A 116,360-nucleotide genomic window follows, 5' to 3' on the forward strand; every position below is an offset into this window, starting at 1 on the left:
TCTACCAGAATTGTACAAGCAATGTTCCTCCTGCTGCATTTGATCTGAAACATTGCACTTCACCTTTTAGAAGAAAAGCCACCTGTTGCCAGACAGGATTGCTCCTGGATTAATATACCTGACAACTCAAATTTAACTGCTGCTAAGAGTTCAAAAGGTTCACCTTCTTGAACTGTCGAGTGCCTCCTTGGGTTGAACTATGTACCTGGACAGCAACTACCCTCTGTCACAATCACAGTGATGACAGAAAGCCTCCTTGGGCATCTGTCTTCACAAGAGGCCTTTGGACCCACCCATGTTCAAACAGCCACACCAATCCTGTTCTCAAGTGATTCACCCCTGGCTTCTCAAAACCCACCAGACATCCAGCAGGTTAAACTAGGGTGAATGATTTGTTGTTGTTTTGTAATATCATCCTCCACCCTATCCAGATGAGATTCAATAAAAGCATGCAAATATCAGTGAAAAGAACACTTGGAAAGGGCAATCCCCAAGCTAAAAAAACCCAGACCCTAGACTAAAGTGTCTATGATCTTCTACTTTTCTGGGGATGTTAGGGATAGGAAAATTTGTTCTTGCTGGATCCAAGGAAGAAATGTACTCCAAGCACTCTTGAGAAAAAGAAATTATTTTTCACTCAGATATCCTTGTCTTTGGAGGCAGTCTTACCCTCTCCTTTCTTCTGCTTACCTTCACTAGTTCAAGTATCAAGCAGGCACTAAGGAAAAAATATGAGTGGATTAGCAAGCAGATGCTTTGAAATAAAAAGGTTCATACAGCCTATTCTTCTGTTTCTCACTACAATTCTGTGAATAAAACCAAATCAACCTGTACATTCACTTGCTCTCAAAGACAGTCAGAAGAAAGACTGGTTTTGTTCAAAGCAAGGGGATGTATTCAAAACCTTGGTCAACTGGCAAACAATGTAATGTCCACCTTCTACTCCACCTTCCATAGTGTCCACACAAAACTAGCTTGACAGTTCAGGTGGATTTCAGTTTGACTGAAAGCAGTGTCATAACTCCCACTTCATTCAGTGGAGGCAGGATTAGTTTACTTGTTTCTCTTCCCTCTCTCAGGAAGGAACTGCCTATTCCAAGCAATTTTCTGCTTGGAAGGATAAAATCCAAGCATCTCCTCAAAGCAAGAGATGCTGAAAACACTGTATTTTGCTGAGCTGACCCTCCACCCTCCATTTTTTCCCTGCCCAAATGGGAGAATATCATCCCTTAAGTTACATTCCAGTATGGTACAATGAAGGATATATATCTCTGGATTTTTTATTTTGTTTTGCGGGGTTATTTTTTTTGTGAGTGTGGGGTTTTTTTCTTGATTTTTTTTTGTTGTTTTTCCCCTTTTTTTTTGGTCTTGTTTGTTTTTTTCTTTTTGTTATAGAGACAAATTACGATAAGAACAGTGCCAGGAATTTACTGTTGATATATTTTACATTGTTAGGAGAACACAGAGTTTCCTGGAAAGACGTCCCAAGTTTTTTATCAGCAAGGTCCCACCTTTGCTCAGTTACCTCTCTTGATGAGTTTTGTTTACTATCAGTGATTCTTGGTAACTGATATTCACATGAGTGACATTTCTCTTCAAAACAGTCTCATATGAAAAACCCATCTGTTAGCTTAGGTATTTATAAAAGTGTACATGTGTGGCTCTGTAATATGGTCCAGTCATTTGTAATGGATTAAAGTGTCGACTTTACAAAATAAAATTGTGCCTTGGCTCTTAGTAGCCCACTGCTTTTGAAATGAAGGAGGCATCATTTGAATGGTACCCTACAAATACTTCTCAGTGCAAAAATGCAGAAAGTGTTTTGTTTTAAATTACCAGAAAGGTTCCATAAAAACATACCTTTTCTTTTTCGGCATTAGAAATGCTTTTTGCCATGAACAAGAAAAGCATTCCAAGCATATGCCATAAATACAATTTTTGCAATCTACCAACCTGACTGTAGCCCTTTAAGAGCCTTAGGGATGTGTCCTACTTTAAGAACTTATCCATAAAAAACTTGGTACCCTTCACATGTTACAAATTTCATACTGTACTTCAAAGAAGAACCTTATATACATTGTGACTAAAGTACTGTTTATTTCATAATCTAAACAAACACTGGAATACAGTCTATGTTTTTCTACTTTCCGGCAGACTTTACAAAGAGCTTTTTTTTTTTTTTCATAATTAAAACAATCTGCATACACACAGAACATGCATTCTCTAACACCAGTAATGAAGGTAAGAAGAGTCAGTTTCCCTCATCTTCCTGTTGCCTGTGTTAGAAAAAAAAACCAACTTTTCTTTTTACTGTAGTTATGACAGTGTGGCTAAGGATACAAAGACTAGAGCACAGTTTTACTCCCTGCACAGAAAATGTTCATCACAAGCATGCTGATGGTGATACATATTACATGTCTATTAAATGATAGGCATAGTTTTATCCCCTTTACTCCCTTTTTAAAAATACTAAGTGGCTACATGTAAATGCAGTGAAGCAGGTATAAGCTTAATTAATCAGAGTTGATTCAGACTGGCACCAAGATGCAGCAAAGTCCAACAAAGTCTCAGCAAGGCTTTCTGTGGGTTATTGATGGCCTCTTCTGCAAAGCAACTACTTTCTACTTTTTCAAAGCAGAAATCAAAGGCTTTGCAGCATGGCCAGTCCTGTGGACAGGGCAGTCTGCGCTGGTACGTCAGGCCGCCGGAAAAGATGCACTTGTAGTCCATTAGTGTTTGAGAAAACGTGAGTGGGTTACCTTCCCCGGGGCCACGCGCCTGCCCCGCCCGAGCATCGCCCGCTGCTCTTTGTCGGTGAGGCGGCTGGCGGTGGCTTCACACCACGGAGTGGTCATTGCTGTGGACGCCAGCCAGGATGGTGTGGTTGAGGGAGGAGGCTGACCGGTCCGAGCCTTCGGTGGGGCCGTTGGTGCTCTCGCTGCGCTGGCAGCACAGGATCTGCTTGAACGTCGCACTCATTTCCTTGTCCCGGTAGGAGTAGATGATGGGGTTCATGGCAGAGTTGAACTCTGCCAGGAGAAGGAAGAATTTTTCGTAGGCCAGGACATTGCACTGGGGACAGCAAACATCGAGGAGCAGCAAGACTAGTCCTGGGGTCCAGCAGATTATGAAAGCACCTAGAAAGAGAAAGAATGGAAAAAATAAGAACTCTACAAATATGCACCATTACTTGTCAAAATACCACAAGAACCATCCAGACAGAAGCAGCAATGGTTAATTTTCTCTTTCAGGAGCATTGTTCCCACACTCTCTTTTCACTGACCCGATGAGAGGGATGCCATTCAAAGATCTGTAAATGGTTATGGGCAGCACATCAAAAGAGCAAGGCACACCCCCAAGCCCCAGCCCCAGCCCCCCACCATCTGAAACTCTGCTTGGCAAATACATTTACATTTAAAGTTGATAATGAGGAACATTTTTTCCCTTCAGCTAGAGACCTCTGACTAATCAATCTCTTGATCAGAAGAAACAATACTGCAATTTACTTCTCAAACTAATAATAACAAAGAAAACCTTTCTGTGAGTGCTGTGACTGAAGCATCAGTAATAGAAAAAGAGCGGTGCAGGCAGCAATTCTCAAGAAAAAGAAAGCCTGGGTCTTGTTAACCCATTTCAGCCCCATTATGTAATGGAAAGTCCTAAACACACATCCTTCTTGCACTGAAATGTCGTCTTTCAACGGATCCACTTCTTTTCTTAGGGCTCTATTCAATCAAAATTCAGAGGCTCATCAGGCTTCAATAGTGTCAAAGCCACGGAGTCTAACACCGACTAAAATGCTTCCCCCCTCCTTTCTCTGTTTTCCAAAGCTCTGAAGAGAACAAAGTCCAGAACAAAATTCAGAGCTCAATGCAGAAATTAAATCAAATGCTTTGTACTTTATTGGGAGTACTGAATCAAAGGAAGATTGTAACTCTTTGCAGGAGTTACAGGAGGTTAGAGAGGCTTTAAATATAAGCTCTGCTGGGGAAACCCTTACACACCAATCATGTCAGAACAAAGACAGGGCTCCTGAGATTTTCCAGGCTGCTTTACTGAGGTGGAAGCCACTGTCTTATCATCACTGAGCAGGATTAGCATGGGCAGCAGCAATAAGGACTTCCCAGCATTACGCTGAGAGCGCTGTTTTCAAACTGGTTCTCCTGTCACTGTGGTATTTATTTGTTTACATACTGCTCCTGTTTTTAACACATTGATGGTCTCTTGCAGTACTGGCACTGAAGTCAGTTTCCACACCAGGCAGACTTTGCCATGCCTGCCAAGAAGATACCAGCAATTTCCAGCTCGGGCAGTGACAACTGTAAGCTGTGCAGTTTGGACAGCAAACCCACCTAGATCAAATACAAGGAGATTTTCCAAAGGAGTCTGCAAGCCTGCAATATACGCCAGGTGACAGACAAAGGTTAGCAACCAGGAAACCACACACAGAGGCTTTTTACGCACCAAAAAGCATCTCTAAACTGAATTTGCTTGCAGCTAATGGCGCCACTCAATGCCTATCGCTTTGCTGACCAAGAAAGCTCGCCAATGGAAAGAAGCTGGAGGGTGAATTGCCAGCTGCCAGGCTAAAGCGTCAAGATCTTTCACCAAATGACACTGTTAGGGTCTTGGCAGCAATTTGACAGCATGGGGATGAAACTCTACCACGCTGTGGTGGCATTGAACATATGAACCCACTTCATAGCGTTTGTCTTTTTGTAGCTCTTTTGGATTCCAGCAGTCCTAGAACAGAGTACTTGAAACCCATGCAAAGGACTACAGGCTTTTGTCCCTTCCTTGTACCTGTTGCCATAAGAGTAGAAAACTGTATCTCTTTATTTGCATTATTATCCATGCTAATAGAACCTGCCCCCTACACAGAAAACTCTGCTGAGCTGCTTTTTTGCAGAAACAAAGTCATCAAATTCAACCACTCACTGATGAAATTGTGCATGTTGTGTTCAGCCTCCTAGCTAGTAAGACAGCAATGGACTTTGTTCTAGCTTAAGCATCTACTTTCTTCACTGTAGGCTGCCTTGGGAGAACAACATCAGAGATGGGAACACTGCAAGTCATGGGATCTACAGTGAAGGACAAAAGACAATGACAGCATCCTCACCAGGCCTGTAGCAGAAAAGTCCATTGTGGAAACAATGGAGCTAGCAGGAAAGCTCTCATAGCATTGTTCAAAGTTGCAATTGAAGGCGTCTAATTTCCCAATTTTTTTTTAATCTGTTGCTAGGGAACAACAGAACATTCTGTTGGCATAATTTTTGATATGTTAGAAACAGCAACAAAAAGCTCTGTAGTGGGGCAAATTGGAATTTGCTCCTGAGAAAGCTCCATAGTCATCCAGAAAAATCCACATGCAGCTCACTGCACTGAACAGTTGTCTCAGACGGAGTTCCTGAGCTCTTTGGGCTCCTCAGTATCTCAGACGGGTTCTGATAACCTGTGTGCTGAGGCTTGATTGGCTGCACTCAAGAAAAAGTGGACTGTGGTTGAGCAACCAAATAATTGCTCTGTGTAGCTCAAGCTATACTGAAAAATTATAAAAACAAAAGTTGCGTTCCCACCCAGCTCTGGAAGGAAGTCACCATTGTGCAAGTTGTCACCCTTCTGCTCCTAGCAAAACATCCCCCCACGCTATTGGCTCTGGCAGCTTATTGAGTGCTTGTAAATGGTGACAAAAAATGCCTCAGGTTTGCTCACTTTTTATTTAACTGTTGGTAAACTGGAAAATACTGAGAAGCATCACTCATGGCAAGGATGTGTTTGAGTTAGGTACAGAGGAAAATGTAAATGTCAGGCTCTTAATACTTCAGATTTAGGAAACTTCATTGGCTAAACATGGAATTCTTTTTTTGCAAGGAAAACAAGGCTGAATTTTTTTCCTCTTAGAATATTTGCTGAACTAAGCTGGAAGTGAGATTAAATTCTTCCCCTCCCAGAAGTCTGTTGTGAATTGACTTCACCAATAATGAAGATCTAAAAATACCACATTTAATAAACCAGAGACATCCAAAAGCTTCCTGCTGCCGTATACTGGAAAGCCTTAAGCATACACCAAAATATTGATGTATTTCTGCTCAGAATCAGAACTGAAAGTAGTCTAAAGTACAGTGTTATTAATTTCCAGGTGCATCTTAACATTTTACAAACTTGGTCAAACCTAAGTTACAATGACATACAAAGCAGATCTGTTGCATTTAGTGACTTGAACCTTTGTGGATATGCCATACCATAGTCATACCATGGCATAGGAGATCCCAAAAAAAGTGTACTGTACTTGAAAAAAAGTGCAGACTTTACGTCTTTGGGTGGCTAAAAGAGCACTGTTCCCTGGACAGAGAGCACCTTGGGATATTACCCCTAGCCCTGGCAGCTCTTCAAAGGCGATGGCACTGCAAGAGGCTAAATGAGCTCTTCAGCTGCAGCAGAAGGAACATTTCCATGGAGCAGGGCCAAGGTCTGTCCTGAGGCTCAGGCCACAGAGGGCTGGGTGAAGAAGAAATGCCAATCAGGCTGAAAGCCCATCAGAGGTGAATGGCTAGCCATTAGACAGGAAAACTTGAGGAAACCAGAGAAAGAGTACATCTTAAAAGATTGAAGGGTCCCTACAGACTGAGAAGCATGTCTTACAGCAGGAATGAGTTACAAAAAAGCATTTATGACCTAATCTAATTTTCTGCTGAGGTGTGATATCTCTCATCCCAGTAAGAAAACAAACTCTGACTCCTTGTGCATTGTCTGTCTTGCAGAGCTGTGGTAGAAGTCCACTGGAGGCTTTCCAAAGTCTGATATGACTACATCTCATCTGTCTTGAACCCTTGTCCGTGCATCAGTACAGATTATGTTTCCATGGTAGCTGGATGTTGGAAACCCTTGGGTAAGTGAGCCAAGGCCTCACAGCAAGCTTTGATTGCAAGAGAAACTAATGTAGGCAGTAGGCATATGAAACCAGCCATGATAAATCACACAAAAATCAGTGAGTGCAAGAACAAAAGAGAAAACAACTCCAAAACCCAGCACCAGAAAAGAAATAAGCTACACAAGAATAAACACTGATGAGCTAGTCACTCATTACTAGGATACCAGACTGGATGGCTGCTCATGAAACTTCTTGTGTTAGCAGGCAAAGTGTTTCCTAAGCAGCACTCTTTTTTCTTTCTTTTTTTTTTTTTTTTTTTTTTTTTTTTTTTTTTTTGTCTTTTGCTTTGGAGAGCCTATGTCTGTGTTTATTCTGTGAACATTTGTTTTCCTCTAACTCAAAAGAGCAAAATAAAGGAAGCACTTCTGCTTCTGCCAAGTCATACACTGCTGTCCTTCAGAGGCTCCAGAGGGATGTAGCTCTAGTCAATGCACACCTATTCTGAAACACTCTTCTCTGCCTTAGCCACACTGTGCCCCTTTAATGTGCTCTCTTCTATTCATCTTGTGTGTTAACCCTGATATCTGGCATGGGCTCACACTCACCCTGCAAATTCCTCAGTCTGCACAGAGAGGGAAAATATTGAAAGGGCCTCTTTTAGGGAGTGAGAGAAGGAAAAAAAAAATCTCTATGTATTTGCAGTTTTTTAAAGATTACAGGAATAGGCTAAGGAACTAGCATATCAAAGACAGAAAAGATCCATTCCAGCTGAACTGCAGGAACATTTATAATCTGCTGCTGTTGCCCTCCTACTCTTGTCCATCTGCTGTCATCTCCAAATCCCCTCCTGCCCTCAGAGTGGTATTTGTGACAGGCAGCTGCAGCCCCTCTTCCTCTGGGACAACGGTGACTGAGAGAGAGAAAGGGACATTGAACATCACTGCTATCACTGTTATCACAGCTACCAACAGGGAGAAGAGTCCTGCACTTGGTGCAGGCTGAGAGCAATGCTCTGGGAGAATGATTTAATTAACAAAACCATAGCCAAAATGGGCTGCAGAAGTGCCTGGCATTTTCCACATTCTGACGTAATCCCACCCTCATCAGGGAAAGCCACTTGCTATGCTTGCTGAGGTGCAAGCTCATCAGCTGCAACACAACTGCATTTCTTCATGTCCTAGCCGTCTGTAAACTGCATCAATAGTTCTCCTTATCACACTGAGCATTATCTTGTGCATAGCATGAACAGAGATAAGTACTGCAAGCAAGAGTGCCTATTTACAGCTATGTATTGTTTTCCCCTGACACAAACATGACAGCATGAAATCTAAAATGAATGAATGATTATAGATGCCAAAGATCATGAAGTGCATTTACCATGCTGTAAACATACAGAGTGTAGGAGCGATTCCTCTAATTCTAGTCTGACCTAATTTTTCCCAATTTTGACACAACACTATTACAATATATGCTAATACTTCTTCATGGATGAAAACATTGTTGTTGGTTTTTTGCATTTTCTGCTGGAAATAATTAACATAGGGGTAATGTTTGCTTTGACCCATGGAATTGTCATGTGAAGAATTAAAATGTGACTACCACATTTGGATCAGATGAATAGATTTAAATAATTGTGTGCTAAACTTGACAAATTCTGGAGAACTTTATATATGAAAGGCTTGCCTCTCCATTCACAGACTCCAAAAGATTTGAGGAAGATGACAGTGAAGGAAAGTCCTTGAAAAATACTCCAGGTGGGGGAGAGCTGCCTACAGTGTACAGGTAAGAAGGGCCATGTTGAAAAAGGTGCTATCAAAACAGCTTCATTTATTCAAGGTGTCTTTATTTAAGGAAGCTGTATGAATTCTGCAAGAGTGAGAGATTCATAGCACACTCCTGCAGTTTTTGATTGATTGTAAAATGCTTCTCTGACATGTCTCTGGGAGATTTTAATACTATGGATGCCTTTGTGTTTCAAGACAAACATTCATCTGGTGAGGCTGTGTGTGAAAGAAAGAGGAAATATCTCCAGTAAGAAAGAGGGAATAGCAGTGTAAAACAGGAAATGAGAAACAATGCAAATGTAAAAAAACTCTACATTAATATTCATGAAACACTATCTTACATATAATTCTCTAAGACGATTTGAAGCAAGAGGATGTGAGCACATAAGAGAGAATACACAACTAGAGAGCTTATGAAAGGAGCTGGGTGATACAAGCCACCAGCTTGTCTTTCATAACACTATATATGCCCCATCCCTAAGGATCCATGTTCTAGTCTCCCGGGAGCTGAGCAGCTCTAAATGTGCAAGTTATAGATAAAACCCTATTCTCAGCTTTATTAAATATTTTAACTCTGCATGAATTCCATAACTGTCAAGTTTGTGAGATTTTTCAGTCTACTGTACCTATGGTTTGTAAATGGATTTTAGAATAAACTGGTTATGCTAGTATTGCATCAGATCCCTGATTTCCTACCTTTTCCACAGCTACATGCACATGCACAATTCAACCTCTTGCTGAATCTTGTTTTGGGAATTTCAGCTAGCAAGTTTAGTCAGACTTTGTACAAAATAATGGCTGGATTTCGTAGAAATAGAGAAATCATGTCTTGCTCAAAAATGTGTTTTCTCTTCTCAGCAGAAATTCAGAATGTGTCTGCTTCAAACATCTCTCTTCACCTTTGAAGGTGCACAGAATTTTTTGGTGTTTAAGGCAAGGCTATCTTTGTCAACAAACCATCCCTTCTCTGAGGAACCCATCTGCTTCCATCTTTACACATTTGTCTTGTTTAAAACATGTTAATGACTTAACAGCTTAAATGACTTAATGAAAGCAGCCTTGGGGCTCTGCTTATGCTCTGTCTAGGCTGGGAGGAGCAGCAAGCCTTGATCCCAAAGAAGTCCTGTGTATGTTAGCATCACCTCTTTCTGGGCTTTAATATTTAGTATTTCATGTGTGTCCATTCATCCATCCAATCCTCATCACCTTCTTTTATTTCAGAAAAAATAAAGTAAAAACTCTTTATAGGGGCACACACCACCTTGACTACCAATGATACTTCTGCTGGCACCTAGACTCCTTTGCTACAGGCTGGCCTCTGCTCTACCTGCTCTCTTCCAGTACTCACATCACCACACTGGCTCCGTTGAAAAACACACAAAGTACTTGGTGAAATCTTTAAGTCAAAGCCTTTATTTTAAACCAGACACACTTTGGCACCTATACCTGCTACACAAAGGGTCAACTGAAGAAACAATGGTGTTACACAGGGAGCTGACAACAACCATTAGCCAATAATTTCGTTGTCATCACTAGCTGCATGACCACCATCTCTGAGCAGCATGGAGACACGCAGACATAAAATCCCATGGTCAGTAGGGCTGCATCCACAGTGATCATACCTTCCCTTATCTCAGGGTGAGCCAACACCTTTCATCTTCTCTTCCTGCTTCACTTTGCAAATCCAGACCAGAGGTGATGAAGAGCAGGTTTCCCCTCAGCCAGACGCCCAAGTGGCAGGTGTGGGAATCTTTGTGAGCTCGTTCTCTGCAGCACCTTGTGCTTACTGTCCCGAGTGCTTACTGGCACGCGGTGGAGGCAGGGTATGCTGACACTCAGACTCCTGGCTTTCCTTCTGGAGATCCTATCTGCTGCATGTCTTCCCACCTGGACACCACCAGGTGGTCCTTCCACAGAGCCTGGAACCAAATGTGGGTGTTTCAAATACCACAGGGTCTCCAAGCACTTTTGTATCCCTGTAGCATCTAAAGCTTTGACAGTATGAAATAGCAAAAAGAAAAGACTGGAGAGGACCAATAACAAAATAAAACTAACTGAAGAGAAAATGAAATTGGGCAGTAGCAAGCCACCAGAAGTGATCTGCTTATTTCATGGGTACTTGTCAAACTCTAGCCCAGGTTAACACTCAATGTAATTCCCCACCTGATACTTGCAGTCTTGCAAATGGGTGTACTGGTTTTTGGCCAGCTTATCCAGCTGCCCTCAAGTATTCCACAGCTGACATCTGTGAAGGAGAACTCCAGTGCTAATGCAAATGGAGGAGACCAGGAGGGTTTCTCAATTGACATCAGCAAACCAAAGGTGTTTGAATAATCCTCTTTTACAACATACTTGTAACAGTTTTAAAGAGCAACTTGCAAAGAGGAATGTGCAACACACATTCCAAAAATAAAAGCAAAAGCTTAATCCCATTGCAATTTATCTGTACCCATTGGAATCCCTCAAAACAAGAAAAATGGAATTTGCTCCTGATCTAGTAACTGCAGGAGAGAAATGCTGCACTGCCCCTCTTCAAAGGGAGAAACTCAGGCTTTTATCTAAAGAAAGCATTTTAGACAAAAACAGGAAGTCATTAAATGCCAATGGTCAGCATTTTGACTGATTTCTAAATTCATAAAGATATGTGAAGCTCATCTGAATAAAAGCTTGGCTGTTGCCAAAGAAATCTGATTATTTATCTCTGTGTAAAGACAAACAGTAGTCCTTGTGGAGTTTCTCTGTTGCCAAAAAAACCAACACACAGAGGAAATTTCAGTGTCTTTTTCAATTTTCTGGTGTTCTAGACTAGTCTTTATGCTCTAACTTGAAAACAAATACTCCTACAGTCCCAAATCAGTGCTGGTAGCTTGCCTGGAAAATGAACATGTAAGCCCAGTTGATAAGAGGCTCCTGGTACTGGTCTCCCTGGGTCGCAGGACAAATAAAAGCAGGCAAGAGATGTCTTGGGGAAAACTAGAAGCAAGAATTAGAATCCAGAAAAGCTTGGGTTGGAAGGGACCTTAAACATCTAGTTCTAACCCCCACCATGAGAAGGGATGCTACCCATTTCATCAGGTTGCTCAGAGCCCTGTCCATGAACACTTTCAGTGATGGGACAGCCACAGCTTCTCTGGGCAAACTTTCCAGTGCCTCATCACCCTCATAGTAAATAATTTCCTCCTAATTTCTAACCTTAATCTTCTCCTTTTCCACTTAAAGCCATTCCCACTTGTTCTATCACCCCATGCCCTTGTAAAAAGTCCCACTTCAGTGCTCTTGAAGGCCCCTTTCGGTACTGAGAGCTGCTATAAGTTCTTCCCAGAGCCATTTCTTCTTCAGGCTGAACAAGCCCAATGCTCTCAGCCTCTGCTCCAGCCCTCTGATCATCTTGGACCTTCTCTGAACCTGCTCTAATGGGTCCAAAAAACAACCTCTACATCATACCTGGCAACCTGTTTACATCCCCTAGTCCAAACTCAGGATTCTCTTTAGGGGCCCTGACTGCTCATAGGAATGAGTTGGGACTTCAGGTGGGGGACAGACCTCTCCCTGAACAGCAAGACGACCCTGTCTGAAGGGTCTGGGTGAGGCTTTCACATCCCACATGTGAGGCAGCTGGGGGTCACCAGGTCTGCTGAAACATGAAAATGCTTCTGCAGAAGTGAAGGCTCACTGCAAGAGGTCATGTGAGGCAAGGGCAGGACAGCTGGCACCCTACAGGGACTGCAGACTGGACTCTGCCTGCTTCTGCTTGGGTGTTTCACCGCTTTTTTAGCAGCTGCAGTTTCCAATCACAGAAAAATAATTCACGGCCATGGTTGAAAAAGCCCTGTTGTGCCCACTTTTTCTACAGAAATCCATAGAGCTTCTGTGGTACTCTGCTACACAGTCAGAATGCTATGCTCAAACAATACAGCTTTTTAGGAGATACCAAACAACTTTGCTATGTGAGATTGTTTAATTGTATTTTCCTTTGTTGTTAAGGACATTAAGTGATACTGGTATTATGTTTGGATAAGCTCCAGTTGCAACACAAGATTCCAAATGAAGCCTGTCTGGATGCAATTTAATATATAAAGGACTGCCTTGATTCTTACATAAGATTAAACTAATAATATTAGAAAAAAAAATATTAGCCTCTGTCGGTTCCCTTAATAGGAATAAGACTTGTTTTATTTAACACACTACTACCAGACTCTGAGTAGGAGAAAGTGTTAGCAAGTGTTACCAGCTCTACCCCAACTGCGAAAAAAACCTGTGTGTGCTTTTAATTTGTATAGCCATACTAACATTTATCTGATTATAGCTATCTGGTTAAGCTGTGATAAACATCCTTTGAGGGAACTGCATTAGGATCAGTCACACAAAGTGATTTTAAAAAACAGAATCCATGCTGACAGCTGTGTCTCGCTGAGAAAACGAAGAGCACAAGCTCCAAGTGAAGTGGGCAACAGGGTAAGCCCTTAAGGATAAGGCAATGCCCCTCTAGGATAAATCTGCTCAGAAAAATCTGCTTGCCTTTGGACAAATTAGAAAAGCCTTTCTAGTCCTCACCTGAATATAACAAAGCAAACTACTGCCTTAAAGCAAAAGCAGCCTTGGACAGACTGCACATGAATGGCACCATTACCTGAGTTGCCTGCACACCTCACTACCCAAACAGTGTTAAGGTAACTCAGACATTATTCAGGCTATCAGACCACCAGGGAGGCACCTACAAATGGCACTGCTAAAAGAGACAGGAGCAGACAGATGTGGTATTGCACATCACAGGAGAAGCACTGAGTAAAGAACCACCCGCCTTTTGATTGTGGTAAGTATATACTTACTGATTATCAAAAGGGTAAATTCTAGGTTTTGGCACTTAATTATACACATAGCTATTAAAAATTATCTAGATGAGGCTGGTATCTGGGGCAGAAAATATGGGTTTTGTTCTGCATTTGCACACTGTGGAGATGAGACATTGTTTAAAGGGATGCAGCTACCTTTTGGCTGTCACAGATTTCTCTGGATTCCCCATTAGGATGCTTGCTGTCTTGCTGCCTATAATTTCAGTGTGGTAACAACAGTATTTTCCATACTACAAAGGAGAAATTCAGTGAACAGGGCTGGAAATGTTTCACTGCTGCTGATGGATTCCAGGGGCAGCTATTTGTAATTTTTTTAAAAATAATTTATCATATCAGAATCTAGATTGATTTAAAATTTTCAGACAAACACAGAAATGAGCTCTAATAAAACCTAGCCTCTCTTTCAAGTCATATCATCAAGAATCACAGTGCCATGCATTATCTGGGGGGAAAAAGGTGTATCTTCAGCTATCTCTTTCTCTCAGCTGTACACACTGTGTAAAACCCTGGGTATGTAACTACTCCCTCATGACTACAAATGAGGGCATCCCAAGTCTCATCCACTTAGAGGATTAGTCACTAAAACTGCTCCTAAGTTAGACAAGTGATGTGTCTTCTCCCTATGACTTCTCCCTGCGACTAAGCTTTCCCAAAATCACTGCATTTATTGGAGAAGGGAGCTTGATTCGGCTTACAGAACAGATCCTTGTGTTTCCATTCCCTTACAGGAACAGTCTTCTACCTTTGGCAGTCTGCTCTCCTCTTCTAAATCTAACCTCTGCTAACAAAAGTATGGCACATAAAGCACCCAAAAGTAGCGCTTGGACTATGTTAGCACCACATCCTTGGTTGCTTGGCTTATAAGATTGCCATATAAATAGCCTCTGAAACCACAAAAAAGCACACTATCATGGTTTTTTGAAGGTTACTCAGTCTGCGTATTTCCAAGGATGTGACTCCTTTGACCTCTGGCAGAGAGTTTGCTCCAGTGTCCCTGTAAAAGACTGTAGGTTTTGGCTATATATAACAAGGGACAACAATGATGAAGCCTAAAAAAAAGGTGCTAAGTCTCTTAACTTTCAGTTCCCTTACTCCCACCCTCTCATGAAAGAGAAATTGAATAGCAACAGAAAACTGAAATAACTGCCTGTGCCGAAAATGGGCTGACTCCCAGCCACCTTCATCTCTTTCAGGGGTGTTCATGAGAAGTGCCAGACAAAGGTCGTTTAGAGCCAGTCCCTATCTACCAGCAAGGAAAGCAGAGGTGTTAACACTGGTGCTTTCTCTGCAGCATGCCTTGCTTGCTGCCTGGCTTTGTCCTGGGTTTTCTGCTGCTGGGCACGTGCAGGAGCTCCCACTGAACTCTTGGCCTCTCTAATGAGCCTGTCAAAGACAACAATCATTCTCTTCTGTCACCTGTCTTCAGCGCAAGGGCAATGCCAACTTGTTTCTCACAATGACACAGAGAAGAGATGCTGCTGCCAGGGCAGAGCTCATGGCTGTGCTCGCACAGGGGTTGCTCCCCATGGATCTGCCAGTGAACGTGCTGCTTCTACAGGGCAAGCACTTCAAAACATTTCCCTTTTAGCACTCTCTGTTTGCAATGAACTTCAGTCCTCAAGTGATGAGGGATTTATATGCCATCCAAAGTAAAATCTTTGCCAGCTAATAATTAAGCAATCTAGGATTTTTCAAAACAGAAAAGACAGTTTAAACAACTCTTTAAGATGCAGACCAAGCTGATCTAGTAAAAAAGCAGATCACCATTATGTACAGCAGGGTAGAACTCTACTTTTAAATAACCACTAATAACAGTTCCATCAGATGTGGCAGATAATGACATACAATGCAGATCACACCATGGCTGCCAGAGACAGAAAATACTTGTGAAAGCATTTGCTTCACACTTGGAATGCCTGAGACTTCGTGCAGACAGTGATGAAGCATCCAGAAAGCAAGCCTAATATGTTCTGTCTCATCTGATGGCCCTTATAGCTGTCTAATCCCCTCTGGCTGATCCTGCGCCATCTCCAGGCATGTCTGTGGAGCATGCTGCCCTGACCCCTCCGTGTGAACAGGCTCTAGGTGCAGGGCTGGGATGTCGGCTCCAAGGGAGAGGACAGCATACAAGCAGGGAGTCAGCCATCAAAGACACTCTAACTCCGCTGACTCCCACAAGCAATTGCAAAAACAAACAACTGCAATCGCTACAGCTGCATTGAAAACTAGCCTCTGAAAGGAAAACAAAAGATTCCTCCACACTCTGTGGAAACCCACAAGTTTTGGCAAAGTTATCAGTCCTCAAAAGAAGGTCTTAGTATGCATAAGCTATCTACTGTATTGTGTCCTGCTTTAAACAAGAGAGTTGATGCAGGATTGTGAAATAGAAAACTAAACTAGCACACATCAGTTTTTGTTGTCTGATGGAAGAGGAAGCAAAGGACCAAGACTGCTACCAAACCACAAAGACCATTTCCACTTGCATTACATTCAGCAGCTGCACGTTTGCAGCCCACCTAAGGGGCTGAGGAGGCAGTAAACTGACAGAGCAGCAGAAAGGGTGAAACAGGATCAAAAGGATTTTGAGAGGATCAAAAAAAAGACACCTCCTCAAATCCCCACTCCCAGCTTTTGTATTGCTCCATGTTAAAAAAAAAATGCACCACACCAAGCAGAAAGGCTGTGCCCAGCAGCACTGCCCACTATTACCAGGACATGCCCAGGAGGTAGAATGTGGGGACATATGTTTTATGCAATGCTAATCAATCAAAACACTTCCACTAAGTACTCCTTATCCAACACCCCCCCCCAAAAACAGTAACTGTGGGATCACTCTTAGTTTTAATTCATGTTGATGTTTTAGCTCATCATTCCCCACAGTAGTACAAGTCAGATTATTTTGGGACAGACATGCTGATATATGAATCCGAAAGACTTATCCAGGATTGTGGTTTTTTATTTTGTTTTAGCAGATACTTGTAGGCTTGCGCCTAAAGTAAACAGGAAACTGCATGAGATAAAATGAGACCTTCCAGGCAAAAAGGCTGAGGAATTTTTGGGTTTTAAAAAAATAGATAAACAAGCAATTAGTACATTGTAAGAAAATAGCTTGCAAAATCGTTCTACTCAGCAAATTAATTGCTTCTAAGAAGTACCTCTGCTGTTCTAAATGAAATACAAAGCTTTTTTCTGTTTTCAGAAAAGATTAAAACTCTCCTAACTACTCAGCAATGCACTGAAGGGCACCACTCAGGGATGACTTTATTTTCTTTTAAAACATTTTAACAATGGAATATTCAAGCAACACTGAGGTAAACTCCAACACAGAAGCAGTGTGTAGGGAAGATGCATAAATAAAAAGCCCTGAGGCAAACTCAGATCAGCTTTTGCTGGACTTCATTTGAAGTTCCTGATGATACTTGCTGGCTTCTCCTAATTTTTCTACAGAGCTCAGAGCTGCGGCCACACCAAAGTCAGGCTAGATAAATGAGGGACAAATGCAAGGCAGAGGGGCCATTTCAGTGCTGTAGGAAAAGCCCACGCTTCCAACTCCTTCTTTGAAACTTTATAGCCTGGAGATTGATCACAGCTGTGCCTTAAATAAAAAGAAGCTAAACCAACCACCACTGCAAACTTTCTGTCTGCTGGGCTGTAACTGTTCTGCAAGCTACAGAGGGAGCAAAGGAGCAGAGATTTCTGCTCCTGTCCCTGGTGTTTTCTAGGAGAGACAAGCAGCAAGGGATGACTCCACTTATTGCCCATCAAAATAATGAGCATTCAGTTTCCTTAGGCATCCAGTGACACCACAAGCATTTTACCATCATTGGTGCTCTTGCTGTTGTGTGCTATCCAAACCCTGATATTGTAATTGTGCTCAATTATCTATGAGCATAAGAATATGTAGTTATTAAAAGACTGACCTACTGCAGATTTTTTGATTTCACAATATTTCCAGTACATATTTTTCTGAAAACAAGCACTCACTAATTATATTTTGTGTTGTCTGTCCTCTTGTCTTTAATTGCATTTATTAGAGAAGGCTCATTCAAGTTTCACCACCTTGAATTCCTTTAAGAATGCAGCATCAGTGGCTGAGCTACAGGTGCCGGGCAAGTAACATGGTCTGTGCAGGACAGTTTTCACTCCCTGATACTTTAACCCACTTTTTATGGAGCTCACATGCGAAGCTGGCTGTGTTGGGATGCCACGTGAGTCTCTTGGGTTGGTGAGTTCTGTGCTCCACTGCACAAGATATCATCCTGGTTACAATCCAGCCACCCTTCCCCCTTATTGACATGGCTTTCACGTGAACTTTGCTCTCCTCCCACCTGACCCATGGCTGGAGAAGCTTGCACCAGTACCTGAACCTTGGGGTTTTGTAAAACCCGAGGTGTGTGCACCTGGGGAAGGGAATGAGTGAATATGGGGAGAAGCAGTATTGCTGGACCCCTCTTACCCTCCCCAAACAGGAGAGTTTTGTTCCAGTAAGTTATGAACAGTGTTAGTGTCTCAGATGGTACTGGATCTCGTATTTTCTCTGTGGGCCAGGGGAGCTCCCTACAGATTAAAACTGCAACTGTTAAAATCCACCTTTTTGATGTTGACTGGCTTTGATGTGTTCCATGTTTGTGCAATTATGGCAGCATGTTACTGCAGACACAGCTATATGCTTCATTCATATAAGAAACAGACCAAAAAAAACCAACAAAAAAGGCACCTGTAACTGATCCACAGCCTGGATGTTCTTCACCTCTTATTCTGCATGACAAACTAATTCCCATACCCATAAGAGTTACTTTGTGCAGGAGTTCAGGATTGATGGGAGAGGGCTGAATGCAGAGATCTCCCAAGGTTCAGTTGTAGCTGTAAAACACTGCTGCTAGCTGTGAAGTCTGAGCTTGCATGTTGCTGCAATGCAAGCTTTTCTCAGTGGGAAATTCACATGTTCACAGTAGATGGTGCAGTGCACAGGCAAGAGCAAACTCACCAATAAGTAAAGAAATGACCTGGTTTGCTGATTGCAGTAGACATTGTCAGGAGGCTTTGATCTCACTGAAAATCAGTGAGGTGACCATATACAGGGGTCACCATATGAGCACTGTCCATGAGCACAGGGAAAGGGAGTGGCAGAGGTAGCAATGCCTGCAAGAGCATTGCATATCACTGCAACAGATAATCGTAAAAGTTGATGGATGAAACAAAAACTCAATCTTTTACAGAGAAATGTTGTGTTGAGATGTGTCAGCCAAGTGGAAAGAGACAAACCCAAGAGTTATTTTACAGCAGAAGAGAGCCATTTGTTACTTGCCAACTCTCCATCTTTATCCATCTTATCCCTAGCTGTCCTTTCTCAATGTATCCAGGCATGGTCAATGGGCTGTACATATCTCCTCACCCAAAGGAACACCTATTGGGTCAGACTCAGCTATACTAAGTGTTATACTAAGGGGAAATTCAGAAAGCTAGCTTATGTTGTCATCACACTTCTAGCACATATACTCATCTCTAAACTTAGTGCATTTTTTGTCAGCTGTATTATTTGTATTTCAAGTATTCAAGCATGCTTTCACAGAGAGTGTATTGATTATGAGCAATCCAAGAAGAACTGCATCTCTGCTGCTCATGAAATGACACTATTTTGTACCTGGTAATGAGTGCTATTGAATGCCATCAGACCTTTTTGTTCTGGCTGTGGGGGTTCACTGGGCATGACTAGGCTTACAGTGCATTGCATGGTATTGTTCAACCTGTGAGTCTGTAATAGGACTTATTGCTTATTGGGCATTGCTGGATTTAGAGTGCTGCATTGACTCTGCATTTCTGTTACTTAATGTGGAATTGTCTATGACCCAGAACCCAAACCCAGCCGCCACCACCCCTTTGACATCTCAGGACCAGCTGGAATATAAGGGTGTTTATTTTCCTTTAAATTTCTTTACTCTGCATGTGTCAGAAAGGTTTGCCTTACTCTTAATGTGACAGCACCACAGAGGTGCCTTTATCAGCTCTTGAATGCTCTGAACTCTAAGCAAGTCCTGGAGCCAGAAGATACTGCCATGAAGAGGGCAGCTGTGGTCACAGCAATAAGGGGTTTCCTGGAAAACCCTCATACCAAGGACACAAACTGCAATATGCTTATGCACCCTTTAATCAAAAAAAGGGTGAAAATATTCTAACACAAGTCCTCCATCTAAATTAAAGAACAATTCATACATAAATTGAGCTACTGAATCTGAAATACTGAAATATTTCCAAATATTTCTCTTACTGATAGCTCTCATGTTGGTTCATCAAGTTTCCAAACATACTGCTAGCCTAATAACCATTTTCACAGGTCTTAAAAAAGCTGGCAATGTGCTTGGTGTTTCCAAAAACTTTGTGTTTAATTTTTCTGAGGTGTGAGAAATAGAGGTGTTTAGACAACAAAAAAATACACTACCCATCTTACAAGTAGGTTGACTTCTCTCGTTTTTTTGAAAGTGGTCAGTCTGTGCCACAGAAGTGGAGGATATTGTTTCAAGATGTGGCAACTAACATCTCTTACTATCACAGATGTCAGCACACACAGAAGCTCTACTATAATATACTGCTGCAAAATGCTGCCTTCAAAATTGCATACATGCAGATATTTAGGCAATTCTATCAGGGTACTAAAGCCTGTGCACTGTACTAACACTACTTCCTATTGAAAAAATCCAATTTAAGTCTTTACAACAGTATCAGCAGCTTTCTGCTTGGGCTGGCATTTTTACTTGTGCTTTCTGCTTTCTTACATACATCTGAGGAAACGCTCAGTGAAACTGCTGCATGTGTAAGACATTTATCTCTTCTGTTTGAAAGTAATTGCAGCAAAAAGAGGCAGTGAGTGTAAATTTCAAATGAAAAGGATGTCAAGCTTCTCTAATAAAGGCAAGTATGATATTTTCTTGTTATTTTGGGGAAAATCTGCACTCAACAGTGCAATATGCCATGAAGACATCCATAAGAGATGCTTTGCAAGATTCCCTGTACTGTAGGAGTCAAGAGTAATTCTTGGTAGCCTGTGGATGCAGGACACCACTCTGCAAACTTTGGGGAGAAAGGTGAATTGTTTTAAAGTGAAGTGTATAACGTACAAAGCTTATGTGGTCAAGGTTTTAATGTATTTCATCACTGTTTTCAAGGTCAAGGCCAGGTTTGAAATCTGGTTCATGTCCCTGCTAAGATTTTAACAGTACTTGTGGAGAAATCTGAATGTTTATACAGACAAATGCTTCAGCCAGCTCTCTCAGCTCATTTTAAATGCAGGAGATTTTGGAATTTGAGGCACTGTTGTAGGCACTGCATCCTAGAAAATTTATGCATCTCTGGGTGTACATCCCTCCCAATGGTAAATACTCAGACAGGTGCAATTTCCTTATGAATCAAACCTTAATCGACCATTATTTCTGTGCAATCCACTTTTTGAATTACTGATGATCCCTGGACTTGGGAACTGGAAGTATAAGAAAACTACAAAAAAAACCCCAAAAAAACCCACCAAACCAAAAACAAAAAAGGTATCTTTTTGATGAGTTTCCCAGGGCTCTGATGAGAGGTTATAGTCCTGGAAAGTCATATATCCTCTTTAACCAGAGGATGTGTCTCAGCCCTGGTTGGTTTCTCTGAGCTCCTGCGGATGCAGAGGAAGCTAGCCAAGGAAAAACCCCAACCTCTAGACCCCCAAAATCTCAGCAGCAATAGTAAATTGACCTGTGCCTGGCCAGTGGTCAAAGACAGCAGGCTCTTTTGCATCCTGGTGCCCCCCTTTCTTGGATCAGCACAGTCAGGGAAGCTGGGAAGCAAATGGCTCCCTACCTAGCAGGCAAAGTACTCAATACTCCTCCTGCTGAGGTACTTCTCTCCTACAGTCAGAGAGATAAATCAATCAGAGGCCTAAATGGTGAACTGGCAGGGTAAAAATGGAACAGATGGGCCTGCCATTTCACAACCTGGTTCCAATAATTCAGAACAAAAACATTTGTTCTTTCTTCTAAGAGTAAATCTCTGTATACAGGATATTTTTGCCTATGGTAGTGGTTTGCAGGAAGGTGGCTACAATTTCTTTTCTGGAAATAGGCCTGGAATTGATTTTCTATGTCATGCCACAAGCCAGGACAGTCTGGCAGTCCAATCCAGCTCAGAGACATGTGAGATAGGGCACCAGTACTCCAGGACAGGGTGGTCTCTACTGTGAAGGCCCCGGAACATCCTCTGATAGCTCAGGCTCCCACAAATTACTCTGGCAGTGAAGAGGTGCTGCTCCTGCCTGCCAGCCAAACAGGGGAGAGGCAAAGCAAAGAAATAAAGAGAGTGGAGAGATGGGAACAGAGGGAAATGAGAGGCAGGTGGGTGAAGAAAAAAAAATTAAATAAAAGGAAAATCTCATGGGAAACAGCATCAATCAGTACTGTGTTCTCTGGAATGTGCTCAAAAGCCAGTATTTCTGGAGTGCATATGGCTTTATCCACACCTCTCACCCTCCTTGTTGGGGCCAGGCCAGTGTACCTGAATGCCTTCTGCTTTATAACAGGACTACACATAGTGAGTATAGCACTAAGGTATTTGATGGGTGAATTGGCTGAAAGTTCTTCTAAAGAATGCTACATTACTTATTTCAAGCTAAGTACTTTGTTTGCTTACTTAAATTGATCCCTCCTCCCCATAGAGTGAACCAAGCCAAGCTTTTCTGCTGGAAAGACAGAAACCCACACAGCACATTTTGTGCAGAACTCTGGCTAAATAGGCAAGGATCAGATGCAGATCACCCTCAATGAAGGCCCATTTTCAGTCCCCATGGTTTACAGGGGCATTACAGTCTATTAACCAATATGTATTCATTTTACCTTTTCTTTGTGTGTGTGTGACAGCAACAGGAAAGAAGTTAAGCTACAACATACTCTGATATTACTCTCTCCTTGCTGAAGGAGGGTACATACAAAATGCAACTGGAAGGTGAGGTGTGCTCACAAGGCTGAGTATCAGACAGCAAGCAGGCTGCCAGCAATGATCCCTGGGCACCCAGCACACTTATGCCCCCCGAACATGGCATCTATCCATTTTCAATTTTAGTCTACAGAAAAAGTAGCAACCATTCTACAAAATCACAATAGTTTTACACAATATTTTTTTTACTCTCTGTATACTGAGCTTTTGCTTAGAAAATTAATCTATAAATTACTCCTTGTACTTTTCTAGAAAAGTAAAACATGAGCACCTTAAAGCAACTTAAAACGAGGGAAGATGGGAATTATCAATGCCATATGTCAGAACAAGTTCTTTCTAAGGTTATATCAATACCAGAAGATGTGAAACAGTTCCCTTAAAACTGCTTTTAGAAGAACAAGAAAGGTACTGAATCCAGGAGAGCTTGGCAGCTTTTCCTCCTTTTAACAGCTAAATCCCCTCCCGTTTCTTCAGCAGATGACTTCTTTAATGAAGGAAGATATTTCAAAAATCTTAACTGTTCTCACATATCTATGGTTATATTAACAAACTTGTAATCAGATACCAAGTACTTTATTAACACAGAAAGACCCAGGCAGATAGCTCTTACTCAAACACAAAAAAATGCAACAGAATTACTCTCTCACTCCTCTCAAACATGTCTCAACCTTTTTTCTTTATAGTAACCTCATAGGCTTTTAACACCAACATCAAGGAATTAATTACTTCAACCTCTGCAACACACAAGAGGCTACCCCCCTAACAGCAGCATGGCAGATATGTCTGGGGCAGTTTTACAGACCAAGCTCTCACTTTCCCAGTTGAAAAACTTTACATCACCCTACCCACAAACTTCAAAGCACTCATCCCTGTTCCAATTCCTCCTGTTTGCTAGTGGGTTTGGAAATCAAGGATTTTCACTTAGAGCAATTCCCTTTGCTGCTGGTACGTCACTAAGTAGCACAGTGGGATGGAGAGCACCCGAGCATGCAAATTAAACACCTCAGATTTACAAATGATGTTATAGCTTCCAAAGTCTCATGTTCTTCCGTACGAGCTCTGTGCCCTTGCTGTTCTCTAGACATTGATGGGAGAGGATGTGTGTCCAGCAGTGGACCTGTCATGCTACACAAGCAGCCCACATGGACATAATATCAGCATTCCTCCACATAGATACAGGAAAATGAACTACAGAGACATTTTCTTATGCTGAGAAAAGTGCAAGTATGACACAAAGTTTTCCCAAATAAGAACTACAGAAAGGATGGGGATCTTCTGCTGCGATTGCTGCTTCCAGCTTTAAAAAAGGGTATCACATGTGTAAGTGTTTGAGAGAAACTTAAGGTGGACCAGCTGGGGAAAAAAAAAAAAGGGGAAGGAAAAAACCTCTTAAAAATATATTTGAATGAAAAAAAGTAAAAGTAGTCCTTCAATGAGCTCAGTGACAGCATCCCCATGAGTATGAAACATGAAAATAGGAAGCTACTCTGCTGCCACCAGAAGAACTCAGAATCATGTCTTCCTTCCACATTCACGTTCTAAATACCTTTATTTCAAAAAATGCAGAAACTAAGCCTTTTTGATGAAGACTATTTTTATGCTGAGGCTAGAAGGACGGCACCATGGCTGCTGTCTGAAAGCTATCAATCACTGCTGACCATTTCCCACTGCACTGACTGTTTGCTGTGCCTCAAATGTCTCAGCAAGTTTTGCCACCAGCAGTAACTCTGTGATTTGATGTTAAGAGCCATAGTTTCATTGAAACTAAAAAGGTAAAAATAATTTGATATTAAAAATTGGCTTTCTTCTGTTTTCATGGATTATCCCAAAAAAAATAAGCCCAGAATACTTAATCATACTGCTCATGTGCAATGAAGCAATGTAGAAGGAGGACCACTGCTTCTCTTGCACAAAACAGTCTGTTGTTGTCAATGCTTTCTTTCCACTGGTGGAAACAAACAAGAGTTCAGTGCCTCATTGAATGCAGTTTTACAATGAGACCAGTTAACAGCTTGCATTTTTGTTCACTTAATTTCTGAAGCTGAGGTCCAGCTGTAAATTTGACTTAGCACTTGGGTGGTGTTTGCTGAAACACAGAAAAGAAAAATGGTATCACAAAGGTGAAAACAGAAGCCAGTGGGTGGACATGGACCTTACCCCATACCTCCAGACTGCAAATGCTTTCCTTTAGGAATTGCCAAAGTTGTATCAGTTTTAGCTGAGGCGGCAAGTAATATAATCTGGAAAGTCAGCGAAAAAAATAAGCAAAACATTTAGAAGCAAATTCTCCATGCAACTATGTGCTTTCTAGAGGACAAAAATGTTATGTTGTGAGTAGCCATTTTTAAAAAGCACTATTGTGCCTCTTCTAAAGAAAGGATGGGTTCCCATCTTCTCTTCAAAAAATTCAAAATCTAAAATTCTCAGATTTTGAGAGATCAGCAGGACTTGGTCATATGCTGGCATTTCACTGTAAGCCTTCTTGCACATGCTGATTTTCAAAATTTCTTCTTGGTAACAATTTCTCCCCTGGGTATTCAGCAAAGTTTACCAAGGCCTCTATTTTAGGGAAAATGTCCCACAAAACATGCCCATCTGCATTGTTTTGGAGAAGCCCAGGTTGATAATTACTTACTTGTGGATGTAGCACTACTAAGTGGAGTCTGATCTCAGAGCAAGATAGGTTGCCAGTTAATTTTGATTTGGTGTGGATTTTCAGTAACTGAATATCACTCCTTAGTCAGCATTTTATTTTACCTGGATCCAAGTGAAAATCTTGGATTCTACTTTTCAAGATCAAGATGTGTTTTCCAAATCCTGTTATTAAATTAAAGGAAAATAAAAATAAATTCCCAGGGCCTGTTGAGAAATATACCTACTTTTGCCATTGCAATTAATTTTTAGAAGCTTCTTGGAAAAGGTCAAAACCTATGCAAGCAAGAAGAATTAGCTTTTTCTTTATAATTTTTTAAAAATCAAAACGTGACATGTAAGAACTACTTAAGGTTTACCCCTTTCTGGTCATTCCTGGGTCTGGAAAAATGAAGAGAACTTTCATCTGCCCTTTAAATTTATTTTTTCCCTGAAAAGGTAATAAATTATACTGAAGTCAGGGGAAAGACTTTTATTAAACAAGGCCTCATTTTCATCATACTTAAAGGAATGTATTTACTAGAGACATTTTTCCCTCTCAAGAATAAAATAAAATAAAACCACATTCCTGTCTTGGGAAATGATGGAAGGTCCTCAAAGTGCATTTTCAAAGGATTCTGAATGAAAACAAATAATTCTGATTCTTAACTGAAGGGGAAAAGAAGAAGAAAACTTCTAAATGGATTCCCCAGTGAGAAGCATTGAATGCTGTAGGGATACCTGGAATACTTTAGAGAAAAGACAGTTACCTGGGATGTATCAGCATTAACTGTGGATACAATAACATTAACTGAGTGAGTGAAAAAATTAAGCAAAATATTTAGAATGAGACGTTCTGCAAATCCAGCCATAGTCTGGGTTCAGAGAGAGTTGCCTACATACAAGGCATCAGTAATTTCTGCTTCATCAAGTGGAGCCTGCATGGGCTTGTTTTGGAAATGAAAGCTACTTATGGAGTTTATCACACAAACAAACTGACCACACTCTAATTTCCAGATCCTGTGCTTCCTTATTATTTTTCCTTTCAGCATTCTCACCAGCCAACCAGGAACAGGAAGAGATTTGGTTTGGGACTACTAGAAAAAATTCAAGAAGTTCCACCAGAATTCATTTGCCGGACTATAGATGACAATAAAAGTGATTAGTGACTGAGACTTTGAGACAGAGCACACATAGTACTGCTTCTACCAGCAGCATGAAATATATCAAGCAATCAAGAAAAATCCTACAAAGGGTGCTAAATTTAAAACACACTACAACCACTGCATGATTACATACATACTGTACATAGATCCTTGGCAAGTTTTCATGCCTCCAGTATTTTAACTGGAAAAAGAAAACCTGACTGATTTTCATAAATTCTTTGTGAAAATTTGTCTTCCTGTTAGAAAACAGTGCTAGACCTGTCTAATATAGTAATCAAGCTGTATTTATCAAGAAAATAGAATACAGATATTTACATTTACACACATAAAAATATTATTACACTTGTTATGAATCACTGACTAAAAGTTAAAGTTCTTGTTATTAAATCAGAATGATTTCACAATTAAACCTTTTAACAAATATATGCAATAACACAAAAACTTTTATTCCCCTTCATCTACTGCTAAGCTGTAAGTACACAGTTACTTAAATCAATACCAAAATGTCATTAAGATGCACAGGGGAAATAGAAAAATACAACAACAAACCCAAAAGATAATACATAATTCACAATAAGTGGAAATGGCAAGGCCTGGAAACCACTGACTGCCTAAACTGCATGCTTTTTCCCACAAGGAGGCTTTTTAGCAGAAATCAGAACTACTCAAGGCTGAGAGAGGGAGAAGAAGGAGAAGAGGGAGAAGAGGGAGAAGAGGGGGAAATCCAAGTCATCCAAAATCCAGTAGGATAGATAAGGTGTGCTATAAATAATAATTTTAATCAATATTTCACTTTTTCGTGCAAATATTTGATGTGTCCAGCAGTGGACCTGTCATGGTCAAATATTTGATGATACAGCTTGGATACTGATGCACACTGAATCTCTGAAAGCATTTGTTACAAACATTTGCTCTCCATATTATGAAACAGATTTTATCCTTTAAACTTATGAGCTCTCCATTTAGGCTACAGTCATCAGCAACAATTTCCCAGTTTACTTGACTGTAGGGTTAAATTCACAGTTTATGCACATTTAAAATGCACTGATCTAAAAACACTGGGACTGCACATAACTGCAATCCGTGCGCTAGAACAGAAAGTCATTGATGCTCAGACATGTATTGCCTGCACCAACTACAAAGTTTATTGCCCTGTCAGGATTAAATTAATACACAAGTGATATTTCTATGACCTGGGGGTCAGGCAGGGTTGGTGACTCTGAACTGGCCCCCTGTGCAGACCACAGGGTAACACAGTATTTACGGCTTCACACTGCACCACTTCCAGACAAGAAGCTGTGAAAAATGCTGCTCTTATCTGAACTCCAGCATGATGTTGCTGCCCAGCACAACTCTCTATGGAAAATGTAATAATTACAAGGAAAAACACCTGATTGGATGCTGCTCTTCTCCCCATGAGGCCAGTGCTACCTGGTGGAAGGACATCTCCAAGCTAAGACAACATTCTCAATTTCAGTCATGTTAGGAAAAATACTCCTGAAAAGCTCATCCCTCCCAACAGCAGCAGGACTCCTCAAGGAGGAGGTAAATAGGTGAAGTTTTCTTCTTACAGTAACTGGGCTCAGAGTTAAACCCTAGCTTCTCCAAAAGATCATCTTATAAGCTGCACTGTGCTAAGAGGGCTGACGCTTCCTTTGGCCCACGGGAATAATGTTCCATGAGTAGGGAAGCTCTGTCAAAGTTTGAGCGATACCATAACCAAGCTTTGTCTAGACATGATCATCTCCATCTCAGTCCAGGATCATAGCCTTGGTAGCTGACAAAATGTATTTCTTACTGTTTAAGCCTTAAGACCAACAAAGATAAACCATTCCAGTTAATTATTTGACGCTGCATGAGGGATAGAGAAATAAAGACATGCCTCTGTCAAGACACCACGTGCTGTCAGTCAGGTTGCAGCATTATTTCATAGTCTTTCTATATTCTACTGATAATCAAGTGCTTTTACTGCATGAGAAGAAAAACGGAGTGAAGATGCAGACTGCATGTCTAAACAACCATTCAGAAAAATTAAAGTTACCAATAATGTACTTTATTTGCTTCAACGGTGTAGCTACAGCATATGTGAACACTCACGTGCATTAACAGTTTTTTGCTGTTTTCCAACCCCATTTGGAAGCTAGATGTGAAAGAAAAGCTACAAAAGTTCAAAAATAAGTCTCATGCAATTCATAACTGCTGCAGAGAGGGCAGGAAAAAAGCCGCTGCTGAGCAATTCTACCTTCCAGATGTTTATACTGAACTTCCAGATGTTTTTCTTACATTTATTTCTTCATTATAATAAGTAAAGGATTGTCTTCAAACACTGTAAGAGTCCTTTAAATCAAAATTTATACAAACTCAGAGTTTATACAAAAAGAACCTTTTTATCTGTGCCCACATTAGTGTCCCAATATTACAGAGTAAACCACATTCCTTGCAAACAAAATGGATTATTCTACAGGCAGGAAAGTCCTAAGTGTCTTTTTACTTCCAGGAACATAAAGGGTAAACAATTCTGAATTCATTGTTTGGTCTCCCTACATCCTGAGGGCTAGCTGTGGTTCTTGGCTCAACAGGCATGCCTAATTTTGGCCAAACAACTTTGAGAACTCACCCAACATAGAAGGCTAATCATCAGGATTAGTCAAATACAAATAAGAAGGGTTGTTGATATCGTGCTTATTTGAAATTCAGTTATAAACCCTCAGTATCACAATCTCACAGTCTAAATTCTAAATAGAGAGTAATGCCCAAAGATGCATGTGGAGGTATATGGCAGAGTTATCCACACTGTAAAAACAAGAGGTGAAAACTAGGATAAATATTTAATCAGCATTTAGGCAGGAGAAATACAGGCTAACTTTTCAACAGAAACATTCTAAGGCAGTACTTCTCTAGAAATGCAGGTATACACCTGAAAATACCTGAAAGACCCTAGCCTTTCATGACTGATTCCAGGCCAAGGAAATCCAGGCCAGAGCTAGTTTATCCAGGCCTCTGAAATTCTTAATTTGTTGCTTTCACTACTTCTTAAAACAATAGTTAGATATTGTCATCCATTTTTGGGCCAAACCTATGACTGGCCCAGACAAATGCTTTCAGAGTCTAACTATGATCCCCAGCAGAAAAACAGTTTAGCTTTGTTTTTAAATGTAACATGAGAAAAAGTGGAGAACAGAAGAGGGGATGCAGTTTCAGCTGATGCATCTGCTCAGTTTCTGCCTGTTCCTTGATTGCTCATTTAAAGGGAACACATGGTGGTGTTCACTGAGCAAAGTGTCACTGAGCTGCAAGCCAAACCAGACATGTTTTTATGACTATGTGCTGTACACAGATCAGTTCTTCCTTAGTTCCAATGCAAAGGAAAGGCATGGTTTAGAGAGAGAGCTTTATGTTCCTTGTTACTTTTGAAAGATTTCAAAAGCAGCCTTGTTAAAAGAAAAAAGAGCTCAGCTATGAAATCACTTCCTTCTGTTTAAACTATTTTACTCAAGGAAAAAAACAAGAGGGCATGAAAAAAAAATAAAAATCTGTTCTCTGCTTTTGACTTGTTCCTAGGATTCAGCATCCCACCCGCTCTGTGGGATGACGCAGTGTGCCAGATCCCAACCGCTCCAGTCAGTGCGTCAAGCAGCCATAGCCCTCCCCACACAATCACCCTCTTGTCAGAGACAGCTGGCACCCTCCCTGCACATGCTGACAGCATCACCGCCTGGAGGACTGCACCCCTTTGGGGCAGCTCTTCTCCTCTTGGAGCAAGGCAGCAAGGCATGGGGAGGGCAGGCCGTGTTAGGCAGCTAACAAACAAGAAGCTCTTGTGTTATTCCCTCCCCCTCCTGCCCCCAAACACAGCGAGAATACAGACAGGGGAAAAGATGCTCTTCTGCCTGCAGCAAGAGCAACATGGCTTTGCCTGGGAGTACAGCCAGCAGGACAACTCCAGGACACCCGTTTATGGAAGTTTAAAAGTCAAATGAACAGTTCACTGCTGCCCAATTCACAATGGGGTTACTTACGGCTGAGCAGCATTTTAACAAAGATTCTAAAATGAGGAATGGTTTGCCCCCCTCTGCCAATGCTCACAGGTTTACCCAGAGCCCCAGTTCTGTTTTCCTTTCAATCCCAGTCACCCTCCCTCTCCTCTAAAATGAATTGTCTTCTCCTGTGTAAAGCAGGCTGACACAAACCAACTCCCTTCCCCACTCAACTGTGGGGAAGGAGAGAAGGGAGAGTCATCTTCAGAATAAACTACTCTCCTTCACAGCTTCACTTCCTGCAAAAAGTCGGTTTCTGCCTCAAACCAATGTATTGAGCAATGTATTATTACCCTGATCTGCACCATTAAGAAAGGCAGGGGTTCTTCTCCTCCATGTTTTTGAGGTTCACTGATGCAGAAAAAGCCAGATAACATGAGATAAATGATCAGCAAATTGCTCCATGCAGATTGACACACTCACCTTTTCTGCCCTTCCCTAAGCTCCAGTAGATAAACTTGAAGCACTACCTTTTCAAGAAGGCACACAGGAAGTATGACCCTTGAAATTAAATCTTCTGCTTAAGAAAACTTTAAGCCAGACTTACAATTAGACTGCAAACAGTGATAGTGCACCACCACACCTGCCTGATCAACATGCTGACCACACTCTTTGCTTGAGAGATACCTGCTGATATCCAAGATATCAGTTGCCCAGAAGTGCTTTGAAATGATGCTTAGCTTTTCTTCTTTAGAACCACAAAACAATGCTCCCCTGAAGTGCAAATTCAGCAATATGGGATGAAACTCCCCAGATGATGGCAACTAATGAAAATTTCTCATGGTGTACATAGCAGTCTGGTAACATCTTGATGTACAAATATTTAACTCCCTCAAAGTCTCTGCACTTACCCCAAAGCCTAATTCTTGACTTCAGTCTATTCTTTATTTATTTATATCTTGAATTAAAAGAATTTACACAACAAACCCACAGCTGTTTCCCAACCATCTTGATCTTGCAACTGTGCATCCCAGGTGGTAAGGAGGTGAAAGCACTGCTGCTTCTTTACGCTACAGGCCTATGAGTGACCTCTGCGAGCTTTCCTCTAGAAACCAAATTGCTTAGAAAAAAACCCAAACTGAACCAAAACCCAAACCCTTTGCAAAATAATACCAAGACGGGAGCTGCAAAAATGATAAAGAGTGTCACAACCTATGAGCGCTTTTGTTTCCTTTGAACAGATTTAATAAAATAATAAGTTATTGTTTTCTGTAAATGGTATTTTATGCAGATTAGAAGAGATACTTAAGTACAATGTGTGCAAAACACCGAATGAAGTGCAGCAGTAACAAGAAATAAAATCCTTTCTGAATTTTGAAGAAAGCTTCAACATGTGCCACTTGCAGTCCTGAAAAATCTCACCTTTATGGGGAATCAGAGGTATTACTGAACTACATCTGCAGCTAAACTGAATTCATCCTCAGTTTAGCTAATGCCCCTCAACCCCTGGAGTTGTTTCACTCTTTCTAGAATGATACCTGAAAAGAAAATGCTTACTGGGGAGAAAAAAGGGTCACTTTACATTCTTTGTACACCACGACTGTTGTGGCCACAGTGAGTGGCCTGTATATCTTCCCTACGACCTCTTCTCACAGGAGACTGATCCTTCTTGCTGCATACACATACCTCTAGAACCATACATGCTTGGGATTAGCTGACATTTGCTATTTATTCAGTGACTGTTTATTGCTACAACTCCACATTGAATTAGTAGAAGTGCCTACTATTTTTCATCCACTTTTTTTAGTAGCTGTTTTTGGGGTTTTTTGCCCTTTTTTTTTTTTTTTGTTTTTTTAAAGTCTGAGCCAGTCTTTCACCTCATTGGAAATACTGTATGAACAATAATGTCTTCAGGAAGGAAAACAGAGAACCATTTCCTAAAAGAGGACTGCAAAACCCAAATTTTCTTGGAATTCTTAACCTCATCTTGCCTTCTGCCATGATAATCATGGAGATGGGAAAGGACAGATTTTTGAAGCACCAGGAGGTCAGGAGAGGTTTCACCAATCACTAGAGTATCCATTGGAAATCTCATACAAGTTCTTTCCCTGAAGAGAAGAGTAGGACATGGAGGAATGTATCTTATCAATGGTTTAACAGGTTAGTTAACTGCACAATTCATATTCTGGTCAAAAAGCAAATCACTAGGTCAGAGTACAACATGTAAATTCTTAAACTAAAAAGTGAGTTGACACAGTAACTCACACCAAATCTCTGCTACCATTCTGGTATGTTTGTGATTAAAGCTCAAGTCACAGCATAAACCTATGGGAACCATAATGTCAAGGAGAGAAATGGGGCTAAGTTTTGGGCTTTGTGGACTGCATAACAATTGCATTTATGAACTGTTAGGGCAACTATCTGATGCAACAGGGTAGTGGGATACCTGGAGACCCGTGTACTGTACTGGAAGACCTAATAGGTGAGAACACATATTGGGACAAGGAGACAACCTGTACCATGCTTGCTGCCTTCAGCTCACTATCATCTGCAGGAACAAAGAACAGAAAAACAGCAAAGAAGATCAACGGAACCTTTAGGCTGTGCTTCTGCATAAGGAAACTGGGAACCCCAGACAAAACCCAAGTAAAACTATTCACAAAATTATAATAACCTCCTGAATCCAAAATGTGCTGTGGAATTTCCTTCATGCCAAGCACTGAAGCCTACGCACCTCCTGAGCAGTGTGCTGAAGCACACCAGTATCTCACATGCTACTTTCCTGTATTAGCAAATGCACCAAACACTATAGGACTGGGTACATGCAGTCCTGCTTAACACACGATCTTTTTGTGAATAGCCTGACTGTAGCTCCTGACTGTTCTCCATATAATGGAATTTCACATGAATACACACAACACCTTTCAGGTGACAAAAAGGAGACAACAGGTACTTCAGTGGAACACTGAGCCTTCTCTGTACTATTTTAAGTTTGAATCCATTTGACATCTTCAAAGGCAAAAGGACAAACATTATATAACAGGTTTCTACAAAAGATTTTAAACATGTGTTGCTGCAAAAAAACGCCACATTACATCTGGATTTTCACTGGTTTCATGTTACAGGGCTAAGAGACCAAGTCACATCAACTTCCATAAATAAGCTTGACAGTCCCAGTGGTCTACTCAGAGCACCCAGTGGTGAACTCTGGGTGCTCTTATTGTCTGCATCTCCTCCAGTGTCTTCCACATTCTGCTGACCCCCAGGAGCTGACCACGCATTACTGAAATCACCTGATAAGAAACAGAGCAGGAAGGGTGGGCAAAGTAAGCACTTACCAAGCACAATGACCACAGTCTTCAGGAGGCTCATCATGGTGTCCCGATTCCTGCGGGGTCCAGAACTGTGCCTGGACATTCTCATAGTCCTTTGGCGAACGTACCCAAAGATGTGAGCATACAGGACCACCATGACCACAAAAGTGACCAGGTTGAAAATAGCCCAGAAGACCAGGTAGGAGTCACTATACAGCGGTGCCATGTTGGAGCAGTGGGTGATATCACAAATACAGTTCCATCCGACACTTGGTATGGCACCCATGACGATGGCCATAGTCCAGATAACAACAATGACAACGACCACTCGGCGGTTGCTCATCCGAGTGTGCAGCTGCATTCGAAAAACCGTAATGTGCCGCTCAATAGCAATGGCCAACAAATTGGCTACAGAGGCTGTCAGACTGGTATCAATGAGACCCTGACGGAGAAGCCAGGTGCTTACAGTCAGTCTTCTAGTGTTGGGTCCTGTGTTGAACATTAAGTAAAAGTAGGCCAGCCCTGCAAAAAAGTCTGCAGCAGCTAAGTTTGCCATTAAGTAATAAATAGGAAAGTGGAATCGGCGATTCACATAAATAGCCACCATAACCAAGAGGTTGGCCAGCATTATGAAGATGCAGACGGTAATCCCCAGTCCCATTACAAGCTTGCTGACAGTGTTCCATTCAGTGGCTAGATATTTTCCACTTCGGTTATAAAAGAAGGCAATGGTTTCATTGTAGTAGCACTGTGGTTCACTCATGGCTGTAGACTGAAAGAAGAGAGAAAAAAAAAGATTGAGAAAAAAAACCCAGAATGACATCAGAACTGAAAACATATGATTGCCTTCATGGCTAAGACATACACAAAGAGTGGGAAGGGGGACAGGAAAGGAACACACTTCAGAACAAATTTATTGTTTCAGACCAAATGGCATTCCACAACTCACAAACAATTGCTCTGGGGAATCTAGTAACGGCAACCAGATTAGAAACCACCAGAAATGGCTCCATCTGCTCTGGGAGCCAGCATGATTTCTGATGTTGTTGTAAATTGCATAGAAAACAAGCTTTTGGCCAAACAGATCTGCTGAGAGATTCAGTTAAAGGCATGCAATTCATAATTAAGAAAAATTAACTCTGCTAGACACGTTATTTATGTTATCAGTGCACAGAACTGTTTGACTGTAGCGGAAGAATAGTTCATCAAAGAGGAGGAAAAGTGTGTTACATTTCCAAGTAGGTTTTAACTCATTCCATTTTCTGTCATGGGTATTCCTTCTTGTCCTGTCTTAAAATGTGGGAAGACCACCCTAAATAAAGATTGTCAGTATGTTCTGAGACCGTGAAGCACAAGGGATAACGTATGTCCATAAAAAGTTCATGCCTTTATGAACAATAAAGAAAGCATGACATAGCATTTCCATGAGCACCAGCCACATTTCTAGAAATGGTTTGAAATACACAATGCTTTTAAATATAACTCATCAGAACTGACTTATTCCAGTTTGAAATAGGAGTGAGCCAAGAAATAAGCCAAATATTGCTTTTCTTAACTAGTGTTAAAAGCATCCAACCTTATTTCCTGCATTAACTATTGTTGTGGCTATGCCAGAGAACACATGATTAATTTTTTTTTTGCAGAGTACTCCGCTGAGAACAGCTAGGGGGGCAACAAACCAGCCCATATTCTACTAAACTGTGGAAGTTTTGGATACAACTGTTGGCTTATAAGAAAATGCCTAATGAGTTTCCTTTTTAAGTTCCATGCAATTACTTAAGGTGCAATTCCCAAAAGGCAAACCTTAAGAAAATAAACCCCTCTGAATAACATCCTGGTTCTTTGTTTAGCATGGGTAAACAACAAAGATGTAAAAATCATAATTTAAAAAAAAAATCAAACCAATAAACACATGTCAAAAAGTCTCTTTCTATATAAGATCTGCCTTTGCCTCTCTGTTTTTATTGCTCTGGAACTCTATCGACTAAACGTGAATTTTTACAAAAAGAGGACCAGTTTTAGCAATGCAGGTAAGAAGCCCAATCAAGAAATAGATCAAAAACACTAAAAGGTGGTAATTTCTTCCCATTAAAACATACAAAGTTAACCATAGATTTTGGACAGCTCCAGTTACTCTGCAGGAAGCGCTACAGCTAACCTAACCTTCTTGTGGAAAACAAAAACATACAGAATTGGGAAACAGAATTCATAACTTGACTCAAGTGAAAATAGTACCTGATAAAGATCTCCTTAGAATTACTCAAAACTGTTTCTGTTTCTTTTCATTTCTACATTTGTCAATGCAATTAAGCCAATTCCAATAAAGCAGTATACAAAACTTTCCACCTATATCCCAAATGGACTACATGGCATTTAAATTTATGTTAAAGAAAAACATCTTTTAAGAAAGATTTTACCTCCAGCCTAAACATTGACCAGAAACATTTGCAGTCCCAGGATAATAAAAAAGCTAGAATAAATAGTATTTCTCAGCCCAGTGAGTATAATACTTTTATTGCTCCTCTAGGATACATCAACCCTTGGGTTTGAAGCCTTTTAGCCTTAATTATTTAAGAAATTTTGAAAGTTCTCATGTAGGATCAGTTGCATATAAAAAAATTATTATCAAGGATGTTTAACAAAAGGAGACCTAGCTTCAAGACATCTGGCTTTAATTCTTTGGTTAAAGACCTTGTGGTAATAACAGGTCAAGTATAAGAACCCTTGAGGGAGAGAGGAAGTCATATGCATGAATTAGTGGCCCTTATAAAAGCTTGCCAACATCTGCATTAATTATGTAATGCACAGGATTTTTAGTCTCTGTAGGAATATCTGGATGCAGGACCTAGTGCATACTTGTGATCTTGAATAAATTCTCTTTGCCTGTGTATTTCTCACTGTTTTTTTCTTTCAGATGTCTGCTGCCCACATGTAACGAATGATTCCTGCTCCACTGTTGCTTCTATGGAAAGAGGCCTGCTACACCTGAAAAAACATATATTTTTAATTGAGAAATTTAAAATGTGGCTGGTATTATGCTTTTACTTTCTTTTTCCTTCTTTTTTCCTTTGTAGTTTTGTTTTGCATGTAGGCTTAAAATGTGAATTATTCCATGACTGTGCAATGCTCTCCCCAAACTTTTAATTTGAAATCTGAAACAAAACATGACAAAAAATATGACTTAATCATGAAATGCCAAGGCAAGGTGGAATGTACATACACACATACGGGTATGTAAAATGCTACAGAGCCAGACTTGTTCAATTTAAAACTATGACAGCACTTGAGCAATCTCAGAGAAGTTAGCATGAGGTTCACTTGCTACTTCTCTTGTTCTGAAGGCAGAAAACCAAAATGTTATGTTCATGTAAGGAATTTTGGAGAAGTTTTGTTTCTAAGGCATTCTAATCTAAAACCTGGGACCTCCTGTAAAAGTAATCTTTTCATGCCCTGCGTGCCCCACGCCCCCTCCCAAGGGAAAGAAGAGAAGAAGATGAGACAGTTTGCTGGCAAAAATTCCAACAGGGGACTTCCAGATGATCAGCTTTCTCAGATGCCACTTAAAGGAAGGTTTTGACCTCCCAGGTCACAAACATAAAAATCCCAAGGCATCACTTTTAGCTGTGATGCTGACTGGAAAGGCTCAAGTAGGAGAGAAATGCACTCTATCTCTCAGTACTCAAAGTGTTAACATACCACAAAGGCATATGCAAGCAAGCAGACCCCATCCCCTCTCCTGCCCCTGCAGGAAAAGGGGCAGGGACGTTTACATTTTAATTTCCTGAAGTTTCACTCAGTGTGTTTCACTGCCTGTGTAAGCCAGATGTGTGGTGCCCAGAGATTTACCTCATCCATTCAGTGTATCTCAACAGAAGTTTAAAACAAACTGAGCTGCAAATTGCCCATGTTAACTAAACCTCTAGGACAAATCTGTGTGGAAGAACTAAACATTGAGCTGTAAACCAACAAGACAGATAAAGAAAAATGGAGTAAAAGCAGATTAAAAGCAAAGTCTCCTCTTGCCACATGAAGGTGACCCAATACACATTTGTCCCAAATCAATGAAGAAGAAAATCACAAGTACATGGAATTCAATCTCTTAATCCCATGAGACATAGTTATAACTATGGCCCAGCGCACACAAACCAGGAAATTTGGCTCCAGGACTTAATAAATAAAACTCACTCTTCAGCAATTAGTCATTCAATTCACCTTGACGCTGGCCTTTTCAGACACTATTTGCCTGGTTGTCTCCTTTCCTCTGGTTATATGGGATCACACCACACTGTTGCCAGTGGGAGCACTGGGAAGAAGAGCCCATGTAATCTTTCCCATGTTTTGTGCCTGATTCATCTTGCTTCTGCGCCACCTCTGCAACACACCCTGAAGAACAGGATGAGGATTTAGATCCACAGCAGCTTGACCACTGGATGTCCTTGGGAGAGCAACGCATTACTACCTCCCCCTCCTGGGGCAGAGACAGCAGTAAACACACTGTCTGCCTGGAGCAGAAGGTGATAGGGGATCTCTGAATCCTGCCAGCTCCGTGGTGAGTGACAGCTCACCCGGTGAGGGCTGCTCACCTGGTAAGGACCGTGTATAGAGAGATGCTTGGGGTGGAAAACAAACATCAAAAAGTCTTCAAATACCATTGACTGCCTAAATGAAGCATTAATTAGCACGAGGTGCCTGAGGGGAAGATGATCAGTTTACAAACCCCTCTGCAATCTCATAGTTTGGAGAGTTCCTTGATCCACGAAATAAAAAAAGGCAGGTCACTCTCTCCCCACCCCAGTACCCATGGGTGCACCTATTTCTTGTCGAGAGAAGCACAGCAGAACATTCTTTGAATATTAAGGTCTGATTTTACAGCACTTTTCAAACTTGTAAGCCACAATGAAAGAATCCATGTCCAGGAAATCTCTTAAAGATATCTTAACCCTAGACTCTCCACACTCTGCTCCTCTCTTTTTTGTGTTTTGCTGAATTAACCTCCACATGCCACTGTTTTCTTACCCAGAACACAGAGGAGAAGAAAATAAATTCATTTTTCTAATATTGTTGTGGTAAACTAAGACTACAAAACCATAAAAACTCTCTTATGTCTTTACATTTAGAGCAGCATGAATGGAAATCAGTACCACTGCTTTCAGCTTGCGTATATATGTTAAAGTTTACCAACATGCTGGAAGGGGTCAAGCTGAAAAACTTCAGGGAACTGCCAACTTCAAAATCCCCAAAGAAGGGTATAAATTAAGAATATCTTTAAAATAAGGATAAGCAAGTAAGTATAGGCATAATTGAATCAATATGTAAATACTTCATCAACCCACAACTGCTAAGCATGGGGTTTATGAAAGTAAAGTTGTAACAGATGAGGAAAAAAAATCCAATTTGCAAACACAGTTGTCCATTACCTAATGAAAAACATAGATTACTTTTCAAACTGCAGAACATGAAAGAAAAGCTTTAAAATAAAGCAGAAAAGATGTGTTTCCTTCAAAGATAAAAGTAGAAGTAAAAAAAAAAAGTCATGAAGTCACAAGGGTCCTGATTCATTATAGCCTTATGAACAGATATGTTTTTCATCTGCACAATGGAAGTAGAAAACCCTATCACCAACACAGAATGGCTCCTCCTCTTCAGAATTGCATCTCCCAAAGTAACCATTCCACAGACTTAAAGATCTCTGTATAATAAGACGGGGTGGTTCTGTCACAGCAGGTTACTTCATTTCACTGGATTCATTCTGGTCTTCACAAAGGTGACAAGACAGAAGGAAATTAGTCTCTCTGCAAGGGGATCACTTTAATGATATTAAAACATCCTAAAGCATAAAGTTACTTAAGGATCATATGGCAACAGCTGGTGCATCCAATAATTTGTAGGATGCTTTTGTAGCAGACTACATTACTACAGAGTCTCAGAACTGACAAATGTCCTAACTACTACAAATTGAACTGAGAATTTCTCTGTATCCTACAGTTCATACCTGAAAATGCAGCTCAACATCTTAGGCACTCAGTGTATTAAAGAGACCCAGCCACCAGCAACAGTGAGAAAACAGGCAGCGTTACTCTTAGAAGGTATAATTCACAACTGACACAGATCCCATTGATTAACTATGATTATGATCTCTACAGATTGGCTATAAAACCAGCGAGTTTGTTGACCTTCCAAAATTCTGCAAGTCAAAGGAGATTTAAGAAATTCAGAGCTAGAATTAATTAACAGAAGAATTGGAAAAGACAGAGTGACCTCATCTATCCACAACTTAGCCAACAATTCACACGCTGTTGTATTGCTGCTCCTTTTCCACTGATCCAACATTTTCAGATGAGCTGTGTCCCCCACAAGTACTATATAAATGTTCATAGGGAAGTTTTCCAGTAGAGGAAGAAATGAAGACTGTTTGAATCAGGGCACAGTTCTACATCATCACACCCTCACTTATATTCCTAGAATGGTTTATATATGTTGATTACTAAGGATTTATTTTTTCTCTGCTACCCCATATCTGTCTTCCCAGCTCAAAGGGAGATCCCCACTGTAATGTGGAGATGGTGCAAAAAAAAAGTAATTGGCTGTGGTGCAGGTAGAGCACATTGAGCCCAAATTGGATATTTAAGCCTAAGTGTTCCAAAGTACAGAAAGGGCTTCTGCAAAGCTGTTAAAACTTCTTTTTTTTGGGGTACCTTTCATGACAAGCTGAACTTCACAAAAACTAGCCAAACATGGGCACAGGCTCAACACTTTGTGGCTTTGTGGGAGAAACGGGAACACAATTATATTCCATCATCTCATTTAGTGACTGAAATATTCCACCTCTTATGCCTTCAGAAAATGTCTTTGCCATGATGCTGATTGGGCTGCTTCACTTTCTTGCCCAGCTCACTCCCAGCTGCCCCGTGCAAATGGCTGTGTGCCCCTGAATGCTGCTGTGAGGATGAGGTCTGCAGGACAGACCTTTATCGAAGACCCCCACCTTGGGAGGGGTTTTCTGGACAGAGGTGCAGCACACAGAGTCCTGTCTGTGCACTTCCACTTCCAGAGTGGAAGCAGTCAGAGGGGAAAAAGAATCTGCACAATAACATCCCAAATGAGTTTTCATGCATAAATTATTCCATGATTTACAACGTGCATCCTTTAAGCCCAGTTAGTAAACCAAGCTGGGAGTTAATTACTGGCTAGAGCAGCTCAAAGATAGCAATTTTGTGCAGAAGAAACGCTGTGGGATACACTAGGGCTGCTTCCACCTCCAGGGCACACCTCCCATAGATCCTCACCAAGCAAAAACTGAGCACTTGGGAGAGTTTAACCTACAAGCAAAATGTAAAGCAAATTTCATTTTGAGACTGAAAATAGAGATTTACAGACAGAAATAAGAAGACTATTCTGTATTTACAATACAGTAAAGTACAACAAGCACCTCTATTTAATGAAATACATGTTAGACAATTTGGGTTTCTTTTGCTTTGATATATTGAGAGATTTGTGAAATATATAAACAGAATATAGAAAAATCTTTGTCTCAGAGCTTTAGAAACAATTGGGTCTCTGTAACTAACCTGTTCACACTTTACTGAGTTGCCTTTAAGGCAGCATCGGTCTACTTTAACCAAAACGGAGATGAATTTTGAACCTCCAGTAACCTCATCTAGTAAAATATTCTTTTAAGAAAGTGTACTGGTATTTTAGCTTCCCCTGTGATGTCTGTAACTGGATGGATATACTTCTAATCACAAATTGTTTTTTCCAGCCTCACCATTTCCTTTTGTTCTGTTTGCTCTATTTACCACCACAAGAGGTCTGTTTTGGTAACAAGGCTAATTTGTTTATTCAGCTCAAGGGGGACAAAAAAAATCCACACACTTGTTGATTGCAGAAACTTGGGCACCAAATCCAAAATGCAAATTTTGTTGTGCTTCATTGAGGAAAGGGGTGACAACAGCTGTGCCAGCTCAAAGCAGCCTATTCTCAAGAATATTATGAGAAGGATAACCATTCTGTGGCAATGACAGCTTAAATCTCTTCCATTCCAATTCAAACAAAATGAGGAGAAAATAGAGATGTATTCAATGGCACAGAGTAGGAGAAGTGGTTTTTGGCTCTGACCATGAAAGGCCATCCTAATGGAAACTGCTCTGGATTTCTCTTTGGAACAGCTGCAAGGCAGTTATTTAAACGTACTTATTTGCTTCGAGTGTTTGGCTGGTAGGATCCACTGCTGGCAAAAGCAAAGAGAGAATGATGAATTTTTGTTGTTTTCTTGTTTTAAGCATTTCTGAGGCACTGTTGGAAGCCCCTGGTTCATTAAGTAACTTGAGCTCCAATCATTACTTCTTCAAAGCTTTTACTGCAGAATTCATCTCATGCCATTCACAAAGAGAGAAAATACTAATTACTTCAGAGAATACTTTCATCAGTATGCGTCACTACTTGTGATGTTTCTTTTTTTTGCAAACAGCAAAGCCCTCTGGGATGCTAAATGCTTCTTACAGAATTATTTAACTTGGTTTAAAGCATCATCAGACTAGTCAGGTTTCTGTGAAGTCATTTTACTTATCCATATTTGAGATATAAAGCCATAACATGTATACAAAGTATCTCCAAATTAAAAATCACAAATTTCTCTTACATTTTATTTCTCTCTCTTTAAGACCAGAATAGCTTATATAATCACAATAAGTCACTAGATTGTGATTTATTGTGATTAATTTGAGATAATTTATGCCTTACAATGAAATCCTGTGGCAAAAAGCTCAAAGCATATTTGGGAATTTTTTGTTTCATTGACTTCTTTGACATCTGTGAATGCTATCCCCTAGATATTTTCTGTTTCAGATCACAGCTATGGACAGGTAAACTACCTTAAAACTTTACTTATCCTTCATCTTTACACATGACCAGGATGCCTCTGCTCTTACTCACCACTTCTTCTATCTGGTAACAAGATAGTGGGGGTGGAAAAGAAGAGGGAAGATGTGAATAAATTAGTGTGGTGGGAGGGTATGAAGAAACACAACTGTGGAAATGCATTGCTTCAACAGAGTGTTGTAGAGCAGCACCAGAAGCAGGCCCTACGTTGACACACTAGCTGTAAGAATATTTAAGGCAGTATTACCAATTTCACATCTGGTACCCAGAAGTGACTTTCAAAACTTTTTCAAAATGTGAGCCTTTTGTTACCTGACTCAGAGGACAAGTCTTGGGAAAATGCCATTTGCCACTAAATTAACAGGAACTTCTCTTATTGCGGTGCCATAATGAGCACCTGTGAGATTTTAAGATGGAAGCAAAAACCTATCAGAAGGAGCTCTGGTTAAAAAAAAGTTCCTGCTGAGGTCTCTGAGATTCTCTTCCAGGGGAAATAAGCTTGTTTTCCTGGTGAAGTTCAAGGACTGATGATAAGCAGAGGAGTATTTATTACTGCAATGTGTAAAGATGTATGCATATACATGTATAGGCATGCAAAATAAGTAGTATTTACTTCCGAGTCTAAATTGACTAAATGTGAAGGAAGCCAACTATGCTGGCAATGCCAAAGCAAAGTTTAAAGATAAGGATTAAAAAAATAAAGAAAATTAAAAGTAAAGTCACAAAACTCTTCTTTTGCAACTAAGATGCCGTCTAGCTCATGCAAAAGGCATGCAAGGTTATTTCCAAGTTTAAAAAAATCCTTCCTTAAAACATGAGTCCCTAAATTACTTCTGCAGCACTCCATGGCACCTCCTCAATTTCAAAAACCAAAATAATGTCCTCTGGGGGTGGGGGGAAAAAAATTTTATTCGACTTTGTTTTCTAAACTGTATCCAAAAATTCATTACAAACATGAAAGGCAAAAGCTGCCCATGCAGTGCAAGTATGAAAAGTACTTTACTTCAATATTTAATCTAGTAATTGTCTCTTTACATACATATTTCACTATGTCCTTGTCTGTTAAAAAGGTCTTCCTTACTCTCAGAAACATATAGATGGCTCCCAGCAGATTGTCTGGAGATGTTTGAAGACGTTTATACATGATTGAAGACTTTTATAAACTGTCATATCCTCAATGATTTACTGAAATCTGTGGGAATTCATGTAATCATTTAAGTCTTTGTGTACAGATACAAATTTTGAGCCTACTTTTGCAACATGAAGATGAGAGAATGGTATTTTTTCTATCACAATCTCCTACACTGAGAGACCAGTCTTTCCTCTGCTTCTTGTCATTTATTTTTGGCTCCCAAGTCAAATCTCATTGAAGCAGTTTCTAAAACTTGAGCATGGAGAGAGACCTCTATATTACTAATCAATGACCACAATCACCTATTTATTTCTAGTCTTTGGCCTAGTGATCTAAGTCCAGGCAGAATTTATTCAGTGAAAACTCTCTGTAGGCCCAGGATACCTGCATTTATAGAATACAATAGAAAGGTGACCATGCTGATCATCAAGTCCCTTACAAGAGATAGCTTTTCTTCTACTCATTCTCACACTACAGCTGCTCTTATTGTCCTTTTGAGAAGGCATTTGTCCTGCAAAACAATCCTGAGATGCATGCAAATATGAAACATGCTGCAGTTGAGCAAACTAGATGAGTGAAATCTCCTTGGAATAGAGGGTGGTGGATGAGTTTCCAAAATGGTGACGGCTGGCAAATTGACTACATTGGATGACTGTCACAAACAACAGCTACATACTCACCATTATAGAAGCAACAACTGTCTGGCTGTAAGCATGCCCTGTAAACCATTTCCACACCTTGGAATGCCATCTCAGGCCTTGAGAGACACATTTTGTAGCAACATGGTGGACCAGGGGGAATTGAATCAGACAATGGGACTCATTTTCAAAATAACCTCAGAAAGTCTTGGGCAGAGAAACACAGCATTGAATGGATATATCACATCCCTTATTGCCCATGACCCTCTGGAAGATTCAGAGCTATAATGGACGGCTGAAGACCATATTAAGACCATTAGGTAAACAGGGCATGGAAGCACTGGGATGAAAATTTAGCAGAAGCCATTTGGCTGGTAAACACTAGGGGATCTGCTGACTGCCTTCGCCCTAGCCAAACAAAATCCCTTCACACTGTGGGAGGACATACGGTCCCTGCAACACACAGGGAGTGGCTTGGGAAGTCAGTGTGGGTTTCTCCACCCACTAAGACGAATCAATTTGTGGGATTGTCTTTGCCCAAGGATCTAGATGTACTTGGTGGGTAATGACTTGGTGGGTAATGTGGAAGGATGGGGAGACATGGTGTGTGCCTCAAGGAGATTTAATCCTGGTGGAAAAAACATTCTGTGGTGTAAATTTTACGTTGCAGGAAGTAAAGAAGCAGGAGTGACATTAACTGATGAAGAATGAATTTTGTGAGGAGCAAGGAGAATGCAATGACAACCTAGGCCAGGCTGGTGTTGGTGCTCAGTGATCAAGTATATCATTGGTTCCTGTCCTGACCACTCATCCGATGGACTGGAGATCTGGAGGGATGAAGGAAGCCTATGAAACAGGAAAATAATAATAGCTATCTGTCAAAGAGCAGGGGACAGTAGTTAATTAAAACATATGTTTGGTAGAGACATGGTTTAAGGATGTAGTTTAAGGTGTGTGTGTGGGTAAGAAGGGGTTCCAGTAATAAGAAATAAATACAAAGAAACAGTCAGAAGATACATTATTTATGTGGGATCTGAGTGTGACATAAGTGGTATGGAATAAGGGGTGGAGATTACAATGGGTCTGGCTGAGCAGGAGCTCATTTCCCCTTAACAGCTCCCACAGGGCTGCTGACTTTGCACTGATAATTGGAAAGGCGCTGATAACACACCGGTGTTCTGGCTGTTGCTGAGCAGCACTGGCACAGCACCAGCGCTGCCTCTCCAACATTCCTCCCTCCATCCAGGGGGCGGGGGGGTGGGAAAGATCCTGGGAGGGGACACAGCCAGGCCAGCTGACCCAAACTGACCAAAGCCATATCCTGTGGCATATGATGTCAGCTCAGATATAAAAGCTACAAATAGTACTATAACACAGCAGTGTCATGTCTCAAAGTATAACAACACTCTTAGTAAGTGAAGAGTGTCTTTAATATAGTAATTCTAGAAAACTCCCCCAATTACTCAAAATGAGAGAGAGAGGAGAAAAAGTTAGGATTCAATGAGGAAATGAAAAAGAGGTTGAATCAGTTCACCTGCTAGAATTTTACTGTGGTGTACTCACCTCAATCACCTCAGGTTGGGACATCATGGATGATGGCACCAAATCGGTGGGGATATCCATGGTAGCTCAAAATGCCCTTGCTGCTCTCCTTGTGCTGTTCTTCTGCACCAGCAAGCTTTTGGTAGGAATACAGAAGCCCTTCCTCAGACTCTAGTCATACTGATATTTACTCCTAATGGGAAAGAAAAAAAACCTGTTGAGAATAAGAAGGGAACTGGGTAACCAGTCAACACCCAAGATCCTGGGCTGCTGCAAAACTAGTCTGGGTTTGTACAGCCCCACTTGCTGACATGACCACTCACAACAGATTTGCAGGAGAAGTCTCAAAAGGTATACTGGAATTTGATCCAGAACAGTAAAAAAATTCACTTGACAACACAAACTAGACTCACACAAACTGAAATCAGCAAGAAGGCTAATGCACAGACTGCTTTTCTTTTGCAAGGAAATGTGGTTACCTACAGAACATTGGAATTATGTTGAGTTTTTCCCCCCCACAACAAAAGGAAAAATAAAATCTCCACAAAAGAGTACTCATAGAAAGTGAGTACTGGAATTGCTGGAATTCAGGATACATTTATTCCCTCAGTTCAGTGATCACATGAAATTTCTTTGTTAGAAAAACAGCTTACACATTGTGACTTAAAAATATGACAGCCTTTTTTTCCAGGTAGTCACAGATTTGCAGTACATGAACATACCAAACTGTAAAATTTGCTCAGCTGATTCAACAGAAGGAAGTTATCTCCATAGCTATCATGTTTATTAAGGTCAGTCTAGCTTCCATATGTATGTTATTTTCTTTTTCTACTCCTGTGTGCAAAGAAAACAAACTAACAAAGAGGTGGAGGGGGAAACGCCTGTAAATGTCCACGATAAAAATTCCATTTAAAAATTCTAGACTAAGACAACTGCTGGCTTTTTCTCTTAGTGAGACCAGACATATACAACACAACCCACAAATTACTCACCACAGAAAGGATTTTGGAGAGACACATATTGCTGTCTTCATCTGTCACTTCCTATTCTGCAAGTCATGGCAGAAATCTACTCATGCAAAGTGTAATCAACATCCAATAAACATATCAAAAATTACTCCAAACTTCTGTGGTATTTTTCAAACTGAGGACATGCTATAGTTACACAGACAATGCCAGTAACTTTCCTGGCCATAAGTTCATTTATTCAAAGGCAACACCAAGCCAAGAAAGAGCAGATAAGTGCTGTAGGAAAGTTATGCTCCACATGCTTTTCTGATTCAGTTATGTCTTTGTTTTTGGTCTTGTTAATTTAAACTCAGCCTTTGCACGCCACCGTGGAAATTATTCCTCCTTCTTAAAAAGCATCATCTTGAAATGCCTGCTTCACATTTCAACACATCCCCACATGCCTTACGTCACATGTAGCTGTCTCATCTTCCAAGCTCTACGATCACTTTTTCCATCTTTATATAGCTTTCCAGTGACCCCTATTCTTTCCTACTCAGTTCTGGCTAGTAACCTTTCATTCTTTCCACTCCGTGCTCCAAATTTCTTCTCATTTTCTACCCTCCCCTATACTCATGGGGAGGGTAGAAAATGGAGCTGCAGCACCTTTCCACGATAGTCTTCACAAAGTAAAAGAACAAACACAACCTTCAGGCTCCCTGTTTTCTTTAAAAAATTAGAGTTGAACTAATTTTCTGAAATTCACTAATTTTCTGTGGACAGATGAGGGAAACCGATAGCATCAGCTTGGAATTCTGACTTAGAAGCTTCTGCAACTTGACAGTGATCTTCAGTAAAGCTCTATCAACAGCCTGAAATCCTCAACCAACATATCTCATCAGTGTCTTGTGAGCTGTTGTAACTGTAACTTAAATATGATCTCAGAAGACATTTTTTCTGTTCTTCTCATGGCATGCTTAAAAGCAGCAGTTTCAGTGCACCTACTTTACAACAGTCATTGTTAGTTTATTTTAAAATAATTTCTCTTAATTCTGAAATACTGCCACTTTTGGATAATGAAGGCAGGGAAAAAAATTACAGTTAAAGCTGACTTTAGAGAATACTGCCTGAACCAAAACCAAAGGTATGCTTAAAATCCTGTCTGTCAAACAAAAAGGAGAGAAAACAAACATTTTTACTAGCAAACATCTTTAAGAAAAAAAAAGTGAAAAACCAAGAAAAAAAATCTGAAGTCTGTTCAGCTCATAGTGTAAAGTACTAATTGATCCCAGATGGATAGGTCCTGTAAACTCATCAAACAAAATAAAACATTTGAACACCAAGTAAAAAAGGTGAGAAAGTAAGAAAAAGATCTCACACAAATGTCACACTTCCGGACGTCGCATCTGAATTTTTGCCATCTGAAAGTATTCATTTGGCTTCACTTGCCTCTGGCAGCCTTCACTGAACAATCCTGCTTGCAATTAATTCATTCAGCTCACAAATAAATGCATTACTCCACCATGGCAGCCTTACCAGTCACAAAGAAAAACTAATGCCATCCAGGGAAAAGCAACAGCAACAACTTGTCCTGCCTAGCATTTCATTTCACTCCTTGTTAAAGTGATAGGTAGCAGTTAAAGTGATAGGTAGCACTACAGGCGTTTTTCTGCTGTCTCAAGTTGAGATAAGACCAATTTACTGGAAACAGCAATGAGATAAGAATAAAAACAGTAACATCAACAATATTAATAACATAAGTATACATACAGAAGGTGATGTACATGCAGGAGTGCTCAAAGATGAACCCGGTGCCATGCTTCCCCTATGATGATGAGCCATGCACAGACCCTCTATGCCTATATCTTTCCTCCTGACTGCAAGCCCCTCCTGTTTCATGGAAGCAAAATTCCCTTACTACCAGCCCCCTGTGGTGACCTTTGGGGCATAGACCTAGGCATGTCCACAGGGCTCCAGGCTCTGACCCCTCCCAGCTACTGTGAGAAAATTATCTCTGTCCTGGTAAAAAAACCAAGCACTATCCACCCCTTATTCTACGCCATCTACATCACACCCCAATTCTACACCTTCCAACTTTACACACATACGTATCCAGATACACTCAAACACAGGTATCATTTCCATAGTCAGTGCCTGTCCCTCCAAGATGTCTGTTGTGTTCATTTAGTCCATGACTGTGGGCTCTATGAGGAGCTCATGACTGTATCTGGAGCATCCATACTCATTGTCCTTGGTAGTTATGGCATACATATAGTGGCAGCGCCATTCAGCAACCAACTTTACAGACTCTTCTCACCCAAAAAAGCAAATCCTTTTGAGGTACACACCACGTTTCCCCATCCCTCTGCATTATTTGAGTGCACTCAATCCTTGAACAAAAACAATCCCATGGATGGGTTTGCCTTTTCTTGAGGAAGCACTAGTCCAAATTGTCTTCCCTTACACATTTCTCATATCCACCAGAGCAACTTCATCCCCTTCCACAGTACGTGGAGGTTTGGATTGGGCAGGGCCAGTTCAAATAGTAGAGCCTCTAATACAAGAGTCTCTAGTGTTAACTAACCAGGTGGCCTTTGCTAAATGTAGATGCCAATGTTTGAAGGTCCCACTACCCGTTGCTTTCAATGTGGTTTTTGGCAGTCCATTGCACTGCTCAATTTTCACAGAGACTGGTGCATGATAGGGAGGGACTATGATAAACCTACTCAATCCCATGCTCTCTGTGCCAGGTGCCTATTTTTGAAATTACTCCTGTTGTCAGACTCAGTTCTCTGGGGTGTACCATAACTCCAAAGGACTTACTTTTCCAGGCCCAAGATGGTGTTCTGGGCAGTGGTGTGAGGCACAGGGTAGTAGGCCTCCAGCCATCCAGTGGTGGCTTCCACCATGGTCAGCACATAGTGCTTGCCTTGGCGTGTCTGGGTAGTGTGATGTAGTCAATCTGCCAGGCCTCCCCATACTTGTACTTGGACCACCGCCCTGCATACCACAGGGGCTTCACCCTCTTGGCCTGCTTGATCTCAGCACATGTCTCACAGTCGTGGATAATTTGGGAGATATTGCCATGGTTAGATCCACCCCTAGATCACAAGCTCAACTGTGTGCTGCATCTCTTCTCTGATGATCAGAAGTATTATGGGCCCACTGAGCCCGAAGTAATTCTTATTGCCAGTCCAGATCTACCTGAGACGCTTCAGCCTTGGCAGTTCATCCACTTGTCTGTTGTGTTGCAAGTTCTTCAGAAGCCTGACTCTTGGGTACATGAGTCTACAGCACACACTTTCACAGCAACTCCTCTACCCAGGCAGAGATGTCTTACCACAATTCAGAAGCCCAGATGTGTTTCCCTCTGTGCTGCCAGCTGTCTTTTTTCCATCCTTCCAGCTGTCCCCACAGAGCATTTGCCACCATCCATGAGTCAATGCGGAGATAGAGCACTGGCCACTTCTCTCATTCAGTGATATCCAAAGCCAGCTGGACACCTTCAAGCTCTGCAACTTGACTTGATCCAGCTTTTCCATCAACAGCTTCGCAGCTTGCTATATAGGACTCCACAGACCAGATTTCATTTTTGACATATCCATAAGATATGGCACAAATTATCAATGAAGAGAGAACATAACTTCCCATTTTCAGGTAGCTGATAATATGGTAAGATCTCCTCAGTACGTCACCACTACCTTCTCTCCTCCTCTGTTTCTGATGATAATCTGAAATTTTTGCTTTTGTACCAGTCCATGATTACTTCTGGTGATTTGGATTTCCTATTTGATCTTGCTGTATGATCAAGCGCAACCAACTTATTCCACATGGCATCAGTGGCATGAAGTCTGGAAGGGACTTTCCCTTTAAATATCCAGCCCAGTACTGGGCAGCAGGGTGCCAGGAGGACCTATACTTTGGTGCCAATCACTTCTGAAGCACATGATCTCCTTCATGAGCTTCAAAAGCAGATATGCTTTTTCAGCCAGGGTGTAAGATACCTTGGAGCCTTTGTATGACTGACTTCAGAACTCCATGGGTTGTCCTTGAGTCTCTCCAGGTACTTCTTGTGAGAGATTCCAGGAAGGTCCATTCTCCCTGCCTGCAGTGTAGAGCACACTTTTCACATCCTGTCTCATCTTGACTGGTCCAAGGGCTACTGCATGAACAATCTGTTGTTTAGTTCGTCCAATAAATTGTCCGAAATTTTTTCCATGTCACCTGATAGAGAGGGCTTACAATCTGACTCTACTCTGGAATATGGATCATCAAAAAAATCAAATTACTAAGAAAGTTTGTGCTTCCTTCTTGCTGGCTAGTGGGGACATAGCTGCTATTTAATCAGCATATCTGATTTTGTCCACTGGAAACTGACAAAGTCCATCTTGTCATTTTACTCCTAAAAACTGAATTTCCTGGGCAGATCCCTTAAGCTTACTTCACCAAAAGCCAAAGTATAAGGACAAGCCAAACTAATTTCATTTGTTTTGAGGAATATATTTAATGCAGGTAGCTCAGTGTGTGCAGGTTGCAAGCTGAGCTACCCTGCATTTAGTGTATTCCTCAGTGGAAGTTGTTGTGATCTTTACAATTTCCTCCTAATTGTGCCCTCTCTCTGTTCCACAGGGTTTTGTGTATGCAGGATAACCCTCTGCACTCTGTTCAGTATTTAAAAGAGCTGCAAGAAGGTAATAGCTGTGATTCAGTATTGGGCAAAAGCAGAAAAGAAAAGAGGAGATTTCCAGACAGATTGTGCAGCCCATCGTTGTACATTTGCCCTAGTTCTTCTGAACAACAGTGAGCAATTTTTTTCCATTTAATGAGACTCCCTACCATCTCCCCATCAAATTTCTGATGTCTAAGCAAAGAGATTACCATTTCTCTTGCCTCAGCAGATGCACTAACAGTTTGGAAGCTAGCACAAATTTAACGGTCCCAGTCAAACTTTGCTGATAGGTTGTGTTTCAATACACACATTTTACAGCGCAAATTCTGCACATTGGTTGGTATCAGCCTGGCTCTATAACCTGACACCCCTCTCCAGAAGGCAGGATAAAGAAAGCCATCACATCCACTATCTATTACCATGGCAATAAGTACTGAAATAGATCTAGTACATGGCATTGATTAAACATGTTTGATAGTGGTGATGGCACTCATCAGCATGCCTTCTGACCAACTACTGTCTTAGGTTACAATGTAAGATGCAACAAAAAGTATATATTCTATCACCATTTTCATACGCTGTTAAAACCAGGTGGGACAGTGCTCTTTATCTCTTCCATGGCTCATCCCTGATAGCTCTCTCTGAGGGATATCTTCTGCTAATGGGCCATCAAGGTCTCACTGCACGACTCATAAAATTACACCATCCCATTGTGAGATGCTCCGCCCAGGGGGAGGAACTAAGCATTCCTACCTGGACATAATCTGAGGCATGAAAAACCAGAGAATCTACCACTGGATTCCCAGAGTTCAAGAGCTCCACAACCACCACTGGAGAAGGACCAGACTTTACTACAGGATCACCACTTCAACAGAACCACATCCTCCATTTAACTGGACCGCTATCACCACCCTGACCAACAGGGTGTGAGGTTGTATTCTGACTCTGTCAGTTTAGGCCAGTGTTTTCTGCCTTTATTTCAATTTTCCTATTAATTTGTAGTTCTGACTTGGAATCTCTCAGTGGTTCACTATCAAACTGGTACAACTACCAACAAAATGCACAAGTTACACCTTTTCTTACAGCACGTTCAACACCTCCATGTCCTAGTGAAGACCAGTTCTACACATATGTCCACCCCCAAAGCCTTCCTGTCTGCTGTTTCTAATCACTGGCCAGACTGCTTGGATAAACTACAGAGCTATATCTTCTCACCCATTTGGAAGCTCTTCATAAGAATGAATAAATTCACTGTGAAAACGGACTTGTGAAGTATTGCTGAGGGGTTGTGGAAGACTGGAAGGGGAGTGCCAAAAATAAGGGACAAGCTCACCATGTTTCCTGTGCTGGCTGCACCATAAACCCCCCTAGAAACAGTCCCTGCCAGTAAAGTCAGACATTTCTTGAGTCTAACTTCACTATCTAGAAAAAAATAGAATGGAATTTGCTAACATATGAAAAGGTTTAGACACAACAATAGGAAATCTCTACCTTGCAAACACTGAAATAAAAACAAAACCAAAACCCATAGCAAAACACACCTGACTGCCATTTCCCATTATCAAAAGTGGGATACTTTTGGTATTAGTTACAAAAAGTTACAAAATTAACAAAAGTTACAATAAGCCCTAAGAAATTGGCCAGATTTTTAAGTTTAAGACTAAAGATCAATGACAGACTGAAGGTACAAGAAAACTGAGCTTATTTGTTCACTTCTGCAGAAGAAACTGAGATACTCACAGGAAACCAGGTGATTTTTTCATGCTGCTGTTGGATTAGCACGCTACATAGGGGCAAAACCTCTCATATATGGACCAAAGACAGGCAATAACTACACAGAATGAAATATGCTTATATAAACCATACCTCATCCCCAAAACACAGTGCATATATTTACCCAAACTACAACTGGAGTTTATATCTAGAAACATTTTTCCATCAAATCCCTTTCTCTGTGGAGGAATCCCCTAGGGACCTACTAATTTGTTCGCAGTTGTCAATAGTTAATTCACGTTGACATTTAATGTAAATTCCTTGCAGATATTGTTTAAGAGATCAGAATTTCTCTCACAGTCTGAGAACATGAATCCAACAGCATAAATTTCTACCCAGGCTGCCTCTGCTTACAGAACTTCTGCTGTTGATGAAGCATTGCACTGTTTGAGCATAAACATACCCAGAGCAATTATTAAAAATTATCATTTTGTAACCTGTCACAATAAATACACAACACAGAAACTGGCTAAACAAAATATCATTGAGGCTTAAAAAGGAGGGGAGGACATGGAAAGAGACGTGCAACAAGAATAATGTAGTGTTTTGAATGTTTCACTGTCATCAAAAAAACCCCAAAAAAAAAGGTGTGTGGGTTTTTTATGTTTTGTTTTTTCTTTTTTTTTTTTTGTTTGTTTGTTTGGTTTTTTGTGTATGAGTGTGTGTTTTTGTGGGATTTTTTTCTTTATTTTCAGCAATCTGAGCACTCAGGACTCTGACAACCAGAAAAACAGGACAAAAAACTCTCCCAATTACAGATCAAACCTAATCACTGAACATGTCAAAACAGGTAATGCCTACACCACTGCTGCCCCTTCAGAATAACAGTGCCCTAAACAATTGTCCTGGAAGTGATTCAGTGATACAACAGAGTCAGGGATTTTATTAGGGTTCCATGTTATGGTTCCACTTAAGTAATACATTTTATTATGGTCCCATATAGGTAATATGTCTACTTTCGTGTTGGTATGACGCCTGCTTTGATTGCAACTTGTCCGCCAAAACATACATTAAGCTTAATATTAAGTGCAACCACCTCTTTAGCCATGAACAGCATTAAAAGAAGGACAGCAGTGGGTTTAGCTCTCTATGAGCTTGCAGATTGCTTTACTGAAACAGTAGCAGCTGGCCAGAGCACTCAGCTTTTATTTAAGCAAATCAAAACAAAACAACAGACAACACCTTGGAAAATTTAACTTCAAGACGCCCAGGTACCTGAAAAGCATCCGACAAAAAACCCCAAACCAAAACAAACATGAGAGCTCACTTAAAGTCAAACTAAAATGCAGAAGTCCAAAGTGTATTAATAATCAGAAAAAAAGAAACTCGTGTTTCCTATCTTCCTTTCTACCTTCCACCAAATCACACCTGTACACCTCAAAGACTTTTAGACTTTTTAAAAGCTGTTGCAGGGATGTTTGTAACATCCTGGGGCTAAAAGAGATTTCCAGTTTCCATTACCTCAGTCTTTACTTTCAAAATACAGTTCTTAGCCTTTCTTAGATAAGGAAAAAGATTAAGAATTCAGTAGTGATTTGAGGCTAGAAATTTATTTCTATACAAATTTTAAAAACTGCCCTTAGATTCAGTAGGACTCTTCTACAACACAAGGTTCCACAGAGGATCTCAAATCTAATCCATTTGCATTCACAGTGCACTCTGTGCTCCAAGCAAGAAAAAAATAATTACGTCATTCAAACCTTTTTGAATAGAAACTCTGTGGCTAATCTGGGGAAGATCATTGTTCTGGCCTCAATAACACAAGTACTACAAGACTGCTGCTAAGGCTTCCCATGACAGAACAGAGTCTGCAAGTTCAGCAAAGGTGCCCCAGGCGGAGCCTCCTTAACCAAGCTAAATAGTTTCACGAACTCTGCAGAGGGAGTGTGGTGTGAACTGTCCTCTTTCCCCACTGTAAGATTAGGGAGATGATCTGTCACCTTAATAATTTATCACACACTGAATTAATTTACAACAATAAAATAGTACCATCATGCAGTTGTACTCCCTCAGAGAAATCATCTGCTGTCACAAAGAACATGGTTCAGCAAAGATACCTTTGCACCAGGGCAAGGTTAGAGAGCCTGCCCACAACCCCAAATAAAAGCAGAAGAGCAATCTGAATGTATAAAAGGACAGAAAACTCTCTTCACAGATTTTCAATGAAAATGGCCAAACAAACCAGTAGACAGTACAACAACCTCAAGCCTTTACCTTGCAGGGTAATCTTTTCCATATGCCACTCTAATTTGCTTCATACCCCTTCTGAAAATAACAAAATCAGACTGACCACAGTCACGACAGGGGTTCCACCAAAGGGCAGACAGCTCAAGAGTCTGTAATTAAACTATAAGTCTACCTTTCTCCTTTATGTGCTATGAGGTCCCGCCCCAGAAAGGACCTCCAGATGATCTTAAGTGAGTAGATTATTCCCAAAATTACAAGCTGTTATTCTTTCAGAAATTGTTTTTGTCTTGGAATCGTGTATTTTGTTGTTTTGGGCTTTTTGGAGGGAAAAGAAAATGCCACATTTTATTAAGTGACAGAAAGCACACTTTGAAAGGACAAACCCATAGGCATTGTAATATGTGCAGTCATGAACACATTCACCCTAAATCATGTCAGTTATGATACAAACTGGAGTCACATAGGCAGCAGGCTAATCCACCAAGTTTCTCTGCATACTGATGAAGAGAAATTTACCAAAATAAAAGAGACACACTCCTAATTTTCTATAAACATCTTAACTTTTTTTTGCTAGTACTGTCATGACTGTGCTCTCAAAAACTGAATCATACTCCTTTTCCTTGCTAAACACAGAATACCTTTTCCTCTGCTACAGATTGAGGCACTTAATCTCATTTGCAGTCAGACAAGATTTTCACTTATTTTATGTAGTTGTCCTTTTCCAGAATCCTTTCCGTACTTCCCTGACCTAGGTCAGTTTGCACCATCCTGTGCAATTCTCTCACTGGCTAAACCTCCTTTCCTGATTATTTCCATATTGTATCTATTCCACACCCGTCTCTTGGGGAGCATTTTGTTGCTGTTTTTTAAACCCAGAATGATACCTCATCTTGAAGCCTCGTACTTTTCTGAAAAGCGGAACTTTGTCTGAAAACTCAAAAAAAGTTCTGCATGGCTTCCTCAGTTTTCCCATTTTTCTGCAGTTTGCCCTTTAAAGCCAACACATCAGTCTGCCTCCCCATTACTATCCAGCACCTTTAGAATTATTTCAGTCATTATCTATCTTCTCCTAATGACTTCCATAAGTGTTTGCTTGTTAGGAATTCCTTAGAGATGATTGTTACTTTGCTACTCATTAAGGCTGGAGAACCTCTTCCCATCCTCTGGGGGAAAAGAGTGAGCATCTGCCTTAATGCAAGGGATGTTGGCTGGTAGATGCATGTCTCTTGGGAAGCATTAGGAGCTTCTTCAACACAATGAACAGGTCAGTGTAAAAATAATCCCACCAAACACACAGACACACAAAAATTGCTTTAAAATATCTCGGTTAGCCAAGCACCATCTTCAAGAAACAATGGCAGCAGCAGCTCCACAATGGTTTTTGTTTTTTTTAAATTGGTAAATACTGGAACAGAAAGATATCCCTGAAAGTGAATTTTTAATTTTTGCATGTCAAGTAAAAGTGACTTAAAGAACTAGGAAGATTCCATAGTAATAATTAATGCAATCATATGATTTCAACATTATCTCACTACTTTAAACTTCCAGAATTACGAGAAAATAAAGAAGAAAAATACAGCTAGACACCAACTCCAGGAGAATAATGCCAGTGTGCTTAGGCTTACGAAAACAAGTCACTATAATATGGATGATCTCTCATCGCACAACCACAGTGAAGCTGCTGTCATGTGACTGTATTTTAAAATATACACTTTCATCATACTGACATCTATAGTACCAAATACTCCTAAAAGAAGTAATTTCAAAACAGTTTCTGAAACTCTTTTGAAATTGTTTATTTCCACTGACAGACATGAAATTTGAACTAGTTAAAGAAGAGGCAGAAAAGTTCAAAGTAACCATAGATAGTATCATCATTTAAGACACATTATTAACTGTTGCCAGCACTGTGTGCACATGTGTATATAAAAGAAATATGCTTTTGTCCTCTTCTGTTATTAAAAAGAAAAAAAAAAAAAAAAAAAAAAAAGAGAGAGAAAAAGACCAAGAAGCTGCACATTAAAATTATACTAAACACTGGAATTGCAAGGGTAGTGGATAGAATTTAGCTCCAAATACATTCTTGTTATTATTTTGCTTATTAATTAATATAATGAAATAAGATCACAGTGGGCAAAGGCTTTTGTATCAACTTTATTAATGACATAGCTGCAGAGACAGAGTGCACCCCCAACAAATTTGCAGATAGATGCCATCCAGAGGGACCCAGAAAAGTCTGAGAAGTGGGACCATGGGAATCTCATGAGGTTTAACAAGACCATGTTCAAGGTGCTGCACCTGGGTCAGGACACTCCCAATATCAACAAAAGCTGGGGGATGAACGGATCAAGAGCAGCCTGGTGAGAAGGACTGGGGGGTGCTGGTGGATGAAAGGCAGGACATCACCCAGCCATGAGCACTCACACCCCAGAAAGCCAAACGAGTCCTGGGCTGCATCCAGAGCAGCACGGGCAGCAGGGGAGGGAGAGGATTCTGCTCCACCTGGAACCCTGCATTCAGCTCTGGGGTGCCAGCACAGGAAGGACATGGACCTGATAGATTGTGTCCTGAGGAGGCCACCAAGATGTTGAGACGGATGGAGCACCTCTCCTATAGGAAAAGGCTGAGGGAATTGGGATTGCTCAGCTGGAAAAAGAGAAGGGTTCCTTCCAAGCCATTATATGATTATGATTCTAGCTACATCAGAAATCAGGATGTTTTACTCCAAACTAACACTCCTCAGCAGAAAAAGCACAAAAACTTAATCTTCTAAACAACTTACAAAAAGAATTTTAATATTTGTTTCCAAGAAGAAATAACAAATCCAACACTTCCATGGATCAGAAACAGAGACTCCATTTGTAAACTCCACCTTTTGTGTTAAACTCAGAAAAGTAGTAGTAGGCTGGCACTCTTCTGAAACAAGTTTGTATTTAAACATTCAGGCAAATATCCTTTTGCTAGATAAAAAAACCCATCTGGATGATAACAAAATGTCACAATTCTCTAAGCAGCTTTGAGGGGGGCCAGCCTTAAAATGAATACTTCCTTTTTACCCCACATCCACAAAACAGATGTTCAATCTTCAGGCAGGATAAACCACCACAAAATACAATAATCTGGAAATGCTGAAGCCAAGGAAGTTCACAATTAAGCATGCCAAACCCCAAATCCCAAATTACAAAGGCACCACCTCAATATAGATCTACATGTGCCACAACCAATGATACACTAACAGGAGTTTAATTTAGTTTATCTGAAATAGAAATTTGCCAACTATTCCCTCCACTCATAACAACACATTAAGGACTGTAAGGCAATAGCTGAACATGGTTCAGGCCCCCACCAATGCAGACACAGGAACTATTTATCAACCCCTCAAACCAGAAATAACAGTCCTGATTCTTCAGAAACATTTATGCAACATCTGCATTGGTTCAACTGACTGTTCTCCAGACACTTTCTGCTGGGCTGTATTTTGCAAAGTTAACCTGAATGAAGTTTGAAAGAACTTAGAATTAACAATAAGAAAGAGTTATCTTAATGACAGGATTTAATTCCCTATTCTCATGTCACTGCTCTTTCCCAAGACCACAAACAAACTTATCTGATGGACAGCAGTGACCCAGAAATAAGATCTTACCTTTGATCTTGTTAAAATGGAGGGGGAGCAAACCCAGTAGCTCAAGACAACAAAATCCTGATGTTGACAAATGAAAGGGAATTACTTCTTGTCTATCATGCCAGTATCTGGTGTCTCAGAACAATTCACCCAGAATTTGTGAATCCCTGCCGTAAAATTTGGGCTGGTTACTAATTTCTTGGCAGAGGTCGACAGGGCTTCCTAGTACTCAACAGTCTGCATCATAGTCCCTGCTGTCTACAGTATGCCAACTCAACTGGTTGGACTTTTTGTGGAATAGTTTTTATGGATGATCAAGAAGTAACACACTTTGCAAACTACCCTGGGAGCAGCAGCAAGCTCTGTCAGGGATGCTTCATAGAGAACTGCAGCAGAGTACTGGGTTTTGGGCTTGGGTAGATTATGCTGATCATTATATGAATTTAAGATCTGTAAACACAAAGCACAACTGAAATATGCCCTGAAAGGAAAAATATGAAGAAAACACCAAGACTTCATCACCTTTCCCTCTGACCCTTCCCCTTTCAATTATCCAGTGAAGTTTAAAGCAACTTAGGCCACTGGCTATCTGAACAAGCAGGTAAATACAGAAGATTAGCTCACAGCTTGACTAATTCACTTTAAAAATTGACTTGGATTAACTCTGAGCTGTGTTTAGCAGGCAGGCTCTTAGTGCATGCAAGAGGTCACATGAATTAAGTAGGCTGTTGTAAATTCAGACCATACTTCAGTGATTATTCAGCTTCTCTGACTAGGTCCTCAATATAAACAATGCCCAACAGAAACAGCAAATATTCATTCAGAATATTTGGGAGATGCCACAAATTCAAGTGAAAACAGAAATGCAGGAGGCAGAATGGAGTTGATTTAAAACAGAACAAACCCAAAAATTCCTATCCTCTAACATATATGATGACAGAAAGGTTAGTATCCAAGCACTATCTAGTCTGTCTCATCATTTTTTAGATAAACTCCTTTTGCAGCTCTTTTAAAGAGCAAGAAAGGCAAAAAACACCAATTCTACTGGACAAAAGCACAACTGAATATCAATGGATTATTCTTAAAGAAAAAAGAAAATAAGAACTAACTAGTAGTTTGCCTCCAGGTCTTCCATTGGAACTGGGTGCACATTAGCATGGGTACAAACTTTAAAGACATACACACTTCAAAGCCTCCTTCAGACAGTTTCGTAACAAAAGCATAAGCCATAAAGCATTACTTGGGAACCACTAAGACTTTTTTTGTGACCACACAAATAAACTAAGAAGTTCAAGGGATCCAGGCCACAAAAGGAGAACGTACTGAAATCCACCCACAAACCAGACTTTTTAGGCATCCCACAATTGCACACACCAGCTGTGTCCATGACACCAAAGCCTGAGGCCCATGCACAGCTACTCTCATCCCTGACACAGCCCACTTAGGCATGCTGGGTCTGATTTTCAGCCTCCCACTACTGAGTGGCCTCTCTTAGGTCAGCCAACCTTATACGCTCCTCTCAGGAGATCCCACCTGGACTGCTGCATCCAGCTCTGGATCTCTGAACAAAAGAAAGAGTGAACAAAGGCAGAGAGGGCCACAGAAATTATTGGAAGACTGAAGCAGCTCTCTTATGAAGACATGCTGAGAGAGTGGGGTTGCTTAGCCTGGAGAAGTCAAGGTTCTGGGAAAGTGCCTTATAGCACCTTCCAGTACCTAAAGAGGGCTTATAAAAAAAGCTGGAAAGAGTCAAGTGTATGTAGTGATAGGACAGAGGGTAATTGACCCAGAAAGAGGGTATATATCAATTAATATTAGGAATAAATTGTTTAGTGTGAGAGCAATGAGACACAGGAACAGGTTGCCCAGAGAAGCTGTGGATACCTCAATCCCTGGAGCTGTTCAATGTTATGCTGCACAGCACTTTGAGCAACCTGGTCTAGTGGAAAGTGCTCCTATCTGTGGCAGGGACTTGGGACCTAGCTGATCCTTAATATCCCTTCCAACCCAAATCCTTCTATAATTCTATATAAAAATGCACTATGGCATGCTGGCAGAATGGACAGTGTTTTGGAGTAACCCAATGCCTACTACTTGGTCAGCTGCTGCCTTCAGTCTTGCAGCAGCCTTGTTCCAAGGCCACTCCACTTAACCCAGTGGGCAACACTGCCAGGCAGGAAGGAAGAGTAAAGCACCATAACTTACCAAATTCTCAAAATTTCCCACTACAGCAATACTGGCACCCCCCTCTTCTGGAGACACAGCTCATACAAGCACAAGATGACACTTACAGGGTCTTGGGAAGAAAGTTAAGCAAACCACAAGAGGAACAGTCAGAAGCATATACAGAGCACAGAAAGACTTTTGGTGCAATTGCAGGAGGCAGATGCATGGTAAGTGCACATTTGGGTTTTCTACCAACTAAGAAATGTCACCTCATCTTGGGAGCTCCAAGAAGTCAGTATTTTCTCCCCCTCCTTTCTCACATGAAGCACGAAGGAGCAGGGTGTGGCTCCTTTGCCAAAGCTGTCACTGCACTTTTGTGCCAGTCTTATGTGGGAAGAAGTAACTGTTTTCACACAAAAATTATACCAAAGATCTCCGCATAGATCCCCTCCTAATATTCATAGCATATAGAACTGAAAAAGCTGTAAACAAGTCTCTCAAACAGAACTTTGTCATTAAAATCTGTGCAACTGATGGCAAGAAACTCTGTGGAAGAGACATTGGGAATAGGAATATACAGGATCATGGCATAAGCCTTTGCTCAGGCATATTATTTTTAAGGCATTTATGTTTTCTGAAATCATGTAATTCCCTCCTGTCATCAGATTGTCATCAGCTTGCACATCTCCCCCTGAATTTTTTTCCTCTAGGCTGAATCTCCTAGGATTCTTTTGCATGTGCAACTTAAGCAATCCAAGGCAGGAAACAGAAGCACACTGTACTTCTTGGAGAAGCAGGCATTAACCTATGCTGTTCCTATCAACTGTTTGCAAAACCGAATAATTCTAAAGACCCATTTTTAGTCCATTCATTAATACCAGGATTGTTCTGATTTTAGTAATGCCCTGAAGTCTCAGTTAGTTTCCAGTCCCACTAGCATGGGCTTTTGAAATAGGACACTGTAACTACTGTAAACAAGAAGCTAAAATACTAGGGGAGCAAACACTAATGCAAAAAAGTCTTCTTTTGTTTGCAAGCCTTCTGTACAGGGAAATACATTGCTCTGAGGTAAAGTTTTCAGTAGTTCCATCAAAATATTTAGGAGGAGCAAAGTCCTGATATGCTTCCTAGATGCATTAGGACAGCTCTCAAAGCCCTGTGCAGAAACCATGCCCAGGGCAGCTCAAAGATACCTGGCTCATTTCCACAGAACTGCTCTCCATGTATGACACATTTTTGGGAGGGACAGAAAGGAAGAGGAAAGACAGAAAGACCAGTAAACTCGACAGACATTTATAACTTCCAAGTACAAGTCACACTCAAGATGATACTCCTTGAATGCTGGGGACCTATCCACACATTCATTTCTCTGAAGTTGTTTGTCCCACAGAAGTATCTCAGGAAAACAATTTGTGAATTCCATTTCCTTGGCAACAGGAATGAAGGGGCAATGACCTATTGATACACTGGACTTGTGTCTGCAGGAATGTAACAACAAACAGGGAGACAAGTGGGTAGAAATGGCTGAAAATCCCAATGAATTCTTCACTTCCCAATGAATTCTTCAGGCTTTGCTCCTCAACCAAATCTAATGCTTACATGGATGGTTAACATGGGCTCAAACATAACTCCTAGTACATCCCAGTGTCACTGTGGCATACAGGACATCATACTCTTAACTAGCTGGGTCGTTCATCCCAACAGGACAGAAATTCCTGGAGACATTCTCAGATGGACACAGGGAACATTCAGTTATTCTCCTGTACTAATAATTTGCCAATACAACATACAAAACTTTAGCAGGGCTATGAACACATTTGCAAAGACACCTTCCAAGTGCAATAGTCACTGACACACAACACAGTAGTAATATAGACCTTGCTGCACTTCACTCTCCTTTGGGATTGACAAGCTTATCAGTCAGAACTTATGCTTCTGTATCTAACATTGCCCTACCAATTTCACAAATGCTTTTTACTTCAATAATTAGTTTTATGTATTCAAAGTCATCATGCAACTACAGAAATGTGCCACGAAGTTTACTCCTATAAGCACAACCTTAGGCAAGGTAGCCAAATTTCCCCTTTACATCCTACATTATAGCTTCCCTACCACATGAAACAATTTCCACTGCAACTCATAAGAAGACTGCACATATCTTGTAAAACTACTGATCCAGTCTCTACATACAATCACTGAAAACACACCTGTCACAAAAGGCATTGAAACAACTAAATTATGCACAAAAGTGCACAATTGTGCACTTATATGAGCAGGAGTATCAGTGAAAGAGCTCAGGAGCGACCGGCTAGAACATCAGGCGGACATACACACTGCCATCCTTTGCTACTTCATATTTGGTTACAAGTAACTGAGAAAATGGTTAGTAACACAACCATGAAACCTTGAAAGTTCCAGGACCCAAGTAGTGACACCACTGTTGCAGTAAGAGATTGTAAAAAAAACACAGTAACCACAAGAAAACAGATCCCACCAAGAGAGTCAGCGAGCACCTAACATAGGCACACAGACCAAAAAAATACTGACCACAATAGCGACCACCACAGGCCCTCCCAGGACAAGGCAACATCTAGGGACAAGGTGACCTTTTCCTGACACTTCCATTGGCTTGAGGTACTAACCTGCAGTCCTCCCCTAAGGTCTCCTGCCACCAGCCATCCAGCTGACAATTGGACAACTCTGACAATTTGCTTCTCCTTGATCCAAAGCAGCAGGAAGGTAGGGGTGCTCACCACTCACTGGCCTTCTGTGCTGTGAGCTGAAGGGACAGCGACTGTGGCACTGGCAGCACCCCCAGAGCCTTCCACCCCTCCTTCAGCCCTTCCACCTCACTTGACACCAGCAAAGCTGATTCAGACTTGAGCAGCAAACAAACTTGAGGTTTTTTTCCTGCAAAAACACCCGGGCTGCAGACTCCCACATCCTGGCTGGGGAAGGCATGCTGTCCTTCACACATTGCAGCTATGCAATGCCACCCCAGTTCCCTTGCTCTGTCACCAGCAGCAGCTCAAACCTTCAGGACATTGTTTGGCAAATCTGACAACCACAACAGGTCAAAAGCAAACTGTCCTATCAAGGACTAAACATTTAGTGAAATCCAGCAGCTACAGTCCCTTTATCAAAAACCCTTCACAGTAGACAAAACAACACTTGCCACGCTTGAAAGCTATGTAGCTATGAAAACTTCAGAGTTTATCAGTCTATCAGTCTTTCTCCTTTCCTACACCAACCTGAAGTACTACCACCTCAAAAACAGGTGTGACCTGTACAGCATCTCTCTTCTCTGCCTGTATTCCAGTAAGTCTTTGCTAGAGCTCACATTCAGCTCACTGCTATTAAACAATCGCCCATTTACTCAAAGAAGATATAAATTTCTCTATGCTGTAAACATTCAATACTCATCCAATGTTTATTGCTGTAGCTAACTTCTTCTTAATAAAAAACGGATACTACTTTAGCTATATTTTTCCACCCAGGGTGAAAACAACGATCCTCAAATGGCAAAAGTTCTTCTAAGGAAAGCTTCTGCTCCCATAAAAAATGTACCAGCACCATTTCATATCAGCCACACACACCCTGAAAAGATGGGGAAGAGGGAGGGAAAGGGGCTTGCAATGAAAAACAGTATGCATTTCCTTTGCCAGGTTTTTACCCCTCTTACAATCTCCAGCATTCTGTACAGAAAGATCTTGCCTTTGATGTCAATCCAATGCTTTCAGGCTTGCTCCTGCAAGCACTGCAATATGCAATACATTTTCTAGCTGGCAAAGAAATGGATGTACTGTATTAAGTGCCTGTGAAATCCATCCTACTCCAAAGGTCACTGTGGCATGCAAATTCCTACAGAAAAGACAGTATGGTCTGTAATATGGCAACATGAGGCCTACACTGAACTGAGAATTATCATACATGACTATCAAAATCATAGACATTTTTTTCCAGCAGTTTCAAAAATCCACTTCATAAGGTGTCTGCCTCTTAGTCACAGTCAGAAGCAAAACCAGAAAGATAATATTGGTCTCTCATATTTATCATCTTTGCATTTTTAAAAAGAAAATGAGAGGACCTCTGAATTTTATCTAGAGTATATGAGATGGAAGCCAAAAAAAAAGAAAAAAAAAAAAAGAAGGCAGTTCCAATGCCTTTCAAGTTAAAGAAATCTAAATTAAAGGTAATCTAGTTAGCACAAAAGTCTACATACAGTTTTCTGCAATACACTGTCTGTAGTCCCAAAATATGTTTCCTTCTAAAAGAGATCCAGCTTCCCCACTTTTGAAGCTGAAGGCATTTCTTGTGCCACTGATCCACACTGCCTACCATCATTTCAGCAGCAGACCACATTGGAATCTATGAGCGGGAAACAGTAAGGCACAATGCTTTGCTCCTGTTTCCCCAGCAGCCAGGCCATTATCCATCACAAAGTCTACCAGCACAAATCTTCAAGACACCTGGAAAGCAAAACACTCTGCACACACCCCCAGCCAGAACCCTGTCCAGGCTACTTATCCTGGGAGTGGCTTGAGGAGGAGGGATGTGGTTCCCCCTCTCCGGCTGTGCTGCTGGCAGGGGCAGGCATGTCTTACCCAGACTCCTTGAACCACAGCAGCCCCGCAAGTCTGGCTGTTTTTGCTTGCCAGAAACAAAGGGAGAAAATTCTCTTTCTTTTTAAGAAGAAATACATCCTTACTTCTGGGGTAAAGGCACCAATGGTCTCCCATTTATGTGCAGTAACCTAACTGCCTACGGTATCTGGGTCAAGAAGGACCCAGATCCAGGAGGAAATCATGAAAAAAACATGATCCACAAACTATTCCAGTATGGACACTTTGCACGAAGCCAAGTTAGGCTATAGTTCTTCTGTAGAGAAATACAATGCCTTAACAACCACAAAGTTGTTTGTCAAGAGCTTATAAGAGAAATGCCATGGTCATGGAGTTGCCATGTGTGTCTCCATCTCGCATGTACTACCCAACCCAGCACAAAGGCTCTTTTCTTTTCTGGCACTCAATGATGCACAAATAGAAACAGCATTTCAACAGAGACACCAGTCATTAAAAAATGAAAACTGATCCTAGAGTGCAACCTTCACTCAAACAATTACCAAGATTTTGCAAGCCAGGTGTGCTGTTAGTCAGCTTGGGAGTGTGGAAAGTGTGTCAGGCAGTCAAGAAACACCAATGGAGGAGAGAAGGAGTACACAAAGATAGGCACTTCTCAGAATTCTCCCCTACTTTCAACAAAAACCAAACCAAGGTACCAGACATTCAGATGTTCACTGTCATATATACCAGTACATCAATGGAAGTGCAAGAATGCACAGGCAATGCTTCCACATGTTCTAAAGAAACTAAGCTTGAAATGTAAATGAAGAAAACCAAAAGTCAGGTTTCCTGACATGTAAGTAGAACAGCAGCTCTCATTTCCTTGATAGAACTTTCTTCTGCCCAGGGAATAATTTTGTATTTTTGTCAAAGCAACCCATCAGCCTTGCCCCTGATCCAAAGTCATTCAGTGCCAAAACAGATTTTGCCATTGACATTTATGGGCCATGGATGAAGCCTTAAGCTTCTGCTTTGGCTATGAAGAAAAACAGATGGGGGGAAAACAAGAAGTGCGTAAGTTCACCCCTAATGCATCACTGCTGAGGAGTGCCACATCTCTACAGTATCACCTCGTGACTCCTGAAAAAGTCAAAAACACATCAGATGCTAGATAACCCTGCCAGCTGAAGCCATTACTGCCTCAAGTCCCTTAAGATCAAGCACTTCTGGAGAGCAGCATTCTCCTTTCAAATTATCAAAACTCCTAAGGCAACAAATGAGGACCATACCTAAACTGAAATAAATCTTAAAGAAAAGGAGATGGAAAGATGGAAAAAGAAAATACATTTTATTTCCTCAAAAGTTGGTTTTCCTTTTACCCTACTAAACTGATAGAAAAAATAACACAGCCCATTGTGAAAGATGAAGCAGTGAAATGCACGACATATAAAGAGCTAATCCAGTAACTGAAGGTGTTGGAGGGATCACATATTGATTGCTCTATTCTTCTTTCAGTGAAACAGTTGTATGCATTTTTCCCTGGCATTATGTGTAGCAGGAACTCTGTAAATACCCCATTTAGATGGATTTAAGCTGAATTTAAGTGTCCCTTAAATTACATGCACTTTTGTTTCTGAAAGGGAGGAAATTGCACTTACGTAGCAAATTCTAATTTTGTGAGGGAAACAACAGTGAAAAGGACAACTGCCACACAGTACTGGTTACCACTCTCAAATTCTTCCTCATATTCTTGGGCATTAGCAAGACCCTAAGTGACGGCCTGTGAGGAGTTCCCCACTCAGCCCTGATGGCAAAAGAGCTGCATTCAATTATCTCTGCATCCATATGATAAAAAAAGCCAGATACACAGCAACAGTGCTCAGTAAGTGCTGGCAGGTCACCACCTAGAGGTGCTCAAAGCCAGCTCTTCTGACATCTGGAGAAGGCAGCTCACCTCTGACAGTGCCCAAACTGCTGGTTATTCAAAGGGAAGACAGTGGTGGTCTCCTAAAGGAATAAAGTGCTCAGAAGAATTACTTGCCTTTTGATTTAAACCTCTGAATAAGAGACAAAGCAAGCTCAATATGGATAGGCCACTGGGAAACAGCTAACTATCCATGAACATGTTATTAAGGGCTCATCACAGTGATATCAAAGTGAATCACATGTAAGTACAAAGCAGAGCAAAACACTTTCTTCAACAACCTCTCCTGGATTTCCCTAATAGTTTAACTGTGTGACACTATAAAACCAAGTTGAAGACAAATTTTTATTTTTTCCCATTTTTAAGCAGGGAAGGAATTATATTTTAGTTACAATCTTCCAGAGCTACTGATGAAAACCACATGACCATAAAGTATTTTTGCTCAGAGTGATAAGATTGTCTGTTACATGTGGAGTTCACATATTAAAGCTGGGTACGCAGTGCAGCATTACTTTAATTTTGCATTTTCCATGTGTTTCGTCTCAAAAGCTGTTTAACCTTTTGACCCTCAATATTTGTTTTGAAGAGCAAAGGAAGAGAAAGCAGACACCAGCCAATGTTTTCCTCTCTTCAACCAGCACCACTACTGCTAAGTTCTCAGAACAAGCTTTATAGCAGCCAAGGGTCTAACTACTGCAATCTGTAACAGGGAGTGATAAAGACAGCAGCACACTGATCATGCAGCAGTGCTTCTCAGTATTCCTAAGTAACATTCCCTTGGTTATTTGATGTACAAAAAGGAAAACAACCACCATTCATGAACAACTGCACAGCGTGAGACAGCATCAATCTATTCTGGAGCAAAACAGCATTTAATTTTGTGTGGTTAATATTTAATAAAAACAACAGTAAAACACAGGCCTATCAAGTTGCTTGGTAAGTCCGAGCCCATATCAGTTAAGGGAAAACATGCGGCACGCCTATAGCCAGTAATAGCAAGCTGCAGGGCAGAGCCTCACTTAGCCTGTGCACACAGAGTATTGCTTCAGTCCGCTGCTGAAATTGCCAGAAATATTATTTTATACTGCAGTGTATCCCATCCTCACACAAGAGTAACAGGCTGCATGGCACACAGCCCTGGCCGCCAAATTGAAACATGACTCCCAGACCTGAAAGTGATTCATTTTAGACCAAATGGTACAACACAGCAAACCTGAACTAGCATGCAAAAACTTTCTTTGAAAAGATAAGAGTTGCAGCAGTTCTTAGCAGTAAAAAGATTGCAGCTACCCCAATGCCCCGATGCTTTGAGAACACAAGTTGCTGACAGGGTCTCCCCCAAGTTATTTTGCCTTGAAACTTCAAAAAAACCCCAACCGAACAAAAAAACAACCAACCAACCAAACAACAATTAAGAAAACGACATACAGAAAACCAACCCAAACCTGGAGCAAATGAGGATGAAAAAAAAAAAAAAAGAAGAAAGGGGGAGATTTAGGCAGCTTCTAACATTCACAGACAACTGAAATCTGTGAAGGTGTGAGCTTGTTTCACAGAGATATCCCCAAGAAAATTAAATTTAGACATTCCAACATATTTTTTTGATAATGAAAACTTTGCACATATTTCCATAGGAAGCAGTTTTCTGGAATCGTTCCCACTGTGGAGCTATTTTAAAAGAACATAGGAAAAGAAGTGAGAGGAAGAAACTTGGTCCCTCTGGTTCCACCTCTTGTCTTCTCACTTCAGTTTGCTAACGGCTTTTGTCCTCTAGCTTCCCTCCTGCTCCCCCCCGCTCCCGGTCTTTCTCTAATAAATCACACCCTTGTGCTTGTCATTCATCTTCTCCCTATCCTTTAACCTTTGTAAACATCATGGGTACACCGACACTGCTCCCATCGGACTTGAGCACGCTCTTCGTCCGAAGGACTGAGAAAGTCAGGAGAAAGAGGTGGCAACCATTTTTTATCTGGGACATTTTCCACTGCCTTAATTTGGTATAAATAACTCCAAAGTGAATTCGGGGTGGAAGGGGTGATGAAAGGCGGGGGGGGGGGGGGAAGGAAAAAAGAAAAATATGAGGTCAAACCCTAAGTAAGTCCTGTTAGCGTTCCTTAATCAAACAAGTGCCCATCACTTATTCTAGGCCAGCCCCGGAGACGTTAGTCCAGCAGGAATAGCAGCCTGACCCGAGCCCATCCCGAAGGAGCCCTTCGCCGGAGAGGACCCGACGGTCGCGCCGCCCGGCACAGCACTGCGCGCCGCGGGACTCAGACCAGGTTCGGAAACACGAGAGAAGCAGCCAAAGAGAGGAGACGACGAGCGCCGTGGGCACGGAGCCCTCGGGGAATGGGGAGCAGGCACCTTTTGGCGGGCGAGAATGGTGGGACCCCCCCGCCCCGCTCCGCCCCCGGCCCGGCGCGCTGCGCTTACCTGCGGGGGCTGCGCGGGCGCGGCTGGACGGAGCGCGGCGCCGCCGCCGGCGCGCACAGAGGGAGGAGGAGGAGGAGGAGGAGGAGGAGGAGGAGGAGGAGGAGGAGGAGGAGGAGGAGGAGGAGGGGAGAGAGAAGGAGGGAGGGAGGGAGGAATGAGGGGTGGGACGGGGAGGGACGGGACGGAGCGGAGCGGAGACGGACGGGGAGGGACGGGACGGAGCGGAGCGGGACTGGGAGGGGACGGGACGGGACTGCACGGCACGGCACGGGACGGGACGGGACGGGACGGGCTCCCTCCGCCCCCGCTCCGCCTGCGCGGCTCCGCCGGGCGGGCCCAGGTGTACCGCCCCGCCCGCCCGCCCGCGGCCGCGCTCCCCGCCGCGGAGGCTGCCGCGGTGGAATGCAGGTGTTTCTGGAACAGCCACAGTTCTCCTCCTGTGAAACTTTCGAATCTTCTGCCGATGTCGGCAAGAGGCTTTTGGGAGCCCCAGTCACAGGTACAGTTTACAGGTTCGCCGAGCCCTCATCCTTGGAAAGGCACAGGGTTGCACAACAGATAGTTTTCCACATTAGAATAAATATTTTATTATACAAAACCAGGTTCAAATTGTTTCTTCTTCCCCACCCCCTGCCTTCCATAAGTTTTTAGTGTGAAATAGTCAGATTTCATTGGATTGCAGGAGCATCTAGAAGCCACTTTTGCATGTACTTGCATCAAGTGAAAAGACGTATGTTGCACAACACTTGGAGTTCAGTAGCTGAAATGGCCAAGCATTTCTATCTACAATCTGTAGTAAGATTTCTGAGGAGGTTACCTACAGCTATACAAGCCATCAGTGCCTCCAGCAGCACAAAAGCCTATTATGAAGCACGAAGACCACTTAAAGCACTCGTATTTCTCAAGGACCCAAAAAGCAGTAGAGACAATTTTCAAGTATGATGTTTGCTTGTATGGCAACAACACTGTCTGCTACTGGCAATATCTGCTGCACCACAGGTATGGTTATTAACAAAGGTTTGGCATCAGTGGGAGCAGGTCTCTTGCTGTCATGGCTGGTGAGATGCTTTCTCTTTAGGAAGTTGTCAACACACAAACCTTATTTTTGTATTCAGCACTCTAATTTCGCTCTGAGCCTAGACCAACATGCTGAAAAGTTTTGTTAAGTACTCAGCAGGCTGTTAACTTTGGAAAGTGCTGGTTTTCATCTCCTACCTGTTCCAAGCAAGCTACCAAGTGTTTGCAAGAGGTGACCAAAAAGCATGTTCTGTTACAAGCTCTACTAGGTGGTTTAGCATCCACACACCACTTATGGTGACAGGTTTTAGTAGTTTGCTCACCTATGCACAGGCCACATCCGGGCTGGACAACTGCAGTCTTGAAACAATATGCTCAAACTGCATGTGTCCTCTCCTGATGGTAGGAAAGGGATGATATACATGAGTCACTGATTAGAGAGCAAGTCTTCAAAATGCAGAATTGACTATTCCAGTCTTGTGGCAGTATATCTGCTGCAGCTTCAGTATAAACCAGATTTCACTCATCTTTTTGGACAAACTGCCTGTACATGCCTACAAAATCTGTCCTGTCCTCACCCAGTTCCCAGATACCACTATAAGAACCAAGATGAACTTGAATGCAATCAAATCTTCAAGCAAAGGGTGGTCTGACAAGATTTATATCTCTGTGGGTAGAGACCTACAACCTCAGGCATGCAGGAGTCTTCTTCAGTAGGACAGTGCTTGCTGCTAAGAGCTACTACATCTGCAAATTGGAAATCACCACTGTTTAGCATCCCTATGGTTACTCAAAAAGTGCTGGTTAGGATGTCCTCTGCAGCAACTCCAGCTACTGACCCCTGAAGGAAAATAGCAGAAAATAGCATCCTGAGCTCATGGGAAAATAAGCATAAGATGGAATTATATGAAGGTACAATGATCGCAAACATTTTAAAGAAAACTGTTTTTGAGTCCAGTTTCAGCTAACTGATGTAGTTAAAGCAGCAATGTTTTTTCAGTTCTTATGTTTTCTGTTAGTGACTTCAGGCATGCTTGCTCAGCCCTGAAACATTGATTTGTCATTTATTCAAGGATAATGTCATTAATTCTCAGTCAGCCACTCTTGCTCTAAATAGAAAATATAGGGAATATTCAGTAAATCTTACAAACAGGCAAATATTGAAGGTCCAGGGAAGATCACATGGTCTGATGTTTAATGAATGTAACTGCTATGAGACTTGGCTGTGGTGCTCTGTGGTCTGAGACGTGTTTATGTAATTACACACAGATGTACTGAATTGCATTAGATAGGGAAGTAGTTTTCACATCCTTCAGTGTGGAAAAACTTTTGTTTCCAGAACAAACAATGTAAGTTCCATGTGCTCAATTTAGTGAATTGATTCAAATCGTAAGTATGCTTAACATGTGCAGACACTGATATACTTATATTTCATTCTCAGCATTCATAAAGTTTCAACTGAGTGGCAGCAAGATTAGTCATACAAACCCAGAAAAGTTAAACATCTAATTCCTCTTTGGTCTGGGCCTGGAAAGTACCTCTGGTGTTTTTAATTTTAAAAAAAATTCTGGGAATTTACACTTAAGATGTCTCTTCACTCTGTCACTTCTCTATGCAGCATACTCTGGTGTGGGTAGCAATGGATAATTTCATTTTGGATTGGAAATGTGTTGAAATTTTCAGTGCAATGGATGCTTTGAATGAAACATTTGATGAGATCACTACTAATTCCTGGGGAAAAAAATGGCATGCTTCAGATCTGTCTGAGATAGGAATAATTAGAGACCTTGAACAGCATATTCACTTTTTATTGATCAGTTTTTATTTCTTAGAGTCCCACCATTTGTGAAAGTCCCAGATTGCTAAAACATGTGTACATTACAAAGAACAGCTCCAACAATTCACAAAGAATAAAGCACTCTCTGGAGTCTGACTTTTTGCTCATTTGTTACGTACATACTCTCTGAAGCTCAGTGCTCATATGTTGGGGATCTCTGTTCAGAACAGGGTGCAGAGGAAATAACATTATCTACAGTTAGAAAACTGAGCAAATAACATTACCTAAAGTTACAAAACATGCTGTTTTCCAGAGAAACTTCAGACACATCAGAAATCTCACAGAAAGAAAGCATCCCTATCCTGTGGCAGTGCTTCTGCCTTGGTTCAGTCTCCTCGGGGCTCCTGCTATGATGCAACTGCAGTGCATGAGGTTCTGTGAGCCACAAATTCCTCTAAAACCTCCAAGTTCTCAAGGCAAAAGAGCAGCTTTTTCCATGGAAACTCGGTCTCTCCCTGGTTCAGCCTCCTATTATCTGGACCTGAGGATATCCTATTCCTTCTGAAAAGTAGCAGATTGCTGAAAAGTGAATGTGATCATAGTGCTCCTGGAAGACAAGCTTTGGCTCTTCGTGGCTTTCTGCCCATGCCCAGCCCCTAACAGCAGGATTGTAAGGCCAGGATTGAAGGAAAAATGGGTGTCCATAGGTGCCTGAGCATGCTGAGGATTAGGAATATATCCACAAAAGCAGAGGAGGTGGTTGATTGTCACAGCCTTTATGGCAAAATGTATCAGATCAGGCTGTTTAGACAATGCCAGCACCAGAAATAAGAGCAGTGTCTGTCCAAGTGAGCAGGGATCAGGGCTCTTCGTGAAAGAAGGTTTGGGTTTGTTCTGGCACTTGCAACATCCATGTTGTCTTGAGATGACTGGACTAGGGTTTGCAAGATGCTTCAGGTAGTTACCACTGAAGATGAAAAGGAGTTCAGTGCATTAGTGACTAATCCAGAAACAACTCATACAGAACCATAAACCTCTGTGTTATTGTTAACAGTCTTATGGATCACATGCCACGAGATGCATCAAAGAGAGCTGATGGCTGTGTGAAGCATATGGGGTTTGTCTGGAGCGTGCATGGGGGCAAAAGGTTGCCAGGAGGCTCCTGGATGGGAGGCCAGGAAGCTGTTGGTTGTGGCTTCACTGTGGAGAGGGAGGCGAGACAGTGAGGAGGAGCCACATTTTTGTGGTAAGCACAGGCTCAGGGATAGCTGCAGGTTCCATGGAGGGAAGGTGTGGGGAGAGGCTGGGCAAGCATCTCCCATGGGAAGCATTGAACACTCCCAAGTGTCCTTCAGCTCTGTGGAACACCTGCATTGCAGCCTGGGGCTGGGTCACCACTGCTGTTTCATGGAAGCTCTGTGTTCATGCTGCCCAAACACTGCTACTCATTCAGCCTTCTGTTTCGCAGGTTGTTGTAAAACCTTTATTTGTAGGGTGTTAAGGGATAACTAGATAGTGAATGTTCTGATTTGTCTTTTCATCAAGCACAAGGCTCTGATCTGCCATAAAATTACTGAAAACCCCCTTCTAATGAGGGGGAAATGAGGATGCAGGGAAAACAATGAAAGCTTTACCTCCAGAAAGTGCAGTGGCAGCTGTTGGGTCCATTGCTTCAGCACCTGCCCCTTTGGCTCTAACTGCAATGTCCAATGAACATAAAATCCTGCTCCAACAGCAATCCTTAATCAATCGACAGCATCTAAAATCCATAATTTATCCTGTCTGTGTCCTTTCATTTTGAACTGGATGATATTTTTACACCAATAAATTGAGTGCCATGCCTCTGTACTGTATATAGCTTTGTACATCAGTTTGGTCTGGTTAAATGCCAGGTCTTACATGGAGCTCCTGGAATGAATCCAGCAAAGGACAACAAAGAGGCTGGAACATCTCTCTTACAAGGAAATGATGAGGGAGCTGGGCCTGTTCAGCCTCAAGAACAGACAGCTGAGAGGGGACCTCTTCACCATCTATAAATATCTGAAGGGACAGTGCCAAGAGGAGGGAGCCAGGCTCTTCTTGGTGGTGCCAGTGGTGCCAAGCAGTAGGACAAGAGGCAATGTACAGAAACTGATGCTCAGGAATTTCCACCTGAACATGAAGAAGAATTTCTTTTCTCTGTAGGTGAGTGAGAACTGGAGCAAGCTGCTGAGAGAAGTTGTGGACTCTCCCTCACTGGAGATATTCTAGAAGCATCTGGAGACAATCCCGTACTATGTGGTCTGGGATGACCCTCCTTGAGCAGAGAGGTTGCACCACATCACCTGCTGTGATCCTTTCCAATCTTACTCATTCTGGGATTCTGTGGGCTTTGGAAAGCTGCTGGAGCTATAATTTGAAATAGTAAATAATGCCAAGTGAAAAAATCAGCACTACATTAGAATTTTTCCTTCAAGAGACAGTATTTCTTACTAGGGTCTTAATGTTTTTATTTTTACTGAAATAATAATTGACCCCTTCTTTCCCTTCTTTCTTTTCTAGAGCTTCAGCAGCAGAAGACACTAAAAGTTTTCCAAGAGGTGCCATGTGCACAATGGGATGAGTAACACACACACAAACCCAAAGGGGAAATAGTGTGGGACTGAAGATTTAACTGACCAAAACTGAACAAAATCCCCCAAAATCCAGCCTTTCCAAAACACAGGATAGGACCTGTAATACTAGCTGAGCAATAAAGAATTTGGATATATTTAGTTAATGAAAGCTCTTGCTGGAAGGTAAGATTGGGTCATTTATGTCTGCACAATAGCAGCCCTAGTGTAGAACATATGAATACCAGATGGCTGGAACAGTTCCATTAATGAACTGATGCATTCATTGTTCTGAATTTGATTTTGTAGCTTTTTACTTATAATGATTTGATTGCACCACCATTAAAAATCTTCAATAACCTCAGAATTCCTCAGAATGCAAAAGAGGAGATGCCTCTGTCCCCACTTTCCACTGACCTGCAGGTCTGCAACACCTCTGTCAGTCAAGCTGATGAATACATTTCATGCTGTTTTCTTAGTTCTTCAATTTAAATAATATATGTAGGATCCATGCACAATATATTATTTCTTCTAAGGCACAGGAAAATGCATTCCAGGTGACACTCCATTATAGTCAATGGGGTTATCCTGTGATGGATATGTAGAACAAAAGAAAATCATAGCTGTAGGTATGTAGGGAAAAATTCCTTCCAGATATATGCAAATACAGGAACAATGTCAGGCACTAGGAGACACACTTTTCCTCCAGAGCAGATGCCTCCTTTATTAAATATAATTTCTAGTGCAATAATCTTTCTGGTCTCCAAGCTTAATTAATGAACAGTCTAGGAACCCTCTTTATGTGTATGTTTCCACAGGCAGTTTAATTTTTCTGGCTCACACAGTTCCTCTGCTTTCCCTCTGCTTCAATACTCTACTCCAACATAGGCTCTATCTTCATTGTGGCTCTGCAGACACTTTTTGTCACAAAAAGGCCTGGTGTAGTTAGTTGACAAACATATGTCTATCCTTTGTGGCTCATCACTGATCCTCATGTCTGAACAGACCTAAAGGGAATGAGAAAAAAAAATTCTAGAATATTAGAATAGTATTAGCAGTGAGTAAAGGATTTCCATCAGAGCAGGGCTTTTGCTATACACCTGTCTTCGAGAAGCTGGAAAGACTCCAGTCCCTAGTGTCAGGAGTGACCCCAGTCTCTTATTCCATATTTTACTTCCATTTCAATCCATTTGAGGTTGCACTTATTAAGAAAGCTAAAATTAGAGTAAAATAAATAAATAAGACCCAAAAAACAATGACTACAAACAGAAGGGAAATAATAGAAGTAGATAACTGTGGATGCAGACTGCTCGCAAGACCCTTGGAGGCAAGTTCTTCTCTTCCCTGGGGCTCCTCTGCCTCCTTTTTCACCTAGCTACTTCAAACCCCTGATGGTGTTGGTAGAGATTAGTTATCTCTGATACTGCTTTTTTGGGGCAGGGCCACACCAAGAAAGAAGCAGAGGTCAGGTGGCAGGGGGAAATTCTCATGCCAACCCTCCTTAGCAGGCAGGAGAGGGCATGGATATCAGATGGCAGATATCATGAAGGCAGGAGACATGGATATCAGATAACAGAGCTGGAAGCCCATTTTTGAAGGCACTCCATTTTTCTAAGAAGAACATCCCAGGTTTTTCCTCAGATGCTCTGTGAGGTTTGCTTCTCCTGAACTTCAGCATCATGTCTCAGGGACACTAAAGGACAGGAAATTATCTCCAGCTGTAAGAATGGTATTCACACCATATTATTACTTGTTACACAGACACTGTTAGGATTATCTAACACCCATCCTGTAGGTGTTGGGCTCACAAGAAAGCTGCAGGAGACCCTTCCATGTCTTTCTGGAATAGCGGGAGAGGACACTCTGGGGCACTCCGGATGGAAAGAGATGTGTAGGTTTGGATTCAGTTCCCCACCTACAGAGAGTAAGCTAGGATGATCAAGACATCTGAGGGCTTTTCTCAGCTCCCCAGGAGCAAAGCCCATGTAATCCAGCTGCTGCACCCTTAGGAGTGCCCTGGTGGCTGGCTGCCACAGCACTGCTTTCCCAATCATGCTGATGCTGGGCACTCGGTGAAATGCCCCTGCTCTGCCTCACCAGCACAGAGGAAAACCTTGGGATCATTCCAGCCTTGTTAGTTAATAATTGAAGGCCTAGTTGCCTGCTACTCCCTTTGCCATTTAGGGCTGAATTGCTGCTTGTGTTTACAATCCCACACATAGTATTTGCAGCATTTGTTTGCAATTGTTCTTGTAGTTCCTTTGTGTTTCTTTCACCGGGCAGGCAGAGTAAGGGCTTCAATGGAAAACAAGTAGAAAGCCATTTGTTTAATGCCAGCAAACTAGGGAGACATAGTCTCTGACCTCATCAACTAAAGCCACTTTAAACCTGATGGAAGTCTAAGCCCATATTTTCAAAAGATGAGCACACCTTTCTTGGTGGCATATCTATTTTTTTGATCAGCTGCCAGATTTTGGCTGGCTTGGACTGTGATTTCCCAAGATTTCTAGATGCCCAGCTCTCCATTGAATAGGAAAAAGGTGTTCAAAGTGCATGGTAATTTCCATAGTAACTCTTCGGAGACATACTTGCCCTGATGGTGACCTCCTCAGCACTGGGAGAAACAAAAACTAGCTCCAGCTCTGTGCCATAAAACAAACCTGGGGCCCCATCAGATTTTGGTTTTTAATTTTTCCCTTCAGGGGCCTCTCAAGCAGCACAGAACAGAGTCACCCAGGAGGGACAGAGAGGAGTCTCAGGAGGGCATACAGCCTCTGCAGGACCCTGTACTGGGGCAGCGAAGTCAGGAACAAGAAAAGCAAAAGTAAAGGGACAGAAACCAAGTCCCCTGTGTCATCACCCACATGTCAGAAAGTGCACAGTGCAACGAAGGGAGTATAAAGGGAGGAGGAGAGATGTCAGGCACAAAGCTGAAATGTTTCTCTATGTGTTTGTTTATTTGTTTTATTTCTCAGTACACAGTTGGTAATTAGCAGCTTGTTAATTGGCAATAGAATATATTGGTTGAAATTTCCTGTCACAGAACTGGGGTTTTCAGACCATGACAGAAATAAGCTGTTTGGTAGGCAGAAGAATACTGGGTGCTGATACCTATAGTTTTGTTTTTGGTAGTAATGACTATCAGGTTGTTCAGGATTAGTAATATTTGAATTAAAGTCCTTGCTCTACCATGGCTTAAGATCTTCAAGCCAAGAGCATGTATATATTTTTATGGAAAACATGCTTTATCAGTCATCAATTTTGCACATAAAGGATGAGTAGCCAAGGCAACCTCTGTGGCAGCTATTACACTCGTGGTCAGACTTAATTACTTTTCCCTGAGCCTTCAAGTGCAGAAGTATGTAATATATTGAGTGAAAAGGGCCAGCTTGATTGTGCATCAGTCTGAACAAGAAACATCCTGACTTCCAGAAAGTAATAACTGTGTCAAAATGGAAGGGAAAAAGGTGTGCTGCATTACAGGAACGAGGCACTGACCTCTACAGAGGTTAACAGGCAACGTACCCAATGGAGATTTTTTGTTCATTAGGAGGAAACATGATAGTATAATTAGAAACAGGCCATGCTGTATGGTTTTACCCACTACTACTATTCAACAGAGTAGAATAGACGAAGGTATTCACTAGTTTTGGGATTGAATTAATGACCAGAAAGTTAACAGTCAGTGATTAAAATGGACATTAATTTTTTTCCCCATAGGAATCAGGAGATAAACTCGTAATTGAATATTTGGGCTTAACATCAGCAGAATAACGGTAATTTTTATGAAGATGATTTTAAAAATTATTTTATAATTAATGAACAACATGCACCATTTGAATGATCGTTAAGTGGATGCGCCAATCAAATGCAATAGGAAATCTTTAATATATCACCTGAGACTGAGCCCTTCAAATTGTTCTGGAACCTGTCCACAGAAGATCCTGGGCCAAAATTCAGTGTCCAGATCATAAGCTGCGCATGAAGTTTGAAAACAAAGAGATTTTCTTTCTTTGAGGTAAGTGTACGTGTCCTGTGAAGGTTAACAGGAACTGCAGAAGCATTTGCCGTACAGGGAAGTGTATTAAAACCCCGCACTATTAAATTGCTCAACCATAAATTTGGTCTTTAGCAGTTACAGAGATATATTGAAATTTGGAGTTTTCCTTTCTCAGCAAAAACTCTCAAAAAAAGTTGCAAAATATTGAGGTTGAACGGGAGAAATAGGTCAGGGTGCAAGCTTGTTTGTCTCTATACACTGGGAGCCTTACCACTGAACTGCACACACTTGTGGCCACTTTCTTAAGCTATGTAACATTGAGGCTTCACAAATCTGCCCTCTTCAGACTGTTGTCTGTTGAACTTGTTCTAGCTGGGAAGAACTTAAGCCATGGATTTGACCCAATCTCTTAGTCAAAGAAATTATTCCTGACTCAGGTGGAGTAAGGCTTGAATCACTGGAAACAGCAATATCACTGTGCCTCTTTCCATTTGGCTGGCATCTATTGGACAAGATGCATAGCCTGAAAAAGAAATAAGCAGACAAAAAGCAGAAATAATTCTTCTTTTCAGAAAACATCCCCCAGGTACCATTTTGATTCACGTCATCGCAGAAATGCATCTCACTTTCTGACACATAGTAAAAAATACATGTATTTGAAAATTACAATGACAAAAAAGAAGGTTTCCCTTTTGTGTGACTGCAAAAAATCTATCTTTTTTTCTTTGAGGAGTGTTTGAGGACTATGAGCAGCTGGATGAGTCAAGTGAAATCCACTTCTCTGGGCTCTTCCCAGACAAGGGTGAGCACTGTTGCATGGTAGTGAATCTTCTTGCAACTCAGATAAGGTGAACTTATGTGATCCTGTAAGCACTGAATAAGAGAACCTATTGTGTGAGAAATTGGAAAAATCCTGATGGAAAATAATTTAAAAAAATATTTATGAGAGTACTGGCATTGTGTACATTCTGTAAATTTTAAATAACAATCTGTACAATGTGCTATGTAAGGCTTTTGAGTACCATGGTTTATTACACCTTCCTGAACTTTGTGAGGATAGCTTTTAAATTTGTTGCATTAAAGAATATATTCTCAGGCAAACTGTTCTGGACCTGATTATTGTCTTTTTCCTTTTTGAATTGTGACCCATTCTTTGTGCCTAGCATGATTCAGCCAAACTTTTACCTACTGCAGTAACTGAAAGTTTACATTTTTTTGGAGAGGTAGTACCTAATAATAAGAAGACCATGAAGTCATTCACACAGCCACATGCATAACTTGTGTGAACTCCAGAAATCAGTAACTACCACAAAGTACAGAGGTCGTAGAGCAATGATGAGTTAATGTTTGGAGTCAAAATCAAGTACTCAGTGTCAGTAAAGGGCCAATATAATTTAAGGGGCTTTTATATGAGAGTGTCCACACCACTGTCTGCATGCCTAGGTAGCTTGGCCTGTGACTCCCATTGGTACCTGAAAGGAGCGTGACAGAACAATATCTCTCATATTCAAAATGGGAATACAGCCTTGTATTTTAGCACATTCACAGGAAGCCTGAAGCCTATGTGCTCCTTGTGACTCAGGACTGGTTGTTTCCAGATGCTCTTTTGGCCAGTCATTCAAGCGAGGACTTCGCACAGTGCTGCTCCTCAAATTGCAAACCTCCTCACACTGCCCATTCAGCAGAACAAATACCCGTGCTCTCTGGGATGAAGCCTGAGAATAAAAGCCAGCAGGACTTCCCTGTTCTGCTCCCTACTGAGTCAGGAGCTTGGGCTTTCTTATGCCAAAAATTTATTGGCTTTACATTGCTGGAAGTACAAAATACTCTGAGTACAGGAAATAGGTTATCTCTCATAGTAAGTCTGCTGCCTGTGCAGAGCAGGAAAAACTCCTTTCAGCATCCTTGGCATGATGAGAACATACCTGTCTGTGTCTGTACCACCCCATTCTAGTTTCCACTCTTCCTCCAAGAGTCTACCAAGAACGGTGAATCTGCTTCTCTTCTACCTACATATGGATTTTATCTGGAGGAGGATTATCTTCAGGTGGATAGTGAATGGTTGCCTGTAGAAAATGTATCTGTTTCCTAGAAAGTCACCATCCTTAGAAACTCTCATCCACATGGAGTAGTGGAGGTTAGGTTGGAGGAAGGAGAAGGGGGGAGAAGGGTGGGATGTGCAGCTCTGGGACCCATCTGTGAGCTGGGCACCTGCTGCAGTCCTGAACAGCTCCCAGGACTTCTGGAGCATGCCAGGGTCAGAGGTTTCAAGAAGAGAGTCCCTCAGAATAGGGAATGAAAAGGGGAGCCTTGAAAACTGAAATTAGTAATTCCAGTCAAAAAATACATATTCTCATTTCAAATGTTCCATTTAAATACATCTATGCAAAACTTGGTCAAAGTAACACTAGGAATTTGTAAACTCTTTGAGGCAGAAACCAGGCTTTGACAGACTCTAGAAAAGGGAAACATCAGCTTTAAGTGGAACCCACAAGTACTATGGTTTAAAGCAAACAACAAAAATGCAGCTGGTGCAGGGCCACTCCATACATCTTTAGCTGTTGTAAGCGTGTGACTCTTGGCATGGAGTTTTAAATAACGTAAAAGATACATTGGCATAGAGTATCCTGACTACTGACCACATCTCGCTACATACTCTCACTGACACAGATATTGTGCTGGTCTCAGTCTGTGCTGCACACTTCCAGCTCTGTGCAAACTGCTACAATGACAAATAGACATGAACTGGAGCTCCTTGATGGCATGGCAGCCACCAGAGTGGCCTTGCTCTGCCAGCTGGCAGTGGAAATGTCAGACCTGACTCTCAGCAATGCAGAACACAGGATGTGTGGTGCAGGGCCACAGAACATGGGGGAAAAATAGAGGCCTCCATGACAAGAAGCAGCCAGTCTCCAAGAGCAAAACAAATCCTGTGGTGGGATTTTAAAATGATCATGTCACAGCTTGGATCCACTCTGTAGAAGCTCCACCCACCATTGTGCAATGGCAGACTTGGTGGCTCACAGGTGGCAGAACTGTAAAAAGCCAGGAAACCATCAAATAAGCACAGCTGTGACCCATAAAGTTCACTTCCACCATGCAGCAAATCTGAAAGGAGGCTAACTCTGAACATTCCTCCTCCTCTGGTCCATGAAGCACTTGACATATGGATCGCTTGGTGCTGGGGATAACACCAAAGATGTAAACCTGGCTATCAAACCCTCTTCTAACTCCACCACTGCCAGTGTGCTGCTGCCATTAAGGAAAACTGTGTTAAGGAGATGCCTTTTGTTGAATCACATGGAGTGAAAATACTGGGTATAGAGCAGAAATGTTGGAAGGCTCTGTAGTGTTCTGAGATTCCAAAGAAAAAACTTACCAAAAAGCAAGAAAACTGAACTTGGCAAAACCAAATGTATGGCATAATAATAATAATAATAATAATAATAAATAATTATAAAATGCCTTTTGTCTTCAATATTATCCAATGGGTTTAATTGTTTCCTTTTGCAAACAACATGTTCTGGAGAAGAGTCAAAATTTGCCTTTCGTCCAAGAATTGTGGTGCTGTCCAGCCATCTATATGCTACAGGAATGTGGGGGCAAAACAGATCACTTGTACTTTTTAAAAAAAAAAGTTTAGACCATACCTGAAGACTTTACCTAGGATGACTGTTTTAAAAGCAAGTATATTTCTCTTTCATTTTTGTTAAAACTGGAGTCATTGGTGATGCCATAAATCTCTCCTGCCAGCAGTAAAAGACTTGTTTTGCCCTGTAGGCAGGACTGATTTTAGATTTCATCTAAAGATTAAGATTTGATCAATACATATTTTGTGTATCTGAACATTTTAGTGAGAAGAGGAAGGCCGCCTTTCAAAAGCTGACGTAACTGCTGGAAGCAGAAATGTACATGCCAAAGGACACACATTCCTCCTTATCATTTGGGTCTCTTCCTTTCAAAGCAAACTGACCTCCTTTGTCTGTGTCTACTTCAAATTGCCAGTCACTTTACTATGAAAGAGACTTCTAAGCTAGGTCTAATAAACACCTCTGTCATACTGAATATCTCTTGTAATACAAGTCCTCCAGTGTTGTTTACAGACAATACCACCTTCTTGTGTCTTTGAGAGGTGTGCTCTGACAGAAGCAACCAGAACTGACCTTGGTAGAAGTGATCATTTATCAGTAGGAGTGGGAGAGCCAAAGCTACAAACATGTAAACCATAGCAGTGTTAAAAGGCTTGTGTCTGTGTTGAAAACAACAAAAACCCAAACCCAAATCTACCAAGAATTACACATCTCTACTCTTTTGTTTAATCTTAGACTGTGTAGCCCTTGCGTGGTGCTGTTAGTGAGGAAGAGATTGTATGAAAACTCCTGTGAGTCATGACTACAAAAGTGCTTGTTTCTTGCCCACCTGCTTGCTTACCCTTCACTACATCTTAGTCCTTTGCTGGTGGATCTGGAAACTCTTTCTGCTGCAGCAGCATCTCTCCTGCCTCTGAGGCTCCACGCAAGGGGATCAGGACTGTATTGCACCAGGTATGAACAGATATTCATACTTTCTAAAGCTTTCAGACTAAATAAGCAGAGAGCAGGAGACGGAAGAGGTGTGTTGTCCATTAAGGAATGAGGGATATAGAGATTTGCTCAAAGCTGTCCATGTAGTTGCTGTCAGAGCTAGCAGTTGAAAACTTGGGGAACTCCCAAGTGACAGAAAGAAGAAACTAGACTTGTCGAATTTTTGCCCAGCTCTGATTAAAAGAAATGAAAATATACTTTAAAAATAAACTCAAAGATTTTTATGATTGATATGTATCAAAATATACACCAATAAAACCCCTCCTTTCTCAAACGCAGATTCTGTGTACAGACACACATGAAGAAGTCAGAGTTAAAGTGGGTGAAGTTTGGTTTACTCATCTGAAACTGTGCCTGTTTACATATGGCTGAATTAGAGGTATTATGTCTTTGACAACGTACTTCATTAATATTTTTGTACAAATGCATCTACACCACAATCTCCAATGGCTGTCTATTACCCTGTTTTTCACTTGTTTAAACTTTTCACCTTCCTGCTGAGTTCCTAATGGAACAGTTTCCTAATGCTCTGGTTCTGGAGTAGTGTTTTTGGTTTGTTTTTTTTTTTAAGGTTTCTGAAGATTGCCCAGCACTTTGAGTAAAAGCTTTAGTAATAAATATATAACACTGGGACTGATCCCTTTGCCCTTCCTTATTCTGAGGTTCCTCTTTTGATTTCAAGAACAGAATCAGCTGAGCAAGACGCCACGCAGCACAAATAACATTGGCAGGAAGACCCACAAAGCAGAAACAGAACTCCTGTCCTTCAGCCAGAAGGCATTATAATTTCTATGACGAAGAAGATCATGTTGCACTTTTGTTCCTACAGTCACAGTAAGAGGAACAGTCAGTTCTCAGAATACATGATTTTATTTTAAGGAGTGTTGCATGGTAAAGAGAGCTGAGCTTACACTGCAGCTAGGCTCCTGCAAAGAAAATTCAGATCATGGAAAATGCAGAGTAGGTGCATTAATATAAGGCAGAACATGTACTGGAAAAAAAAAGACAGTGCTGCAAGAAGCTCCTTCTTTACTGAGGAGTGGATTGAGTGGAAGGGCATACTGGAAGAATAATTTACATTATCGAGATACAGCAGACATCAAGCTGTAGGTGGAACAACTGGATATCAGTCTGTGAGGAAGAACTGGAGAAACAGAGTGATGTGGAGATCTTCTCAGGAAAGAAAAAAAACACAATGAAAACTCTTGCAAAGCTCACTGGAAAACTCCAGGTGAGGGAGTGAGGGACATGAGGAAGCAGACAGAGCAGGCAAGTGCAAAGCAAAAGAAGTAAGTGAAGAACTAATGATTGAAGCAGAAACTGCAGTGAAGTGGGCAAACGCAGAGCCTTCTCCCAAGTGACAATCTGCAAAAGAAGAAATGGGTGCAAAGAAGCAAAGGTGCGAAGCATCCTCAGATTTGGGTAGAACAACACATTAAAAAACAATAAAAGACATGGGACTTCCAGTTAGTTCCACCTTAATACAGTTTCCAATGAAATGTGGGAACTTAGTCAAGATATCATTAATATCACTCTAATAGAAATGTCAGCAATACAAGCTGCATTGAGAATATGAAAAACAACAGAGCAGCACTAATGCTAAGGATATGTGACATCCACAACTTACAAGAAACTATGGCAGAGATCAGCAGTGATGCCTGAGGAAAAAAGAGATCCCCCCAGTATCCTGAAAACACAAAATTATTGTCAAAATGCTCCAAACTGGGATTGCAAGAACCATGATGTCTAGAAACAAGTCATGAACTGTATCTAATCTGAAAAGTTTTCTGCAAATGCTGCACTCCATGAAGTAAAAGGAGCAATAGATGGAAAGTTTTGTGAATAGTTTGGATATAGGCTAGCCCTGTACAGACTAGATACATCCACTTAGCCCACTTTAGATATATGCAAAACAAATCACTGGCTTTCAAAGCTTCCAAAATAGCTTGAGGAAATCTTTGTTATTGGCTTTTTTGGTCCTAGAGAAGCTTGCCTGCTGTGATTCATAACAATAAGGAAGAGAAAAGTCAAGTGCTGCTGACAAAGAGTAAACAGTGATTTAGCATAAACACCCCTTAAAAATGTGGCTGTTTTTCCTTTTCATTGATATTAGGATTTGTCATGGATGGACAGTGTCAATGTGCAGTAACAATACCAATCCTGGAAGTATGGAAACTGCCTCTATACTTTTGACAGCACAAATGTCCCTAGGTACAACTCATTGCCACTGTGTCACAGTGCCCAGCTTCTCAGGAGTGGTCATAAAAGAAGGGCTAGATCATAGAATCGTTAAGGTGGGAAAAGACCTCTAAAATAATCTCTGTAAAGGTAGAACCACCATCTTGTTCACCACTAAACCATGTCCTCAAACACAATTACCACACATTTTTTAAACTTTTCCAGGAATGGTGACTTCACCATTTTCCTGGGCAACCTCTTCCTTGCAACTCTTTCAGTGAAGAAATTTTTCCTAACATCCATTCTAAATGTGGTGCAACTTGAAGCCATTTCCTCTTACACTGTCACTTGTTACCTGGGAGAAGAGACCAACCCTCACCTGGTGGCATTCCCCATTCAGGTGGTTGTAGAGGGTGATAAGGTCTCATTCAAGCATCTTTTTCTCCAAGTTAAACAGCCACAGCTCCCTCAGCCGCTTCTTGTCAGACCTATGCTCCAGACCCTTTCCAATCTTCATTGCTCTTCTCTGGACACACTTCAGCACCTCAGTGTCTTTCCAGCAGTGAGGGGCCCAAAACTGGTGACAGGACTTAAGGTGTGATCTCACCAGTGTCAATTACAGAGGGACAGTCACTGCCTTGATCCTGCTGGCCACACAATTGCTGGTACAGGCCAGGATGCCACTGGCCTTCTTGGCCACCTGGGTGCACGCTGGGTCAGGTTCAGCTGGATGCTGACCAGCAGCCCCATGTCCTTCTCTGCTGGAGCCACTTTCCAGCCACTCTGTTCCCAGCCTGTAGCACTGTAGGGGTTGTTGTGACCCAAGAGCTGGACTTGGCACTTGGCCTTGCTGAACTAATTCATTCAGCTGGTCTCAGCAGCCTGTGTTTGCATGGCTTTCCAGAGTGCATGCACTCTACATATATGTTTCTTTGGTAGGATATATGCAAAACTAACCACTCTAAAATTTCCAGTGTTTCTGGCCACGTGATGAAAGGCAAATATTATGCCATGGCTGTGACCTGTGATCATATCTTTTTCATCCACTCAGCATCTAGTAGTTACTTGAAGGAGTGGATCATCATGCATCCTCAAGTTGCCTGGGCTACACATGTTCAGAGCTAAGTTCCTGAATGCTTTCAAGGGCCTCTGGGACAAGCTAAAGGGCAGAGAGTCATCAGAATCACACATGCAAGCTACTTCGTAAGATCCTCTTCTTATCTATGCACCTGATAGTAGGCTGATATATTTATCTTGTGGCAGCAGCACACATCAAGTTGCTATCACTGTGGGGAGTCCTGTAACCCCTCCTTATTCACATGACAGACTCATTTTCTGGTTATAAAATAGTATCAGATCCAAGTAAGACTTAAATTGCAGCTCTTGGTAGTTGACCGTTGTCTGCATTCCTCTGCCAGAACCAATGGAAGTGTGCTTATTCCCCTGGAGGACACTTCCTGATTTCTTTGCCACAAAAATCACTGACAGGTGAGCTGCTATAACTTCATGATGGCTCTTAAGGCTGTCCTCCACTGACTTTTAGCCAGCTACAGAGCACAGACATGGCTCTGTAGCCAGGTTATAGAGCACTCTTGTCTTAGATGCAGTTCTTTTGCATCCATACTACTGCTTTTCACATGCATTTTGCAATGTGGCATTTCTGAGCAGTTTTTTTGTAAATTCACAGAACAGGTGACCATATATAGGATGTGATGGTCAGTTTCTCATATTCATTTTGTGATCACTTCAGTGCATCATGTCAGCTAACTCCTTATTAACGCACTGGTATTTGTAACGAGGTCCATAGTTTTGGAGAAAAGTTATCTCAGCCCTTCTGCTGGTGCTGGTAACACTGGAGGTATAAGTCAGCAGCAGGTTGAAATTCTTGCGGAGTTTGCAGGGTTTGACTCAAGGAAGTGAGAATTCACTGCCTCCTCTGATATGGAGAGGAAACATTTACAGATTCTCCCAGCAGAGTCTTCAAAGGGTGAGGCAGGAAAACATGTGGTGAACATGTGGATTTCAGTGGGAGGTGGTTCTGCTTGATGGATATTTTTCCTCTGTCAGCTTGTAACACAGACAGCAGACCCTGAGGGAAAAATGGGGTCACACCTAGGACTGAAAGCTCTGCTTGTGCTGAAGCAACAGGCAGAGCTGCCATTGCAAGCATTTGCCATTGCCAACCACCGATTTGCTTTAGTGGGACAAACATGGAATTGCAAGGAAAGGTGAGCACATTCTGTAATGGATGTTTCCTCAGCCTTAAATCTTTTCATTTTGTGGAAGCTTGTCAGCAGACGGAGAAAGAAGGGCAACTCCTCCTGCTTTGCTTCACTGCTTCACCAACTAATTATCACTTATACGTTGCACTTGTATAACTGACAATCCCAAAATTAATTAAATCCTTCCAATCCTTAGAACTCCAGTTGGGTTGCTGTATTTTACCATTGTATTTAGTCAGTCAGTAGCGGAAGGAAATTCTTGTTTAGAACAGAAAATTGTCTGAATTTCTCAGCCTCTGCTTGTATCTTCCAGAACCCAGATTCTTAAAAGAAAATGTCCTTATGGTTTGAAAACAGAAGTAATATAAAGAAGCCTTCTGCTTTTTCTTTGTTCAAATAACACCACAAGAGCCTCCTCTTTGTCACTCATGACCCTGTGCTGCCTATAATGTGTACACAGGGTAATTTCATGTCTCTGGCTCATCTCATGAAGAAACAAGGCATTCCTTCCTTTCTGCCTTGATCTTCAGGCCAAAGAGCCAAGCTCTGCATATTGCCTGCATGCAGAAGTGTTTCTGCTGCACTGGCATGACCTCAGCAGCTTCTGCACAACAGATTTGCAAGGAAGCTTTGCGCCACCAATGAGTAGAAAGAGGATTCCAAGACACTAGGAAAATGTGAAAACGACTCATGTGCCTTAGCAATTTTAGCAATACTTTCTTTAGTTGATCAAAAACTGGGAAGGTTAGGAAGAGGCTGCTAGTTGTTAGCACAAAGAAGTTTTTCACTCAGTGGAATGCTGTATGTCCTTTATTTCATATGTAATTTTCCTCCAGCAAAGAAGACAGAAGACATTTTTTTCCCCTTCTTTCATCAGCTAAGATGGTTAGTATCTGAAGAGCACAGGCATCAGTCAAATTTTTTTCAATATTCTCAGAACCAATAAGATGAAAACAAGCCCAAAATCTTTCATGCACAAAGAAGTTACAAGTCTGTTTCTCTAGATATTGTTTGTCTCAATATTGTTTCTCTCTCACAGCCACTTTGGTATTAATTTGATTGATTTAATGAGCAAAGTAACAAATCACAACATCAGAGAATATGTTGGAATATATTCCAATATGAGTTGGAAGGGACCCACAGGGATCATCAGGTCCAACCCTTAGCCCTGCACAGCACCACCCCTAAGAATAACAGCATGTTCCTTAGAGCACCCACCAGCAAAGTAGAAAAAATAATTGAATGCAGCTCCTTCTCATTACCCTGGGTGGCTTGTGCCTAGTGCTGGATAGAATGAGAGCCAATGAAAAATAATAATTTTGACACTAAAGCATCCTGACGTGAGTCTAAGTTCAGATCAGGAACACAGCAGGGAGGAATGGAGATGACCTTCTTTCATGTTCCAGAGCAAAGTCACATTCCAAGCAAGGAAAGGATGGGATAATGTCCGGATTAGAGATTCCTCAGTAAAGGATGTGATGCTGTTCAGGAACTGTGATATTCCAATAATTTGCACCTGGTCAACAAAGTTTTTGATATACTAGGAAAAGAAGTCATGCTTCCAAGTGGAACACAGGACAAAGACTCTTACCACAGGAAAGGGTCATGGGTAAGAGTGAGCTCTATGCCTTCAGCATGACTTATGAGCAGGTCAGAGGTAACAAGTGGAACAAATCACAGTTCCACAAATACTTTTCATGCCATTTAATGTCCTGCTGCTTCATCATTCCATGAAGACACGGAGCAATTGCAAACATGTGAATGCAGCAAGTTCCATCTGACTTCAGCAGTGACTTGCATAGGCTCTGGAGTAATCTGCAGCCTCAATACAATTGAGTTGTGTTTGGAAAAGCAGTTAAATACCCAGACGCCCAACAGAATCTCTTAGTCTGTGCAATTGGGCTAGGAGAAAACAATCCTTCCTTATTGGGCTTTTCTATAAGATTAATTTGTCTGGAAGCAAAAATTGCTCCTGTCTAATGGAAACAATTCCCTTCTTTATCTTCATATTCCCGTCTTAAAGTTACTCAAAAGATAAAGAAAACTGTAGGAGAATTCCAGAATTTCATCATGGGAAGTTTCTGAGTAAATTTAGTTTCTTCCTGTCAGAAGTCCAAATCCTTCTAGCTTCCTGTGTCCTCTTCATCCAATATTAATTTAAAGTCTTGCCTAGTCTGAAGTACCTTAGGCTTGCAGCCTATATCTGAGAAACACTTTAGAGAAAGAGTGCTGAGAAAACTGTTATTATGGAAATAACAACTTCACCAATACTCACAATCCACAATTGAGCAGCTTCATGACTAATATATTCTAGACTATATCTATGCTTATGCTTCCCATTTAGCCCTAAATCTCATAGAAAGAGTTCCAGTCACATGGGATGCTTTTATGAAGAAAACAAAAAAGAAAAAAAAGGTAATAGTTTTTTTAGAAAATAAAAATAAGTTCCATACAAATTCTCTTCCCTCTGTGTACAGCACAAACCTTTTCAGCAGAAATAGCTTCTACAGCAACAAACCCCTTTTGGAGTTGTCTGGACTCAAGTGGGTACTAGATGCAAACTGTAAGGGTGACTGCATAAAATTGGATATACAGAGCTTCCATTCTAATCCCTATGTGGGAGTTTTCCCTCAGTATGAGAAAAAAAAAACTCTGAAGATCTGATCCACATTTCCCACCTTAAGAGGAGAATAAACAACACTAACAAAAAATTTATATTTTGCTTAATAAACCCATTAGTTATATAATAAGGATCAGCTTCAGTTGAGAAAGAGTTAAAATTTTTGCTTTTGCTATGAGAGAAAAAAATGAGCTTCAGGAATAAGAAAAACCTGTGCTTTTAACCTGCTGTGTCACATGGCAAAGAACATAATTGTTTGCAGAGTTATTGAGCGTATGTAAATCCTGGTGCAACAGAGCTTCCACGTCTCAGCTAAATATAAATATAAGGTAACCTTTTGAAGTCACAGATTGACAGAGAACAAACTAAGAGCAGTTTGCTCTGCAATTGCATACAGACACATCATAGCCATCCTAATCATGTTTGCTTTGGAGTCAGAAGACAGCATCAGGAAACATGAAGCAAACAGTAGATCCAGCTCTTTGGGGAATTTTGCCATTTTTTTTTTGATGATGAAGCTGTGTACCTTTTTCTGCTACAGAGGATGTACTTCACCAATAGCTAGTTTTGTCTCCTCATTGAGATAGACATCTCCATCCATCTGACTGCAGTACTGCTTTAAGGCCTAGAGAGGTGGTGTGGGGAGTTCTTTACAGGGAGTACATAGTGTGCCCATTTGGTGCTCCACAGTAATCCATGGGCATAATCCATATGTCCCAGTTATGTTTTAAAAAGAGAGTTTTATCACTTTGTGAGTTTTTACTTTCCTGGATTTCTCATGACAAACAGCTTGTTCCCAGACATAAATTCACCATATTGGAAACTGCTACAGCTTAACTTTTGTGGCTTTCTTAGATCTTCTTCATTTTATATACCTCAAATGGAAGTGCAAATTTAAACCTGTGATACTAAAAACCAATTTACTCTGAATGTGCTTTGAGGACTGGTCAACAAAAGGAGTTTGGCATAGTTTTCTTTATAGATCACTTATATATCTCAGCCCAAACTTTTAACCTATGGTTCTGGTTTCCCATAATATTTTTACTATTGTAATTCTGACTGTTCTTTAATGTACCTGAATTAACAGTAGACATAGACTAAGACATAACATAGTGATGCCTAATGAAATTTGTATTTCTGTCTTTTGGAAGCAGAAATCTACTGTCATGGATTTACTGCTTGCTCCTTATTGCTGCCATTATTCTTTAAATATCACTCTAGTAAATTACAATTAAATCTTAAGCTAAGTTTTACATGAATTGAAGCGGTATCCTGTAGAATGAATCTACCTCTTCTACTTGAAGGATTGTCTTCAGGGAAATCCTGGACATGAGTACAGACTGGGACAAGAATTCATTAAGAGCAGCCTGGCTGAGAAGCATTTGGAGATTCTTGTGGGTGAGGGGCTGGACACGACCCAGCCATGAGCATTCACAGCCCAGAAAGCCAAACGTGTCCTGGGCTGCATTCAAAGCAGCGTGGGCAGCAGGGGAGGGAGGGGATTCTCTTCCACCTGGAACCCTGCATCCAGCTCTGGGGTGCCAGCACAGGAAGGACATGGACCTGATAGATTGTGTCCTGAGGAGGCCACCAAGGTGAGTAAAGAGATGGAGGACCTTTGCTATGAGGAGAGGCTCAGAAAGTCAGCCTGGAGATGAGAAGGCTCCAGGAAGACCTTCTAGCACTTCCAGTATTTAAAGGGGGCTATAAAACACAGGGAGAGGGGCTTTTACAAGGGCAGAGAGTGTTAGGACAGGGCAGAATACAATGAATATATGAATGAATATCCCCTTGCTTCAGCTTCACTGAATATAACCTTTGTCTTAACCCTTGCCTGACTGATGAACAGAAGACTGAGAAGTTTCTCAGAGACTAGAAAAGAAATCTACAGTCCTAAATTTTTTGTTCAGAGGTGTGGGAACATATCTGCTTTTGTCAGGGATGTTCCACAGCACCTCCCTATGCACTATAGAGCCAGACAGACTGACATTTATCAATTTGCCCCAATCCCTTTTCAAAACTTTTCTGTTGTTTTCATATGAGTAACCTTTCCATTTTTCAAATGCCATGTTTTCCTTTTGAAAGATTTTTAACTCTTACAGACTGTGAATGATGAAGGGTTTATTTTCATTTATTTTCTTTTGGAGCAGTGGTATAGAGTTTACTTTGGCTTCTAACTCTCCATTTTTTAAAAGCTCCCTGTCTGATTGTAAGCTTCTTCCCTTCCCTTCCCTTCCCTTCCCTTCCCTTCCCTTCCCTTCCCTTCCCTTCCCTTCCCTTCCCTTCCCTTCCCTTCCCTTCCCTTCCCTTCCCTTCCCTTCCCTTCCCTTCCCTTCCCTTCCCTTCCCTTCCCTTCCCTTCCCTTCCCTTCCCTTCCCTTCCCTTCCCTTCCCTTCCCTTCCCTTCCCTTCCCTTCCCTTCCCTTCCCTTCCCTTCCCTTCCCTTCCCTCCCCTTCCCTCCCCTCCCCTCCCCTCCCCTCCCCTCCCCTCCCCTCCCCTCCCCTCCCCTCCCCTCCCCTCCCCTCCCCTCCCCTCCCCTCCCCTCCCCTCCCCTCCCCTCCCCTCCCCTCCCCTCCCCTCCCCTCCCCTCCCCTCCCCTCCCCTCCCCTCCCCTCCCCTCCCCTCCCCTCCCCTCCCCTCCCCTCCCCTTCCCTCCCCTTCCCTCCCCTCCCCTTCCCTTCCCTTCCCTTCCCTTCCCTTCCCTTCCCTTCCCTTCCCTTCCCTTCCCTTCCCTTCCCTTCCCTTCCCTTCCCTTCCCTTCCCTTCCCTTCCCTTCCCTTCCCTTCCCTTCCCTTCCCTTCCCTTCCCTTCCCTTCCCTTCCCTTCCCTTCCCTTCCCTTCCCTTCCCTTCCCTTCCCTTCCCTTCCCTTCCCTTCCCTTCCCTTCCCTTCCCTTCCCTTCCCTTCCCTTCCCTTCCCTTCCCTTCCCTTCCCTTCCCTTCCCTTCCCTTCCCTTCCCTTCCCTTCCCTTCCCTTCCCTTCCCTTCCCTTCCCTTCCCTTCCCTTCCCTTCCCGGAACTTCCCGGAACTTCCCGGAACTTCCCTTCCCTTCCCTTCCCTTCCCGGAACTTCCCTTCCCTTCCCTTCCCGGAACTTCCCTTCCCGGAACTTCCCTTCCCGGAACTTCCCTTCCCGGAACTTCCCTTCCCGGAACTTCCCTTCCCGGAACTTCCCTTCCCTTCCCGGAACTTCCCTTCCCTTCCCTTCCCTTCCCGGAACTTCCCTTCCCTTCCCTTCCCGGAACTTCCCTTCCTTCTCCTTCTTTTCCTTTTTTTTTTCCTCCTTATTTTCTCCTTTTCTTCTTCTTTTCTTTGCCTTGCCTTTTCTTGCTTTGTTTTTTCTTGCCTTTTCTGGTTTAAATATTACAATTTGCTTTATAGTTTGCTTAATTTTCTACAGTTCCTCTCTTAAGATGATGCAGCTTTGTACCACATTTATTTGGTATGCTCTCTTCTTCTGTAAACTTAATGCTCGATCTTTCAAACGCAGTTCTTTTTCTAGTTCCCAATTTTGTTATTGTAAGACCTAAGATCTAGTTCTATGAAGTCTATTGACTGGCATGCTGAGTGCTTATTCCTGAACTGTCTTCCTAAATTTATGCTTGCTCTAGAGACAGAGATATAAAATGTTTAATTTTTCATTGTGAATCTAACATCTGCTCTCGTAAACTTAATGTGGATCTGCTTTGCAATGGCACGATAAATTTTGCTCTACAGCCCTGACCTTCACCACTTGCAAATTAATCTTAATTCCAGCCATAATTTAAGCAGTGACACCTTCATTATTTCACTGATAAACCTAATTTTGGTCGTCCCAGAAATACTCTATGGTTAATTTCAAAAGAATTGATTTTGAAACATCTTTACTGGAAAAGATAATTGGAGAACAGAACAGAATGATTACAGTTATTGAATACTAATATTTAATAAAAAAATAGCCAGGAAATGTAATTTTATATACAAAAGGAATTGAAACTTAGTAATTAAATTCCTAGAAACTTCAAAATATGAAGAAAGATGACTATTCTATTTACCATTGAATCTTTTTCTTTTTCTGAAGGGAAGCATGGGGCCTCAGTGTACCTGTTGGTGAGAAGTTCAGCAGGCAGTGAACCTAAGGTTAGAGGAACATTTTTCCAGATGAGAAGAGGTTTTTCAATGTCTAATCACTGTTATTACTGATTTGTGTAGTCATAAGTGACTGTATTTATTTAGTTCCTCCTTTTTTTTTCCCCTAGGAAGATTCTGTCTGTGTTTACCCCACTTTTTGGTTTGTGCTTATCCTCACCAATACAGTTTTGTTCTGTGGTCAGTTGAGTAGTTGAGCAGCTCTTCTTTTTGCTCTGTCACCAAGTCTCAGCCTACTGGGTGCTATCTACACACCCTGTGGAAAAATAATTGCCATTTTCTCCCTAAGAAACCTCATGGACACAGTGCTTAGTACATCTGAGATCTCTTATCTAACTGAAGTCCAATTCTCACTGTACAGCTTCTACTTCACTAAGCTGTAAATATATTGTTTATTTATAAACAGTGCTCTTGTGTAGATAATACATACAGGTTTTCCTTCTTAATATCTTCAGGAATTACTGTGTCCAAAACTACACTGGGATTTACTGCCACCCCCTTGCTTTGACCCAGACCTGCCATACTTTTGTGGCATTGTTGTCATGGGTGAGGGCTGTTCCTGGTCTCTTTGTGCTTCCACTGCTTCAGCACGTGAGTATCTGGTGAGTTTATTTTCCCACACTCTTATGAGACCCTGCACTGCTGTGTTGACTCCTGAGTTACTTTTCAATGGTTATAATGGAGATTTTTGCCAGTGCAAGTAATTGTTCTCTGTGTGCTTCCTGTCTTGGACAATTAAATTCCTTTGAATGGCATTCAGGGATAGCCATCAGAAGGGACTCTGCAAGCTTTGTGATCAGGCACAGAGGAAGCAACATCCAAAAGCAACTTCTCCTCATAATTTTGTTGTTCTTTACCCAGTACTTTCCTCTGGCAATCCACCATTAAATACTGCAGGACCCTGCAGGACCCAGGGAACCACGACCCGAGTGCTGCAAAGATATTCTCTGGATATCTTGATGATTGTGCCTTCATTTCAGGATGTCTTTTGTATGGGAGGGCTATGGCTAAAGTTGACAGTTTTGAGTGGTGAAAGGCAAAAGTGACTTTGTCTTTGGGTTTTTAGCAGTGGTCGGTGTTCATATAATAAAGCAATTTAACAGTTGAGACAGAACATTGTCTTCACTGAAGCATTACCAATATGGCAAATAGAACACTGTGTTGAGTCAACCTCAGTTATCTTTTCCTGTTTGATATTCCACACAGATGAGCTCAGGGAGGCAGCTACCTGCTTGGTGCTGTGCTTTGCCAAATAATCCTTTGGAAGAACACAAGCTAACCCCGACACTCTGTTGACTTTTCCAGCAGGACTTCAGGAAGGTAAATTTGACTAATTGTTAAGTGAAAGTAACTGAGTACTTCTAGGAAGCAAATTCTCTGCTATCACTTGGGCACTTGTTGCCTGCTGAATGGGGTTACTGGGAGTGGCCTGGGACTCCCCAGCTCTGCTGGACAAAGTCACAGCATTTCTGGGAACAAAAGTGTGCTTCTGAATACACACCAGTGTGCACAAGGCAGCACATTCACTACAGTTCAACAAAATGAAAGCATAACCAAACTTTCCACAGGGATCCTCCCACTGGGTTACAACTCTGAGTTAAGACGTGACATCACATGCCAAAGAGAACGTGGCTGCTTTGTTCCCTGCTTGTACAGACAGATATGGCACTAGACACTGCCTGTATCTAGGTAAGTTGCAGCCATTCATTATTTATCCCTATCAGTCTCTAGAAGGTAAGATTTCCCTTAGGATTTTAAACTTAGCTGACCTGTCTGAAGCACTGTGACCTGTCTCACTGCAGGGCCTGAGTGCTTTTATGCCTGTAATGCCACTCAGCTCACATCCCTGCATGCACTGGAGCAGCACAACTGTCCCTCTTGCACCAGAAAAAGTGGGAATGTTGGATGGTAAGATCCCTGCCAGACAAGTCCACAAAGTAGGTGAGTGCCTTGCTCCTGTACAGTCTTCATGTCATCCTCTCTAGGTACTGCATGCAGACTCAGGACCTCCTCATACAACAGAAAGCAGTGACCAATACCATCAGGTCAAGTTTTACTGCAGTGGCCGGACTTGGGGCTGGGGTGGCATTTTGCTGAAAAAGAATCAAAGGGTTGATAGAGAGTTCTTTTACATCCCTTTCCAGGGACAAGGAGTAAAAGAAGGATAAGGAAAGACAGAACAGTGTGCTGGCAAGTCTGGTTTGGGGGATCTAAAAGGAGATCTTTGCAATTCAAGACCAATAAAATCCTCTTATCCCTTGTTTGCTTGCATTTTTTTGCAGAATGCTGGACAACTGAGAAGATGTATGAGCCACATGTCCTCCTACTGTGTTCTTTTTCTGCCCTCACAGTTTCAAGATATTCTTCGTAATAAAATTTAAGGACAATTAAATGTCTTTACAAAAAGCAAGATATCAGCCAGAGGCAAAATTCCCTAGTATCCAGCTCTAGTGTAAGCTTTCAGACTGAGCCTTGTCTTCTCCCTGAAGCTCTGGGTTTCTCCAGTGTCAGATTAAAAAAAAAAAAAAAACCACAAAAAAAACCCCCAAAAAACCCACAAAACAAAACAAAACAAAACAAAACAAAACAAAACAAAACAAAACAAAAAAAAAACCAAAAAAACCACAAAAAAAACCAAAAAACCACCCCAAACAACAAACCACCATTTTTTAAAAAAGAGTGTTTAGTTCCTATCAAGAAAGCCATATCATATTTACACTGTCGGATGAATCAGCCATGACTGAAAAACCAGAAAGTCCTACAGTAAGGGAGCTGACCAGTCCTTTCAACATGTTATTTAAAAATAGTATTTATTGGTTTTGTAGATTTCAGCTACATAGACAAAACACAGCCAGTTAAAAAAAAATAAAACTAAAAAAAGTCTGAAAAATGTCTCATGGGACTTAGATGCTTTCCCTTCTGTGCCTTAATTTAGGCTAACAGGACTAATTCACAAAGCATAAGGCATCCTTTCTGCTCTGGACACCAGGAGGTACACCAATGACAAACTGTCCCTGGGGGTTTTCTAGACCTCCAGACACTCTTCTGTAGCTGTTCTGCTAAAGCAATAAGACTAATTTGTTCCAAATTGGATCTTCTTAATGCTACTGACTTACTTTCTGCTTCTATTCTGTCATTACTGTACTCAGAAACCTTCAGGGTTGCACTAGTAGGGCCACCTTCCTCAAGACAGCCTATCATTTCTTTGGCCACATGAAACATGAACGTTATTTTAACTGTCTCCTTCAGTATAATCATGATGTTCTGATTCCATAACAATCCTAAAAGAACACCTGCTAAAAAAATTATAATTAAACAAACAAACACACAAACAAACAAGAAACAAACCAAACAAAATTATTAGAGGGGAATAAAGCTTACATGTTTTTGTTTTTTTTAAAAAAACCCTTGTGGATGCCTAGTTCAGCATTTATCTTCCACTGGCTGTACAATGGAGAGGCACAAATGAACTCAGACAGGAAAAAATACAAGGAATCGCATGTGTTAAGCATGAAACCCATCTGTGGTTGTTTTTGTCTATTCCATCAGGTGGTTTTGTGCATCCTATATTGTGGCATTGGGTGTGGGGGGTTATGCTCTGGGGTACTTCAATGAACTGGTCTGCAGAGCTGTTCTGTCTATTTATACTCTTGTAAATATCTCTCTGAAATGGTGCAGAGCTAGCTAAAATTAAAATCATATGTCTTTCCAGTTGTAGCCAGTCAATGAGGATAGAGGCATTCCTGTATCCCATTAGAGGATCCCTGTGGTATTTCAGACATCTTGAGGTTGCTGTCATCAGGTCTGTCCCTACTAAAAATCACTGCAGCCCTGCAAAAAGCTCACCCTTACAACTGTCATTACTGCCATGCTAATTGCCTGAGGAGATAGGCACTCTCTTGCTCCTACACCATGGAACAAAGGCGGCTCCCTTGCAAATAACCTCTGATGGAAGGCTCCCAGAGCCTGGCAGGCACTCATGTTCGAGTGGAGGATCCAGTCCTCTGTTCAGAGTAAAGCCTAAAGGGTGAAATACATCAGAAGGGGCAGAGAAGCAAGAGGAGAAGTCAGCAGAGCTCCTGTGGTTTTGGACAGACCAGTTTAGCTCTGCGCAGAATATTAAGCACATAAAACTTCATATATTAACAGTAAGCCAGGAAGGAAGGAAGGAAGGAAGGAAGGAAGGAAGGAAGGAAGGAAGGAAGGAAGGAAGGAAGGAAGGAAGGAAGGAAGGAAGGAAGGAAGGAAGGAAGGAAGGAAGGAAGGAAGGAAGGAAGGAAGGAAGGAAGGAAGGAAGGAAGGAAGGAAGGAAGGAAGGAAGGAAGGAAGGAAGGAAGGAAGGAAGGAAGGAAGGAAGGAAGGAAGGAAGGAAGGAAGGAAGGAAGGAAGGAAGGAAGGAAGGAAGGAAGGAAGGAAGGAAGGAAGGAAGGAAGGAAGGAAGGAAGGAAGGAAGGAAGGAAGGAAGGAAGGAAGGAAGGAAGGAAGGAAGGAAGGAAGGAAGGAAGGCTTGGAGACAGGAGGAGATAGAGACACATGTCATACAAGTCCCTCCGGCACCATTCCATGAAATTGGCAAATTTTCTCAGACTCTATAAGGCATTTCAAGTTTTCAAATGTAATAGCATCATTTGGTAAATCACCTGCCATCTCATTAGCTTACTGTCACTGGAGTACAAAAATGTCTTTCATTTGTAAAATGATGTATGACCAAGCAATTGCTCATGGTTATTACATGGCCACAGTGTACTTCCCACACACAGAGCTGCACTGCAGCATGAGTCTTTGCACCACAAAAGGAAGTCTTGTGTATCTGAGGCATCAACAGCTCAGCTCACGTTAGGTATCAGTTCCTCTGCCAGTGAGGCTTCTGTGGACTTTAATATCAGGGCAGAGATGTTTTCAGCTGCAGCCTTGGACCCTTGCTCTCCACTGTGCAGACCGGCAGGCTAAACCAGGTGAGCCACTGTGGGCAAAGTGTTCTTCCACACTCACCTCTGCCTAGTTTTCTTGGTAAAATTGGAGGACGCAGTCACTGACATCTATAAGCCACTGATAAGGGTGGAGGGTGTGTGGTGTGAGTGAGCAGTGACTTCTCTGCCACTCTTTCCAAACAGCAGCTGCCTGCAGAAACACATCTGCAAACTATTTCAGAAGAGGCAGTTCTCAGCTTGAACACCACTGCCAATCAACCTTGCCTAAGATTTTACCCACAATAACAGAACTCTCTCCCATTTTTCCTTCTAAAATGTCCCGTTGAATCACAGTTCTCTGTTTACAAGTGAGGATTGTGACTGCTGTTTTGATACACAGTGATTAGCTGCATGAAAATAAGAAAAAAACTATTGTAAAATATAAAGAAGTAAGAATTTTTATTGAAGGGTGTTTTATTCCTCATTTTAACTGAGGAACGCAGTTTATATTCTAGAACAGAAAAATGTTCATTTCTCTTCTTATTTTAGGCACATTTTAGGGTATTTTTTCTTTTCCTTCCTGTTTGAAGACTTTTTCTTACCTCAGCCTATGAAGGTATTCAGCTATTGGTTTTCTTCATCAGCCACCATTACCACAGGTAAAGAGATCCAGTTAGGAATTTCACCAAATTAATATTGCAAAGCAAAGGCATAGGTTAATCTTTCATCTCATATTTTGCCAAGCCTAAACAAGAGAGTGCTCTTGTGAAATGAGGCCTGCAAGACTGAGATCAGAGAGAAGGTAAAACCAAGAGCGACAGTGACTCTAGATTATACACAATATTAAGGATAACAACCAAACATTTAGAAAATTATGATAATTTTTAGACATATAATTTACTTACAGACTCGGGATTTTTTTGAGGGGATACAAGTTATGTGTATTTTTGTGTGTATTTTTTAAGGAGATCATAGAAGAAATGTTTTTCAGAGAACAGGGTGAGAGAATTTGCTGACTTGTAAGGATCTTGGGCCTCTCTGAGGTCATCAGTAGTCCTCAGAAGCAGAATTGACACCTTCTGTGGGGCTATTTTATTTTTCTCAGGCAAGGGTGACAGGGTCACCACCGGTAGGTGGGAGATGAAAGCAAAGATATATGGGGAATGGATCTCATGGGAAAAGGAGAGGAAAAAGAACAGCTTTCAAATACAGGTCATTCCCAATCTGGAGTTTCTCACGTATGTATTTTAACTCTGCTTTCTAGAAGTATAGTTTGCAAGAAAAAGGCTTGGGCCCCTGTAGCACTTGCTTTGCACAGACACTATATTTGAAATGTAACTCCATCTTTGTTTTCTGACTTGTTAGGATCTAGATGCTACAAGTACCATACTCCTGAAAGGAGGCATTGAACAGTATGCTATACAGACCATATAATAGAATTATGTCTAAGAACTTAAAAATACATTAGTTGTAAAAAGTGCTGGAAAAAAAAAAAGGTTTTTCACTTCTCTGGAAATAAAGAACTCTACAGATGAGAGAAGCCTGGATGACAGGAATCAAGTTCAAACTGCAATATGCTCAAAAGCTGGTGATGTTTGGATGAAGAACTTTTCATTAGAGCACTGCTACTGCAGTGAATACTAAATTTAGCACCACATGCAACACCAAACTCTCTCAAATCTCCTTCAGATGCAAAACTTTGGGTTGGGCACATCTCTGCTGAGCATCTCTGGCAAAACCTGAGGATATCAAATTTGTGCCTGGTGAACTATTTTTGAAATGTTACTCCCTCTTTGTGTCTCCCAAATTTGTGCCTTGATTTCTGCCATCTACTGGGAGTGAATCCAGAGGCACTTACACAGTGACAGCAAACTGGAAATGTAATTGGTGATAGAAAAATATCTCCTTGCACACACACATGGGTGATGCCACTTATTTAATGCTTTTGTGACAGCTGAACAGTTTCACCTGTTAAACTGCTACTTTGGATGATGATACAGGAACTGAAATAGCTGTGTAATCATAGGTCCAAAGCACTTTTGCAAATGCAGTGAGGATTTTAAGATCATGGGTGAAGAATAAAAAATCCCAAAAGATCACATTATGTATTTTTTCCATTCAGTAGTGCAGTGCAAATTTGTTTCTTTGGGCCCTAAATAAGTGGTGTGACAGTCACACATGGGTCTCAGAAGCAGATACCTATCCTTTCCTGCTGCACTGGCATTCAGGGGACAGCTATCATGGGCTTACCAGTGACTGACAGATTAATTTTAAGTTATGACTGTCATTTTATCGCTGTATTGGCTTGTTGGTATGCTCTGCTTGAGAACGGAAGAAAGTGTCTTGTTGGAGAGCTCTAGGAAAAAAGGCAAGTAAACATGTTCAGGAAAAAGTAACTGTGAGAATATAGATGAAATTATGAATGACACTGTAAAGTTAAATATGAATGAATGGAGCTATTACAAAGAGGACAAAAAAAACTTGGACAAGAAAGCATTGTATGGTGCAATATGTTCTCATAGTATAGTCAACTCAAGTGAGAATCTCAGTCCCTTTCAAGATTTCACTGATAACCCCTTCTCTTTGACTATTAAAGGGTTTTGCATTGCAGTGAATTTAATTAAAGACTAGTAGCTGTAACTTCTGGTGCTATCTCCCTCTTTTCTGCATATTTTGTCAACATAGAATGCTGGGCCAGTGTTGCTTGGCGGGTATTTATATCTAAACAATTAAATCAATACAGAACCCCTGTAAATAAGAATGGAGAATCTCTTACTTCTAAACTTTCTAGTTCTCCTTTCACTACTTGGGATAGCCCAAAAAAGGCAGATGGGGCAAAACCTTGCTTATATTCTGCTATTTTTATTTTCTTTTCTTTTTGTGCCATTTCTATCCATCAGCCTAAGGAAGCATCATATACAGAGCAAGACTGTGGCATTCAAGAACAAGTACTCACTGCAAGGAAGTGTTCCCAATGTAAGGAGCTGCTGAAAGAACAAAGAGCTGTCATGCATTTTCCTATTAACTTCTAATGAACATTATGAGTGTTTACATATAGGAGGATGTGTCCTAATAAGCATGTAGTATGCTGCCAAACAGAAGAAAATAGCAGAGGTTTTCATTTGAAAGTTTGAGTTAGTATTTTTTGGGCTTTATGGAACTTTAGGGATTTCCTGTTAATAACCATGTCCCGCCTTGAACAAGACACAGGTTTTCCCCATTTTATTAGCCTGCCTTTCATTCTTTGTGGCTCCTCAGACTTCCTTCTACCAGCCCTTGCAGATGTGAATTCTCTTGCAAGAACGGTGGAGAATTTCAAAGCAATTAGGAGGTGTGTGGTTAACCTTCGAGAATCTTCACAACTGGTGTCACTTAACATTACTCTAAACAGCTTCAGGGTAATTAAGCCGGTACTTCTGTTTTTCTGGTTTTGCTTCTGCTGCTTGTAAGTTTAAAATCTTAATTGGAAGCTTTGTGTTTTCTGAGCTGCAGCAGCATACACATTCAAGCTAGTTTACGTGAATGAATAAAGGGGCTGAGAAGTAGGCAGGGAAGCTGCTGAGATGGCTTGTGGAAAAACTTCAGGCCCAACAGAAACCCACAGCATACTTTCCGAAAGCAAAACCCCAATAAAACCTCACTGGATTCGTGGTCTGATTTAATTTCTTCCCCTCCGAGCTCCGTGGAGGCAGGGAGCTGGTGACTCAGCGCGTCGCTGCTCCGCGGCGGCGAGGAGCCGGCTCTGAGTCACGCTCCCAGCTCCTTCGCAGCACCGAGCTGCGCTTCAGGAGGAGCCTTGTGCCTCTCAGCTCCACTTCAACTGTGTGCTCTCATCACTGAGCTGTGTCAAATGCCTTCTACGAACTGTAATTTTTACCCTGTTCCCAGGGAGGGAGGGAGGTGGCTGCATTACTGCACCCAGCCTTCACCAGCTCTAGTGAGTGCAAACGAGGGGTCAGCCACAGTTTGTGTGAAACACCAGGGTGTTTCTCTCTGTCCCCCATTTTAGGCCAAGGAGGGCGTGCGCACATTTCACAGCCCTGTGCCCAAACCTTTGGTCAGCAGCCAACCCCCTTCTCACCAAACTGCTGAGCATTTCTAGTTCATGCTCCCCACGCTTCAGCTGCTGCTCCGCGAGTCCAGCAATGACACGACTGTCAGCTTAACCCTGAAGAGGAGACACTGCCTTGTTTGACTTCAGCTTATTTCACTTTATCTAGAACAAGCACTGCCCCTGCCAGTTTTTGGTTTTTTTCTTTTTTTTTCCTCTCTCCACTCTTCGCCTCATCCCAAAAAGGACTTAAGGAGAATTAATTTCCAGCTGTGCATGAAAAGAAAGAGAAAAAAGAGCAGAACAATTCACAGTGCAGCCAAATTTCAATTGAAAGATGACATTGCCTTTATTGAGCTGTCAATACAGATAACATGCTGCTCTTTTATGAAGGAATAAAGAAAGAGAAAGCATAACTCTATCAAAATGAGTAAAGATATCTGCAACATAATGAATTTAACAACATTTCACATTATAGTATAGAGAATGCTTAGCCCAGGATCCAGGAGATAAAAGGGCTGAAGCAGGAGGAAATTGCCTCCACTTCTGAAAAGACCACTACATTGCTAATAGACTCCTGGGCAAAAGATTCTTTATTGCACTGGGCTTAGAGGAAGTCCAGTCTTAAGATGGGACTCAGACAGTGACTCAGGAGACAGCAGTGTCAGAAAAGGGAGCTAGTGGAAAGGTGTATCCTGCTCATCAACAAGATGTGAGGCAACATTGTAGAAAACTGCTGTGCACTTACAGCTGTAATTTTGCCATGAATAAACGTACAGCCTAATTCATTCTGATTTATACTGAGCTCTGCCTGACCTAAAGCATTCCTTTTCCAAGTTTTAAACCATGAAAATTCAGTGTACAGCTAGCCTTCATTTAATAAGAAATACCTCAACCAGGTATTTCTCTCTACTACTTTTTTAGGATCTACTTTAGCACGGAGGGTTCTTGGCTCAGGATTTACATGCCAAGGAATTTACCGTCATTCAGAGCTCAGATTCCTAGCCTGTGGTTCAAGGCAATATGCAGGACTTGGAGTGATATAATTTCAGCCAAACCTTTCCTTCCTGTCACTAAACTGGGACCATCATTCCTCACCTCTTTACTGCTCTCAGTCTGTTCTACATGCTTTGTTGGTACCTCTGTCCTGCTCGGGTACAGGGACATCTCTGTAACACTGACGTGAGAAAGCATCATTGTTTTTAATGCCGAGGTCAGCATGCAGGGGCAGACAGGCCCCAAAGGCCATGGCTTGACTGAGCACGTGGCAGCCAGTGCCACACTGGCTATGGGGCCACCCTGCCTTTGGGCATGAATCCCTCCTACCTGTGCGGGCAGATCTGTGTCTCTGCTTCCAAACAAACTTCCTTTCTGTAAGACAGCCCAGTTGCCAGAAAACCACACGTGGCCGTGGCTGAAATACCAAGAGTGTGATTCTGTCTCAGGGATTTGCTGCCTTCACGCTGCGCTCCAGCTGTGCTTTCATGGCAGATGACATCAGCAGAACTCCTCAAAACCAGCACATAATACTCTCAAAGCAAAGCAGAAACTAATTAATTCCAAGTATTCCCTTAATCTCATAACACAGTTTGTATATGCCTTTACTTTTACACATGCAGGAATCAAGCCTTCTTCTTTCTCCTCATCCTAAGTGGTCTTGAAGTAACTAACATTAAATAAGCATGCAATGTTGTATGTGTTCCCTACAGACTGCATGATGTTTTTGCAATGTGGGTCTCATTAAGATCAAATGGGCAAAGGGAATAGCAAACCTGGCATTGAGTAATAAAACAACCTTGACAGTCCTTGTGTAAACCTAAACTTTTAGAGAAATTTACCACCAAATTCAACATTTCAAAAAGTGTCCTTTATTTTCACATGTGCAACTACATCACTTCATCAATTCGCATCCTGAGTATCTCACACTGAATACAAACTAATAGGGGCACCTAAAAATCAGGAAATATCAGCCTCATCTCAGTCCTGCAGCTTTTTTTCGTCAAAACTCTACAGAGCTGGTAAGAAATATTTTCAGAAAATTCAGCAATTCCTAGATCACATAATAAAAAAGAATCCCCACCAAGATTACATCTCTTTTAGGGCTTGTTTCAGATCCAAATCCATGAAGAAAAGTTAAATATCTGACAAAGGTTTAATATCTGTTTTGACACAGTAGTAAATGGATTTGGTTAGATTGATGTAATTTCACCAGAATAACTCTGTGGTGCTGTGATCCAAAGCTGACTTCCCATCATCACAAATGGTAAGTTTTGCACCTTTTCTTGAGTACTCTACACAGCCCTGAGCCCATCTTTGCTCATGAAGTTTTTTCTTGAGCTTCACAGACTATGCATTGCTGCTGCCATTGTAGCCTTCATAAATATATACAGCAGTGAGCAAAAGTGGTTAATAAATTTACTCCAAAATCAAATTGAAAATTAAAAGAAAAAGAACAATTTTACATTATTACTGGGGTTTTTTTCCTGTGGTTTTTTTTCTGTCAAACTGAGTTGTATTTCTCTTGTTTGTCCTCCATCTCATGCAGCTGTTTGCTTGAGGCTACACTGAATGAATGAACATGAATGAAGCCCCAGGAAATGCATTCTTACAAGGTTTCCACTGTTCATGGAGGCAAAAAAAGCTTAAAAATGTGAATAAAGCAATTGCTGCAGGGCTAGCAACTGTAAAATAAAGAGAAGGGAAGTCACTACATAGTACCAAAAGTTGTTGAGGGTGTTTTCTTCTAATCTAGCTGTCCTGAGCCTTTTTTTCAGGATTTTGTGAAGTTTTGGAATGACATCTGCTGCTGCAGGTTGGATAGAGTGAAAGGACAGTTGAAATATCTGGGGAGACCAAAGGAACACATCACCTGGCATCTGCTTTGCTTGCCTCCTAGTGTCCCTGACTGCAGCCACTCAATTAAGAGGGTCTTTGCACGAGGCTGCTGATTCCCTTCCAGTGCAGAAACGGCTGGAGGGGCACTCATCCACATGAGCCTCTGTTAAGGATTGGGAGGTATGTGCTCCTGGCCTGTTGCACAATTTAATTAGTAATGGGGTAAAATTGGGGTAACCATCAGCACTTGGGACCATGGTGGGAGTGTTGGTGGTGTTGGACTGACATCATGCTGACACCACAAGGGTAACATGTCTTGATGGCAGTGACTTTTGCAAGAAAAAGTATGTGATTGACAGCCTCAGCATCCAGCACTGGTCTGCAGTAATGAGGCATAGCTTCTTGAAACTCTTGCAACTCTTGAATTCTTAGGAGGATTTGGTTTTATTGGCTTTTTTTATTCCTAGTTTTTCCATGATGGGCAACATAATTTGCCAAAGACTTGTTCCATTTCCACCTCCAGTTGTGTGTACTCCCAGGCTGGGACTTTCTTTTGGTCAGAGTGCCAAAAATGTCTTTGCTTGAGTAGGAAATTGAGTACAGGGGAGTCTGATCCCACAACAAACGCAACCTCAGGAGCACCAAAGTCTTCTGTGGGATGTAGTGCAGAAAGCCTCTCTCCTTTGCACTGGATTTACAAATACCCACATAAAAAACCACTTTCAGATGTTTTACCTACAAGACACAGCCCAAAGTCACATCTGTCATACACAGGTAGGTGGTGTAGCACCTGTTGGCTTTGTAGCATCTGTTGGCTCATGATCCTGCCCTGAAGACAACCACCACCCCATTATCCATTTATGAAATGTTGCCTCCAAGAGGGTGATAAGCAGGACAAGTGGATCTGGAAATGACCTCTCTGCTGGTCACAAGGAAGCAACAGGAATGTCTAAACATCTGACATACATAACATCACAAAGCATAGCAGGGATTCAAGTGGGTAATAATATGGAAAATATATTAAATATTTCTGGGGTCTTAGGGTACAGCAGATGCCTGTCTGGGTTTAATACAATTTAAGGGGAAGACACTCCAAAATGAGTTAGCACCCCTTTTATTTTTGACCATTCCCATTTTTACCAAAAAGGAGCGACTGTTGCAATGACAAAAACTCCCACTTCCCCCAAACAACAGGGAACAAGGACCAAACAAAAATGTCAGAACTCAGGACATCCTTCTGGATGCTATAGATGGCTTGAGCCCCTGGCAGGGGCTTGGAGACCTTGGCAGGAAGCCAAAGACACCTGGGTTTTCGATTTTAACCCATAGAGCAAATTACCAACTTTGAGTGAAGAGTTACAAGTCACATAAGTTTGAGTAGAATGATAGTTAATTTATCACAGGGTAAAAAGTGGAATTTTGGGGCTTTTTAGTATAGGGGTCTAGGGAGTAAGATGGAGGGATTTGGGTGTTGCCATGTCCTTCTTCCTTCTTCTTCTTCTTCTTCTTAGCCTCCATCTTCTGTGTGATGTTGGCACTTTTGGATTGGTTCAGAGTAGAAGTAGATTGTCTAACATAGGTGATAAGTATTGGAAAATAATGGTAAATAAAGTGCACGTAGTTCTTAGTATAAAATATTGACACCACTCCAAGGGCAGTGCAGTGTGCCATAACTGACCTGCCAGACCTGAGCGGGTCAGGAAAAGACTGTATTAGATAAGAGAAAATAAACAACCTTGAAAACCAGAGCCAAGGAATTCTGACTCCTTCTTCAACCACCGGACTGGGAAAAAGAGACTTCCTAACATTCTTGGGGTCATCCTGGTTGCAACAGCTCCAAGACAAAAAGAAAAGCTGGAGTCCAAAACCAGGGAAATGCCGCCTCAGTCTCTCTGCTGGTGACTGTTGCCTGCCAGTCTCTCTGTGGAACTGACAGAGAGGCTCTGGCGTCTGGAAGTCAGGAACAGAACTCGTCCCATGCGCAGTGCCAGCCTCTCTGCCTCTCCCTCGGCCAGCAGTTGTTCCAGAGCTGCTGCTGTGCTGCCGGGGAAAGGGAATGGTCCCACCGAGCGCCAAGGGACGGCGGCCTGGCCCCAAACGGCCCCAGCTCCAGGCTGTAGACAGGGATTGTGGAATCTGCCTGAAACAGTTCAGGATTGCGAAGTTCAGCCTCTTGGGCTGCTGTTCGGAGATCTGCCTGAAGCAACCTGCTCGGGAGCCCAGAAGGAGGAAAAACAGGCTTGTGCCTTGCACCATCCCAGCTTCCCAACAAGAATGAAAGATAAAGGCAAGAAAGCTCCAACCTGGGCAACCCTGACCTTAAAAAGGTCCTGGCATTTCCCGAGTGCCACAATTCCCTCTCCAGCTGACAGGCCTTAAGGAGACAGTAACAATTTTTGGCATATGACATAGCACAGAGACATATGGAATACAATAATATTTTGAATTATCCAGTGCAGGTCCCAAATTTGATAAAGTATTCATTGCATTCAAGAGTTCAAGTGCAGAGCTAAGTTATCTCCACGGGTTTATCACACTTCTCCCCAATATTATCTTTTTATTCCAAACCCATTATTTTATGAAACTCTTAAACGGTTATTACACACATTGCATTATCTTATGTTCAGTCTTCCAGGATTGCAAACAAAGCCTAGGTTATGCTGTTTATTTAAATTCAGCTAGGCTTACATCCAGCTCCATGTTTTTTATGCCTTTTTTTTTTCTTTGCTGATGCTATTGGTTTTAGTTTTCCTTTCCCTGGAATCTTATTATTTTTTTATTAAAAGAAATAGCTTCAATGTATTTTTTTCTGAAATAATGCAGACTATCTAAAGAATGCTAAAGTAGTTATTTTCATTCACTTCCTTCTTAAACTTCCATTGTAACTGGACCATGCTTTAAACCACTTCTGAAGTTCCTGTCTAGTGCTTTCCCTTTTAAATATTTTACACTATTTATTTCATATTTCCTTCCTCAAGTGCTTATCAGGCAGGCTTTCAAGTTAGAGGTTGCTGTAAATAAAATGTCTTGGTATTTCTCAAGGGAGGAGAGTGTGTTAGCACTCTTGTTCTGCCCTTGTGCTGGGACACACCTGCAGTACCAGCAAGTGCTGTGGCGGGATGTGTCATAAAGCTGAGACCAGGCTGAAGACTTTTCCTCCCATTAATATACACATACGGTATCAAAATGTTTCTGGCATAGATCATTTAGATACTTGGGCTATCTATAAATGGTTGTATTTGGTTTGATTCACTTTTTGCTTGGATTGCAGATAATATTTGCAGGCCTCTGCTCTTCTGTACTGGAATAATCTTCTGCCTTTTTCATACGTATGAGCTGTTTGGTCCAAGGCATGTGTAGTTTTTGTCTCTCTGTGCAAAACACACCAAGTCAACGGAGTGGTTCTAAAACATTGCAGAATTCATTTACAGAGTGATACCAATATGTGAAGTTTGGCTAAGTAAGAAATGCTTAAGAAAAAAAGCAGAGAAGATACAAAAATACCCCATGTTTGAGCTGCCACAAAATCACAAATGGATGAATACTTTTGCTGAGGTTCAGAATCAGCATCTGAAGTGGATCAAACACAGACCTGTTGTTAGAGACATAGCTCATGCTCTTTTCAAAGCAATGTTGCTGGCATTGCTGTGATGAAAAAACAATTAAATAAGCTTGGTGGTTCCTTAACTTTCCTACAGAATCTTTTGCTTGTCTAAAGCTGAGTTTGTGGTGAGTCTCAGAAATTCTGGCTAGGTAAGGGTTGTAAGGCTGAAATAATTGCTGATTGTAATTTGCTGAAAATGACAAGGACAGAGATTCTTGAAGTTACTAGCACCATTCAGTTACATCATAATTCCACATGACTGAGTTCTATCTAGAGGTTTCCTGAGATTTCTGAACAAATATCATAACATTAAGGACTCTGATAATATCATATCATTTTAAAGACATCTGCACACTAGTGGCGCTTCTTCATTAAAACATGGAATGTTTTATCACGTGTAGAGACACAAGGTAAGCTGCTAAAATAAAAAGGAGGCCACCATAGTGATTGAAGAGACCAGTCACTTTCACAGAGTGCCTGACAGGATGGAACCCAGCAACACCCCAACTCTGGAAAACCTCCTGATTTATGCTGTGGACATCTGCATGCATTTCATGATGCTAACCAAAACTCCCTTTCCTCAGAAACAGACAAACGCCACTCCCAGCTCTGAGAGAGTCTACAGGTTCCTAGTCTAGTCCTGGCCAACCTAGTGATCCAGCCTAGTGTTTGAGAGCTGCTTGAGGCTCATTGTGCTCTCCTCTGTACAGGTAAGACAATGTTGGCTACAGTTCTCTCCTCTCTTGCTTTGCAGCTGCAGCTCAGATTTCATCCACTCTCAGGTATTTCTTCCCCACTCTCACAGATCCTGCATCTCTCCCCAGCTTTTTGAGATGTGGGGTTTCAGCCCAACCAACTGCACCTTCACTCACTCTAAACATCCTGGCCCTGTGTGACACCCCCTGCAAGTTCCAAGGAGCCACTGGGGGAAAATACTGCAGTGGCATTGGAGTTGCTTCCCTACAAAGCAATGAAACCACAATTTCCTTCCTACTGCCTCTCAAAGCCACTCCCTCAGCTTTGCTAGGTCCCCTGTTCCACCTCCTAGGCAGGCTTCGCGTCTCAAGTTTTTTGACGAAGATGAAAATTATTTCTTTCCATCTCCTTAACACATGCACAAAATAACTGACGGTTGTATCATTTGTTTGAAGGTTTATGTGCAAATGCACCTTCTCTTAATTAAGCACTCTTAGTTTTCTGCAGGAGAAGCCAGGTAATATTTTCAAACTTTCTCGTGGCTTTTGTCTCTGTCTTTCAGAAAGTGAGGAAGCAAATGCACATTCCTGCCAAGGCTTCCTGAGCTTCATGTAATTTAAGGGATTTGTCCCCCAGCTGAATCTGTTTTGTTTGAAGTGTCTTCTTTCACTGTTAACACCTTCTAAACCTCTTCTGAAAATGCTTGCATATATAATAATTTAACTGCACTGACAGTGCAGTTACACAGGTTTGCTTTTATGGAGAGGAAAAAAGTCATTGCTGTTTGCTAAAAAGAGTTTAAATGCACTCACTCTTCACAGAAATAGGGCCACTAGACCTTGTAGGTGTCAAGGAAAAGAAAATGATGCAGTAGTTATAATGACAAATACACAGTAAATATCACTGTCAAAGCCATCCTTATCTCCAAAAGGATGTCTCTGGCTAGAAAAATTAAACTTTTGTGACCTCTTCTTTCTGTCTTTTTTGTAGGTAAGCAGCTGGTTCCAATTACCCTGCAGGAATGCCGACCCCGGGGTGGTGCAGAAGTGAATGTGCTGTACGAAACCTGCAGCCTTAGTGAAGAAGGGAAAGGAGTGTCCTGCAAAAATCATTGAATAATAATGACTAATGACCCATTTCCTATGTACATGATCTATCTGGAGACATTATCTGATCGGCTCGTGTTGTTTCAGCTTCCTGTCTGAAAAAAATGTGTTTCAGAGCACAGAAGTCACTGGACTGACTCAGGGAGAATGTATGCTACACCTCTATAGCCTTCCCCAATCTGTATTAAAAATCTAAAAAAATTTACAGTCTTCTCCACTTCAGGAATGACTGCCTAGAGGCGAAAATGAATCCCTTCTCTTTCCATGTCCCCTCCCAGGCATTAAGAATTCTATAACCTTCTTGACATTACCCGGTGCCACAGACAAAAAATGTCTTTAATTATGGAAATGGAACATTAATTTCCAGACATGTTTAGCTTCTAGTCTGTTGTTCTGGTTTCAGACATATAGAGAAAGCTTGTGTGCCTGTCACCTGTTCTGTTTTTTGGTCAGTAGTGGCTATGTTTGTCTAATAAGAGGTGCCACTCCTCCCAGTAAACCTTGCACTGTCAACCATCAATAAAGTCACACTGAGGTAACACATACTTAGCAGCAGTGGCTCCAAGCACACACACAATTATGTGAAAGACAGCTGGCTGGTGGGACATGCCACACATGTTTAATATATGTGGGAATGTACTGAACAACCAGAAGGAAGACTGTTAATTTTCTTTTGTCTTAAGACATGTGAAAATGAAGATCTTTCAGATGTAAGGTACATTATGAATGGTTTGTTTGAATTCAGAGAGGGAGGCTCTCCAATTCTGCAAGGAGAGGAAAAGGGAATACCTATTCAAAACTGGATGAGTTAAAAAATTCCCACAGAGATCATTTAAAAAATGGAAAAATTGTAATGGCTATTTTACATTTATGTGCTCATTTTTCCTGTATTATTTTTCATTTTCAGAACAGAAGTGTATATGTACAAATTTTAATTACCTTCAGGCATAAAAACTGCTAAGTGACACAGGAGAAAAAACAGAAGGAGAATTTGTAAGAAGAGAAAATTAGGAAAAAAAGGAAAGATTTCTGTCTTTGCAGATGGTAAATAAGCTGAAATATTGTATATCAGCTAAAGAATAGCTGAGAAATCCTTTACAAAACTTTGATATTTTCCCACTGGACGATCCAGGTGCCTTGGGAGACTCCTGACAGCCTTCCCAGAGCATGGATCACTGGTGCTCAGGTGTTTGAGCTCTCCCTTATGAGGACATCAAAGGTTACACACCAGCTTAGTAATGGACAGACATATTTCATGCATCATCATCATCATTCTGTAGTTTCAAAACACCTGACTTGGAAAGTCATGCTGAACCTCTCCAAAGACAGTTTTTCTGGTTTTGTAACCATCCTACTAAGAGAATTGTAAACAAAATATGGCCCAGGGTCATAAATGTACTGTTTCTAGGAGAGGTACACAGTTGACTGAGTTGGTTTCAGTGGGTTTTGGTTACCATGAACTGCCCTGTAAAACAACTTAAGTGGAACAGACCTTCTCACTGGACTGCAAGATTTCTATTTTGAGCCATGGTATTTTATCAGCTGCCCAAGAATTTATGCAGTGTCCAGCAAATGCTATCAGATCCAAGCAAGTGGTGATCAACTTTTCTCTGGATCAGTATGGGGAGACCCTAAAGCTCATAACCGTTCTCGGAATAATCCTCTGGGGACCAGAAGACAAACTTTAGATAAAACTATTTCCTCCAGTCTTATCCTAAAAGGGCTGCATTTTTTCTGGCGTGACTGCCTCTGACCAGTGTTTGAACATGAAACGATGGCACAAGAGGTAGTTTCCAGCCTTTGTTACCTGCATGATATCCAAATTCACAGCAGTAATGAATAATTATTTTCTTTCAGACCCTGTACACTGTAAATCTCAAAATACTAAGACATCTGTCTGTCTGATCCTGTTCCTTTTCCTATTAGCAGAACTTTTTCTACTGTTCACCATGACAGCAAAATCAACCTGGAAATGTGCATATTTCAGATATACCTGGACATACAGGATTTACTCCTTGTATATCTTACACTTTCTACATGTTAAGCATTTCTTCTTCCTGGCAGCAGGTTTGACCATCTTCCCATGGATGAGAGTAACATATTTCCTATTATTTTACAATGAAATAGTGTTAAACATTTCTGTGTTCATATGTGTGTACATGCATGTAGTCAGGTTTTTGTTCTGAGCAACAGCAAAGAAAAGACATACATGACAGTAAGACATATAGACACAGGTCTTCTGCCTTGTTAAGGTATTTTAGCTATGTTCATGAGACTGGTTTAGTCTTATAGAAGTCTGTTGCTGTATTTTAGTTACATATCCAGACTTTCAATACTACAGGAAACTACAAGGCAATCTGCACAATCACTCCCAAGAAAGGTTATGCCCCATATTGAGCTCTTTGAATGATTACGCACTGGAGTCAGCAGTGCTTAATATCTGTGCGATATTGCACGATGGCATTTAAGGTCATGTGTATTTTCATGCTTAGAAGCTAACTCTGTTATCAGATTTCTAAGAAATACATGAGGATTTCTTCCAGGCTCCTCCACTGTCAGAAGATAACGGTGATTATATTATTTGATGGCACGGGAAGATGACCTCTGTCATAGATACTGGAAATAATGGAAATGCTCTCTTGAAAGAAAGAGTGGCGGTTGAATGGTCCATCCAACCAGAGGAGTCTTTAAATATTTACAGTAGTGAATGCCAAGGCTATCCAAAGCTCAGTGTTGCAGAACAGGAATTAAGTAGCAACAGCAAGAAGTGTGTGATCCTCCCATGGTTGCACACATCTGTGACAGAGCCAGAGGAGCAGTCTGACAAATCAGGACTATGGCAGAGGTATTGCAGGTACAATGTGGCGTTGCCCAGCTGCTTGCTCATCCCTCCAAAATCATAGAATTATAGAATGGTTTGGGTTAGAAGAGATTTTAAAGATCATCTAGTTCCAACTTGCCTCAACATGGGCAGGGACACCTTACACTGGATCAGGTTGCTCAAAGCCCCATCCAACTGTTCTTGAACACTTCAGGGGATCCACAAGTTCCTTGTGCAACTTGTGCCATTGAACCCCTCACAGTAAGAATTTCTTCTTGATATGTAATCTAAACCCACCTTCTTTCAGTTTAAAGCCATTACCCATATCCTATCACTATATGCCCTTGTCAAAAGTCACTCTCCTGCTCTCTTGTAAATACTGGAAGGTGCTACATGGTCTCCCTGAAGTCTTCTCGTCTCCAGGCTGAACAACTCCCATGCTCCCAGCTGTTTTCATAGGAGAGGTGCTGCAGCCATCATCTTTGCAGTCCTCCTCTAAATTCACTCCAACGGGTCCATGTCCTTCCTGTGCTGGGACCCCAGAGCTGGGTGCAGGGTTCCAGGTGGGCTGTCAGCAGAGCAGAGCAGAGGGGCAGAATCCCCTCCCTCCCCTGTTGCCCACGCTGCTTTGGATGCAGCCCAGGACATGTTTGGCTTTCTGGGCTGTGAGTGTACATTGTTAAATCATGTTGAATTTTTCATTCAGCAACACTCCCAACCTCTTTCTTCAGGGCTGCTCTCAATCCAGGGAAAGCTAGAAGTGGGGGTAGGCTCAGCCCTGCCTGGCTTTTCCACCTAGACTTCTGCCTAACAAAGGAATGCTATGAAATAATAGTGAGAAAATGAAATATCTAGTATTATGTCTCCAACCCCACCTATCAAATAATACAAGAATATTAGAGATACTGTTAAGAACACTGACCCAAGTTTATCCCAGTGTAACTTTACTACAAGCAACAGAGGCGGAGCTGCAATAGCTGAAGCTAGGTTATTATGTCCAAGCCCCAGAGCTAACGATGTGTACAATGTGTCCTGCTACATAGATCTCTCAGTTGGAACTCATGTCCTTACCTTAGAAAAGAACAAATGTATCTCGCTGGTAGAGTAAAAACATTAATGTTAATTAAAATGGCACTCACAGCAGACATTCTTTGCTGCTCAGGCCTAAATGCCTGCTCAGCAGCAGCTTCA

General features: G+C 41.5%; 1 protein-coding gene and 2 long non-coding RNA genes across 10 annotated transcripts; 2 read left to right on the forward strand and 1 right to left on the reverse strand.

Annotated features, from left to right (window-relative positions):
• Positions 1-2,077: 2,077 nt before the first annotated feature.
• LPAR1 (lysophosphatidic acid receptor 1) lies at positions 2,078-70,111 on the reverse strand. 6 transcript variants are annotated; one of them, XM_064403471.1, is made up of 5 exons: positions 63,756-63,915; positions 45,771-45,942; positions 44,953-45,053; positions 33,585-34,332; positions 2,078-3,137 (listed from the first exon to the last, which is right to left on the reverse strand). In XM_064403471.1, the coding sequence occupies exons 4-5, from the start codon at positions 34,321-34,323 to the stop codon at positions 2,836-2,838; spliced, it is 1,041 nt and encodes a 346-aa protein (XP_064259541.1). In that variant the 5' UTR covers positions 34,324-34,332; positions 44,953-45,053; positions 45,771-45,942; positions 63,756-63,915; the 3' UTR covers positions 2,078-2,835. The 6 variants fall into 6 exon arrangements, with proteins under 6 accessions (XP_064259541.1, XP_064259537.1, XP_064259539.1 ...); XM_064403467.1 differs by lacking the exons at positions 44,953-45,053; positions 63,756-63,915 and adding an exon at positions 70,033-70,111; XM_064403469.1 differs by lacking the exons at positions 44,953-45,053; positions 63,756-63,915 and adding an exon at positions 69,689-69,709.
• On the forward strand, positions 33,879-36,599 carry LOC135289675 (uncharacterized). Its single transcript, XR_010352415.1, has 2 exons — positions 33,879-34,018; positions 36,475-36,599. It is a non-coding gene; the product is annotated as an uncharacterized LOC135289675 (long non-coding RNA).
• A 24,185-nt stretch (positions 70,112-94,296) lies between the features above and the next one.
• On the forward strand, positions 94,297-97,763 carry LOC135291330 (uncharacterized). Of its 3 annotated transcripts, XR_010354134.1 has the most exons (8): positions 94,297-94,460; positions 95,079-95,137; positions 95,602-95,748; positions 96,353-96,466; positions 96,715-96,835; positions 96,949-97,054; positions 97,132-97,191; positions 97,291-97,352. It is a non-coding gene; the product is annotated as an uncharacterized LOC135291330 (long non-coding RNA). The 3 variants fall into 3 exon arrangements; XR_010354135.1 differs by lacking the exons at positions 97,132-97,191; positions 97,291-97,352 and adding an exon at positions 97,429-97,763 and having other exon boundaries at positions 96,949-97,087; XR_010354132.1 differs by lacking the exon at positions 97,291-97,352 and having other exon boundaries at positions 97,132-97,267.
• Positions 97,764-116,360: the final 18,597 nt, after the last annotated feature.

Source organism: Passer domesticus, chromosome Z, assembly GCF_036417665.1.
Source record: "Passer domesticus isolate bPasDom1 chromosome Z, bPasDom1.hap1, whole genome shotgun sequence".
Taxonomy (NCBI): Eukaryota; Metazoa; Chordata; class Aves; order Passeriformes; family Passeridae; genus Passer; species Passer domesticus.

What these genes read in the sequence shown, in the direction of transcription:
- LPAR1 (XM_064403467.1), bottom strand. Translation starts at nt 45,830, where the DNA reads ATGGATATCCCCACCGATTTGGTGCCATCATCCATGATGTCCCAACCT. An exon ending in CCCAACCTGAGGTGATTGAG is followed by an intron (nt 34,333 to 45,770) that starts GTGAGTACACCA and finishes CTCTTCTTTCAG; the next exon opens with TCTACAGCCATGAGTGAACC. An exon ending in GACTGTGGTCATTGTGCTTG is followed by an intron (nt 3,138 to 33,584) that starts GTAAGTGCTTAC and finishes TTCTCTTTCTAG; the next exon opens with GTGCTTTCATAATCTGCTGG.